This window comes from Macaca thibetana, chromosome 7 (genome assembly GCF_024542745.1).
Source record: "Macaca thibetana thibetana isolate TM-01 chromosome 7, ASM2454274v1, whole genome shotgun sequence".
Taxonomy (NCBI): domain Eukaryota; kingdom Metazoa; phylum Chordata; class Mammalia; order Primates; family Cercopithecidae; genus Macaca; species Macaca thibetana.
In genome coordinates, this window is record NC_065584.1 from 87,572,716 (window position 1) to 87,702,924 (window position 130,209).

The following is a 130,209-nucleotide window of genomic DNA, read 5'->3' on the forward strand; positions in this document are numbered from 1 at the left end:
AAAGTCTGAGTCCAAAGTCTCATCTGAGACAAGGCAAGTCCCTTTTGCCTATGAGCCTGTAAAATCAAACGCAAGTTAGTTACTTTCTAGATACAATGTGGGTACAGGTATTGAGTAAATATACCCACTCCAAGTGGGAGAAATTGGCCAAAAGAAAGGGGTTACAGGCCCCATGTAAGTCTGAAATCCAACAGGGCAGTTGTTAAAACTTAAAGTTCCAAAATAATCTCCTTTAACTTCATGTCTCACATTCAGGTCATGGTGATGCAAGAAGTGGGCTCTCACAACCCGAGGAAGGTCTGCCCCTGTGGTTTTGCAGGGTAAATACCCCCTTCTGGCTGCTTTCATGGGCTGACATTGAGTGTGCAAGCTGTTGGTGTATCTACCATTCTGGGTCTGGAGGTCTGTGGCCCTCTTCACACAGCTTCATTAGGCAGTGCCCCAGGGGGGACTCTGTGTGGGGTCTCTGGCCCCACATTTCCCTTCTGCACTGCCCTAGCAGAGGTTGTCCCTGAGGACTCCACCCCTGCAGCAAACTTCTGCCTGGATGTCCAGACATTTCCACACATCTTCTGAAATCTAGGTGGAGGTTCCAAAACTTCTATTCTTGACTTCTGTATACCCACAGGCCCAACACCACATGTATGCCACCAAGGTGTGGGGCTTGCACCCTCTGAAGCACTCACTTGAGCTCCATATTCGCCCCTTGTAGCCATGGCCAAGAAGCAGGGCACCAAGTCCCTAGACTTGCACATAGTGTCAAGGTCCTGGGCCTGGCCCACAAAACCATTTTTTTCTTCTAGTCCTCTGAGCCTGTGATGGCAGGGCCTGCAATGAAGACCTCTTACATGCCCTGGAGACATTTTCCCCATTGCCTTGGTGATTAACATTTGGCTCCTCATTACTTATGCAAATTTCTGTAGCCAGCTTGAATTTCTCCTCAGAAATTGGATTTTTCTTTTCTATGCATTATCAGGCTGCAAATTTTCTGAACTTTTATGCTCTGCTTCCCTTTTAAACATAAGTTCCAATTCCAAACCGTATCTTTGTGAATAAATAAAACTGAATGCTTTTAATAGCACCCAAGTTACCTTTTGAATGCTTTGGTTCTTGGAAATTTCTTCCATCAGATACCCTAAATCATCTCTCTTAAGTTCAAAGTTCCACAGATCTCTAGGGCAGGGGCAAAATGCTGCCAGTCTCTTTGCTAAAACATAGCAAGAGTCACTTTTGCTCCAGTTTCCAACAAGTTCCTCATCTCCATCCTCATCTCCAAGTGAGACCACTTCAGCCTGGACTTCATTGTCCATATCACTATAGCATTTTGATCAAAGCCATTCAACAAGCCTCTGGGCAGATCCAAACTTCCCACATCTTCCTGTCTTCTTCTGAACCCTCCAAACTGTCCCAACTTCTGCCTGTTACCCAGTTCCAAAGTTGCGTCCACACTTTTGGGTATCTTTACAGCAATGTTGCACTCTCTCAGGTACCAATTTACTGTATTAGTCTGTTCTCATGCTGCTAATAAAGACATATCTGAGATTAGATAATTTATAAAGGAAGGGGGTTTAATTGACTCACAGTTCTGTATGGTGAGGGAGGCCTCAGGAAACTTATAATTATGGCAGAAGGGGAAGCAAACATGTCTTTCTTCACATGGCAGCAGGAAAGAGAATGAGAATCCAGCAAAGGGGGAAGCCCCTATTAAAACCATCAGATCTTGTAACACTTACTATCATGAGAACAGAATGGGGAAAACCATCTCCGTGATTTAATTATCTCCACATGGTCCCTCCCACAATATGTAGGGATTATGGGAACTACAATTCAAGATGAGATTTGGGTGAAGACAGCCAAACCATATCAATCTCAGATGGAAATAAAGAATTTATTGGGAGCTGGAGTAAAGGTCACCCATGTTACACCCTAGCAAAGAACTTGGCTGTATTATGTTCATGTCATAGGGATCTGTGGAAGTTTGAAATTAAGAGTGATAACTTAGGGTATGCAGTGAATGGAATTTCTAAGCAACAATTGTTCGATATATGGCCTGGCTGCTTTTAACAGCCTATGATCAGATGTGGGAGCAAAATTACTTAAAGTTGGAACTTATATTTAAAGGGGAAGCAGAGTGTAAAAGTTTGAAAAATTTGCAGCCTGGCCATATGGCAGAGAAAGAATCCAAGCAGGTTGTGGAGCAAGCCCTTGCTAGAGAGATCAGCATGAATAAAAGGGAGTCAAGTGCTAATATCCAAAACAATGGGAGAAAAAAGGCCTTGAAGGCGTTTCAGAAATCTCTGAGGCAGCCTCTCCTACACAGGTCCAGAGGCCTAGGAAGAAAGAATGGTTTTGTGGGCCAGTCCCAGAGTACTGCTGCCCTGTGCAGCTTTGTGACACTGCTCCCTGCTTCCTGGCCGCTCCGGCTCCAGCCTTGGCTCAAAGGACCTTAAATATTGCTCATGCTGCTGCTCTGGAGAGAGCAAGCTGCCATAAGCCTTGGTGGCTTCCATGTGGTGTTAAGTCTGTGGGCATATGGATTGCAAGAGTGAAGGAGACTTGGCAGCTTCCCCCTAGATTTCAGAGGATATATGAGAGAGTCTGGGTGCCTAGGCAGAAGCCTGCTGCAGAGGTGGAGCCCTCATGGAGAACCTCTACTAGGGTAGTGAGGAGGGTAAATGTAGGGTTGGAACCCCTACACAGAGTCGCCACCAGGGCACTGCCCTCCAGATACCAAAATGATAGATCCATCAGCAGCTTGCACCCTGCTTCTGGAAAAGCCACAAACCCTCAACGGCAACCTGTGGGAGCAGCCGTGAGGGCTGTACCTTGCAAAGCCACAGGGGCAGAGCTACCCAAGACCTTGGGAGCCAACCTTTTGCATATATATGCCCTGGATATGGGACTTGGTATCAAAGGAGATTATTTTGGAGCTTTAAGATTTGATGACTCCTCTGCTGGGTTTCAGACTTGTGTGGGACCTATTACCCCTTTCTTTTGGCCAGTTTCTCCCTTTTGGAATGGTAATGTTTACCCAATGCCTGTACTACCATTGTATCTTGGGATTAAATAACCTGCTTTGATTTTATAGGGTCATAGGTGGAAGGAGATGAGTCTCAGGTGAGATTTAGAACTTTGGGTTTGATACTGGAGTGAGTTAAGACTTTCGGGCACTATTGGGAGCAGATGATTATATTTTGAATGTGAGAAGGATATTAGATTTAAGGGGCCAGGGGTGGAAAGATACAGCTTTGATATTTGTCCCACTCACATCTCATGTTGAAATTTCATTGCCAGTGTTGTAGGTAGGGCCTGGTGGGATGTGTTTGGGTCATGAGGGCAGATCTTTCATGAATAACTTGGTGCTTTCATTGAGATAATGAGTTCTCATGAAATCCAGTTGTTTAAAAGAGTGTGACACTTCTCTTTCTTTCTTACTCTCACTCTCACCAATGACATGTCTGCTTCTGCTTTACATTCTGCCATGATTGTAAAGTTTCTGAGGCTTTCACCAGAAGCAGATGCTGGAGCCATGCTGGGGCACTCTGCAGACCTCTGAGCCAAGTAAACCTCTTTTGTTTATAAATTACCTAGTCTCAGGTATTTATTTATAGCAATGTAAGAACAACCTAACACAGATGCCTTTTATTTCGTTCTTTTGCCTGGTTGCTCTGGCTATGATGTCTAATACTGTGTTAAATAAAAGTGGTGGAAGTTGGCATCCTTGTCTTATTTAAGTTCTTGGGTGAATTGCTTTCAGCTTTTCCCCATTCAGTATGATGTTGGCTGTGGTTTGGTAAAAATGTCCTTTATTATTTTGAGGTATGTTTCTTCTGTGTCTAGTGTGTTGAGGGTTTTTATCATGAAGGGAGGCTGAATTTTATCAAATTATTTTCCGCATTTGTTGAGATGATCATAGGGTTTTTGTTTTTAAATTCTGTCTATGTGATGAATCACATTTATTGATTTACATATGCTGAACCATCCTTGCATCTCTGCAGTAGAACTCACTTGATCATGATGTATCATCTTTTTGATGTACTGTTGGATTTGGTTTGCTAGTATTTTGCTGAGGATTTTTGCATCTATGTTCATCAGAGATATTGGTCTGTAGTTTTCTTTTTTATTTGTGTCCTTACCTGGCTTTAGTATCAAGGAGATACTGACTCCATAGAAAGAATTAGGGAAGATTTTCTCCTTGATATTTTGGAGCAGTTTCAGTAGGAGTGGTACCAGTCATTCTTTGTACATTACATAGAATTCAGCTGTGAATTCATCTAGTCCTGGGATTTTTAGTTGTGCTTGGGAGGCTTTTTATTACTGATTCAATGTTACTACTTTTTATTGATATGTTCAGGATTTCTATTTCTTTCTGGTTTAGTCTTTTGATATAATTGTATACTTTCTCCAGAAAGTTTGTTTTGGCTTTTATTAGATTTATTCCTAGCCACTTTATAGTTTTTGCTACTACTGTAAGTAGTATCATTTTTAAAAATTATTATTATACTTTAAGTTCTAGGGTACATGTGCATAACGTGCAGGTTTGTTACATATGTATACTTGTGCCATGTTGGTGTGCTGCACCCATCAACTTCTCAGCACCCATCAACTCATCATTTACATCAGGTATAACTCCCAATGCAATCCCTCCGCCCCCCCTCCCCATAATAGGCCCCGGTGTGTGATGTTCCCCTTCCCGAGTCCAAGTGATCTCATTGTTCGGTTCCCACCTATAAGTGAGAACATGCGGTGTTTGGTTTTCTGTTCTTGTGATAGTTTGCTGAGAATGATGGTTTCCAGCAGGAAACAACAGGTGCTGGAGAGGATGTGGAGAAATAGGAACACTTTTACACTGTTGGTGGGATTGTAAACTAGTTCAACCATTATGGAAAACATTATGGTGATTCCTCAAGGATCTAGAACTAGAAGTACCATATGACCCAGCCATCCCATTACTGGGTATATACCCAAAGGATTGTAAATCATGCTGCTATAAAGACACATGCACACGTATGTTCATTGTGGCACTATTCACAATAGCAAAGACTTGGAATCAACCCAAATGTCCATCAGTGACAGACTGGATTAAGAAAATGTGGCACATATACACCATGGAATACTATGCAGCCATACAAAAGGATGAGTTTGTGTCCTTTGTAGTAGTATCATTTTTAAGAATTAAATTTTCTAACTGTGCTTCAGAATAGAAACATAGTTAGTATTTTATTTTTTTTTGTAGCTACAGCCTTTTTAGAACTCTTTAATTCTAATAATTTGATGATTCATTTGGATCTTCTGTATATAAATAATGACCACTTGGGGTCTTCTGCAATCCTTTTAGCTTTTGTTTAGTTTTTTCTTCCCTCTACTAATTAGGACCTCTAGTATGCGGAATAGAAATGGTGATAGCAAGCATCTTTGTCTTGTTTCTGTACTTAAAGAAAATACTTTCAACATTTTCTTGTCAAATAAGATGTTTGTTATGTGGCTTTACATACAATTGCTCTTAGACACTAAGTTTGTTATGAGCTTTTATCAAAAATTTTAAATTTTTTCTAATTTATCTTTTTTTACTAATGCTTTTTCGTATTTATTGAAATGGCAAATAATTGTTTTCTGTTCTTTAACCTGTCGATGCAGTGAATTAGAGTACTCAACTTTCAATCAATAAATCAAATTTGTGTTCTTGTTATCAACCTTACTTGGTCAAGATATATTTATTCTTTTTTTTTTTTTTTTTCTGAGACAGGATCTCTCTCTGTTGCAGGCTGGAATGCAGTGGCACAATTTTGTCTCTCTGCAACCTCCACCTCCCAGGTTCAAGTGATTTATTTTCCTGCCTCAGTCTCTCAAGTAGCTGGGATTACAGGCATGCACCACCATGCCTGGCTAATTTTTTTATTTTATTAGAGATAGGGTTTCACACCATGTTGCCCAGGCTGGTCTTGAACTCTTGACCACAAGTGATTCACCCACCTCAGCTGCCCAAAGTGCTGGAATTACAGGTGTGAGCCACTGCACTCGGCCTAGGACATATATATTCTTATACATTGCTGTATTCATTTAATCAGGTTTATGTGTCTGTGGGTGACAAGTGACTTTAGTTTAGTTTTTATTGCTTAGTGTATTCTACTTTGGTTTTGGTATCAAATTTAAGCTCACCTCATACAATGAGTAAAGAGTGTTTCCTCTGTGTGATTATTTGAAGAGTTTATATAAAATTGGTTTCTTTTTTTTTGGTAGAATTTACCTGTAAAGTCATCAGTACTGCACATTTTTTAAATAGAAAGGTTAACTACTGATTTAAATTCTTTGATGTTTATTGATTTGAATTATTCAATTTTTTCTCGAGTCAATTTTAATATTTTGTATTTTTTTTTTTTTTTTTGAGACGGAATCTCACTCTGTCACCCAGGCTGGAGTGCACTGGCCGGATCTCAGCTCACTGCAAGCTCCACCTCCCGGGTTTATGCCATTCTCCTGCCTCAGCCTCCCGAGTAGCTGGGATTACAGGCACCCGCCACCTCGCCCGGCTAGCTTTTTGTATTTTTTTTTTAGTAGAGACGGGGTTTCACCGTGTTAGCCAGGATGGTCTCAATCTCCTGAGCTCGTGATCCACCCGTCTCGACCTCCCAAAGTGCTGGGATTACAGGCTTGAGCCACCGCGCCTGGCCAATATTTTGTATTTTTATAGTAATTTATCCATTTCATTTACATTTTCAAATTTGCTCCTCTGAACTGTTTGTAATATATTCCCATGACATCCTCTGATTTTTCTTTTTGTGGGAGCCTGTCTCTCCATCAAGCCAATAATCTCCTTTAATGATATCTAGGACAGGTCATCTGTCAGCGACCTGTCAGCCTGTTGAGTACTGGGGAACCACAGTGCCTTGTACTGGCAGGTTTGTTGACTTCATTCTTTCTAATCTTGATCTTTTATGCTGAAGTGTTAGTTTATTTATCTATTCTCAGAAGATATTTGGACGAAGATGCTATTTTTAATTTCAAAATGAAAATTGTGTTGTTAGATTAGTCTCTGTAGAAGTCAGAGTCACCTTCTAAATTTTCCTAGGACTTGGTTGATTTTCTCAGCACACTCTCAGCTCCTGGCAGGTTTGCATAGAGCAGGCAACAATGGGAAAGTTCTCATAGAAAATTTTACACGTCTGTGTGGATAGGGAGGTGATGGAATGGGGCATATGTGGGAAGATACGGGAAAAAGCAAACCGTTCTTACTCCTTACCCCCCATAGGAGATGGTGCTGTACAATGGGAAAGAGAACTGGATTACAGTTTTCTGCTCCCTAATTGTAACTTTCTTTTTCGGTTATTTCAGGAAGTTATATGTACAATGGTGTAAAATCGAAAAGTTATTAAAAACTATACAGAGAAAAAGCTTCCTTTTCAAACCTGACCTCTACTTCCCTTACTGGAGTAACTACTCCATTTTATTGTTTTCTTCCAGAGATATTCTATCTATATAAGCATAGTGGTATATTGCTTAAAAATATACAAATAGGCCAGGCGCGGTGGCTCAAGCCTGTAATCCCAGCACTTTGGGAGGCCGAGACGGGCGGATCACAAGGTCAGGAGATCGAGACAATCCTGGCTAACACAGTGAAACCCCGTCTCTACTAAAAAATGCAAAAAAAAACTAGCCGGGCGAGTTGGCGGGCGCCTGTAATCCCAGCTACTCGGGAGGCTGAGGTAGGAGAATGGCGTAAACCCGGGAGGCAGAGCTTGCAGTGAGCTGAGATCTGGCCACTGCACTCCAGCCTGGGTGACAGAGCCAGACTCCGTCTCAAAAAAAAAAAAAAAAAAAAAAAAAAAAAAAAAAAATGCAAATAACACTGCCTGTGTGATTTTAGGAAAATCTCTTGAACTTCATTATTAACTTCTTTAAATTGCTAGATAAAAATACTTATACAAACCTGGAAAAACTCAGTGATTTTGTAGAAATCGATGAAGTAGTGTTTGTGAACATATTTTGAAAATCATCAGTTATTTTATAAGTGTGAGATGGAGGGGAGGGTAGTCATGGAAGTTTTATTGTTCTACACAAAAGACAATGAGTCACGTGGGATCTGACTTGACAAGAGTGATTCTGAATTGGTAGTCTGGCTGTGTGCCAGCAGCCCCCTGGCTAATTCCTCTCATAGTGTGTTGGGGTTTTCTTCACGGCTAATGAAGAGATCTATTCACTTGAGATAGGAAGTGGAAGCTTGCCAGAGTGTGAGACACCTCACCTTCCTCCTTCACTCCTTCCCTTTGCCCTTCGTCGCGTTCAGGGAGTTAGTATTGGAACTTTGGCTGATGAAACAGTTTGAGTCACTGTCCCTCTGCGCTGTGGGATCCACTCACTTTTAATTGGGAGTTGACAGAATCACTTCTCCCTCCCTCACCCTGTCTTCCTCCTCTAATTGGCTCTCAGGGGACTCCAACTCCTGCTAATCAACCAAGGCAGAGCTGCTGCAGAGAGCCCTAAACTGGCTCTCAGGGACCCTAGGTTCTATTGTGACTCTGCTTCTTCAACTTTCTTTTCTAATCTGTTAAAAAAACTTTGCCTTTGGATTAGGCCTGGGAGAATGGGGTTCCTTTGGGCATTGCCTTTGCAGAGACAGCTTTAATAATGCCAACATCTTCTAGACTTTGCCAACTATTGTGTTCAGCTTGAAACTTTTTGTTCCTGCTGGCAGAGAGGGGAGAAGATTAGGTATCTGGTTCATGTGTCCACAGCGGGGGAGGCGAATGATAGGAGAAAAGAGTAGATGAAAAAGCTTATCATTTGAGGAAGGTGAGCCTCAACGTATTGGTCTACATACTGCTTCTCTATTAGCAAAAGGCCTTGTGGAAAACTTACCTTGTCTGCTTCTGTTTGTCACTGCCCAAAGGAAAGTAAATCTAGTTGTGCAGCTTTGGCCAATATTATTATTGGGTTACGTTTTTAAAAATTATTTTAAAAATAGACTTTGTATTTTAAAGCAGTTTCAGGTTCACAGCAATAATGAATGGAAAGTACAGAGGGTTTCTATATACCTCTTCACCCACCTTAGGCCCAACCTTCCCCATTATCAATGTCCCATCCCAGAGTGGCACACTTCCTATAATAATGCATGAGCCTACATTGACACATCATTATCACTCCAAGTCCATGGTTTATATTAGAGTTCACTCTTGGTGGTGTACATTTTATACGTTTTGACAAATGTATCCTGACATGTGTTTATTAAACTATCATATAGAATAGTTTCATTGCTGTAAAATCCTGTGTGTTCTACCTGTCTGTCCTTATCTCCTCTCCTCCGTCACCCCTGGAAACCACTATCTTTTTTCATTTTTTAAGTAAAATTTTTTTTTTTTCTTATGCCTCCCAGGGCTTCCTTGCCAGAAACCTCTATCTTTTTACTGTTTCTCTACTTTTGCCTTTTTCAGAATGTCATAAAGTTGGAATCAGAGTATGTAGCCTTTTCAGGTTGACTCCTTACTCCATGGACTACCTTTCAAAATGGATATTTAAAAATGATTTTAGAATGAAATAGAGGGTAAATATATCTATGGCATACCAAAGCATATTCGTGTAACCTCTTTTTGGGGGGTTGGGGGAACAGGGTCTTGCTCTGTTACTCAGGTTAGAGTTCAGTGGAATGATCATAGTTCGCTGCACCCATAAGCTCCTGGTCTCAAGCAATCCTCCTACCTCAGCCTCCCACATAGCTGGGACTACAGTCATGTGCCACCATGCCTGGCTAATTTTTAAAAAATTCTTAGTAGAGATGAGGTCTCACTATGTTAACCAGGCTGGCCTCAAACTCTTGGGCTCAAGTGATCCTCCTGCCTCGATCTCCCAAAGTGCTGTGATTATAAGTGTGAGCCACTGTCCTTGGCCTGTAACCTTTGTTTTGACAAATGGATAGTATTAAAGGAATATTCTTGGTACCCAGTTTAGTCTGTTCTTGGACAAGCAATGCAGTAGGTTTGACTTTGAGTGCTTTATTACCAGCACTTTCTGGCCATGCCACAGTTAAGGTCTGGTTGGAAAACACTTGTTGAGAGTTGAATGGTAATCTTTTTACTGGATGATAGGGTAGTTTTTAGCCCATAGATAAACTTGCTTAAAAAAACCAAGAAAGACACGGAAATCTCAGTCTATACATAGTTTCATCAGTATTTATTGGGAACTGTGTTCTGGATAAAGCAATCATATGTATACATTTTTATTATGTAATGTATAAGTAATTTGTAAACTATAAAGATCTCCTCTGATACTGCGGTGTCTTCTAGATAGAAAATATATCTTTCTAAAATGTGTGTCTAATTCTAGAGTAGTGTCAATTTATAGTACACAATAAATGTTTAATGAATAAACATTATTCTGTTGTTGATTGCAATTCTCTGAATGCATATTTTTCTATACCTGCTTACTTTAGATTTATGATATTAGATTCTCACATTTTTTTCATGCATTTACATATTTATATTGATAGAGAGGATAAACAAACAAACAAACAAACAGAAAAGGCTTCATGGCCCTGTTTATCTTTGCTCAGGGCAGGATGGCTGTAGAGGAGGTTACACCGGAATCTCAGCAGATAAATGTAGAAATAGATCCAGGGTGTTAAGATTTTAGAGTATGGTCCCGCTGAATGGGAGAGTACATAGTTGATGACCAGTGTGGATAAGGACAAAGCAATGCTTCCCAGGATATATGGAATCCCAGTGAGGGGGTAAACCCACTATCCTTTTCACTTTCTCTAGTTTTGCTTCTTTTTGTACTCCTTTTCTGATGTGGTCATTTTCTGTTTCTGGTCAACCATCTGCCCTGCCAGATGGTTGAACTATTGGGACGGAGAGCTATACCCTTCCTTTTCCTTATTTGCCTGTTGCTGTAGCACCACTCATAAGTTGGCGAGCAAAGAGGAGAACTTTACTTCCTAGGTAAAGTCATAAGTGTTTATGGAATACCTTCTCTAGTATTTGATATAGCCGTACAACGGTTTGAAGAGAAATAAGGTCATAGAGCTGGTAAATGGTAAGCCCAGGCTTAAGTCTGGGTCTCTTGCCACCAAGTCAGTACTCTTGCCACCAAGTCAGTACTTTTATGCCAGGCTGTTTTGTGGGGTTATTATGTCAAAGTAAGAAAGTGAAAATAATTGCTTTCTTATTTAAACCCATGAAAATATAATGCAAGAAAGATTAAATTCTATTTAGATTAGTGAATACAGTGCCTAATTCTCCTTAAGTGTTTATATTTAATTTTTAAATGCAGTTTTTCACATATTTGATGTTTATACTTCCCTGTTTTATAGAAAAATATATAATTGAGGATAAAACTGTGTTAATTCAGCCTTTTAGTAAACCACTTATTTATTTGGATTTCTAGTTATTCATACTGTTAGAACATAACCAGTGTGGTAGTTTCCTTAATAGTATCTTTCAAGACCCTAGGAAAAAGTAAGCAGCCAAAGTCAAACCTCAAAATGATGGCAAATTTTATTCTAAAAAATATGAGAAAATCTTATTAAACCAAGGGGTGCATTGAGTTGGTGGTTGTAGTAAATACTGTTATGAGAAAATAGAAGACTGGACATGGTGGCTCACACCTGTGATCCCAGCACTTTGGGAGGCTGAGGTGGGAGGATTACTTGAGCTCAGGAGTTTAAGACAAGCCTGGGCAACATAAGGAGACCCTGTCCCTATGAAAAAATAGAAAAAAAAATTAGCTGGGCATTGTGGTGTGTGCCTGAAATCCCAGTAACTTGGGAAGCTAAAGTGGAAGGATTGCATGAGCCTAAGAGTTGGAGGCTGTAGTGAGCAATGATCACACCACTGCACTCCAGCCTGGGTGACAGAAGGAAACCCTGTCTAAAAAAGAAAAAAAAGGAAAAAAAAAAAGCTTGCCCAGGGATAGTATGTTTAGAGAACTGAGGAGAGCACAGAATCAGAATAATACAGTCAAATTGTATTGGATAGGATCAACCTTCCAAGAGTGTTCATAAAGTTTTCTTTTATTTATTTATTTTTTTAAGACAGAGTCTCACTGTGTCACCCAGACTGGAGTGCAGTGGCACAATCTTGGCTCCCTGCAACCTCCACCTCCTAGGTTCAAGTTATTTTCCTACCTCAGCCTCCTGAATAGCTGGGATTACAGGCATGCACCACCATGCCTTGCTAACTTTTGCATTTTTAGTAGAGATGGGGGTCTCACCATGTTGGCCAAGCTGGTCTTGAACTCCTGACCTCAAATCATCCACCTACCTTGGCCTCCCAAAGTACTGGGATTACAGGCATGAGCCACTGTGCCCAGCCGAGTTCATAAAGTTTTAAAGCTATAAATATATTCATCTTTAAGAACAATTCTTGGAGGAGAAACTGAATTAGAGTAACTTAATTTCACCAGGATATTATAGAGACTCATTAACTGAACAGACTTGCTGTTCCTTAAGGCAGTGCTTAGAAAATAGTGCATTAAGAAAATGATGTTTGACATGGTGGAGTAAACTAGAAGGGGTTTGGAGGCATCTCTATAGAGATGTTGAAAAATGTCTTCTTTTTATATTAGAAGAAAAATATAACAATATGATTAAATTCATAACAAAAATTAAGATGTATTAAATTTTAAATTTCTATAAAATTTATAAATAAAATAATTTCCATTTTTTTTCTTTTCACTGACCACATCTACTTGGACCACATTTTCAATAAAAACTGAGCTTGTTTATATGTATGTAAGTTTATTTATTTATTTATTTATTTAGATGGAGTCTTGCTCTGTGGCCCAGGCTGGACTACAGTGATGTGATCTTGGCTCACTGCAACCTCTGCCTCCCGGGTTCAAGCGATTCTCCTGCCTCAGCCTCCCGAGTACCTGGGACTATAGGTGCACGCCACTATGCCTGGCTAATGTTTGTATTATTAGTAGAGACGGGGTTTCACTATATTGCCAGGCTGCTCTTGAACTTGCGATCTCAAGTGATTCGCCCACCTTGCCCTCCAAAACTACTGGGATTATAGGCATGAGCCACCGTGCCTGGGCATAAGTTTTAAATATGTGACTTTTAATATTAGTTTTTATGCTTGGTTTGGTTCATATAATTTCTGATAGAAACTTCAAGTAATGATCTCTTCAACTTCTAGATAATCACCAGTGATTAGAAGTTTTCTTAAAGTACACGGTAGCAAGTGGTAGAAGGTATATATTGCCTTTTCTAGATTTTTATATTTTACTATAATAATAGTTGGACATCTTTCTGTTAATGAGAACTTGGATAAATCAGTTTTTATGGATTGTGCTTAGGGTGTGATTATGCCTTAAGTCTCATAGCTCTTCTTTTCCTGTCATTGACAAATGTAATGTTAAAGACTCTTGTGAGGAAACTTTTAACATTACATTAATAGTGAATCAGACTTTCTTATATCAAGTATAAAAAAAATGGCTAAGATTTCTCTCAAGCATACATCAGTATTGCTCTACTAGTCTTAATAAATCTTCAGGATTCAAATAATAAAAGTGACTAAACATTACTAGTGAACCACTGTTTTTTTTTGTTTGTTTGTTTTTTTGAAACAGAGTCTTGGTCTATCGCCCAGGTTGGAGTGCAGTGGCATGATCTCTACTCACTGTGACCTCTGGCTCCTGGGTTCAAGCCACTTTTGTGCCTCTCGAGTAGCTGGGACTGCAGATGTGTGCCACCATGCCCAGGTAATTTTTTTTTTTTTTGTAGAGATGGGTTTTTTTTTGTAGAGATGGCCACCCATCTGGCCAGGGTGGTTTTGAACTCTTGAGCTCAAATGATCCATATACCTTGGCCTCCCAAAGTGTCGGGATTACAGGTGTGAGCTACCACACCCGGCCTAGTAAACCACTTTAAGCTTACTTTTTAAAAGTTGTCTTTTGTTTTGAATTTATATACATTTTCAGTACATTAATATAATTAATGTTGGCCTTGGTATTTTTGAATGAGATCATTCACGTGATCAGAAATATCAGGTAAGTCATTTTTTTTAAAAAATAAACTTTTTATTTTGGAATAATTTTGTATTTACAGAAAAATTTCAAAGATAATATAGAGAATCCCCACATATTCCTTACCAGTTTCCCCCACTGTTAATAACTTCCATTTCCATCTCTATGGTGCATTAAGAAGTTAACTACTTAACTGGCATGTTGATAGTAACTAAATTCCAGAATTTTATTTGGACTTCACCAATTTTCCATTAATGCCCTTTCTTTCTTTCAGGCTCTGATCCAGTGTACAACATTTCATTTAGATGTCATGTCTCTCCACCTGAGTCTGTGAAAGTTTCTGTCTTTTCTTGTTTTTTTATGACCTTGACAGTCCAGAGAAGTATTGTGTAGAATGATCCCCATTCAGGGTTTGATGGTTTTCTCCATGATTAGACTGTAGTTATGGATTCTGGGGAAAGAGACCCTGCAGAAGAAGTGCCTTTCTCAATACATCTGTATTAGTTTTCACACTGCTATAAAGAAATACCTGAGACTGCATAATTTATGAATAAAAGAGGTTTAATTGGCTCATGGTCTTGCAGGCTTCACAGGAAGCACAGTGGCTTCTGGGGAGGCTTCAGGAAACTTTCAATCATGGCGGAAAGCGAAGGAGAAGCAGACATGTTTTAGATGGTTGGAACAGAAGGAAGAAAGAGAGAGAGGGCGGAGGTGCTACACGCTTCAACAACCAGATCTCATTAAAAACTCTGTCATGAGAACAGCAACAAAGGGGTAATTCTGCCTGCATGATCTTATCAACTCCCACCAGGCTCCACCTCCAACATTGGGGATTACAATATGACATGAGATTTGGGTGGGGACACAAATCCAAACCATATCAGCACCATGTCAGAGGTAAACACTATCACATGACATCACTGGTGATGTTAGTGTTCATCACTTGGTCAATGTAGTGTTTGCCATGTGTCTCCACTGTAAAGTTACTATTTCCCCTTTTCCCTAATATTCTTAGGAAGTAAGTCGCTAAGTCTAGGCCACCTTTGAGGAAAGGGGATTAAGCTCCATCTCCTGGGGGAGAATATACATACATTATTTGGAAGTCATCTGTAAGGAAAACTTGTCTCCCTTTTTCTGTTTATTTATTCAGTCATTTATTAACACCAGTGTATACTTACATATATTTATTTCATACTTTGGGTTATAATCCAATACTACATTATTATTTTCTTGCTCAAATTGTTCCAGCTTTGATCTTGAGAGCTCTTTTAGATTGGCTCTTGTATCACCTTCATGTGTTTCTATCCTTTTGAGTTTTGAGTGCTTTTTGGTACTACAAAATTCTCTGGGTTCATTCTGTATTTCCCTTGTCCCAGCCCTAGAAACAGTCATTTCTTGAAGGAGCCCTACTACCTTTTATTGAAGAATGGTATTTAAAAACCAAGATCAGGGTGCTGAGTGTGCTTATTGCTTCTAGGCACTTTCGGCAGACAGAACTACATGATATATGTCTTTATACATATATTATGCATGTATATACACATGTCTATAGTTATTTCTATATTTATCTGTATATATATTACACTAAATATGAATTTATAAGGGTGTCTCTGACTCTAACTGGTAGCACAGAGTTTATTCTTGCTTTGTTTTCTTGCTTTACTGTAATGTCTCTCTTTGGTGGGCTGGTAGGCTGCTGAAAGATGGCCATCCCAAGATGTCTGCATTATAATTTCTGTAACTTTTAGATGTGTTACTTCATATGGCAAAAGAGACTTCATGTATATTATTAGGCTAAAGATATTGTAATGTGGGAGTTTATCCTGAATTATCTGGGTGGGTCAGTGTATTTACAGGAGTCCTTATTAGAGGGAGGCAGGGGGGTTGAAGACGAAGAAGGCAATGTGATAACTAAAGGGGGGAGAGGGGAGGGATGGAAGGAGGGAGAGAGAGAAAGAGAGAGAGAGAGAGAGAGAGAGAAGAGAGATACTAAGATTAGAAGATCCTATGTTGCTAGATTTGAAGATGGAGGAACAGGCCATTAGCTAAAGAATGTAGGTAGGCTCTAGAAGCTGGCAAAGTCAAAGAAAACAGATTCTCCAGAGCCTCAAGTGGCAACCTGGACATCCTTACTTTAGTGAGGCTGATTCTGGACTTCTGACTTCCAGAACAACAGGATAATAAATAAGTGTTTGTTGTTTTAAGCCACTAAATTGGCGGTAATTTGTTGCAGCATGTATTAGTTCATTCTCACACTGCTATAAAGAACTACCTGGACAGGTACAGTGGCTCATGCCTGTAATCCCAGGACTTTGGGGGGCCGAGGTGGGCAGATCATGAGGTCAGGAGATCGAGTCCATTCTGGTTAACATGGTGAAACCCCGTCTTTACTAAAAATACAAAAAATTATCTGGGCATGGTGGCACGCGCCTGTAGTCCCAGCTATTTGGGAGGTTGAGGCAGGAGAATGGTGTGAACTCAGGAGGTGGAGCTTGCAGTGCGCCGAGATCGCGCCACTGCACTCCAGCCTGGGCAACAGAGCAAGACTCCAAAAAAAAAAAAAAAAAAAAAAAAAAAAAAGAACTACCTGAGACTGGGTAACTTATAAAGAAAAGAGATTTAACTGACTCACAGTTCCACAGGCTGTATAGGAGGCATGGCTGGGAAGGCCTTAGGAAACTTACAATCATGATGAAAGGGTGAAGGGTAAGCAAGCACATCTTCACGTGGCAGAAGAGAGAGACAGCAAAGGGGGAAGTGCTGCACACTTTCAAACAATCAGATCTAGTGAGAACTCACTATTACAAGAACAGTAAGGGGGAATATACCGCCCCCACCCCCCATGATCCAATCACCTCCTACCAGGTCCCTCCCCCAACACTAGGAATTACAATTCGACATGTAAGATTTGGGTGGGGACACAGAGCCAAATGGTATCACAGCAGCAATCAGAAACTGAGGAACCTGGATTCTACCATCTACCAATCATTTACTTACTTGTTTAACCATAGTATACTTTTGAAGCTGTTTCAGATGCAGTTTCAGATGCAGTTTCAGAATTGCTAACCACACCACTGTAAAGAAATCAACCAAAGCACAGTATTTATGTACAATTGCTTTTATCTTTAACCTTACAATTTCCAATCAAAGCACCCTTTTTTGATGTTACTTAGATTAGTGCCTCTTTTCCCTACCCCGTCAGTGTAGATATGTCACTTATTTGTGATATGATTAGATTCATTTGTCACAGTCTTTATCCCATCTTTGGATTCCCCTACATCCTGCTTTATTCTTTTCTAGAAGCATACATTAAAGTTCACTTTTTGTGATATACAGTTCCACGGGTTTTGACACATGCATGGAGTTATGTATCTAGTACCCACCCCAGTACCATAAAAAATAATTCCTTCACTCTAAAAGTTTTCCTGTGCATTTTCTTTGTCATCAGCCACTCCCTTCTTTTTTTTCCTTTTTTTTTTCTTTTTTGTGGAGATAGAGTCTCAGTCTGTCATCAAGCTGGCGCAGTGGCATGATCTTGGCTTACTGCAACTTCCGCCTCCTAGGTTCAAGTGATTCTTCTGCCTCAGCCTCCTGAGTAGCTGGGACTACAGGCATGTGCCACCACGCCCAGCTAATTTTTGTATTTTTAGTAGAGACGAGGTTTCACCACGTTGGCCAGTATGGTCTCGATCTCTTGACCTCATGATCCACCCACCTCAGCTTCCCAAAGTGCTGGGATTACAAGCGTGAGCCACTGCACCTGGCCTCCTTTCTTATCCCTTGGCAACTACTATTATGTTTTCCATCCCTGTATCTTTGCTATTTCCAGAATATTATTGTATGAATGGACTCATACAATATGTAGTCTTTTGCATTATTCTTTCACTTTCTAAAATGCATTTAAGATCATCTATGGCTGTATTGTTACATGATTCAGTGACTCATTCCTTTTTGTTGCTGAGTAATATTCCATTGTATGGATATACTACAGCTTATCCATTTCCTTGTTGAAGACATTTTAGTTCCTTCCAGTTTTCAGTAACTATGAATAAAAATGGTATAGATGTTTGTATATAGATTTTTCTGTGGACATGTTTTAAAATCACTTGGGTAAATACTTAGAAATATGATTGCTGGCCATATGGTTAGGTGTATACTTAGTTTTGTAAGAAACTGCCACACCGTCTTCCAGAGTGGCTGTATCATTTTGCATTCCCACCAACAATGATTGAGAATTTGCTAATTTACATCCTTGTCAGCATTTATTATTGTCAGGCTTTTGGATTTTAGCCATTGTAATGGGTGTGTAGTGGCAATTCATTGTAGTTTTAATTTGCATTTCTTTAATGACATGATGTTGAGCATCTTTTCATATTTTTGCCATTTGTATATTACAGTATATACACCAAACTCCCATGACATGCAATTTACCTATATAACAAACCTGTACATGTACCCCTGAACCTAAAATAAAATTAAAAAATAAAATAAAGCAGGTTGCATATATACAAAAATAATTGCTATTTTAGCAGTAGTTGTGTATTCGTCAAGTTGATGGAATATAATTTGCTAATTTTATTCTGTGGTCTAGTTTTTTTTCATTTGTTAAGTTGTAAAATACATATAGCAGAAAATTTACCAACTTAACCACCTTTAAGTGTACAATTCAGTGGTGTTAAGCAAATTCATACTGTTGTACAAGCATCATATGGTCTAGTTATTTAACACATTGAGCTATGGAGTCATTAAAAAGTAGTAGTTGAGCTATCTTCGTTGCCACTGATTCATCCAAGATTTGCTGGGAGTCATCTTTGATAGAGTCTTTAATGACTCAGAATTGTATATGCATTCTTAGGTTTAGCAACTCGAATGCCTTTATATAAGACCTCAAAGCATTAAGAGATAATGCTCTTATGGAGCATATTTGAGCATTATTAAGAGATATTGCTCAAATATGTTCCATAAGAACATATTCCATATGAACAATGAGCCTTTACTTTAAAATTTTTTTTTAATTCAGTAATGTTTGCTTAAAAAATTCTTTGGTTTTGAACTTAGTTCTATGTTTTATATGCAAAAGATGCTTAATTTTTGATGGTTTCTTGCATCATTAGCCAATATATCTCTGCCAAGTAACACACTGTGGTTTTAGTACTTCACACTCAACTATAGCTATGTAATTAAAAATACATGATGGTTCACACTTTTGAGTAAAACTAGTATGGACTAGTCTTCATTTCTTGGGAACCATTTCATTGTTATCATTTGGTTTTTTACAATGACTACATTCAGAAAGGATGTATCTTTTCTAGAAAAAGAGTCCAGTAAAGTTTATTTTGTCATAAATAAATTAGGATTAAGAATAAATAACATAAATTTTATTTCCAAAATTTATACTACTAATTAAAACTTTAAAAGGATTATGAAAATAAACTATAAAAATAAAATATATGTTTTCTCAATTTTTATTTATGTTTGGATTATAATTTACAAGCCAACTTTAAAATATTATGTTTTAATGCAGTTCAACTGTGCATGACTAGTATAAATGGATAGTACTACAATACCCAAACTTATTTATGTCTTGTTCAAGGAGAAGAGACCACTGATCGTATGCTTAGATGTTACCATAATGTTGAATTGCTATAAAAGTTTCTAAAGCTTTCTCTCAATTTCTGTTCTTTTCTCATTGCAGACCATACTTTGAGAAACACTGTCTGAGATTAGGTCACCGTCCTATCCTCTTTTGTCTGCTGCAATACTCTTATAACTTGTCCCCTCCATTTACTCTTGACCTTTCTTCTCCAGTGTGTTCTTTGGCCAGTCATGGTGGCTCATGCCTATAATCCCAGCACTTTGGTAGGCCGAGGCAGGAGGATTGCTCGAGCCCAAAAGTTCAAGACCAGCCTCGGCAACAAAGTGAGACTTCATCTCTACAAAAAATACAAAAGATTAGCTGGATGTGGTGGTGTGTGCCTGTAGCACTGTCTACTCGGGAGGCTGAGGTGGGAGGATCACTTGAGCGAGCCCTGGAGGTCAAGGCTGCAGTGAGCTATGATGATTCCACTGTCCTCCAGCCTGGGCTACAAAATGAGACCCTGTCTGAAAAAACAACAACAAAAGAAACCTTGACCTTTATTCTCCAGTGTGTTCTTTATCCTGTAGTCATATTAATCTTTCAAAAATGTAAATGATTGTATAATTCCTGAGTCAAACCTTTCAAACATTTCTCGTCGGTCTGAGGATAAAGTCCAAAGTTCTCATTTTGATGTATATTACCTTCAGTGAGCTGGCCCATGCTTACCCCTGTTTTCTTATGTTTTGACATTTCTTCCTTACACTGCATATTCCAGCCAAAACGAACTAATTTTAGTTTCCTGAATGCTTACTCACTTTCATTTCTGATCTTTTGTAAATATTGTTCCTTCTCTTTCATCTCAGTTCATCAGATAATTCCTCTTCACCCAGTAGGTGTCAGCAGCTTAGAAGTTACTTCTCCTTAACAATTTCCCCATCACCTCCCCATACACCCTTAGATCTTGACTGCGTTATGTGCTCCTCTCATGTGCTCTGACAGCATTCTATATTTACTCTGTTATAGCATTTCCCACACTAAATTAATATTGGTTTTTCACTTATCTGTTTTCCCTCCCTTACACTGTATGTACCATAAGACATACTGCATTTTTGAGGAAACATGAGTGTAGGCAACCATGGAAAATTCACTTTGTTCAACTTTCTTATCTTACAGATAAGGGAGCTGAGACCAGAGAGGTCAGGCGTCCTGTGTAAGGACACATAGCTAGTTGGTGTTGAGCTGGGATTGGACACCCCCATCATTTGATTGCCTGTTCACTGCTTGTCCGGATATGTTGCACTTCCTGAGTTCTTGTGGGGTAAAAGATTAAATTATTTTCAACATAATAAGGTATAAAGGTGGGAAAATAGACTTTAGATTTTTTTTTTTTTGAGACAAGGTCTCCTTGGCTAGAGTACGGTGGTATAAACACAACTCACTGAAGCCTCAATCTCCCAGGGTTAAGCGATCCTCCCACCTCAGCCTCCCAAGTTGCTGGAACGATAGTACACGCCACCATGCCTGGCTAATTTTTTTTTTAAAGATGGGGGACTCGCTATGTTGCCCAGGCTGGTCTCCAATTCCTAGTCTCAAGTGATTTTCCCTTTTCAGATTACAGGGAAAAGCCACTGCACCTAGCCTGGAATGCTTTAACACTTAGTATCAAAGTTGTTTTGTTGTTGCTTTTTTTTTTTCTGGCCAGCAATTAACTAGAAAATTCTATTAACCAATATACCCCTTTCCTTTCTTTCTTTTCTTTCTCTCTTTTTTTTTCTTGAGACAGGGTCTTGCTCTGTTGCCCAGATTGAAGTGCAGTGGTGCGACCACAGCTTACTGCAAGCCTCAAACTTGTGGGCTGAAGAGATCCTCCCACTTCAGCCTCTTAAATAGCTGGGACTACAGGTGTGTGTATCATGCCCAGTTAATTTTAATTTTTATTTTTTTTCAGAGATAGGGTCTCACTATATTGCTTAGGCTGGTCTCAACTCCTGGGCTCAAGTAATCTTCCTGCCTCAGCTTCCCAAAGTGCTGGAATTACAGGCATGAGCTGCCGTACCTGGCTTATCCTCCTTTTCATATTACTTTTGGGTGGGTTGAGGTTTTTTCCTGTGCATTCTTAGGCATATCATGGAAGCATAATGGCCATTAGAGGTTAGTAGAGCACAGGTAGACAGTTAAGACCAGGTTCTGTCATACAGTAGAAAATTTGCGGACCTGAGTTTTTTTTTTAGATTTATTTGGAGAACAAACTTAGGTGAACAAAAAATACTTTATTGAGATGTGATTGACATCCAAACATTTGTAGGTATATAATATACACAACTTGATGAGTTTGGAGAGAAGTATACATCTGTGAAATCATTGCTACATTCTAGCCCGTAAACATATCCATCAACTTCAAAAGTTTCTTCCCATCCACTTATTGATCATTATTATTATTTTGTGATAAGAACATTTAACATAAGATCTACCCTCTTAGCAAAATTTTAAATATACAAAGCAGTATCGTTAACTATAAGCACTGTGCCATATAGTAGATTTCTAGGACTTATCTTGCATAACAGAAACTTTGTACCCTTTGACTAATACCTCCCTATTTTACTCTCCCATTAATCCAGACAAGCACCATGTCACTCTCTGCTTCTGTGAATTTAACTATTTTGCATTCATCATTTATGTGGTATTTGTCCTGTATCTGGCTTATTTCACTTAGCATAATGTCCTTCGGATTCATTCCTGTTGTTGCAAATGGCGGAATTTCTTTCCTTTATAATGCTGAATACTATTCCATTGTGTGTTTATACCACATTAAAAAAATCCGTTCATTCATCGATGAACATTTGGGTTGCTTCCATGTTTTGGCCATTGTGAATAATGCTGAAATGAACATGGAAGTGCAGATATCTTTTCGAGATCCTGAATTCAATTCCTTTGGATACATACAAAGAAGTGGAATTGCTGGATTATATGGTAGTTTTATTTTCAATTTATTGAGGTACTTCCATGTTTTCTATAGTGGCTGTGCTAATTTACATTGCCACTGACAGTATAGAGTATTCCCTTTACTCCCATCCTTGTCAACATTGGTTATCTTTGGTCTTTTTGGTAGTAGCCATGCTAACATATGTGAGGTTGATATCTTAATATGAATTTGATCTGCAGTTTCCTGATGAAAAATTTACTCATGTATTTCAGTAATTTTTAGTATATTCACAAGGTTGTACAACTATCAACACTATCTGTTTCCAGAAAATTTTTATCACCCCCAAAGAAACTGAGTACCCATTAGCAGTTGTTATTTCTCATCCTCTCCTTCTAGCCCTTGGCCACTACTAGTGTACTTTTGGTCTCTAAATGTTAGGGGCTAAAAATTTTGTCTTAGTTTGTTCAGTTTGCTATAAGAAAATACCATAAACTAGGTAATTTATAAAAAACATAAATTTGTTTTTGACAGTTCTGGAGATGGGGAAGTCAAAGATCAATGCACCAACAGATTTGGTGTCTGATGAAGGTCCATTTCTTAGTTCATAAATTGTGCCTTCTTGCTGTGTCTGTACGTGGTTGAAGGGGTGAATGAGCTCCTTTGGCCTATTTTATAAGGGCACTAATTCCATTCAGAAGGGGTCCACTCTCATGACTTAATCAAATTCAAGGGCCCCACCTCCCAGCACTATTGTTCTGGGGGTTAGGATTTCAACATATGAATTTGGGAGGGGACACAGACCTTCAAGCCATAGCAGTTGTCATTTCACTTTCTTTTGAGACGGAGTCTCGCTCTGTTGCCCAGGCTGGAGTGCAGTGGCGCAATCTCGGCTCACTGCAAGCTCCACCTCCCAGGTTCAGGCCATTCTCCTGCCTCAGCCTCCTGAGTAGCTAGGACTACAGGCGCCTGCCACCACGCCCGGCTAATTTTTTGTATTTTTAGTAGAGACGGGGTTTCATCATGTTAGCCAGGATGGTCTCGATCTTCTGACCTCGTGATCCGCCTGCCTCGGCCTCCCAAAGTCTTGGGATTACAGGCGTAAGCCACAGCGCCCGGCCCGTTTCACTTTCTTGATAGTATCCTTTGAAGCACAAAAATTGTTATTTTGATAAGGTCTAACTTACTGATTTTTTTCCTTAGTTTTTTGTGCCTTATGTGTCATATCTAAGAAACCACTGCCTAATCCTAGGTTGTGAAGGGTTTTGTAATTTTAGTTTTTGCATTTAGGTCTTTGATCCATTTTGAATTAATTTTTGTAAATGGTGTAAGATAGGTCTCCAACTTCTTTATTTTGCCTATGGATATCTACTTGCCCCAGCACCATTTGTCCCACACTATTTAGGGCATCTAATTTACCAGTATTTAGCATAATTAAAAATGCACATTTCCAGTGTTCCATAAACTCTTCCTCTAACTTATGGAATATCAATGTGGCTCTAAGAGGCCATATTCAAGAATATTAATTACAGCATTGTTTTAATTATAAAATATAAGATATATTATTATTGAGTAATGAATAAATGATGAAACATTCATATAATGGAACATAATGTATCTGTTAAATGGAAAAATTATATGAGCTGATTTTGAAAGCTACCATGATCTTTTACAGTTGAATAATTTTTTTAAAGCTGATATTTATTGAACTTTACTGTTTGCCAGGCATAGTTCTAAGTGCTTTATAAGTATTAAGTCATAACAAACCAACAATTCTAAGGTGTTATTATTACCCTATCTTACAGATGAAGTTCATAGCATTTAAGCAACTTGCTTGTGAAGGTCACACAACTAGTAAGCAGATAAGCCAGGACACAACAAGTCTGACTCAAAGTTGGCTGTCTAATCAATCCCTTTATGGTTGCCAAATCTATATCTAATCTTTATCGATATCTATCTCTCTATATATACATATATCTATATACATACATATTATATATACATATATACATATATGAGATTTTACATATTTATATAAACTTCATATATAAAATATACAACTATGTATAAGATATATAATTACATATAAATTTATATAAAATATATATCTATCCCAACTGGCTTTTAAATAAGCCATCTTTAAGTATATAGGTTTCCATGAGGATTACAAAACATCTAAAAGATAGTCAGAAAGGTATCCATAGTCAGGTTTGAAAGACAAGAAGGAGAAGAGAACAATGTGTACTCAGAACCTCCTATATGTCTCTTTCTGTGCTATGGCTCTTACAGAAATGATCAGATTTAATTCTTATGACATTGTTACAAGGCATGAATTATACACATTTTATAAAATAAGAACTTAAGAATTTAAGTGTTAAATATCTTTCTCAAGTTGCATGGCAGAAGATGTGGTGAGGCTCTCTAGGTTGAAAGAACAGCCTAGGCTGGGCCTGGTGGCTCACGCCTTTAATCCCAGCATTTTGGGAGGCCAAAGCAGGTGGATCACCTGAGGTCAGGAATTCAAGACCACCCTGGCCAGCTTGGTGAAACAGTCTCTACTAAAAATACAAAAATTATCAAGGCGTGGTGGGTCACACCTGTAATCCCAGCACTTTGGGAGGCTAAGGTGGGTGGATCATGAGGTCAAGAGATGGAAACTATCCTGGCCAACATGGTGAAACCCCATCTCTACTAAAAATAGAAAAATTACCTGGGAGTGGTGGCATGCCCCTGTAGTCCCAGCTACTTGGGAGGCTGAGGCAGGAGAATCACCTGAACCCTGGAGGCGGAGGTTGCAGTGAGCTGAGATCACACCACTGCACTCCAGCCTGGCAATAGAGTGAGACTTTGTCTCAAAAAAAAAAAAAAGAAAGAAAGAAAGAAAGAAAAAGAAAGAAAGAACAGCCTAAGAAAAGGTGAAAAGATGATAGAGTGGAATAAATAAAGTAACTGGCCTGACTAGAACTGAGGGCTCATGTTGGGAAGAAATGGAAAACAAATGAAATAGGTTTAGTGGGGATGTATTATGAAGGGTGTTGAGGACCAGAGAGAGGGATTTAGATGTATTGACTCTGAGGAGCAGAGAGGAAAATTGGTGAATATGGGAGTGAAGATGGAAATTCTTCTGAATTGCTTGAGTTTGTTACAACAATCACATATTATTGTTGTAAGTAAAAAAATTGAGATAGTGATATTTAGAAAACATGTTTGAGGCCTTACTGTTTGCTTGGTATTGTTCTACTATTGATTCCCATCAGACAAAGACTCCTAGGAACATACCTGCAGTTGAACAAAGTTGGGTTTATTGTCTTGTTGCTATGAGTAAGAAATTATACAATGGTGAACCATGGGGCATGACAGCAGGAGGGCATCTCACATAGCAATTCCATTTTATCATTCTAATAAAGACAGGCTTTGAAAACATTTTAGTGGATGTCGATGACCAGTTAATTAAGGTTTAAAGAGTCAGTGTTGAAAACGTATTTCAGCTGGGCACACTTCCAGGTAAAATATACAACCTCTAACTACTCAGACTGAGGACTAAAAGACTGCTAAAGAACTGACAACATCTCGACCTTGTTCTTCGTTAGAACTTATAAATATGGCATATCTTTGGCTCACGAATTTTGATGAACTCTCATTCCAAACAGGACATTTCTCAGAGCGAGTTTCATGTCCTTATTACGAAGACTATAGATCAGAGGATTAAAAAGAGGAGTCATTACTGAATATACCAGTGTGAGGATCTTCTGCCATAAAGTTGGGATGCCATATGTAGGACTTACGTACATTACCATGACTGTCCCATAGAAAAGATATACCACAACTAAATGAGAACCACAGGTAGAGAAGGCTTTTATCTGACCAGCTGCAGAAGGGACCTGAAAAACAGCTCTTAGCAACAGGATATAGGATCGAAGAATGTATATACTAGTGAAAAAGAGGACAAGAGAGCTCTGAGTATAGAAAATACATTCAGTTATGGGAGCTGGAGCACAGGATAGAGCCATCAATGGGTCCATGTCACACAGGAAGTGATCAATGATATTAGGACCACAGAAGGGGAGTTGGGAGATGAAGAAAATGGGAATTGGGTATCCAAGGAATCCAGCGAGCCAACAGAAAGACACCAGCTTACCACAGAACCTTCCGGTCATGATGGCGGGGTACTGCAGTGGGTGGCAGATGGCCAGGTATCGATCATAAGCCATTACTGCCAGAAAGAGACATTCAGTTGTTCCCAGTGAAAAGAAGAAATAGAACTGGAGGAAGCACCCAGAAAATGAGATGGCCTTGGTCTTGGAGAGAATGTTGGCTAGCATGTTAGGAACAGTGGAGGACACATACCAGATCTCAAGGAAGGCAAAGTTGCCCAGCAGAAAGTACATGGGGGTGTGTAGTCGTGGGTTGCATCTCACTGCATAGATGATGGCTCCATTTCCCAGCAAGGTCAAGACATAAATCACCAAAAACAATGAGAAGAGGAAAATCTGAATCTTCCAGCAACCAGGGAATCCCAGGAGAATAAACTCTGTCACGACGTGTGTTGCTGACCTGTTCATGGGTCTTAAATCTACGAAGAAGAAAGACATGAGTGTAATCCAAGTCTCTTGGAGTATAATCCAATTGCTTGCTACATATCTCAAGGACTTTATCAAGACGAGAACTTGAGCTATACAGGAAAATACCCAAGACAATCTGAGATCAGGTGGGAATACGTCCTACCATATTTTGAACTGATTGTGGTTCTAAGTTTCGGTGTTATTTTTCTAGGATCCAATACCATCCAATGCAGCTAGAATTTCGACACTAGTGGCGGAACCAGACAAATGTATTTTCTTTCTTTTCCTTGGATGCTTGAGAAGACCTTTTCAGCTTTTGATTTGTTTTTCCAATGTTGATTATGGATTTTCTAGCATGAGCTCATCAATTTTCTCTTATTTAGCCCAACTTGTTAGAAAAGACATTTTGAGGATAACTGATGTAAAATTGGGTTAGATCTTTGACAACAAAACAAAATAGATTGACTGCTGCGTGGAGATACGACTTCATGATAATATTTTAAAAACATCTGCAGTGTTTATTTTTATGTTTTTTACAGATATTATACAAAAAGGAACTATCTTACTTTTTGTAGTCAGATACCGTATAGATGAAATAAAGCAAATGATGTTTTCAATACAAAAATTTAGTTTATTTAGTGAGCTTTTTCGGTCGTGAAAACAAAGGGATTCTCTAAAAGAATCTGAGGTCAAATGGGGTTTTATCTGCAATCTTATTTATTAGAATATTGGTTACTGAAAGGAAGGTAAGGACCCTTTCAAATATTTGACTACATATGTACTTTTCAGTAGCAACAAGTTTATGTATTTAAGAATTAAATAAAATATACAAATGTGTTTAAACAACAGTAATCTTATACTGGATTAATACTTAAAATTTGCTGATTAAGCCAAAATGGTAGTTATGGCTGGGCATAATGTCTTATGCCTGTAATTCCAGCAATTTGAGAGGCCAAGGTGAGCAGATTGCCAAGGTCAGGAGTTCGAGACCAGCTTGGCCAACATGGCAAAACCCCATCTCTACTAAAAATACAAAAATTAGCTGGATGTGGTGGCGTGTGCCTGTAATCCCAGCTACTTGGGAGGCCAAGCGGAAAAACTGCTTGAACTCACGAGGTGGAGGTTGCAGTGAGCCGAGATGGCATCACTGCACTCCAGCCTGAGTGACAGAGCAAGACAGCACCTCAAAAAAAATAAAAAAATAAAAAAAAATATATATAGTTTCAATATTGAGTTTCTTGTTAAGTTCAGATCTCTTGTCTTGTGTATTGCGGGTCACCAGCCATAACTTTGTCAGAAATGTAAAAAGACAAATGTGAAAGGCAACAAAGAACACAGAATTTGAAGGAAGGATCAGGTAGTCTTGGGAAGAAAGATTTGAACTTCAACATCACTAGTTCTTTGCTAGTCTTTAAGGATGCATAAAAAGGGAAATTTGGAGCATCTGAGTTCTAAAGTTTTTCAGCTTTGCAATCAACAGTGAATGTAAAATACATGTGTTTATAGTCTTCCTTGAATAAGGTGCTCAATAGGTGATTTCCAGATTATTTATGAAGCATAAATAAATCCCTTTCTCTGCTATACACTGGTCAGAGAACAAGTCCAGGCTCAGATTTAAATTGGGAACCAGAATTGTGAGATTTGAGTCTTCTGCCCTTTGTTCTGAATGCCTGCTTGATGAGAGTAACAGTTTAGGACATTCTCCATTATACACTGACAGCTTCACACTACATTTCATCTTTTCTACTACCCTTCTCTGTAAGTGCTTTATTAGCAGCAACATTGTTTTTCCTGAAGCCTTGGAGAAATATAGATAAGTAATGGAGTGATCAGATGGTGGAGAGCTTAATAGAAATACCCAAGTAATCAATTTCAGAATTTTTGCATTGATGGAACAAACTGATTCCACAAAGTTCTGTATACCACCACCCTCCAAAGTCTCCAAAATGCTATCTGGGAATAGTTAGGTAATTAGAATGGAATATTCATTATTTTATGCCACAAACATACTGTTTCTCCTGTTTTTTGAGATATATCATTGTTTCAGCTACAATCCTGGGAGACTAGCCCCTCCCTCCCTCCCTCCCTCCCTCCCCTCCTTCCCTCCTTCCCTCCTTCCTTCCTTCCTCCCTCCCTCCCTCCCTCCCTCCCTCCCTCCCTCCCTCCCTCCCTCCCTCCCTCCCTCCTTCCTTCCTTCCTTCCTTCCTTCCTTCCTTCCTTCCTTCCTTCCTTCCTTCCTTCCTTCCTTCCTTCCTTCCTTCCTTCCTTCCTTCCTTCCTTCCTTCCTTCCTTTTCTTGACGGAGTCTCACTCTGTCGCCCAGGCTGGAGTGCAGTGGCGTGGTCTCGGCTCCCTGCAAGCTCTGCATCCCGGGTTCACGCCATTCTCCTACCTCAGCCTCCCGAGTAGCTGGGACTACAGGCACTCGCCACCACACCTGGATAATTTTTTGTATTTTTAGTAGAGACGGGGTTTCACCATGTTAGCCAGGATGGTCTCGATCTCCTGACCTGGTGATCCACCCGCCTCAGCCTCCCAAAGTCTTGGGATTACAGGCGTGAGCCACTGCGCCCAGCTGAGACCAGCTCTTTCATGTACTGTATTCCTTTCCAGTACAAGAAGCTACCGACCAACTAATCAACCCACCAATCCACCCACCCAAAGTGTGATAGCTTGATTTGATAGCCTTCTTTCGAATGCCCCTCACTTAGTGTATTGTCTTCCTAGGTATCCTGAGAGAAGGAACATACCACCTGATAACTGCTGGAAAGTAAGAATGTTTTCAGAAAGATGGTTGTTAATAACCATAAAATCATAGAATTAGAAGAAATGGTATAATAATCTAACTTCATTTTATAAATGAGGCTCAGAGAGGGGCATGACTTTTTACGCAATGAATGTCCTGGATTCACATATGGAACTTTTATACTATACTATTATACTGCCTCCTTTGAGTCTTTGCAGAGAAACAGTGCCTGATCAGGTTTATAAAGTCAAAGAGACTCTGTAGTAGATCATAGCAGTGGTTTCTTACCCACAATGATGGCTTTTCTGGCTCAACTTGGAGTGAGTGGTGGGCATAGCGGAGCTTAGCGTAACCTCAGCATCAAGCATCTCCTCTTCACTGGCTCTGATGAGGAAAACTCCAGCTGAGGGCATTATATGTGGTTTATCGCCCTTCCTTCATTCCCGGAGACCCTAGAGGCCATTGTCAGAATTTGCTGAGAGGTTTAACATGCGAATCAGTGTTAAATCTATGTTTTCTCTCAGGGATTACTGTAAAGCCCTCTGTTTCTCCCCATGTGGTCTCAGTGGCTTACCCAAGTTTCCCTGGAGTGCATTCTCTTTCCAGCACTGGGGGCTCACCTAGAATTCAGTATATTAGCTTGTATATATATATATATATATATTATTAATTCTAGTATATTGGCTAGAATTAGGGAAGCAGAGGAGCCGGTGGAATTACAGGAATTACAGACACATTGCAGGACGCTTTCTATTGCAAAGAGATTGCATTCCATTGAGGAATCATCCTCCATGGGAATCAGTGAAATAAATGGTAGTTTTGCCTATGACTCTAATTCTGAAACTGAGACATATTGATGAACACATCTTTTCTCTGTAGCTTAAATGAAGTGCTTTAACATAGAGGAACAGAACACTATATTCTATTGGTCACTTAAAAATTAAATTCACTAAATTTTCTTGAAGTCTTTCACTATAAAGACCACATGGTTGGTATTGGGAAAGAGCTGCCTTGAGTGACCTTGATGATGTGTAATTAATGTGCAAGGAATTCCAAAATTGTTTATGTAGAGAAGTCATTTAATCGACAAATTTAGTCAAATTGTCAGTTTCCACTCATTTCACTTTCTAACAGTGGAGAATTTGAAACTAGTGCAAATTAGAAATAGATTTAGCTTCGGTTTAAAAAAAAATAATTGGCCTTTTGTTTTTCTCCTGAAAAATTGGGATTTCTTCCTTGGATCCTCTTAATCTACTTCTTCAAAGATGCCTCCTAGGGAAAGTTGACAATGATGGGCAAGGAGAATATCTTCATTGACGGCTACTGGGGCAGCTTGTAAGTGAAATTGAGGTTCAGTGAAAGTCTGTTCTAGGAGTTCTCAAATTTTAATGTGCATATGAATCACCTGGACATCTTGTTAAATTGCAGCGTCTGATTCAGCAGGTTGGGACCCGAGAGAGTGATTTTCTAACAAGCACTTAGGTAATGCTGACCTTGCTGGTTCACAGGACACGTGAATAGCAATGGTGTAGGCCAGTCATTAGAAACACCTGGGGGGCTGTTTAACACTTTCTTTGGCTAGAGTCACACAGTAAAAAAGAAAAAAACCTCCTGATATCCAGATATTATGGCAGACAAATTAAATAAAAATCTTTGGATCGAGCTCCTGCATCAGTATTTTCTATATTTAGTGCTATGGTTTGGAGTTTTGTCCCTTCCAAATGGTGGGGCGTAGTGGGAGTTGTTTGGTTCATCGGGGTGGATCCCTCATGAATGACTTGGTGTCCTCCCTGCAGTAATGAGTGAGTTCTCACTCTATTAGTTCATGGAAGAGCTGGTGATTTAAAGGAGCCTGGCACCTCCTTTCTTGTTCTCTCTGTCACCACCATGTGACATACCTGCTGTACTTTCACTTTTGCTGTAAAAGCTTCCTCAGAAGAAGCTGAATACATGCTGGTGCCATGCTTGTATAGCCTGCTTAATCATGAGTCAAACAAAACTTTTCTTTATAAATTACCCAGCCTCAGGTACTTTTTTGGTTTGTGAGAGGGTCTTGCTCTGTTGCCCAGGCTGAAATGGTACAATACTTGGCTCACTGCAGTCTTGACTTCCTAGGCTTAATTGATCTTCCCACTTCAGCCTCTCAAGTAACTGAGACTGCAGGTGTGTGACACCATGACTGGCTAATATTTTTCATTTTTTGTAGAGACAGACTCTCAGTATGTTACCAAGGCTGATCTCAGACTCTTGGGCTCAAGTGATCCTCCTCCCTCAGCCTACCAAAGTGTTGGGATTACAGAAATGAGCCATCACACCTGGCCTCAGGGTAATTCTTTTATCAGTTCTGGGAGCCTTATGGAGGAGTCTTTAGTGTTTTCTAGGTAAACAATCATATTATCAGCAAACAGTGACAGTTTGACTTCCTCTTTACTGATTTGGATGCCGTTTATTTTTTTCTCTTGTCTGATTGCTCTGGCTAAGACTTCCAGTACTATGTTGAAGAGGAGTGGTGAGAGTGGCCATCCTTATCTTGGTCCAGTTCTCAGAGGGAATGCTTTCAACTTTTCCCCACTCAGTATTATATTGGCTGTAGGTTTGTCATAGATGGATTTTATTATAATGAAGTATGTCCCCTGTATGCCAATTTTGCTGAGAGTTTTAATTATGAAGCGATGCTGAATTTTGTCGAATGCTTTTTCTGCATCTATTGAGATGATCATGTGATTTTTGTTTTTAATTTTGTTTATGTGATGTATCACTTTTATTGACTTGCATATGTTAAACCATCCCTGCATCCCTGGTATGAAACCCACTTGTCATGGTGGATTATCTTTTTGATATGTTGTTGGATTTGGTTAGCTAGTATTTTGTTAAGGATTTTTGCATCTATGTTTATCAGGGATGTTGGTCTGTAATTTGCTTTTTTTTTTTTTTTTTGTTATTTTCTTTCCTGGTTTTGGTATTAGGGTGATACTGTCTTCATAGAATGACATAGGGAGGATTCCCTCTTTATCTTGTGGAATGGTATCAATAGGATTGGTACCTGTTCTTTGAATGTCTGGTAGAACTCAGCTGTGAGTCCCTCTTATCCTGGACTTTCTTTTGTTTGTAATTTTTTGTTACTGTTTAAACCTTGCCGATTGTTATTGGTCTGTTCAAGGTATCTAATTCTTCCTGATTCTAGGTATTCTAGAATTCAAGGTATTCTAATTCTTTCTAAGCTGGGAGGGTTGTATCTTTCCAGAAATTTACCATCTCCCCTAGCTTTTCTAGTTTATGCACATAAAAGTGTTTGTAGTAGCCTTAAATGGTCTTTTGTATTTCTGTGACATCAGTTGTAATATCTCCCGTTTCATTTCTAATCAAGCTTATTTGGATTTTCTCTCTTCTTTCCTTGATTAATCTTGCTAATGGTGTATCAAATTTTATTTACCTTTTCAAAGAACCGGCTTTTTGTTTCATTTATCTTTTCTATTTTTTTTTTCTGTTTCAAATTCATTTAGTTCTGCTCTGATATTGGTTATTTCCGGTGTGACCTTAGATTGTCTGTGTTCTTTCAGACTTTTTGATGTAGGCATTTAGGGCTATGAGTTTTCCTCTTAGCACCACCTTTGCTCTATCCAAGATGTTTTGATAGATTGTATCACTATTGTTGTTCAGTTCTAAGAATTTTAAAATTTCCATCTTGATTTCATTTTGACCCAGTGATCATTCAGGAGCAGCTTATTTAATTTCCATTATTTGTATGGTTTTGAAGGTTCCTTTTGGTGTTGGTTGCCAGTTTTATTTCACTGTGGTCTTAGAGAGTGCTTGATATAATTTCAATTTTCTTAAATTTACTGAGGCTTGTTCTGTGACCTATCATATGGTCTATCTTGGAGAAAGTTTGATGCACTGATGAATAGAATGTATATTCTACAGTTGTTGGGTAGAATGTTCTGTTAATAACTGTTAGGTCCATTTGTTCCAGAGAATAGTTTAAATCTCTTGTTTCTTTGTTGACTTTCTGTCTTGGTGACCTGTCTAGTGCTGTCAGTGGAGTATTGATGTCCCCTACTATTATTGTGTTGCTGTCTATCTCATTTCTTAGGTCTGTTAGTAAATGTCTCATAAATTTGTGAACCCCAGTGTTAGGTGCATATATATTTAGGATTGTGATATTTTCCTGTTAGACAAGGCCTTTTATCATTATATAATGTCTCTCTTTGTCTTGTTTAACTGCTTTAAAGTTTGTTTTGTCTGATACAAGAATAGCTACCCCTGCTTGCGTTTTGTGTCCATTTGCATGGAATGTCTTTTTCTACCTCTTTAGCTTCAGTTTAGGTTAGTCACTTGGAGGCAGCAAACAGTTGGTTGATGAATTCTTATCCATTCTGCAGTTGTGTGTCTTTTAAGTGGAGCATTTACATCATTGACATTAACGTTAATATTGAGACGTGAGACGCTATTCCATTCATCATGCTATGTGTTGCCAATACCTTGTTTTTTGTCGTTGTTGTTTTCTAATTGTGTTTTCTTTCCATATACTTTGTGTTCTAAGATACATGTGCAGAATGTGCAGGTTTGTTACATAGGTATACACGTGCCATGGTGGTTTGCTGTACCCATCAACCCATCATCTACATTATGTATTTCTCCTAATGCTATCTCTCCCTTAGCCCCCACCCTCAACAGTCCCCAGTTTGTGATGTTAACTCCCTGTGTCTATGTGTTCTTATTGTTCAGCTCCCACTTATGAATGGGAACATATGGTGTTTGGTTTTCTGTTCCTGTGTTAGTTTGCTGAGAATGATGGTTTCTCAGCTTCATCCATGTCCCTGGGAATGACATAAAGTAATACTTTTTTGGCTGCATAGTATTCCGTGAGGTATATGTGCCACATTTTCTTTATCCAGTCTATCATTCATGGGCATTTGGGTTGGTTCCAATTCTTTGCTATTGTGAACAGTGCTACAATAAACATATGTGTGCATGTGTCTTTATAGTAGAATGATTTATAATCCTTTGGGTGTATACCCAGTAATGGGATCGCTGGGTCAAATGGTATTTCTGGTTCTAGATCCTTGAGGAATTGCCACACTGTCTTCCACAATGGTTGAACTAATTTACATTTCCATCAACAGCATAAAAGCATTCCTATTTCTCCACATCCTCTCCAGCATCTGTTGTTTCCTGACTTTATAATGATCACCATTCTAACTGGCATGAGATGGTATCTCATTGTGGTTTTGATTTGCATTTCTCTTATGACCAGTAATGATGAGCTTTTTTTCATATGTTTTTTGGCTGCATAAATGTCTTCTTTTGACAAGTGTCTGTTCATATCCTTCACCCACTTTTTGATGGGGTTGTTTGTTTTTCTTCTTGTAAATTAATTAAGTTTCTTGTAGATTCTGGATTTTAGCTCTTTGTCAGATGGATATACTGCAAAAATTTTCTCCCATTCCATAGGTTGCCTGTTCACTCTGATGATAGTTTCTTTTGCATCCCAGGTCAACTTTAGACTGCTGTGCTGGCAGTGAGAATTTCAAGCCAGTGGATCTTAGCTTGCTGGGCTTTGTGGGGTTGGGATCTGCTAAGCTAGACCACTTGGCTCCCTGGTTTCAGCCCCCTTTCCAGGTGAGTGAAGAGTTCTTCTGACTCGCTGGTGTTACAGGTGTCACTGGGGTATGAAAAACAAAACAAAACAAAACTCCTGCAGCTAGTTCGGTGTCTTCTCAAATGGGCACCTAGTTTTGTGCTTGAAACCCAGGGCTGTGGTGGTATAGGGAATCTCCTGGTCTGCGGGTTGTGAAAACCATGGGCAAAATGTAGTATCTGGGTCAGAATACTCCGTTCCTCACTGCACAGCCCTCACGGCTTCCCTTGGCTAGGGGAGGGAGTTCCCTGACCCCTTGCACTTCCCAAGTGAGGCAACACCACACCCTGCTTCAGCTCGCCCTCTGTGGGCTGTACCCACTGTCTAACCAGTCCCAATGAGATGAGCTGGGCACCTCAGTTGGAAATGCAGAAATTGCCCACCTTCTGTGTTGATCTTGCTGGGAGCTGTAGACTGGAGCTGTTCCTATTTGGCCATCTTGCTAGCCCTCTTTTTTTTGTTTTGTTTTGTTTTGTTTTATAGCTTCTGTTTTGAGGTGTTTCCAGGATTTGTTTCAAGATTTAGAACTCCTTTTCACAGTTCTTGTAGCCTTGGCGTGGTAGTGGCAAATTCTCTCAGCATTTGTTTGTCTGAAAAAGACTGCAGCTTTCCTTCATTTTAGAAGTTGATTTTTGCTGGATACAAAGTTCTTGGCTGATAATTGTTTTAAGGAGGCTGAAGACAGCACAAAACTGGGTGCCCATCCCTTCTAGCTTATAGGATTTCTGCTGATAAATCTGCTGTTAATCTGATAGCTTTTCCTTTATAGGTTACCTGGTGCTGTTGTTTCACAGCTCTTAAGATTCTTTCCTTCATCTTAACTTTAGATAACATGATGACAATGTGTGTAGGCGATGATCTCTTTGTGATGAATTTCCCAGGCATTCTTTGAGCTTCTTATATTTGGATGTCTAGGTCTCTGGCATGGCCAGGGAAATTTTCCTCCATTATTCCCCAAATATATTTTCCAAACGTTTAGATTTCTCTTCTTCAGGAATGCCGATTATTCTTAGGTTTGGTCATTTAGCATAATTCCAGACTTCTTGGAGGCTTTGTTCATATTCTTTTTTCTTTCTTTCTTTTTTTTTTTTTTACTTTTTGAGACAAAGTTTAACTCTTGTTGCCCAGGCTGGAGTGCAATGGCATGATCTTGGCTCACCACCACCTCTGCCTCCTGGGTTGAAGCAATTCTCCTGCCTCAGTCTCCCAAGTAGCTGGAATTACAGGCATGTGACACCACACCCGGCTAATTTTGTGTTTTTAGTAGAGATGGGGTTTCTCCATGTTGGTCAGGCTGGTCTTGAATTTCTGATCTCAGGTAATTCACCCACCTTGGCCTCCCAAAGTGCTGGGATTACAGGCATAAGCCACCATGCCCAGCCCATATTTTCTTATTCTTTGTCTTTGTTACATTAGGTTAATTCAGAAACCTTGTCTTTGAGCTCTGAAGTCCTTTCTTCTGCTTGTTCAATTCTATTGGTGAGATTTTCCAGTGCATTTTGCATTTATATAAGTGTGTCCATTGTTTCCTGAAGTTTTGATTGTTTTTTATTTATGCTATCTATTTCATTGAAAATTTCTCCCCTCATTTCTTGCATCCTTTTTTTTTGACTTTCTTAAATTGGGCTTCACCTTTCTTTGGTGCCTCCTTGATTAGCTTAATAACTACTTCTGAATTCTTTTTCAGGTAAATCAGGGTTTCTTCTTGTTTGGATCCATTGATGGTGAGCTGGTATATGTTGGGGGTGTTAAAAAACCTTGTTGAGTCATATTAACAGAGTTGGCTTTCTGGGTTCCCTCTCATTTGGGTAGGCTCTGTCAAGAAAAGGTCTAGGGCTCCAGGCTGTTGTTCAGATTCTTTTGTCCCATGGATGTTTCCTTGACGTAGTACTCTCCTTCTTTTCCTAGGGATGTGACTTCCTGAGATGTGAGCTGTAGTGATCGTTATCTCTCTTCTGGATCTAGCCACCTAGCATGTCTAGCATGCTCTGGGCTGGTACTGGGGGTTGTCTGCACAGAGTCCTGTGATGTGAACCATCTGTGGGTCTCTCAGCCATAGATACCAGCACCTGCTCTGGTGGAAGTGGCAGGGGTGGGGGTAAAATGGATGCTGAGGGTCCTTAGCTTTGGCTGTTTAATGCACTATTTTTGTGCTGATTGGCCTCTTGCCGGGAGGTGGTGCTTTCAAAGAGCATCAGCTGTGGTAGTACGGGGAGGGAACAGGTGGTGGGTGGGGCCCCAGAACTCCCAAGAGTATATGCCCTTTGTCTTCAGCTACCAGGGTGGGTAGGGAAAGACCATTAGGTGGGGACAGGGCTAGGCGTATCTGAGATCAGACTCTCCTCAGGCGGGTCTTGATGCAGCTGCTGTGGGGGTTGGTGGTGTGGTTCCCAGGTCAATGGAGTTATGTTCCTGGGACGATTATGGCTGCCTCTACTGTGTCATGCAGGTGTCAGTGAAGTGGGGGAAAGCCGGTAGTCACAGGCCTCACCCAGCTCCCATGCAATTGAAAAGGCTGGCCTTACTCCCACCATGCTCCTTCCCCCAATAACACCGAGTCTGTTTCCAGGCAGTGGGCAAGCAGGGCTGAGAGCTTACCTCAGCCTACCTGCCTTCCAGCTGAGAAAGCAAGTAGAGCTGTGGAGTCTGCACACCGGATTCACACCCTCCCTTGAGTTCTGGGCAGGAGACTTCTTAATTAGTTTAAATTGTTACAAAGTTCAGCTGGAGGTTTCCTTATGTGGCCCTTCCCTAGTGCATGCGCAGCCCTCTCTGAGGACCCCTGTGAAACAAGGCAGAAATGGCTTGCTAGGGGACCCAGGAAGCACACAGGGCTTTTCCTGCATCTTCCTCTACTGCTGTATTTCACTCGGCTCTCTAAATTGACTCAGCTGCAGGTAAGGTCAGTATCTTCTCCCATGATCTAGACCTTCAGGTTCCACAGTGAGCGTTTGTTTTCGGGAGTGGACAATTCCCCTTTCCCACTTCCACAGCTTGGGCACTCACAATGTTTGGGGTGTCTCCTGGACCCTGCAGGAGCAATCCACTTCTTTCAGAGTGTCTGGGGATTCTCTTAGCTTTCCTGATTTATTCCTGCAGTTGTTCTGAAGCAAAAGTTCATGATTAGAGCCTCCATAGGCTGCTCTGTCTGTCCGAGTGGGAGCTGCAATCTAGTCCTGCTTCCTGTCCGCCATGATCTCTCCAGCATAATGCTTTTGAAGTTTATCTGTGTTGTATTGTGTATCAATACTTAATTCCTTTTCTGTGACTGAATAATATTACATCATTTGGATATATCACATTTTACAGTACGTCCATCAGTTGATGGATGTTTGTGTTCTTTTGGCTATTGTGAATAGTACTGCTATGAACATTCATGTATGGGTTTTTATTCGAACATCTGTTTTTAATTATGTGGGGTATATATTTAGGAGTGGAATTGCTGAGTCTTAGGGTAATTCTATTTTTAACTTATTTAGAAACTGACAAACTATTTTTTAAAGTGGCTGCATCATTTTACATTCCCTCCAATAATACATGAGAGTTCTAATTTTTCATATTCTCATTGACACTTGTTATTTTCAGCTTTTTAGAAAAATTATAACTATTCTAGTGGATATGAAGTGGTACCTCATTGTGGTTTTGATTTGCATTTCCCTAATAACTAATGTTATTGAGCGTCTATGTACTTTTTGACCATCTGTATGGCTTCTGTGGACAAATGTCTACATAAGTCCTTTGCCTATTTTAAAATTGGGTTATCTTTTTGTTGTTGAGTTGTAAGAATGCTTTATATATTCTGGACACCAGACACTTATCAGATATATGACTTGCAAGTATGTTTTCCCATTCCATAGGTTGCCTTTTCACTCTGTTGATAGTGTCTTTTGATGCACAAAATTTTTAAAATGTTGATGAAGTCTATTGATTGATTGACTGATTGAGACAGGGTCTTGCTCTGTCACCCAGGCTGGAGTTGGCACCATCATAGCTCACTGAAGCCTGGAACTCCTGAGCTCAAGGGATCCTCCTACCTTAGTCTCCTGAGAAGCTGGGACTACAGGCACATGTGCTTTGCTAATTTTTAAATTTTCTTGTAGAGACAGGGTCCTGCTTTGCTTCTCAGGCTGGTCTTGAGCACCTGTCTTCAAGTGATCCTCGTGCCTCAGCATCCCAAAGTGCTGGGTTTAGAGGCGTGAGCCTGGCTCACTTATCTATTTTTGAATTTGATTTCTTGCACTTTTCATCTTATACCTAAAGAACCATTGACTAATTCAAGTATACAAAGGTTTAAATGTATGTTTTCTTCTAAGAGTTTTATAACTTTAGCACTTATATTTAGGTATTTGATTAATGTTGAGTTATTTTTTATATGGGATGAAATAAGAGTCCAATTTCATTATTTTGCACATGATATCCAGTTGTCCCAGCACCATTTGTTAAAGAGACTATTCTTTCTTCATTGAATGATCTTGGCACCCTTGTTAAAAGTTAATTGACCACAGATATACAGGTTTATTTCTAAACTTCCAATTATATTCTGTTGATCTATATGTCTATTTTATGCCAATACCACACTGCCTTGATTCCTATAGCTTTGTAGTAAGTCTTGAAATCAGAAAGTATGAGTCCTTTCACTCTGTTCTTTTTCCAGATTGTTTTGGCTATTTTGGGTCTTTTGAGATTCCCTGTAAGTTTTAGTATTGACTTTTGCGTTTCTGTGAAAAAGCCCATTGGAATTTTGATATAGATTGTATGGAATTTGTAAATAACTTTGAGAAGTATTGCCATCTTAATGATGTTATGCATTCCAATCCATGAGATGTTTATGCATTTACTTGTCTTAAATCTATTTCACAATGTTTTGTAGTTTTTTAATGTATAAGTCTGATACCACTTTAATTAAATTAATTCCTAAGCATTTAGCTATTTTTGATGCTATTAGAAATGCATTTGGCTTTTATTTTTTTTAGATGGAATCTCACTCTTTTACCCAGGCTGGATTGTAGTGGCATGATCATGGCTCACTGCAACATCCGCCTCCTGGGTTCAAGTAATTCTCCTGCCTCAGCCTCCTGAGTAGCTGGGACTATGGGTTCTTGCCACCACACCCAGCTAAGTTTTTTTTTTTTTTTTTTTTTTTTTTTTTTTTTTTAAGTAGAGACAGAGTTTCACTATGTTGGCCAGGCTGGTCTTGAACTCCTGACCTCAAGTGACCCACCTGCTTAAGTTTACCAAAGTGCTGGGATTACAGGTGTGAGCCACTGTGTGCAGCCATGAATTTGGCTTCTTAATTTCCTCTTCTGATTATTGACTTAGTGTAATTAATGTGGTATATTGATGAATTATTTTCTTATATTGAGCTACCCTTTCATTTTTAGGATAAATCTTAATTAGTCATGGTATTTCATTCTTTAAATATACTGCTGGGTTTGACTTCGTAGTATTTTGTTGAGGAATTTTGCACCTATATTTACTGGAGATATGGATTTGCAGTTTCCTTTTCTTGTTATGGCTTTGGTTTATAATGCTCTTTTATAAAATGAGTTAGAATGTGTTCCTTTTTTTGTTTTTGTTTTTGGAAGAGTTTGAGAAAAACTGATGTTAGTTCTTTTTAAATATTTGGTAGAATATGCCAGTGAAGTAATATGGTCCTGTTTTTTTTGTTTTTTTTTTTGTTTTTTGTTTTTTGTTTTTTTTTGTTGGGTGGTTTTTGATTATTGATTACAATTTTTCACTTGTTACAGATCTATTCAGATTTCCTGTGTATTTTTTGAGTCAGTTTTGGTGGTGCCCTTATGCATCTTATTTTAGGTTATCTAATTTGTTGACATATAATTGCTCATAGTATTCTCTTATAATCCCATTTATATGTAAGAACAGTATTAATGTCCCTAGTGTCATTTCTGGCTTGCTAGAATTCTTGGTTGACATTTTTGTTTTCTTTTAGCACTCTAATATGTCATTCCACTGCCTTCTGGTCTCCATGGTTTCTGACGAGAAATTGGCTGTTAATCTTATCTAGAATCCCTTGTTGATAGTCACTTCTCTTTTGCTACTTTCTAAATCTCTTAAGCTTATTTATGTGATGCTTATTGAGCTTCTTGGATATATAGTTTCATGTCTTTCATCAACCTCAGGAAGTTTTTTTTTTGTTTTTTGTTTTGTTCTATTTTGTTTTGTTTTGTTTTGCCAGGGTCTTGCTCTGTTGCCAGACTGGAGTGCAGTGGCACAATCATGGCTCACTGCAACCTCCACCTCCAGGGTTCAAGTGATTCTTTTGTCTCAGCCTCCCAAGTTGCTGGGACTACAGGCATGCGCCACCACACCTGACTAATTTTTGTATTTTTAGTAGAGACTGGGTTTCACTAAGTTGGCCAGAATGGTGTTGATCTCTTGACCTCATGATCCACCCACCTCGGCCTCTCAAAGTGCTGGGATTACAGGCCTGAGCCACTGCACCCAGCCAACCTTGGGAAGTTTTAAGGTTTTGTTGTTGTTGTAGTTGTTTTTGAGACAGTGTCTCCCTCCATCACCCAGGCTGGAGTACAGTGTTGCAATCTCAGTTTACTGCAACCTCCACCTCCCAGGTTCAAATGATTCTCATGCCTCAGCCTCCCAAGTAGCTGGGACTACAGGCATGTGTGCCACCATGTCTGGCTAATATTTTTTGTACTTTTAGTAGAGACAAAGTTTCACAGTTTTGACCAGGCTGGTCTTAAACTCCTGGCCTAAAGTGATCTGCCCACCTCAGCTTCCCAAAGTGTTGGGATTACAGGCATGAGCCACTGCACCTGGCCAACTTAGGGACATTTTTGACCATTATTTCTTCAAATATTCTTTCTGTCTCTTTTCTCTCTCCCCTTCTTCTAGGATTCCTATTATGTGTACAGGGTACAACTGATAGTGTTCCACAGGTTTCCTTAGTTTTACTAAATATGTTTTTCTTTCTGTTCATCAGACTAGATAATCTCAAATAACTTATATTCAAGTTCACTGATTGTTATTTCTCCCTGCTCAAATCTACTGTAGAACCCCTCTAATAAATTTTTCACTTCAGTTATTGTATTGTTTTGCTCCATAATTTCTATTTGATGTCTTCTTATAATTTTTTTTTTGAGTAGAGGTCTTGCTCTGTTGCCCAGGCTGGAGTGCAGTGGCACAGTCACAGCTCACTGAAACCTCAATCTTCCAGGCTCAAGTGAATCTCCCACCTCAGCCTCCCAGTGAGTAGCTAGGACCACAGTCATATGCCACCATACTTGGCCAATTTTTTAATTTGCAGAGACAAGGTCTCACCATGTTTCCCAGGTTGATCTCAAATTCCTGAGCTCAAGCAGTCCTCCTACCTTGGCCTCCCAAAGTGTTAGGATTATAGGCATGAACCACTACCTGTACTATAATTTTTATTTTCTTCCTGATATTTTCTATTTGGCGAGATTCCCAGAGATAATGTGAAAGCTCTTCACAGTCCTTATTTCTCAAAATAACTCACTCCCCAGGTTTTCTTTTAGGCTTTTAAGTGAATCTATTGTTTATATCAATTGATATCTTTGCTTCCAGGAAGCAGTGGGTAGTTTATTTGCCTTTTAATGTTTTTGAGGAATGCTCTCCTTCTAGCTCTTTCTTTGCCATGAGAGAGTTCCAACTTAGGTGAAATAAAGGCAAGCCCTCTGTAGTAATTTTTCAGGGAGCTCCTAGACAAGTCAAAAGAGACAAACAACTTCTGAGAACAAGGAACCCATACTGGGAACATGGACTGCCATCTTCAAGATGACTGCTGAGCTGAGGAGGAGGTAAATTAAAATGCCACAGAGTTCTACCATGTTTTAGTCACCTTTTACTTGATGAAGGATTCACTTGATTTCTGTACATCTTTGACTATTTTCTAGAGTTCTGATAAAGCGGATTTGGACAGTTTTTGACATTTTTCTCCATGTTTCTGTAGAGGAATGGGTCTTTGGAATTTCCTACTGTACTATTTTCAGTTATATACATACATAAGTGGCAAAGATAAAGAAAAGCACGAGATAATTGAGACAAATACTTTGGTACATAGCAAGATGGATATAGTTGGGGAGCTATTCAAAGGGGGTGTCCAAAGTGCTGGTAATATTCCTTTTTTTTTTTTAACTTGGGTAAAGAAGGGCATAGGCATTTCTAAATTTTATATTCTTTAAACTTGCACATATATATTATATGGACTTCTGTATGCATGGTATATTACATAATTTTTAAAAAGGATTTATTATAAATTTAGTGTGTCTTTAACAAGACCCTTCATAGAACTTTTTAAAAAATACCTTGAACTTACGTTTAAAAAAAACCACTCTAAAATGTGTGTCTAGTAATAGGGGAATAATTAAATAAGTTACAGTTTATTCATACATCAGGGCGATATTCAACTATGCATATCTATTTGACCTTATAAAAGGTTGCAACATTTTAAGAGAAGAAAAATGCAGCCATGGAATACTTTCTATATTATAATCTGTTAAAGAAAAAGAAAACAATTACATATGCGTGCATTTGCATGCTTGTCTATGCATAGAAATTTAGATTAGTAGTAAACTGTTATCTGCAGGAAGTGGGATTATGAAAAGAGAGAGGGTGGACACTTTTACCTTTAACTTTATACGTTGTGTCTTTGTTCTCATTGGTTTCAAAGAACATCTTTATTTCTGCCTTCATTTTGTTATTTCCCAGTAGTCATTCAGGAGCAGATTGTTCATTTTCCATGTAGTTGTGCAATTTTGAGTGAGTTTCTTAATCCTGAGTTCTAATTTGATTGCACTGTGGTCTGAGAGACAGTTTGTTGTAATTTCTGTTCTTTTACATTTGCCGAGGAGTGCTTTACTTCCAACTATATGGTCAATTTTGGAATAAGTGCAATGTGGTGCTGAGAAGAATGTATATTCTGTTGATTTGGTGTGGAGAGTTCTGTAGATGTCTATTAGGTCCGCCTGGTGCAGAGCTGAGTTCAAGTCCTGGATATCTTTGTTAACGTTCTGTCTTGTTGATCTGTCTAATATTGACAGTGGGGTGTTAAAGTCTTCCATTATTATTGTGTGGGAGTCTAAGTCTCTTTGTATGTCTCTAAGGACTTGCTTTATGAACCTGGGTGCTCCTGTATTGGGTGTATATATATTTAGGATAGTTAGCTCTTCTTGTTGAACTGATCCCTTTACAATTATGTAATGGCCTTCTTTGTCTCTTTTGATCTTTGTTGGTTTAAAGTCTGTTTTATCAGAGACTAGGATTGCAATGCCTGCTTTTTTTTGTTTTCCATTTGCTTGGCAGATCTTCCTCCATCCCTTTATTTTGAGCCTATGTGTGTCTCTGCACGTGAGATGGGGGTCTCCTGAATACAGCACACTGATGGGTCTTGACTCTTTATCCAATTTTCCAGTCTGTGTCTTTTAATTGGGGCATTTAGCCCATTTACATTTAAGGTTAATATTGTTATGTGTGAATTTGATCCTGTCATTATGATGTTAGTTGGTTATTTTGCCTGTCACTTGATGTAGTTTATTCCTAGCATTGATGATCTTCACAATTTAGCATGTTTCTACGGTGGCTGGTACCAGTTGTTCCTTACCATGTTTAGTGTTTCCTTCAGGAGCTCTTGAACAAAGACACAATGTACCAGAACCTCTGGGACACATTTAAGGCAGTGTATAGAGGGAAATTTGTAGCACTAAATGCCCACAAGAGAAAGCAGGAAAGATCTAAAATCAACACCCTGACATCACAATTAAAAGAACTAGAGAAGCAAGAGCAAGCAAATTCAAAAGCTAGTAGAAGGGAAGAAATAACTAAGATCAGAGCAGAACTGAAGGAGAGAGAGACACAAAAAACCCTTCAAAAAATCAATGAATCCAGGAGCTGGTTTTTGAAAAGATCAACAGAATTGATAGATCGCTAGCAAGACTAATAAAGAAGAAAAGAGAGAAGAATCAAATAGATGCAATAAAAAGGGTAAAAGGGATAACACTACTTATTCCACAGAATTACAAACTACCATCAGAGAATACTATAAATACCTCTATGCAAATAAACTAGAAAATCCAGAAGAAATGGATAAATTCCTGGACACATACACCCTCCAAAGATGAAACCAGGAAGAAGTCGAATCTCTGAATAGACCAACATCAGGCTCTGAAATTGAGGCAATAATTAATAGCCTACCAACCAAAGAAAGTCCAGGACCAGACGGATTCACAGCTGAATTCTACCAGAGGTACAAAGAGGAGCTGGTACCATTCCTTCTGAAACTATTCCAATCAATAGAAAAAGAGGGAATCCTCCCTAACTCATTTTACGAGGCCAGCATCATCCTGATACCAAAACCTGGCAGAGACACATCAAAAAAAGAATTTTAGAGCAATATCCCTGATGAACATCAATGTGAAAATCCTCAATAAAATACTGGTAAATCAAATCCAGAAGCACATCAAAAAACTTATCCACCATGATCAAGTCGGCTTCATCCTTGGGATGCAAGGCTGGTTCACCATACACAAGTCAATAAACATAATCCATCATATAAACAGAACAAATGACAAAAACCACACGATTATCTCAATAGATGCAGAAACAGCCTTCAACAAAATTCAACTCCCCTTCATGCTAAAAACTCTCAATAAACTAGGTATTGATGTAACATATCCAAAAATAATAAGACCTATTTATGACAAGCCCACAGCCAATATCATACTGAATGGGCAAAAATTGGAAGCATTCCCTTTGAAAATTGGCACAAGACAGGGATGCCCTCTCTCATCAATCCTATTCAACATAGTATTGGAAGTTCTGGCCAGGGCAATCAGGCAAGAGAAAGAAATAAAGGGTATTCAGTTAGGAAAAGAGGAAGTCAAATTGTCCCTGTTTGCAGATGACATGATTGTATATTTAGAAAACCCCGTCATCTCAGCTCAAAATCTCCTTAAGCTGATAAACAACTTCGGCAAAGTCTCAGGAAACAAAATCAATGTGCAAAAATGACAAGCATTCCTATACACCAATAACAGACAAACAGAGAGCCAAATCATGAGTGAACTCCCATTCACAATTGCTACAAAGAGAATAAAATACCTAGGAATCCAACTTACAAGGGATGTGAAGGACCACTTCAAGGAGAGCTAAAAACCACTGCTCAATGAAGTAAAAGAGAACACAAACAAATGGAAGAACATACCATGCTCATGGATAGGAAGAATCAATATAGTGAAGATGGCCATACTGCCCAAGGTAATTTATAGATGCAATGCCATCACTATCAAGCTACCAATGACTTTCTTCACAGAATTGGAAAAAAACTACTTTAAAGTTTATATGGAACCAAAAAAGAGCCCACATTGCCAAGACAATCCCAAGCAAAAAGAACAAAGCTGGAGACATCACCCTATCTGACTTCAAACTATACTACAAGGCTACAGTAACCAAAACAGCATGGTACTGGTACCAAAACAGAGATATAGACTAATGGAACAGAACAGAGGCCTCAGAAATAACACCACACATCTACAACCATCTGATCTTTGACAAACCTGACAAAAACAAGAAATGGGGAAAGGATTCCCTATTTAATAAATGGTGCTGGGGAAACTGGCTAGCCATAAGTAGAAAGCTGAAACTGGATCCTTTCCTCACTCCTTATTCGAAAATTAATTCAAGATGGATTAGAGACTTAAATGTTAGACCTAAAACCATAAAAACCCTAGAAGAAAACCTAGTTAATACCATTCAGGACATAGGCATGGGCAAGGACTTCATGTCTAAAACACCAAAAGCAATGGCAACAAAAGCCAAAATAGACAAATGAGATCTAAGTAAACTAAAGAGCTTCTGCACAGCAAAAGAAACTACCATCAGAGTGAATAGGCAACCTACAGAATGGGAGAGAATTTTTGCAATATACCCATCTGATAAAGGACTAATATCCAGAATCTACAAAGAACTTAAACAAATTTACAAGAAAAAAACAAACAACCCCATCAGAAAGTGGGTAAAGGATATGAACAGACACTTCTTTTTTTTTTTTTTTTTTTTTGAGGCGGAGTCTCGCTCTGTCGCCCAGGCTGGAGTGCAGTGGCGCGATCTCGGCTCACTGCAAGCTCCGCCTCCCGGGTTCCCGCCATTCTCCTGCCTCAGCCTCCCGAGTAGCTGGGACTACAGGCGCCGCCACCACGCCCCGGCTAATTTTTTTGTATTTTTAGTGGAGACGGGGTTTCATTGTGTTAGCCAGGATGGTCTCGATCTCCTGACCTCGTGATCCGCCCGTCTCGGCCTCCCAAAGTGCTGGGATTACAGGCTTGAGCCACCGCGCCCGGCCGACACTTCTTGAAAGAAGAAATTTATGCAGCCAACAGACACACGAAAAAATGCTCACCATCACTGGTCATCAGAAAAATGCAAATCAAAACCACAACAAGATACCATATCACACCAGTTAGAATGCTGATCATCAACAAGTCGGGAAACAACAGATGCTGGAGAGGATGTGGAGAAATAGGAACGCTTTTACACTGTTGGTGGGAGTGCAAACTAGTTCAACCATTGTGGAAGACAGTGTGACGATTCCTCAAGGATCTAGAACTAGAAATATCATTTGACCCAGCCATCCCATTACTGAGGATATACCCAAAGGATTATAAATCATGCTACTATAAAGACACATGCACATGTATGTTTATTGCAGCACTATTCACAATAGCAAAGACTTGGAACCAACCCAAACGACCATCAATGATAGACTGGATTAAGAAAATGTGGCACATATACACCATGGAGTACTATGCAGCCATAAAGAAGGATGAGTTCATGTCCTTTGCAGGGACATAGATGAAGCTGGAAACCATGAATTTCAACAAAGTATCACAAGGACAGAAAACCAAACACCACATGTTCTCACTCATAGGGGGGAATTGAACAATGAGCTTGGATAAAGGGGAACATCACATACTGGGGTCTGTCATGGGGTCAGGGTCAGGGGGAGGGATAGCATTAGAAGAAATACCTAATAAATGACGAGTTGATGGGTGCAGCAAACCAACATGGCACATGTATACCTATGTGACAAACCTGCACGTTGTGCACATGTACCCTAGAACTTAAAGTAAAAAAAACCCCACAACTTTATACTCATCTTTATTGTTTGAAAATTGTATGAGAAGCTTGTATTATTTTATAATAGAAATAAATATCAAAATATAGGTTTGAAAACAGACAAGTTCTATAAATATTAAAAAATCCAATCAATTAATGGTTTTGTGACTAAAATATGTTTAATTCTAAAGAGAATTGATTAAAGAACTAGCTCATTATCCAATTCCACAAGCTGTTTCTTTCCCTGCATGCTTACTCTTACTATGAATCGGGTTTATGCTAGTTGCTGGGGATAAAAAGATAAGACATTGTTCTTATCTTCAAAAGCCTAATTGCTTAGGGGAAGAGACCCTGACACAAAACAGAGCTCATAGTCTTTAGGTACAATAATTGGAATATGAGCTTGTATATTCTAGATATATCAAGAAGAGAAATGCAGTCTAGCTTTGGGATGTGATAATAGTCTTCAGATAGAAGTCATGTCCGAGCTGAATATTAACAAAAGAATAGGTGTTTGACAGGTGACGCTACATATTTGACATCTAATAAGTTGCAGTAGGAGGATACTTTGAGTTATTGAGAGTAATACAGAGTATTTTCTGCCCCTTTTCAACTAATGAGTTCAGCTGAGCCACTGAAATATTAGGGCTGACTTAAGGCAAAACTGTGATTGGTAGTTCAAGCTTATCTTTAATACCATCCTAAGCAGATTTTCTAATTCGTTTTCCCATTCTTTTTGGGCCTTTCTACCAACCTTGAAGCATAGTGTTTTCCAGTTGCCCAAGGAGGCTTTCCAGGAGAGTTCCTTGGTCTTTCAGGTAGAAACTTTCTTCCTCTCTTAGGCTACCACAACATTTAAGCCTTTGTAGCTACAACTATTTTATTGAATGATTTGTACTTGGTAGGACATAAACATAAAGGAACTTAATTTTCCCCCACCACGTCTATCGTAAACACTTTCTGATGTCTGATTTATTTCCACCTATGGATACTGTCTTGGGTGGTATGATAGCTTTCATAACTACTTTTAGTTTTAACATATGACCTCTTATCCAGGCATTAGAGAGTCTAGCACATTTGTTTCTCAGTATACATGAGGGATTGGTTCCAGGACCTCCTGTGGATACCATAATCCACACTCAAGTTCCTTATATAGAATGGTAGAGTATTTGCAAGAACACTTTATTGCACATCCTCCCTTATACTTTTTTTATTTTTTATTTTTTTTTAGAGACAGGGTCTGTTGCCAGGGCAGGAGTACAGTGGCACAATCATAGCTCACTGTAACCTCCTCCCATATACTTTAAATCATCTCTAAGTTACTTAAAATTCCAATGCAATGTAAATCGCTGTTATACTGTATATTTAGGGAACAAAGACAAGAAAAGTCTGTACATCCTCAGTAAAGATGCATTTTTACCCAAATATTTTCAATCTGAGGTTGGTTGAATCCATGGATGTGGAATCCATAGATGACTGAAGGCAGATTGTATAGTCTAAAACTAAACTTTTATTTTAAAATCCAAATTAAAGCTCATTCCTCTAAACTGGATCTGATTTAGGCTTGATCTGCTTGTTTCCCTCTGACTTTCATTTCTCTTTTTCTACATTACTCTGCTGATTCCAGTTACTCTAGGTTTGGGGTGGGAAAGAAGTAAAGGCAGAAAGTTTTTTTCCTGACTTATTGTTGCCTCATAGGTTTAACAATTGTCTAAATGTTGTTTTTCTTTTTCATGAAACATTTTCTTTTTCTGAGGTGGTCTGTCTAAACTGCAGGTTCTCTGATGTGGGCAATGCTTCACTGGCTGGCTCCATATGACTTCTTTTAACCCTGGATTTGGGTGACCTACTCTGTATAGACTTTTGAAATGGCCTTACTTTTCCAAGTAGCACTTTTGGGTAGGGTTCCTTTTAAGACAGCAAGAAGGTTACTTTCCATAGGGTCTAACTAGGTCAAATATGGGTATTCTATATTTGTTCTGTTATGAGTGGGAGTTTAGTTTGTTCTTGCTACAGCCCATCTCCTTTTACTCTCTCTGAGTCATCGCTTTCACAGTCTTTACATTTTTTCCAGGTTCAAATCAAGGACAGTCAAGATGCCCCTCAAATTTCAGGGGACAAGGTCAAGCCTTCTAAGTGGCTCTTTTGATGTGACCCTCACTTCACTTAGCTGGATTTCACACTAACGACTCTTTCTAAATCTAACTTCCAGCCTCGCCTTGTACACTGTTGATGAGGATGATGAACCAAGAATTGTGAAACTGAATTTACAATCTCTAAGTGTATCTTAGTTTATATAATGATGTGTTACCAAAAATCCAGGTCAACAGGAATATTGTGTTTTTTAAAAGAAGTGATAGACAACTATGTAAGCAAACCATCAATTGGATTCATATGTCTTAATAAAATTGTGTGGATGGAGACTGCACACCAAAGTAAAAACCTTTCTGGAAATAGATATTAAGATTTTTAAGTGTTATTTTTACCATATGTTGGGGCCAACCTCCCATGGAACACATTTCTGAAATCAGAAGCTCATCAAAATATGATCAGATACATAAAGAGTTTTGCTTGTACAAAAGGATTGTGATGACCATGAATAAAATCAAGTCAGTTTGTGTTAAAAGAAGAGGATTATTCTTCCAATCGCATAAAGAGTCGTTGGGTTATAAAAAACCCTATTCATGAGCTCTGGATAATTCTCTTCCACAGAAGACATGATGGAGGGCGTATTTCATGTCCTTGTTGCGTAGGCTGTAGATGAGGGGGTTTAAGACAGGTGTTACCACTGAATATATCAGTGTGATGATCTTATGCATAGCAACTGAGTTGCCAGGTGTGGGACTCACATACATCACCATTATGGTTCCATAGAACAGAGACACCACAACCAAGTGTGATCCACAGGTAGAGAAGGCCTTTTGCCATCCAGCTGAAGAAGGAACCTGAAGCACAGTTCTGAGCACCAACGTATAGGACCCAAGGATATACACCATGGTGAGGATGATGAAAAGAGAACTCAGAGAATGGAACACATGCCCTATGGTGTGAGTAGGGGCACAGGACAATGCCATCAGTGGGTCCACATCACACAGAAAATGATCAATGATGTTGGGACCACAGAAAGGTAGTTGAGAAATGAAGAAAATGGAAATTGAATGTCCAAGGAAACCAATGAGCCAACAAAGAGACACCAAGATGCCGCAGAGCTGGTCAGTCATAATGGAGGGATAGTGCAGTGGGTGGCAGATGGCCAGGTACCGATCATAAGCCATGACACAGAGGAAGAAGCATTCAGTTGTGCCCAGGGAAAAGAAGAAGTAGAACTGAGTGAAGCATCCAGAGAAGGATATGGTCTTAGTTTTGGAAAAAAAATTTACCAGCATGTTGGGGACTGTGCAGGTCACATACCAGATCTCTAGGAAGGAGAAGTTGGCTAGGAGCATGTACATAGGGGTATGGAGTCGATGGTCCCACCTCACTGCACAGATGATGGCCATATTCCCAGTCAGAGTCAAGATGTAGACCAACAAAATCATTGAGAAAAAGATGATCTGAATTTTCCAGGGACCAGGAAAGCCCAGCAAGACAAACTGTGTCACAGTAGATATCTGTGAGTTATTCATGCTTCCCAGACTGTGGAGAGAACACAGATAGGCAATGACAATTTACTTTGCTGATGAAGCATCTTGAAGCTTTTTTTGGGATAAGGAGTTTGACTCTTGCAGGTGAATATATTGGATATTCTAAAAGAATTCTTAAGCAAACCCTGATTTATCTTTCTTGAATGAGTCCTTTGGGTCTGATTCTTTGAATCAGGTTGTTTGAATTTTCTGTGGCATTGGACAAAAATCAACATTTCATCTTCTTTTGATATATAAAGAAATTCTTGAAATGAGGAAAAATGGTTTGTTTTATATCTAATTTGTTTCTCAGTGAAAGATGTTCATATATAGCAATACTTTAGTGTTCTTCACTTCAAAATATGAAGACATATGCCATCATTTTTAATCTATTCAAATCTGAGACTTTTTACAGCTTTGAGTGGTTTGTGCTTTGACATTATTTCAGATTCTTTCTTTCTGGAGCTATTTCTATTAGGAGAATTTATTTTCTTCCAATTTTTTTTTTGTGATACCAGGAGAAAGTCAACAAGGATATTTAGATGATAAAATTCTTTATATATTTTGCTTTTTCCTATTTACAGACATTTATATTGTACTACAGTTTATTTACAATTTGGTATTTAACCATTTCCTTTCAGCACAAAATGTCATAATTATTCATTTCCTGGTGATTAATTTCACATTAGAATTTATCATGCTCCATATACATTTAAAAATAAATATTTCATTAAAGATGACATATAAGATATATTAGAGAAGAAAACTACAGTTACTGGGGTATTTTCTTCTAAAGCTCCTTTTATTACTTTTGCCAGAATTTTCTCTAAAATTCGCTGTAAGATCTTTCTTTAGTCCATGTAAAAGAATAGCCCCCAAAGATTCAAAAAACAAGATACAAGAGAATCAAAGGTGTTATTTCAAACATAATTATTTACCCATTTTCCAAAATTTGGTTTGTTTTCTTTAGAACACCATCACCAAAGAAGATATATTTTCAAGAATCAGATACAACTCCAAGAAAAGAATAAATGATAGCTTTAACAAATGGGACTCTTCAGAAAAATTTTAACAAGTTACCTTTAACTTTTTTGACTGATAAGAGGATAATTTGCCTTATATTTTTTTCAATTAAAAGTAGCACATATATAGTATTTGATTGAACTGGTGTGTGTGTGTGTATATATATATATATATATACACACACACATATATAGTGTGTGTGTGTGTCCGTGTGTGTGTGTATGCATATATATAATATTTATATACTCAATGAACATAATCAAATAGAAAAAAACCCTCCTATTCAGTGAGGCGCATATATATGGTATTTACAGTACTCACTGAACATAATCAAATAGAAAAAACCCTCCTATTCAGTGAGGTTATATTAAATAAGAAATATATTTATGATCATGAACCTGTTGCAGTTAGTAATGCACAAGGTGAACTATGAATCTACCCATCTAGAAGGAAATGTAAACCTTTTCATAGAGCTGGTTTTGCAAAAGATTGTAGTCTGGTGGACAAGAAGCCAAAAAGAGAAAGAAACTGCAAGATGGGGATCAGTAATTTTTAATTTTTTAAACTAGGATGATTATGAAGAGCTAAGTTAAACCTGCATCAATGGTCATTTTCGTAAGACATCATAAAAGAATGGTTCCCCACTATGGGTATTCTATACATTCTCCTTCTTTCCGAGCAAGAAACCTCTCTCCTCAACAAGATGAGAAAGCAGCGATGCAGGGAGCAGCCACTTGTGCTTGGAACAGAGAAGGAGCAACAATGATTTTGAACTCAGATTCACAGACTTTGACCCAAAATCAAAATGCACAAGACTGAGCTGCTTCTTTGAGCTCAGACTACATTCATTGACATTAAAAACAACAAACAAAAACCTTGCAGAAAAACAATTTGCCAGAGGGAAAGCATGGTAAATAAATATCACAGATAATTTCCAACATAATTTTAAGAAATGGTTCCTAATATATTCACCACTAAATCTATGTGAGATCTTAGTCCTCAAAAACCTTGATTTTATCTTTTCTTTTTTTTTTTAAATGTCACTTCTCCTGAAGGTGCAGAATGAGTAATGAAAGGGACAGGGAGAGGAAAACTGAGAGAGAAGATTAAAAAAAATTTCCAATTTTCTGTTGGTTTTAGTCCTAGTGGATAAAGCTAATTCCATACTATTAAGCTCAAAATCTCTACAAATGTCATAGCATTCCTGGTGCCTCGGCTCTTCCTGAGAAGGAGAAGACCTGTGGATGACTAGTGCGCTTATTTTGGAAAGTGTGAATTGCATGGTGATCTAAACACTCTGAGGGATTTTTTTTTCTTTTGGTTTTTGAGCTGAAAGATAAACCAATATTCTTTGATACTCAACCTCTGAAGCATGTTGAATGAAGAAATGTATAGGTGAGTAGTTCCTCTGTGGTGTATAACAGCAGCAACACCCAACAAAGAATACGTGTCCTACATACTGGGAAGCTTTCCTAGGTCATCCCGGAGAGAGCCTGCAGGGAGGCCTCATGGATTCTCTCCTTCACTGGCTCTAATATGGAAGTCCTGTGTGAGAGCTTCACCAGTGGCTCATTTCACTTCTCTTGTACCCTAAGATTCTAGTGGCTTGTTTCTCACTGAGAATGTTGAACCATGTGTTGGTCTTAATTTATGCCTCATTTGAGCCTCTGTTGAGAATTCTCTGGTCTCCTTTCATGTTCATGTGATTCTGTAACTTTCTGTGCTGTCCCTAAGGACCTTCATACATCTTACCTGGGGGTTTAATTGATATTTTTGTTAACATTTCCTATAGGGATTATTTAAAATAACATGTTACATTAACTCTGAGGAAACCCCACGGTCTCCTTGAGTTGTGCTCAAACAGCATGTGCTATGGGATATGTAAGGCCCCAGATTAAATGTCTTCCTGAGGGGCCAATTTTACCTAGAAAGGTAATTTTATATCACACTAAATATGTATGTACTATGAATTAGGAAGTATAATTTATGATAATTTTTGAGATAAAACTTTGAATTTAAAGAAATATTATCCCCCAATGCCCCGTGTTCTCTGACCACTGTTGCTAAACATGCTTTGGTGGAAAGATTTGAGAAACACGGTATGAGAGCATTACATCACTTAGCACCGGCAGGCCCATCTTCCTTGCACGCCTGATTTCATTGTGGGGTGGCCATAACTAAAAGGTGTGTTTTCATTTTAAGTAGATTCGACTCTCAGTTGATGGCCTTTTTGTTTCAGCATAGAGAAACATTTTATTTCAACAAATGAAATTTGTTCTTGGCATAATTTTCTCTGAATATTTTTCTAACTTAGACTTTGCCCTACAGCCTCTGAGAGGCACCTGATGCTTTGTGGTTAACATGAAAACTGCTAGGTACAAATAATGTTTAGGGCATTGTTCCGTAGTATAAGTAATATTGGGGTTGTCACAACTCATTTAGAGAGGAAGTACTATGAGTAAAGATATCCAGTTGGGAATAAATATGTTTGAGGACTGATCATGAAGTACAAGACTTGTACAGTGGATCACTAGGAGAGAAAACTGAATGGAGCAGTCTATTGAGTGAAGGCTTTGAATGGCAAAGAGTTTGGTTTTCATCTCTAAGGGATAGAGGTATGAAGCATAGAGGTTTAAAGCGTACTCTGTTCTTGGTGTGAAAGACAACCTCAAACAATGGAAGATGTCTATTACTACTTTTTTTTTCTGGTGGCCTCTTGACACACAAATATTCTTTAAGAATATGTATTTTCTGGCTGTGTGGTGGCTCACGCCTGTAATCCCAGCACTTTGGGAGGCCAAGGGAGGGTGGATCACCTGAGGTCAGGAGTTCGAGACCAGCTTGGCCAACATGGTGAAACCGCATCTCCACTAAAAATACAAAAATGACCCCGTCTCTAGTAAAAATACAATTAGTCAGGTGTGGTGGTGGGTGCCTGTAATCCCAGCTACTTGGGAAGCTGAGGCATGAGGATCACTTGAACCTGGGAGGTGGAGGTTGCAGTGAGCCAAGACTGTGCCATTGCACTCCAGCTTGGGCAACAAGAGCAAAACTTTGTCTCAGAAACAAACAAACAAACAAACAAACATATATATATTTTTTCTGAATTGAAAAGATCTCATTTTTTTTTTTTTTTTTTTTTTTTTTTTAGATGCAGTCTTGCTCTATCATGCAGGCTGCAGGGCAGTGGCGTGATATCAGCTCACTGCAACCTTTGCCTCCCAGGTTCAAGCAATTCTCATTCCTCAGCCTCCTGAGTAGCTGGGATTACAGGTGTGTGCCATCATGCCCAGCTAATTTTTGTATTTTTAGTAGAGACAGGGTTTCATCATGTTGCCCAGGCTGGGGTTGAACTCCTGATCTCAGGTGATCCTCCCTCTTTGGCCACCCAAAGTGCTGGGATTACAGTCATGAGTCACCGTGCCCAGCCAGATCTCACTCTTTTGAAAGGCTTCAGTACACATGCAATTGATTTCTTCCGTCAGCTAAGATTAAAACTAGCAAAGATACATCACAGAAAAATAATATACATATATATACACCCGCCCACCACGTAACTACTCAGTGAGGCCACATATGTTTAAAATGTTTTATTTAGCATTGGCATTTATCATTAATGAGCTGAACTTAACTGCTAAGGAACTGTGAAAGATAAGTCTCTCTACCTGAGTGTGAGCCAGAACATATTACTGAAGCTACTTTCTATAGTTATAAAAAATTAGCGTCAGAAGTGGCCAATTTGGCTTCTTTTTCAAAGATATCTCAGTTTCGACTAACTGTTAACCCCAGGACTCTCTTTAGAGCATCTTTCATGTCTTTGTTTCGAAGACTGTAGATAAGGGGATTTAAGAGTGGAGTCACTGCTGAGTATACCAGAGTGATGATCTTCTGCATTGCTGCTGGGTTCCCCGATCTTGGGCTCACATACATCACCATAAGGGTTCCATAGAATAGAGACACCACCATTAGGTGGGACCCACATGTGGAGAAAACTTTAGTTCGACCAGCACCAGAGGGAATACGAAGCACAGCTCTGATGACCAGAGTGTAAGATCCCAGGATGAAGAGGAAGGGCCCAAAGATAATCATCGAGTTGAAGGTGTAACAGATAAGCTCAGTGGAAGGAGCAGAGATGCAGGCCAGTGCAAACAATGGGCCTGGGTCACACACAAAGTGGTCAATGATGTTGGGCCCACAGAAGGGAAGCTGGGAAATAAGAACAATAGGGACTGGATAGCAGAGAAATCCACCTACCCAACATACACAGACCAGAATTACACAGAACTTCCCAGTCATGATGGAGGGGTAGTGTAATGGACGACAGATGGCCAGATACCGATCATAAGCCATAACTGATAAGAAGAAACACTCTGTTGTACCCAGTGAAAAAAAGAAATAGAATTGCAGGAAGCAGCCAGAGAAGGAGATGGTTTTAGTCTCTGAGAGGATATTGACTAGCATGTTTGGGACAGTGGAGGAAATGTACCAGATCTCTAGAAAGGCAAAGTTTCCCAAAAGGATGTACATGGGTGTGTGGAGCCGCCTGTCCCATTTCACTGCACAGACAATAGCTCCATTCCCTAGCAGTGTCATGAGATAGAGAACAAGGATGAATGAGAAGAAGCAGCTCTGCATCTCTCTTTGACCATGGAAACCCAGGAGGACAAACTCAGTCACAAAATGCGTTGTTCTGTTCTGGGGTCCCAAAGCTGTTAGAAAAACAGAAGTAATCAAAGAATGAATAATAAAGAACATTTGGAGATTTTGCTAACTCATGCTGGATGATGTACTATTTTTACACACGTTATCTCATTTGGTCTTCCTAATGACTCTTTGAGCTGCGAGGAGGTATTCTTTACCCTTCTCTTTCACAGACAGGGTAATTGAAGTTCAAAGAGATTTGAAGGGTTCACTTAAACATATGTACAAAGCCAGTAATGCCCAGATACACTGGCCTATTTGGAGATTGGTTTGGAACAAATCCCAATTCACTTCAAATGTTTCTATAACCCCGAGTCTCAGTAATGTTTCGTCTTTAATGGTAAAATCATTGCCCCTTAGATACTCTACATATAAATATGAACTTTGGACACATCCTTTTACCTTAAAGCAAAATTGAGTATAAATCTGAAGCAAAAATAGCTGCTATATTAAATTGCCTTCTTACAGCCTCATATGTAGAAGTCCAGTAACAAGCAGATAGGAATAAAACTTTTGGGAGTCTTCAGCTCCCTTCCTTTTGCTGCTCTCAGGGAGGTGCTGCAGAACCCTCAGGAATCTGTAAAATGGTTTGAAAGCTACAAATCTAGTTCCCCCTAGATCACATTCTCCCTGGTGGCATGTGGATTTGCTGAAAAATCAAGCCCCTTTTTCTCCTGAGGAGCTCGAGTTCTCCCAAAGCCCTTCTTTACGAAATGGTGAGCAGACTTTGTCTCCTTTATTACTTTTACCCATTGATCTTGGTACTCCCCAAGTCAGCAGGTAAACTTCGATTTTGTTGAAACTATACAAAAGAAGTCTAATTCCTCTCCCATGATGGTGGTAGTGAGGTCTTAAATAACTGAAAGCAACTGTTATGTCCCTGACCTATGACTTCTTTGGCAGGCCACCATTTTCCCTGCTTGTCAACCTCCTTCTCCACCAAATTGCACTATTCTACATCATGCCTCAGCTCTTGAGGGACCTTGCTGTTGGGTAAATCAATTTCTCTAGTAATAAAACCACGTGCCTTTATTTTTGCTAGAAATTAAGCCCTAAGCTTTACAATTTGTCCCTTCATTATCTTGCTTTTCACTAAATTAAATAATGAACAAAAGGGACCACAAAGATCTTTCTGATATTTGCTAAATCAGGAGTTGAGACAAGACAAATAACTTAGATATTTTGCTAACAATTTTCTAGAAACTATTGGTCCAGCAGGCTTATTTCTATGTCCTCAAATATCCTTGTTAAAGTTCAGAATATTTGGCTGGGTAAGCCACTATCAATATTTTAAATTTAGCAATATAATGACTTTAGGAGTAGGATAATTTACTGTATTGTTAGTGTCACTGTTAAGATACTCACAAAATTCCATCTTTGCATCATTTATATGATCCACAGAGAGCAAGGGGCCTGCCTTTCAGTACTTGATCAAACCTGGAGCAAACCAAAAGCATAAATGTTTTATTGCCGAGGTAACTTTGGATATTCATGTTAACAATATTTTAAGAATAATACAACAATTTCTCTAATAAACATGATTTTGATAAAAATGTAAATTTTGTCCAAGCAGTTCAGTTTAATGAATGATAATTATGATCACATGTTTCAAAATTTTTAGGACAGTTGTAATTTCAAATATACTTTCCATAACTGCTTGTATTTGCCAGGCTACATGCTGCGTCATTCTTGGAAAATATAATTACTGGGCTTGCAATTTTAAAAAAAGGTTGGATGCTAAATTTAAATCATAGCATTTTGTATATTTGTTTGTTTATTCAAAAATTTAACACATGTTTATTCACCATTTATTATATTGCTAGCAGTGTGTTGAGTTCTGGGGGTATAATGGTGAATATAAAAAATAAAATTCCTCCCCTTTTGGAACTTAGGTTTTATGAAAGCAATCAGGATTACAGCCTACATCTGCCCAGCCATGTGCATAGACTTGGGATTCCTTGAGTCGTGTATTTTTGCAGCATGTCCAACTGCATGCTGTGGGTCTGAAAAAATATATTTATTCCAGTTAGAAATAACTTGAATACATCTTTATAGTACAGGGGACATGATAACAAATTTTATTTGGCATAAATTAGATAGTTTGGGCCTTTCGAGGCAGTAGGCAGAGAATGAAACAGTAATTAGTTTATCCTACTCACAGGCCAGCAAATTTTTGGTACTGAGAAAAGAAATGTAATTCCAACTGATGATTGATCTGGAACCAGACCTCATAGGTCTTGACTCCCACCTGCGTATTATTAATTATTTTTGAGACAGAGTCTTGCTATGTGGCCCAGGCTGGAGTACAGTGGCATGATCTCCCTGCACTGCATGGTCACTGCAACCTCTGCCTCCTGGGTTCAAGGGATTCTCATGCCTTAGCCCCTTGAGTAGCTGGGATTACAGGCTTGGGCCACCACACCTGGCTAATTTTTTTTTTTTTTTTTTTGAGAAAGAGTCTCACTCTATCCCCCAGGCTGGAGTGCAGTGGCATGATCTTAGCTCACTGCAACCTCCACCTCCCGGGTTCAAGTGATTCTCATGCCTCAGCCTGCCTCAGCCTGCCAAGTAGCTGGGATTACATGTGACTGCCACCACGCTCAACTGATTTTTGTATTTTTAGTAGAGACGGGGTTTTGCCATGTTGGTCAGGCTGGTCTTGAACTCCCGACCTCATATGATCTGCCTGCTTTGGCCTCCCATAGTGCTGAGATTTCAGGCGTGAGCCACTGCACCCGGTCCCCACCAGCTCATTATTTGGCTTCATAATGTTCAAGACCTTGGTGACATTATTTCAAAAGCAGTGAAATTTTAGTTATCTATGGAATACAGGGTCAGAGAAAGATGGATAAATAAATTTCACAGATAATTAAAAAATCTCACTGAATTCATTTCTACTGCCTCCATCACCAAAGTACATTCATTTGTAGCTCAAATTCACCTCTTTTGTCTTTCTATTCACCTCAAGTGAGAGTACACATGGACAATTGGAGAGGAGGAACAAAGCGCTTGGGCAATGCATTCTATGTGAACTGACAAGGGAGTCACATCCTCCTCCAGTCCCATCCACTTGCTGGGAATTTAAGACACTTGCCCACGGAAGAGCACTTTTAGAATTATAAGTGCTGGGGCTCTTCTCTTAAGTATTTACGTTTTAAAAGTTAATCTGTAGGTAAATCCAAAGGAAAGGAGAGTCTGCTGTTCTACTTCTTTCTCGAGAGGTTTTCACTTGCCACTTGTCACTTGCCAACAACTCTGAAAAAAATAACAGCTTGCTTTAATTACTGCAGCTGAAGAACAGTCTGTCAATAAAAACGTCACTATCTAATTTACAAAGAGGTGTAAGACTCAGGATACATTCTAAGGGAATTTAATGGTCGCCCCAAATAAGCAAGACTTTTGACCATTATTGACCCTAACTGAGTTGTATAGTGGGAACTCTGAGATACTTGAGTGAGCCCTTAATGTGAATATATCACCCGGGCATTCATAGGAGTATGTTGGAAGAAGAGAAGTGAGGGGCCAATGTTCCTGCAAAGAACAAAGGAACAAAGAATTCACAAATTTGCAGAAGAACCATATATTCTTAGCATCTGGCAGCGCTGAAAGCACGGGAATGGTGGGGTACTGCTGCAGAGAGGCTTTCCTTACATACCTAATGGCATATTTGGCTCCAAGAGGAAGATGTGAGACAAACTCCAGTCACAGGAATCTCGTCCTTTACGCAACCAACAAGCTGAGTCATGGTTGGAGAGTGTTATGTGTGGTTCCAGAAACTTGCTTCCTTTAGTATTCCGAACCAAATGAAATGTGTTTTTCACATCAGCAATTATTAAGAGTTTACAAGTCTCTTCTGAATAGGATCATAGTTCCCCAGTGTTCACTGGCAGGCACCTACTTCCTTTGTCTGTGAGCATGTATAGAATTCCATCTATATCTGTGTATAATTTATGTTTTGCCCAGTGGTTTGACTAGTGAGACACAGAAGTCAGGATAACTATCCAAGAGATACCATAAATACCTTCCCCTTTGTGGAGATATCCTCCTTCTAAGGAACTGATCTACCTGGGGATGGGGGGTGGGAGGTTAATGGAGGAGGAGAAGAGAGAAAGAATGTGGGTGTACATGTGTGTATCTGAGTGTATGTATTTGTGTGTATTCGTGTGTGATTTTCTCTCCAAAATAAACTTCATTCTTTTAAAAAAATTCCATATAATTAGCAAACATTTGTCAGTTATACATCAACTATGCACCTACTATGTGTCAGACTCTGGGTTAAACATTGAGTGTACACAGATAGGAGCCAACAAGGTCAAGACTTTACAGAGATTACATATTTGTTTTGGGCTCAAATAAAAAGATATGAAGCAAATCTTTGTTATATAATTTGAACTAGACTTGCTTCATACTTGGTGCCTAACCTGCAAACACTTAAAATTTTAAAAATCTATATATTGTTTGCTTAATTTTGTTATAATGAACATAAGATAAGGAATCTCCTGGCCGGGCGTGGTGGCACATGCCTGTAATCCCAGCACTTTGGGAGGCTGAAGTAGGTGAATCACTAGGTGAGGAGATCGAGACCGTCCTGGCCAACATGGTAAAACCCCGTCTCTACTAAAATACAAAAAATTAGCCTGGTGTGGTAGTGCATGCCTGTAGTCCCAGCTATTCGGGAGGCTGAGACAGGAGAATTGCTTGAGCCCGGGAGGAGGAGTTAACAGTGAGCTGAGATTGCGCCCCTGCACTCCAGCCAGGTGACAAAGACTCCATCGCCCCCCACCCAAAAAAAAAATCTCCCTTATTAATTTTAAGTATAGCTTGAATATAGGTGTTTGAAAAATTCAGTTATCTGTAAAGGCAGATTTGTAATTCTAATTCTGTTGACTGACATGATACAATATTAGTGAAAATGAAAGTTTGGCACTGTAAATGGTTATGAATTCTTTCAATGATATAAGGTGAAAGAGAACAAACTGAGATGAGAACCTGAGATTAATATAAACATAGCAAGAGCTCAAATGGAGAACATGACTGAGCTTAAGAGTAAGGCTGTTTAAGTGTAGAGTGGATCCTTGAAAATATAATCCCTGTATCAGCAGTATTAGTATCACTTGAGACCTGTTAGAAATACATGTTCTCCGTACTTACCTAGATCTAGTGAGCCAAAAACTTGGAATGTGGAGCCCAGTTGTCTGTTTTAACAAACTTTCTAGGTGTTTCTTTTATTTTGCTTTCTTCCTTTTTTTTTTTTTTTTTTTAATGGAGTTTGTTGCCTTGGCTGGTATGTAATGGTGTGGTCTCGGCTAACTGCAACTTCCACCCTCTCAGGTTCAAGTGATTCTCCTCCCTCAGCCTCCTGAGTAGCTGGGATTACAGGCATGAGCCCCCATGTCAGACTAATTTTTTTGTGTTTTTAGTAGAGATGGGGTTTCACCATATTGGCCAGGCTGGTCTTCAACTCCTGACCTCGGGTGATTTACCTGCCTCAGCCTCCCAAAGTGCTGGGATTACAGGTATGAGCCACTGTGCCTGCCCTCTAGGTGTTTCTAATGCACGTGGAAGCTTGAAAGCCACTATGGATGATCATAAAATGTTAGAGTCTGGGTTAGGGATGTTTGAAAACACTTCTAAGTTTGGGAGGGATTTCAGTAGAACTGGGAATTAATTAAACATGTTTGGGATACAAGGTTAAGAATGATATTTGAAGGGATAATTGGCCCATGGAACTAAGTTACAAGTGATTTGTATGTCAGGCTAAGAGTTAGGTATCTAGAAAAGCATTACTAGATTAAACATCTAGAGGAGCTTTTGAGAGAGGTCTGGGATAGGCAGAAAATGGTGGAGAAGATTATCCAGGCATTGTAGGAAATGAGGTGACCTGGGTTAAAAAAAAGGGAGCACTTGGGTAGGAACAGAGTTGAACTTAAACAGAAGGTGGTGAGAAAATATAAAGAAAATCATGACATAGAAAGTATGAGTCTTAGTTTGAATATTTTCACTTATTAGCTGTAAGAGCTTGGTGTGCTCTAATTTCCTCAATTATTAAAGCCATGTTTATCCTCCGTGTGTAACTCATAGGGCTAATATGAAGATTAAATGAGATAATAGACTTGAAAATGTTTTATAAATGTCTATATAATTATAATTATGATTAAGTGTCATTAAAGAGCCTCAGAAGCATTGTCTCTTAATTAATGTCATGGAACTACTCCAGAATTAGAATTTCTTAGGGTCCAGAGGACTTCCTATTCCTCTGGGGCAACTAGAGGATTCTTTTCCCCTCCCCATATATATATCCTCAAATAGATTACAGATACAAATTCCTTTAAAAAGAAATGAGTGGGGAGCAGTGGTGCGCATCTGTAATCCCAGGCTTTGGGAAGCTGAGGCAGGAGGATCACTTGAGTCCAGGAGTTCTAGAATAGCCTAGCCAACATGGTGAAGCTCTGTCCCAAAAAAAAAAAAAAAAAAAAAGAAATACAAAAATTTATTGGGCATGGAGGAACATGCCTGTAGTCCCAGTTACTCGGACAGCTGAGTTGGATCATGTGAGCCTGGGGAGGTTGAGGCTGTAGTTAGCTGTGACTGCATCACTGCGTTCCAGCCTGGGTGTCAGAATGAGACCCTGTCTCGAAAAAAATAAAAAAATAAAAAACAAAAAATTTCTAAATTTGACAATTAGAAAGAAGAGTTTTAAAATGCCCATTTCTCTTTCTAGTGTATTGCCAACAAAACAGTCAGGGGGATAATTCTTTTATAATGTAAATAAGAGTAAGTTACTTCCCTGCTCAAAACCTCCCAAATGCTTCTCATCTCATGCAAAATTACATATAAAACATGAATAAAATAAATTGAAGAAGACACAAATAAATAGAAATATATCTTGTGTTCATGAATTAAAAGCATTAATATTGTTAAAATGTCCAGACTACCCAATGTGATTTCCAGAGTCAATGTAATCCCTATTAATTCCTGTCATACCAATGACAGCCTTCAGAGAAATAGAAAACACAGCCCTAAAATCCATGTGGAATCACAAAATCCCTCAAATAGCCAAGGCAGTTATGAACAGAAAGAACAAAGCTGAGGCATCACACTGATTTCAAACTATACTACAAACTAATAGTAATTAAAACAGCATGTCAATTAAAATTAGTGTAAAAAAATGACTCATCAACCAATGGAAAAGAATAGAGCTCAGAAGTGAACCTATGCATAGTCAATTGATTTCTGACAAAGGTGTCAAAAATACACATTGGGAAGAGGACAGTCTCTTTAATAATGGTATTGGGAAAACTGTACATTCATATGTATAAGAATGAAATTGGATCCTTATTTCACTCTATATACAAAAATCAACTCAAAATGGATTAAAGACTTAGACATAAGACCAGAAACTCTAAGCAATGAGAAGGAAACATAGGGGAAACACTACCCAATATTGGTTTGGGCAATGATTGTATAGATTTGATCTCAAAACACAGACAACAAAAGCAAAAATAGACAAATAGGATCATGTCAGTATAGCTCTAATCTGCAAAGGAAACAATTGATAGAATGAAGAGATAACTACAGACTGGGAGAAAGTATTTGAGGCCATACATCTGATAGGGGTTAATATCCAAATCCATAAGGAACTCAAGCAACTCTATAGAAAGAAAACAAATAATCAGATTAAAAAATTGGCAGTGGCCCTGAATAGATATTTCTCAAAAAAAAAAAAAAAAAAAGACATACAAATGGCCAACAGGTATATGAAAATTGCTCAACATCACTAATAACTAGGAAAATGCAAAGTGAAACCACAATGAGATTTCACCTCACAGCTATCAGAATGACTGTTATAATAAAAGACAAAAGATAACAGGTGTTGACGAGAATGTGAAGAAAAGAGAGCCCTTGCACACAGTTGGTGAGAATGTCAATTAGTACTGTCATTATGAAAAACTGTCTGGAGCTTCCTCAGAAAACTAAAATAGAATTACTATATGATCCAGCAATCCCAGTTTGGGTATTTACCTAAAAGATTTGAAAGCAATATGTCAAAGAGATGTCTGCTGTCCTATGTCCCTTGCAGCCTTATTCACAATAGCTGAGTTACGGAATCAACCTAAATGTCCATCAATAGATAAATGGATAAAGAAGATGTGGTGTATGTACCCAATGGAATACAATTCAGCCTTAAAAAGAGGGGAATTTTGTCATTTGTGACAACATGGATGGAACTGGAGGACATTACGCTAAGTGAAATAGGGCAAGCCTAGAAAGACAAATATACCACATGTTCTCACTTATTTGTGGAATCCCCAAATTTAAAACTCAAGGAAGCAGGACAGTAGAATGGTGGTTACCAAAAGCTGTGGGAAGTGGGGTGTGGGTAATGGTGAGGCAATGATGGGCAAAGGGTGCAAAACCTCTGGTAGGAGGAATTGTGGTTTTTTTTTTTGGCAATATATTGCCCAGGGTGGTAAACATTGTAAATGATAATGTGTTATACATTTTTAAATTGCTAAGATAATAAATTTGAAATATTCTTTTTTTTTTTTTTTTGAGACACAGTTTTACTCTGTCACCCAGGCTGGAGTACAGTGGCACAATCTTGGCTCACTGCAACCTCTGCCTCCCAAGTTCAACTGATCCTTGTGCCTCAGCTTCCTGTGTAGCTGGGATTACAGGTGCGTACCACCATGCCCAACTAATATTTGTATTTTTAGTAGGGAGGGGGTTGCACCATGTTGGCCAGGCTAGTCTTGAACTTCTGGCCTCAGGTAATCTGCCTGCCTTGACCTCCTAAAGTGCTGGGATTACAGGCATGAACCACTGTGCCCAGCCGTAGATTTCAAATATTCTTACTACAGAAAATATTTGAGGTTATGGATATGATAGCTGATTCAATTTTTCTGCATTATATTCATAAATCATAATATCGCTTTGTTCCCCATACATATACACAACTCTAATTTGTCAATTTATAATTTTTAAAAAAGTTATTACTATAGTTTACAAGGTCCCACAGAATTTGGAACGCTGTTCACTCCCTGACTTCATCTCTAATACTCTTCCCCTTAAATTTTTTCTTTTTTTTTTTGAGATGGAGTCCCGCTCTGTCGTCCAGGCTGGAGTGTGGTGGTGCTATCTCGGCTCACTGCAAACTCTACCTCCTGGGTTCACACCATTCTGCCTCAGCCGCCTGAGTAGCTGGGATTACAGGCTCATGCCACCACACCCAGCTAATTTTTGTATCTTTAGTAGGGACGAGGTTGCACCATATTGGCCAGGCTGGTCTCAAATTCCTGACCTCATGATCTAGCCTCCTCGGCCTCCCAAAGTGCTGGGATTGCAGGCGTGAGCCGCTGTTCCCCACCTTAAATTCTTTACTCCAGTCAAACCAACCTCCTTGCTGCTACTTGGATACAATCCTGCCTCCAGATCTTAAAGATAATTTGCTTCCCTCTCTTTGGAATGCTCTTCTCTCACTGTCTACATGGCTCATTCCCTCATCTACTTCAAGCATTTGCTTAAATGTTGCCTTCTCAGTGTAGCCTCCCTGATCATCCTGTTTAACAATGGCAGCTCTTTTCTTTCTTCCACATTTCCTGCCCTCTTTGCCCTTTTTGCATAGCACTTATTACTCTCTGATATGCTATATATTTTACTTATTTTTTTATCGTCTGTCTCTCCCTTACGAGAGTGTAAATGCCAGTTGGATAGTGGTTTTGATTCTTTTGGTCATAGTATATATCTAGTGCCTGGAACATAAGAGGTATTCAATTAATATTTGTTGAATGAAAGAATGACCACTATTTTACTATTTTTTTTTTTTTTGAGACGGAGTCTCGCTCTGTCCCCCAGGCTGGAGTGCAGTGGCCAGATCTCAGCTCACTGCAAGCTCCGCCTCCCCAGTTTACGCCATTCTCCTGCCTCAGCCTCCCAAGTAGCTGGGACTACAGGCGCCCGCCACCTCGCCCGGCTAGTTTTTTGTATTTTTTAGTAGAGATGGGGTTTCACCGTGTTAGCCAGGATGGTCTCGATCTCCTGACCTCGTGATCCACCCGTCTCGGCCTCCCAATATTTTACTATTTTATGTGATGCTAAAACATATGCTGCTTACATAAGCATTAAACTTTCAGTCTGTCCCTTGCCTGTAAGACTCTCAACCATCAAGAGCCAAGGGGGCAAGAAAATTGTTCTGTTACTAAATCCTTTAGTTCTGTATTCATTAGGCATTTAAATTTGATTCTTTATTCACTTTAAAAATATTGCACAGTCTTAGGAAATATCTTAAGTATAACTGCTCTTCTATCTTCCACCCCATCTCCAATAATCAAAACTATACAGTATGAAATAAGACATATAAAATACCCTCAAATATCATCTATTGGAGTCACCCATGTTGAAAATATGATTGTTTCATTTGGAATGTAATATGAATCAAGTATGATTTAGCTCTGCCAGGTTAGTTAAGAAACAAAACAATGAGAGACCTCACTGAGAAAATATCTTCTTTTAAGTGTGTATTGGAGTAGAATCAGAAAATCAGGTCTTTCTTAGTTAATGTTTTATGTCTGAACAATGGTTTGCTTGGTCTCAGGTAGATGACCTTGTTCTCATTCTATCCTCAGGACTTTCTTCAATGCAGCCTTCATCTCCTTGTTTCGTAAGCTGTAAATCAGGGGGTTTAAGAAGGGGGTCACCACAGAATAGAACAAAGTTATAATCTTCTGAATTGCAGCTGGATTATCAGTTGTGGGGCTCACATACATTGCCAATAGAGCCCCAAAGAATAAACACACTACTGTCAGATGAGATCCGCAGGTGGAAAAGGCCTGCCGGCCAGCTGCTAAAGGGACTTTTAATACAGCTATCAGTAAAAGCATATAGGAGCCACAGATGTACAGAAGAGTGAGAATGATAATGAGGGAGCTCAGGATATAGAAGACGATCTCAGTGATAGGAGCTGGGGCACAGGACAGAGCCATCAATGGGTCCATGTCACACAAAAAGTGATTGATGATGTTGGGCCCACAGAAAGGCAATTGAGACAGTTGCACAGTGGAGACAGAGTAACTGAGGAATCCAAACACCCAGCAAAAAGACATCAATATGTAACAGAGTTGTGGGGTCATGATGGTTGGGTAGTGCAATGGGCGGCAGATAGCAAGGTACCGATCATATGCCATGATGCAGAGGAAGTATGCTTCTGTTGTACCAAGGGAAGTAAAAAAGTAGAATTGGAGGAAACAGCCAACAAAAGAGATGGTTTTTCTCTCTGAGAGGAAGTTGACTAGCATGTTGGGTACAGTGGAGGTAACGTACAAGATTTCAAGGAAAGCAAACTTCCCTAGGAGAATATACATTGGGGTATGAAGCCGTTTGTCCAATCTCACAGCAAAGACAATGGTCCCGTTTCCTATTATGGTAAATACATAGATCACAAAGAACAGTGAGAAGAGGAAACTTTGCATCTCCTGACAACCAGGAAAGCCAAGGAGAACAAATTCTGTCACAGTGCTTGTCTCTGAATTGTTTATGAATTCCAGGGCTGTAGAGACGACAGAAAACACCATTTATACAAATAGTTTTGTTTTCTGAAAAACTCGTAGGGAATCTATGCTAGCTATATATGTTGGCTATTTGGCAATTAGTTTGCAACAACCCATCCACTGACTCCTAACTTTTATTCAGAAGCTACAAATCAACAATGCTAATGATCCCAAATTTCTTTCTTTTTTTTTTTTGAGATGGAGTTTCGCTCTTGCTGCCCATGCTGGAGTGCAATGGCATGATCTCAGCTCACCACAACCTCCGCCTCCTGGGTTCAAGCGATTCTCCTGCCTCAGCCTCCCGAGTAGGTGGGATTACAAGCATGCACCACCATGCCCGACTACTTTTGTATTTTTAGTAGAGATGCGGTTTCTCCATGTTGGTCAAGCTTGTCTCGAACTCCTGACCTCAGGTGATCCACCCACCTCGGCCTCCCAAAGTGCTGGGACTACAGGAGTAAGCCATTGTGCCTGGCCCCAAGTTTCTTTAAAATTAGGCTTATAACAATAGAATATACATTATTTGGATATTTTTCATCAGTGGGTGATTTTTGAGAAATCTCCCTTCCCTTTGAAATTGTGAAAGCTCAGAACCATTATCCTCTATGAAAGCCAGCAAAGTGGCCATTTGTATTTCTTTTTCCCACCCATAGTTAATTATTTCTAATAGAACAGCTGTTAGTTTGACTTAATTTTTAAACCAAGAATTAGGAGTAAAATAACTGCTTTTTCTGACATCTTTCCCAAGGTGGAAAATACTTGACATACTTCTCAGATACTTGAGAGCTATAAGTGACCATTATTCACTCTGTATTAGTGAATTTTAAGTCTAAGCATAGAATCCAAGAGAAAATATCATGGCAATATTTTTCTGGAGAGTAGAGAATTAATAGTTACCTGAGATTGTTCCTTGAGTTTACTTCACACTTTTAAACTTCCCTGTAAATAGAATTTCTACTACTGTAAACAAATGCAGTGTTTTGAATCATTTAAACATAAATCTCTCATTAAAATAAACAATTTGTTACAATATATTGTTCTGCTACAAGAATTCATTCTTGTTATAGATTGTAGGTTTCAACATCTCAACTGTAATCTCTACTGTCCACCTACAAGAAACTCAGAATCTAGATAAGTTTGGAAGGTCAGTGATCAAAAGTCAAACAGAATGAATAGGTAAAGAAAGTGTGGCATATACACACAATGGAATACTCTTCAGATTTTAAAAAAGAAGGATATCCTGTCATTTGTGGCAACATGGATGAACCCAGGGACATGGTACTAAGTGAAAAAAGCCAGCCTCAGGAAGACAAATACTGCATGATTTCACTTATATGTATATGTGGACTCCAGAAAAGTTGAATTTATAGCAGCAGAGAGTAAAATGGCGGTTACAGGGACTGGGAGGTTGGGGAGATGTTGGTCAAAGGATACAAAACTTCAGTTAGATAGAAGAAATAAGTTCAAGAGCTCTATTGTATAACATGGATAACTATAGTTAATGATTATTTTTTTCTTGAAAATTGCTAAGAGAGTAGATTTTAAATGTTCTCACCACAAAAAAGTGGTAAATATATGAGAAAATGCATATGTTCATTAGCTGGAGGTAGCCATTATACAATGTATATATATTTCAAAACAACATGTTACACATAATAAATATATACAATTTTTATTTGTTAATTTAAAAAGTCAAACATAAATAAACATAGCTCTAAATGTTGCTAATGGCAAATTCTTGCTGAAGACAAATGATATTTTCTTTCATTTGGTGATGAAAGAAAATATATATGTAAAAAATATTCAATAAGCCTTCTCCAAATGTGAGGATATTTATTAACGTTAAGTTTTTCAATGCATTTCAAATGATCTAAAATGCTTATGTCTTGTTGTTTAAATTTATCAATGCTACACTGTTCAAAATTTACCAAAATACTGTAATTGTTTTTTATAATTATAAACATAAAAGATATAGAAAATGATAAAAAAAATTCTACCTCCCAGAGAAAACAAATTTTAACTCTTTGGAGGAGTGTGCTCTTCTCTTCTTTATAATTAAAATGGAATTTTTCAAAATTAACTGTTTTATAATTTGTTTTTAAACTTAATATATTTGTCTTTTTTCCGTGTCAAAAATAGAGCTCTGAATCATCAACTCAATGGCTTCATTGTTCTTCTTGTCTATAGATTCAATCAACCCTCTAATGATAGATTTAGATTGTTATCAATGTTTTCTATTATAATCACCACTGTGATGAATACTCTTGGACATATATCTCAGTATCGTTTGACCCATAAAGCCTGAGCTTATCAAGATTTAAAAAATTAATAATTACACTTGTCAATATCGGATGTCTTAGATTTTGATGATGATTTTAGATATCCTTTTGATACCTATCGTATGTTAAAGTCAGCAAGACAAAACTCTGTAACATATAAGATAGATTTCCTGTTTAATATTTACATAGCATGTTATATATTTTTCTACTACAGCGTGCACCATAACGACCAAATCATATGGTTTCATGTTACCCTACAGACTGAAAATGTCTATAATTCACAAATGATGTTTAATTTATCTTTCATTTCTCAGATAACTCAGCTTCTGGTACACAGTAGGCACTTGTTGAATAAATTAATGGTTGGGTGACTTTCAGACTTGCCAAGCCTGTCACCGAAAAAGCTAATCTGAGTTTATGAACGTCACCATCACTGAGTCCTCAGTCCGTACATCACTGGGCAGTCTTGTGTAACATGTCAGTTTGGTCACATTTAGCAAAATCACATTTAAACCTTGTGATCCACTAATTCTACCTTGCCTCATGACCCTGTCATTTGTGAGCATCCACTCTAAATATTGGTCTCTCTAGTCATTTATATTTTCAAACATGTCATCACCATTTTGCTCAGTATTATCTTTATTCCATTTTTTTTTTCTTTGTAAGGGCTCCCACTTTGTACTTGCTTCTTGGCGAATGGCTCCACTCTTCATTCACCAATCCAGTTAGCATTTGCTAAAGCCAGAAACTTGAGAAACACTGAAGGAACCTTTTAATTCCATCACCTCCCATATGCGGTCAATCTCCAAATCCTGTTGATTTTCCTTCTCAAAGTATATATATATATATATATATCTCCACACACCCACACACATATTTTTTTTGAGACAGAGTCTCACTCCCTCACCCAGGCTGTAGTGCGGTGGCGCAGTCTTGGTTTACTGCAAACTCTGTCTCCTGGGTTCAAGCAATTCTTCTGCCTCAGCCTTCTGAGTAGCTGGAATTACAGGAATGTACCACTACGCCTGGCTAGTTCTGTATTTTTAGTAGAGATGAGGTTTTGCCATGTTGGCCAGGCTGGTCTCAAAACCCCTGACCTCAAGTGATCCACCCACCTCAGCCTCCCAAAGTCCTGAGATTACAGGCATGAACCACCACCCCGGCCAATTTTCCTTCTCAAAGTTTTTCAACACTGTCTCGTGCACATGGTAGATCACTGTAAATGCTGGATGTTACCACATAAAGTTGGATAGTCCAGTGGTGGGATGCGGCAGCTACACATATGAACTAGAAAGAAAAATGGGCTGCTCCTTAAGAAGAATTGGGAGCATAGTTTTAGGAGGCAAGCACATAGTTTGGTGAGGAAGGAAGAGAATACTCACTGTAGCAGTCTATGTGGTGACATACCACAGTTGGATTAGGTTCACAACTGACTGACTCACTCCAGTAATACTTAACAAAGTAATCCTGTTATATAAGTGACTTAAAAGAAAATAAATGATAAAGTCAGATTGACTTGGGTTCAAATACTGTACAGCATACTATGTGCCTGTAGGCAAGTTACCTTCTGTTTTGCTGAGCTTTTGGGAAAACATAGTTGAAGTACAGTTTCCTAGTACATGTTGTAGTGCCTAGTGCAGTTCCTGGAATATATTAGGACCTGCAACACTCATAGCTGTTAGTGTTCATAATAATACTACCAATAAATATAATTACAAAGTAACTAGGATAATTTTTTAGCAGAATCATTTAAAAACCTAAATGAAAAACAATAAATTCATTTTAAATTTTTATTTATTTATTTTTGAGACAGGGCCTTACTCTCTCACCCATGCTGGAGTGCAGTGGTGGGATCATAGTTCATTGCAGCCTTGACCTCCCAAGCTCAAGCGATCCTACTGCCTTAACCTTCTGAGTAGCTGGGACGATAGACATACACCACCATGCCAGGTTAATTGTTAAATGTTTTGTAGAGACATGTTCTCATCATGTATCTAGCCTACGGAACATGATAAGAACCTTTCTCTACAAACCCTTGGCCTCTTGAAGTACTGGGATTATAGGCGTGAGCCACTGTGCCCATCCAATGAATTTAAGTGAACCTAAATGACTAGATTAAAAAGTCACTCAATTCCCATATATCTCATAGTGAAGCTATGGACAGTTCCTTTTAGTTGCTCAGATTTATTTTTTCGACCTTCTTGTATATTCTGGCACAATATTCTGGTATATTCTGGTTGGTCTGACATAAAGAAAAAAGATATAAAAGCACAGTAGTGTTAATAATTCAAAATGCAGAAGATAAAGTATTAAAGGAAGGACATTACATTTCCTGGGATGTGCATAAAAGTAATGGGAATAAGTTATATTTAATCAGGGGCATTGTAGAAAGTGAATTATTGAGCATGACTTCTAATACCAAATTATGTAATTTATCAAATTTCCAAATAATGAGGCATTCCTTTGCAAAGAATTAGGCAAGAACATTGAAGGAAGTGTTCAGCTGAGGAAGAGCTGGGTAGCTGGGCACAGGTGTCAACAGTTCATTATAACACTATACTGGAGATGCTGTGCATGAAATCACATGTCTAGAAACTCACAAAATTTTGCAAAAATATGCTCATATTATAAAGGCATTTCACTGGAGCTAGCATCTATGTGTAGATGTCTTAGAAAAAGTCAAGTGAATCCTAGACAGGGAAAGAAGTTACTTACCCTTCATGATAGAGCTATGTGCGGACAGTCCTAGGAATACAAACCGAGCCTGTGCCTTCTCATTGATACCTCTGTTTGCCTTATGTGGACTCAAAACCTGGAGCCTGATCCAAAGAATCCTAGGATATATAAAGATAACTGTTGAAACTCCCTTTTCTCCTTTCCTGAAGCGCTCAAAAGAAATGTTTATAGGCAATTCTGTTGGGCAATAGTTATAGCCAGAGGAAAGAAGCACACTCCTCCTATGGTCAGCCCTTGAGCTGTGGGCCTTGATTGACAGGGTGGTTATTTTCATCAAGGACCTCAGTCACCTCCAGGCACCCAGACCTTCCAATTATCTCATCCAGCAGAGAAAGGTCAACAGGTGAGTTTTGTATATGAATTACTTTTGTGGCAGAGTAGTGCCACAAAAGCAGCGGTATATGAACCTCATGAAGAGATTTCAGAAAGAGGGTGCAGGTGAATGAAGAAGTAAGTGTCACTGTGATTCAGGGGTGTGATTAAAGTTTTATCTTGGAGATTATGTGATGATTTCAGTCTTCCCTTGGGCTGGTTTATGACTCCCTCAGGAGTCCTTGGCATAGCATCCTTTCTTCCATCATAGTTTTCATGTAGTTTAGGGCAAATTGGACCCCAGAGCAAAGGCAAGAAGAATGTTTTGAAAGGCGATGATGAGATGTCTGTGTGGGATTCAAAATAACTTCTTTTTGTTCTTAGGAAAAGTTATAAAAACCTCATTTCTAGAAAATCAGTTGTAATGTCCTCACTTTATTTCTAATTTGTGTTGAGTCTTCTTTTTTTTCTTATTCTAGCTAAAGTCTTGCCCACTTAGTTTATCTTTTTGAATAGCAAACTTTTGGTTTTGTTCATTTTCTCTACTGCTTTATATTTTCTACTTCATTTATCCCTGCTGTAATCTTCATTATTTCCTACCATTTGCTAGCTTTGAATTTAGTTTGCTCTTCTTTTTCTAGTTTCTTATGGTATAAAGTTAGGTTTTTGAGTGGAGATTTTTCTTCTTTTATAATGTAAGCCTTTATAGCTATAAATTTCTCTCAGCACTGTTTTCTTTTCATCTTGTAAATTTCGGTATGTTGTGTTTTCATTTTTATTTGTCTCAAGATACTTTATAATTTCCCTTGTGACTTCTTCTCTGACTCATCGCTTGGTTTACAGTGTGTTGCTGAACATCCACATATTTGTGAAGATTTTAGTTTTCTTTTGCTGTTGATTTACAGTTTTATTCCATTGTGATTTGAGAAAGATAGGTACGATTTTAATCTTTCAAAATGATTAAGGCTGTTTTGTAACAACATATGGTCTAGGCTGGAGGATTAAAATATTTTACTTAAAAATTTTGAGTTGTTTCTATTCATAAAATGAAATAAGGAAAGAGGATGGCAGAGTCTTTAGAAAGCCTACAGCCTGGGCAACATAGAGAGACCCAATTTCTTAAAAAAAAAAAAAATTAACTGGGCATGGTGACATGTGCCCGTGGTCCCAGCTACTTGAGAGGCTAAGATGGTAGATCAAAGCAACTCAACATTCCATTACTAGAATCTATATTTACTTAACATTTTAAATAATATCTCTCTTTGGTATTCAATTTATTTTATCACTATTATTATTGTTATTTTTTGAGATGAAGTTTCACTCTTGTCGCCCAGGCTGGAGCACAATGGCACGCTTTCGGCTCACTGGAACCTCCACCTCCTGGGTTCAAGCGATTCTCCTGCCTCAGCCTCCCAAGTAGCTGGGATTACAGGCATATACCGCCATGCCCGGCTACTTTTTTTTTGTATTTTTAGTAGAGACGGGGTTTCACCATGTTGGCCAGGGTAGGCACAAACTCCTGATCTTGGGTGATCCACCACCTCGGCCTCCCAAAGTGCTGGGATTATAGGCATGAGCCACCACGCCCAGCCTATGTTATATTTTATAGTCATACTTGCTTTGTCTCTGGGACCTTAGCAGTAACCACTAGCGTGGTTGATTACATGATAGTGTAAGATAATTTCTAGAAGCACTTCTATTCTGTAACCTGAGGTGCACTTGCAAAGAGACAATGCCTATGCTGTGCTTACAGCCTCTTTCACACAAGTTCCATACTTACACACATGCAGCTTCCCGTGAGCTTCCATGGTAATTAGGCCATCCCCTCTCAGTGAACTTTTGCTACTTAACAAAAAGAAAACCTTCCAATTTTCTCTATCACAAGACTGTGAATCCTATGAGGGAAGAAAATGTGTCTTATATACCTTTGTCTCAAATTTATTTTCTGGCTCAATGTTTGGTACATTGTAGGTGCTGAACAAGGGCAATAAAAATCAATAATTGAAAAATAAGGGAGATGATATCTAAATATAACTGTGATAAACTCGTTAAAGTTTTATAACAGTATATTTGTACAAGCCCTAAGATGAGGAAGATGTATCTCAGGTTTTTTCTAAGGTACAAAACTGTCCGAGTGAAATGATGTTAAGGGGCTCTGAAGACCCCGCTTCAACATTTCTGTCAATAAACAGGCTCCTAAGGAACCTTAGCATTGTGGGAAAAAATGATTTTCCAAATCTAATGATCAGAAAGTTCCCCTAGAAAATTGTTCTTTGTTGGCAGGGCGCAGTGGCTCAGGCCTGTAATCCCAGCACTTTGGGAAGCCGAGGTGGGTGGATCACCTGAGGTCAGAAGTTCGAGACCAACCTGGCCAACGTGGTGAAACCCCGTCTCTACTAAAAATACCAAAAATTAGCTGGGCATAGTGGCGGGTGTCTGTAATCCCAGCTACTCAGGAGGCTGAGACAGGAGACTCGTTTGAACACGGGAGGCGGAGGTTGCAGTGAGCCGAGATGGTGCCATTGCACTCCAGCCTGGGCAACAAGAGCGAAACTCTGTCTCAAAAACAAAAAAAGAATTGTTCTTTGTTTAACTAAAGAACTTACTCATATAACCAAACACCACCTGTTCCCCAATAACCTATGGAAATAAAAAAATTTGACAAAATATGTTTTATTATTTATTTTTGCAATAAATAATACAGGCACATGATAAAGAATTTGAAAGCACAAAAGGAGTTATGAAAAAAAAGTCTCCTTTACTCTCTTGCTCCTTAGACACCAAATTCTTCCCGCCTGAAACAACCGTTGTTATCAGTTTCTTGGAGCTCTTTCAGGAAATATACACATTTCCCTGGAAGGCAACTACAATATGCTCTGCTACTCACTTTGCTTTTTTCATTTAACAGTATGTCTTGGACATGTATATCATTGCATATGGAACTGCTTCATAGTTTATAAATTGAAGACATAATATTCCATGGTATAACTCACCATAGCTCATTTTACTAGTCTTCTATTAATGGGAACTGATGTTTTTCTCAATATTTTGCTATTACAACAATGCTGCAGTAAACATTTCCCACGTGTGTAAAAATATCTGTAGGCTAAACATCTTAAAAGTTGGGTTGCTGTTTTAATGGGTATGTGCCTTCTAAATTTTGATAGAGGTTGCCTTGTCACGCTATATAGTGTTTGTAAAACTTATATGCCCACCAGCTAAGTGTGAGAGAACCCATTTCACAATCCTCAGACTTAAAATGTGTTATCAAACTTCTTGATCTTTGTCAATTTAATAGATAAAGTGTGAGATATATTTATAGGCTTATTCTACTTTTACCTTTTTATGAATTAGTTAGTGCCCTTTCCATGTTTAAGAATCTTTTTCTGGATGTTATTCATTTATATCGTTTTGCTCATTTTCTTACTGGGATACTGTTCTGTTCTCTTACTATTTTACAGAGTTTCATTTATATTAAGGAAATAAACTTATTGTGATATGACTGGCAAATAAGGGAGAAGTCCTAAAGGGAAATTCAGGGTTACTTTTCAAAGAAAAGGGAACTTGGGCTAGTTAAAAGGGTGGTGAATAGGAACTTTTCTTTTTTTTTTTGAATTGTTAAAGTCATTATCCTCAGCAAATTGCTCCCTGATTCCCAATTCCTATTTGTTTAACCTGAAAAACAGGTATTTGGGTTAGTGAAGACACTTCAATCACAGCATGAACTTTCACTCCAGGCCTAGGGGAAAGTTCAAGGAGAACTAGCCCAAGCTTCTAATACAAATTCTGGGTAACTATTTTCATGACCTACAATTGCTGGATGCCTTCCATTAAAAGAAGGCCTAAATCTGTGGTCCCGGTTTTATCATTTATTTTACCATAGGTAACCTTTCCCCTGCTTCTTGCAGGTGAAGAGTCCTCAGGGATTCTTTGCTGGTTGCAATGAAAAGAAAAGCAGGTGTGCATCCCAGATTTGTGTTTATGCCAGCCTCTATATCCACCTGTCCCTCTGATTTGCGGGCTTTTGAACACACATGCTACATGATCATCTTCTGAAAGTGAAGGAAGAAGTGAGAATGTATGGAATCTAGATAGAGTAGAAAAAGCTTTCTGATCATGACTGAAAAACTTGTACTAAACCCAAAGTAATTTCTATCAAAAGTAAAATCTGAACAAAATACATAAAACAACCATTTGAAGGCATTTGGAGCAATTGGCATAGGCAAGCCTTCATGGGCTACAGTCCAAGATGAAGGGAAGAAAAGGGAGGTGAGTTTCACATTCGCCACGTGTTTTTCCCTGAGGATATTTGACCATTTACTGGGCTGGGAGAGTATGAAGAAAGGAGGAATAAAGCCTGAGGAGAAAGCAGTAGTTTCACTGAACTGAGAAGGTAGAGAATTTGGTGTTTTCAGTTGCCAAAGCTGCTAGTGTTTGCGAAACAATTCCTGGAGAGGGGAGGACCACAGAAGCTAGGCTAAAAATATGATGCAATTCCCCTTCAAGGCATTTTTGGATTTCTAAGCTGTGTGTACATGGCGAGACCTCAAAATAGCTAGCAGAAACTAAAGCTGAGCGTCTAGAGAGCAAAGCAGAAGTTTCAGGAGTCATGGGGTTCAAGAAGCACTGAAATAGGAGGCTAGGATCAGCTAAAGTGGAGGGGCCTTCTAAACAGTCCAGATTTGCCCTGAGGTCTCAGAAAGGCTATGTTCCTGCACTAAAAGCCATACCATAGGAGTAAAACTAAAACAAGCACAAACCATTTTAAGAACACATATAAGTAGCGCTTGAATAGAATCAATGTGATCTGCCTCTCCTCCATCTACTTGCTAGAACAAAACTTAACCGTCATTACTGCACATACTGTCTTTATAGTTTTTTTAAAAAATGCCCACCAGTCAATTAAAAAACACTGAGGCATGCTACACAACTGGGCAAATAATCATGGTCTGAAAGGAGAAATAACAGAAACATGCTCACAGGTGTTTTAGCTTTGGCCAATAGTAAGATGAAAAATTAACTGTATAAGACCAGTTTTTTTTAGTCCCCCCAAATTAAAGACAAGATTAATTACGCAAGGATCTTTTTGATTAACATTTTATGTTCCCCATAATTTCTTCAGAGATTTTTTCATATCTTTGTTCCTAAGACTATATATCACAGGGTTAACGAGTGGGGTAACAACAGAATAAAACAGAGTCACAATCTTCTGCTTTCCAGCTTCATTCTTAGATGGTGGGCTCCCATACATGACTATCACTGAGCCGTAGAACATTGAAACCACAGTCAGGTGAGACCCACAGGTGGAGAAAGCCTTTCTTCTCCCAGCTGCTGAAGGGACTGTCAACACAGCTCTCAGGACCAGAGCATAGGACCCCACGATGAACAGAAAGAGCACAAAGACAGGCAGAGGACATAAGGCAGAAAAGATAAGTTCTATCACAGGGTCTTTTTTGCAAGTGAGTGTTAGAAGAGGAGCTGGGTCACATAGGAAGTGGTCAATAATCCTAGGTCCACAGAAGGACATTTGGGAGATGATGACAATAGGAATCAAGAACCAGATGAAACCAAGTACCCAGCAATTGATCACAAGATTGGTGCAGAGATGTCTGGTCATAATGGTTGGATAGCGTAGAGGCCAGCAGATGGCAAGGTATCGATCAAATGCCATAACTGCCAGGAAAAAGCATTCTGTAGAACCCAAGGAGAAGAACAAGTAGTACTGGAGGAAGCACCCAGAGAAGGAGATGACCTTGGTGTCAGAGAGGAAGTTGGCCAGCATGTTGGGGACTGTGGAGGTGACATACCAGATCTCCAGGAAGGAGAAGTTGGCGAGCAGGGTGTACATGGGGATGTGGAGTCTCTGATCCCAGTGCACAGCACAGATGATGGAACCATTGCCCGTGAGGGTCAGGAGGTATACAACAGTGAAGAGCACAAAGAGGAGGATCTGTCCCTCCCTGGGGCAAGGGAAGCCCAGGAGGATGAAGCCAGTGAAGGTGCTGGAATTGCTGGGGATGTTGAAGATTTTCATGTGTCTGTGAATTGTAAAAGCACCAGCAATTACTGGATGACAGTGCAAACATAGATGGGGAATCAGGTTTATATTTAAATCATTTTGGGAAAGAAATGCATATTATGAGCTATTGAAATAAAAAAAAAGAATGCAGATATGTCAATAGTCACTTTTTTTCTTTTAAACCGACATATTGATCTGGATTGATTCTTTGCTCGCATTCACATTTTTACCATAGGCTCAAGAAAACTTTTGACCAATATTGATAAGCTGTCATATACATTTTATCAGGTGTAAAGCCTTTGCAGTTTTCACATTTACAACAATCCCCTTCAAGAGCCTTTGTATAAATATATAACAGAATACGTATTTATGTATATTCTTACAGAAATGGAATTTCATTTTCAGAAGGTGAAATCATTGCAGCTTTTTGTGGCAGAGACTGAGTGAAACTGTAGCCAGGCAATATGGGCCTATAAAACTGAATTACTTCTTTTATATAACTTTTGACACTGGTCTTAGTCTAAACTAAATGGCTAACTTATTAACGTTATAATATTATTCACTTGTTTCATGAGTAACACAGTCAAATCAGTCAGAGGAAATTAGCTGTTGTTAGTTTCTTTTTTGTTAGGACAGCAGTCCTAGCCATCCTCAATAGACCAGGCTGAAAGAATTATTAACTGGCCATGCTGAAACATGTCTGTGCTTGCCTTGAAGAATATACAAATTTGCCTAGACTATAAAGATATAATTAATTCTATTCCAATAATACAAATTATGGATATAATTGATAACATGGAATTCTAAATAACAGTTCATTTGTAGCTGATATTAGACTAAAGCTTTGGTCCATCTCCCAGTAACCACTTAGGAACATCTCAAGGGAGAGTGGCTTTTGAAGGCTGAATATCTGCATGATGCCTTTAATTTGTTTTAAATGAATTAGAATATCTTTGTTAAACATTAATGTACTCAGGCCTTGGAAATAGTTAGAGCCCTTTCTAAATAAGTGCATAAATGAGCATACTAAAGAAAGTCTGTGTCCCTCTTTCTATGTTAGATCCACATTTTACTTTTTGAAGTTGGCACAGGGACCCAGGAAGTTTTAAGGTAGCAGAATCTGCTGCCCCCAAATATGCCACTTTGGCATGAGATTATTTTCAGCTGAGGGTAATTGAGAATTCAAGAAAACTTCTCTGTCTATTATTTGCATAGAGGCAGGACATAACTTTGCAAGGGTGGCCTTCCTCCCCTCGCTACCAGGAAGGACAAGGTAAAGTTACCAGAGACAACTCTAAACGCTTTCAGTCTGGAGATGGCACCAGACGAATCTATATAACAATTTTACCAACTTTAGCCTGTATCTTTCATTAGTTTGACCATAATATTTATTTTCCCCAGTTTCCCACCCTAGAAATGCAGAGTTCTATTTCTTTGTCTTGTCACTTCCCTAAAATATTATTATTCTTTAGTTGAGATGCTATGTAAGCCTAACGTCTAATCACACCTTTGAGTTACTCATCTCCCAGCGCTCCAGTGTGTATTTAAGATGCATATGCTCATAAACTTATGTTTGTTTTTCTCTTGTTGATTTGTGTTTTGTCAGTCTTACTTAAAAGGCCCCAGCTGAAGAACCTAGAAGGACAGGAGAAAAAATTTTTTTCCTCCCCTGCAGAGTCTACTAATTTCTTACTAGAATATCTAAGTTCTGTAAAACTTACAAGACCAAAACCAAAAGATGTCGGCAGCAAGTTGATATCCTTCTCAATCATAGATGTGGGTACTTAGAGGTTTATGTTGGAAGAATACAATTTCATTGTTGGTGGTATGAACTGAGGGAGTAATTTTAACACAATCCATAATGATTGCTTGATTTGTTTATCTATTTTTTGAGAGGAAGTCTTGCGCTGTTACCCAGTCTAGATTGCAGTGGCATGATCTTGGCTCAACCTTTCACTCCAGGGTTCAAGTGCCTCAGCCTCCTTAGTAGCTGGGATTACAGGGGCACACCACCATGTCTGGCTAATTTTTGTGTTTTTAGTAGAGACAGGCTTCATGCCATGTTGGCCAGGCTGGTCTCGAACTCCCGACCTCAAGTGATCTGCCCCACCTTGGCTTCCCAAAGGGTTGGGATTACACACGTGAGCCGCCACGCTTGGCCCCATAAGGTTTTAAAACACCCTGTAGGTCATTTGTAACTCAGGATTCCCTAATTCCCATGACATGGAGGACGCTTGGAGACAAAAGAGTCTCCACAGGTTCTGCCAGACTCTGTTGTAATATATATAATCGAAATAAGAATTTAATGTATTTGGCTCTTGGTGGGAGTAGGGTGGAATAGGTTCTGGTAACTGCACCATAAACATTCATTTTCTGTAAGTTCTTTTCTTCTCTGCTTCTCTGCTTTTAAAGTCATTTGTTTAGGGGCCCAATAAACTTCTAAGACTGCATATTTATCTTTTATAAAGAGAATTGAAAGCAGATAGTGGACAGGTTGAATGATTTTCTAAAATAAAGTCACTCTGCACCACTTTCACCCATGATCAAGGACATTAAGCATTTAGTCATTTCTATGCCACACCTTTGCCTTTGTAGGGTGTTTTAAAAGTTATTAGCTTCACTTGAGCCATCCATGGCTAATGAATAAAACTAATGAATTACTAATGAATCAAAACACAAAAAAGAATTCTGCTGTGATGTGTGAAGGTCCTTTATGTTTTCTAAAAAAGATTAAATGTATATGACTAGTACTAATTCAGAGGAATATAATTTTATTATGATCAATTAAGAATAACACTTACTAATAATGCTTAGGTATTTTTGACCAGGATATTTTGCTAGTGTTCCTGAAATTTTATTTTAGGACCAAGCATCTGCTCAACAGTCTAATAATTTGACTTCTTGGATTAAATGTTTAATCACTTTTGTTTTTCTGATGGAATTTATTTCAGTGTAGTATCTCCTTTTCCTCACATCTTGTTCACAAATAATTCCTCACATCTCATTCAGAAATAATTCCTTTTAGTTTTGTCTCAAAAATAAGTGTCATGTCTGCTCACTTCTCCCCATCTCCACTGCCAACATCCTAGTTCAAGCCATCATCTTTTCCCCTGGACCACGTGATGCTGTTCTAACTGGCTTCCTGTTTCCACTCTTGCTCGTCTGCCACTTGTTTTCCAGGCCACAGCCAGAGTGACTCCTTAAAAGCAGAAAATCAGATCAGTTTCTTTCCTTGCACATAGATTCAATTAGTTTCCCAATGCTCTTGGAATAAAATCAAACTTTCAAACTGTGATCTTTGATTTGACCCTTCTTAACATTTCCAACATCATCTCATGATTCTCTTACTCAAACTTTCTCATACACACCAACGCACACTCTGTTGTTCAAAGGGGGCGCAAATATGCTCCACTAACACAAGCACTGCAAATATAAAATAAGGATTCACTGGAGTAAACACTAGCAAGCAGAGGGTAACAGAGTGTACATCATTCCCTGGGCTTTCCTGGTCCCACTGAGGGGTGTACATATTTGGACTACACACACACTAGCCAACATTTCCGTACCAAGGGATTCTATCTCTGTGATACTTATACCAGGGTTGGCAAACATTTTCTTAAATAGTTTAGTCTTGTGGGCTGTATAGCTTCTGTCAAAACTGCTCAGCTCTGCTGTTGTACTGCAAATGCAACCATAGATAGTACGTAAGTGAATGTATGTGCCTATGTTGCAATAAAACTATTATGTCCACTGAAATGTGAATTTCATATAATTTTCATGTGTCACAAAATCTTACCTTCCATCAATTTTAAAACTTATATTAAAAATGTAAAATCAATTGTTAACTTCAGATTACCCTGGGCTACTAGAGTGTTGTCCTAGACTTGAGAGGAATTCCAGTCAAAGGAAGCCATGGGAAATTGAATGTTCTGGGCGACAGAACATGTCCCATCCCAGAGAGTTTCCTCCTGACTGCTAAAGATAATTATGGTCCCACAGCTTTGGATGTAGAATTAGGACAGAGCTAGAGGGAAATTCTAACTTCAATATTGCAACAAAGTTGCAGAAGAGTTCTAGTGGTCTTTTAACTTCTATAAACTTCACTTTCTTTATATGAAATGGGAGTTGGATTATATGATTTTGATTCCTTTTCATTATGAAATACTTCTATTCCAAGTATCCCACAAATATACATGATATCAAGACTTATGGATCTAGAGGTGATTTATTTCTCAGATGAAAATGCCAGTTGGGGGCTGGGCGTGGTAGCTGACACCTGTAATCCCCGCTATTTGGGAGGCCAAGGCGGGCAGATCACATAAGGCTGGGAGTTTGAGACCAACCTGGTCAACATGTTGAAACCTCATCTCTACTAACTACAAAAATTAGCCGGGTGGGGTCGTGTATGCCAGTAATCCCAGCTACTTGGGAGGCTGAAGCAGGAGAATCACTTGAACCTGGGAGGCAGAGGTTGTGGTGAGCTGAGATCATGCCACTGAACTCCAGCTTGGGATCTCAAAAAATAAATAAATAAATAAATAAAATAAAATGCCAGTTGGGTAGTTTGACATTTATACATGAAGCCAAAAGTTCCAGGCAAGCTCCCCCTCAGGGCAATGTTTCAACTTTGAGAGTCTAACAAAGCTGTCCTAGAAAACAAGAAGGGTGTGAAAATGATTCTCTCTGTGCCATCACCATTTGATGCTTGACCTAACTAGATTAGCAGTGTGTGACAGCAAAAAGATATTTCTAACAAGAGTGTAATGTTACTCACCTTTTATTACCTAGCTCCTCTGCACAGAGAGCAGCAGTGGTGTTCACCTGGCACAAGGCTAAGCTGGAGCTGTCCAAAGTGGCAGGCGGATTCCGCTGAGTTGGTTACAGAAGCAAGTGTGAATACAGGTACAGTGGTGTTAAAGCTGTGCTTATGTATATGGGACGCTTGGATTGAGTCAGTTAACTTTCCAAACAAGAAAACAACAGCTTCACCCTCATTATGTGTCAGAAATGTTGGGTTAGACACACTTTAAGTTAGCCAGCTCCTGTACTATAATACATAATATGAGAGAAAGGCATTTCTCTGATGTTTTCCTTTTTTCCCAAGGCTAGCTCAAAAAGGCATTGTGGATCGGAAGCATTATTGTTCTGATCTCAACAGCACATCCATCTGCTTCACTTGGTTTGGACTGGAGATTGTCACACCTATTTAATTTCTGCAAAGCGCTTGAAAATTAGAACAACTTTCCCTTTTAGGAGAAGTGGTAGGCAGCTAAGGCATAATAGAAAACCAGTAGATTTGGAGTAAGGAGCCTAGGGCTTGAATTACAACTCATGCTTTGCCAATCCTGGAAACTTTGTCCATTGCATCATCTCCTTTCATGGACAAGAGGGGATCGCAAACCTGAAGTTTCTCTGAGAGTGTCTGATTGTCCTGGAGAGGAGAGATGGTCCTTCTATGATAACCGTTAAGGAATGAAGGAGCAGAAATAGGGAGACAATCTCTTGGTGTTTGCTGGAGGATGGAGGCATTATGAACAAGCCCTCAGGGAGTGAGCCCTGTTCCTGTGCTCAATGAGGATCAATTTATTAGCTAGAGGAACAGTGTCAGGAGACTGTTCTGTGTTGGTTCTTTCCTTCCTCTGGGGCCTCTCTTCTCTGGAGATCCTTGGTGCCTTCTGCTTTGTTTTCCAGTAGAGAAGAAAATATTTTTTCCAGCCTCTGAATTGTCAGGGATGGTATGAGATGTCATCAGTCTTCGAGCTCACTCAGAGCAACTACCAGGTATCCAAGGGAAAGTCTACCAGAGTAACATAGAGCGTCGTGACTGTGATGCAGAAAACTGTTCGCTGGGCCTCCAGTGAGTGGTGTCAGTTATGGGTTTTGGGGACAGAGTTACCTCTGATTTTTTGAGGAAAAAGAGATTTGTGATGAGATCTTAGGTATAGAGGGCAGTGTAGCGACAGCAGGAATCAATCTCCTCTCAGGACCACCATGATTTTCTTATAGACCTTTTCCTTTCTTGCTTGGGGTTGGGGCCTGTGACTCTCAAGCAGTTGCTTCTCAGGGCACACTTGCCAGGCCCAAGAGAGGCCAGAGCAGGACACTAGCTCTTCTCCAGCAGTTGCATCTGAAGTTGGGCTCTAAGCCTTTCTCATCCCTGATACAGGGGCAGGTCTTTCAATACAACTCATTTTCTTTTTCTTTCTTTCTTTCTTTTTTTTTTGAGATGGAGTCTTGCTCTCTTGCCCAGGCTGGAGTGCAGTGGCGCCATCTCGGCTCACTGCAACCTCCACCTCCTGGGTTCACGCCATTCTCCTGCCTGTACAACTCATTTCCTGTCCCTCTATCTCCAACTGTGGAAAAAGTTGTATCTCAAAGACTGAGTTAATTTTACTTCGTTCTTTAAGCAGCTTTTTTTTTTTCTATGTTGACAGCAGTAGATCTAAAATTGGCAAATAAAACCCCCTATGATTCAGCTCTAACATATTATTATTTTTAATAATTTTAACTTTTATTTTAGATTCAGGAAGTATATGTGCAGGTTTGTTACATGCTTATATTGTGTGATGCTGAGGTTTGGGATGTAATTGATCCTGTAACTCAGGTAGTAGGTACCTAGTAGTACCTACTAAGCATAGTACTTAGTAGGTAGTTTTTTAGCCCTTCCTCCCTTCCCTCCTCCTCTGGTAGTTTCCAGTGTCTATTGTTGCCATCTTTATGTCCATGTGTACCCTGTGTTTAGATCCCACTTGTAGGTGAGAATATGTGATATTTGGTTTTCTGTTCCTGTGTTAATCTGCTTAGGATAATGATCTTCAGCTGCATCCATGTTGCTGAACAGGACATGATTTCATTGTTTCTCATGGTTGCATATTATTCCATGGTGTATATGTACCACATTTTCTTTGTACAACCCGGTGCTAATGGACGCCTAGGATGATTCCATGTCTTTGCTATTGTGAATAGTTCTGTGATGAACATATGAGTGCATGTGTCTTTTAGTAGAATGATTTATTTTCCTTTGGATATATATCCAATAATGGGACTGTTGGGTAGAATGGTAGTTCTAAGTTTTTTGAGAAATCTCCAAGCTCCTGTCCATAGGGTCTGAACTAATTTACATTTCCACAAACAGTGTATAAGCATTCCCTTTTTCTCTGCAGTCTCACCAGTACCTACTGTTTTTTGACTTCTTTCCAATAGCCATTCTGACTGGCTTGAGAGGATATCTCATTGTGGTTTCGATTTGCGTTTCTCTGATCATTAGTGATGTTGAGAGCATTTTTAAAACTATGTTTGCTCACGCCTGTAATCCCAGCACTTTGGGAGGCTGAGGTGGGTGGATCACAAGGTCAGGAGATCGAGACCATCCTGGCTAACATGGTGAAACCCCGTCTCTACCAAAAAAACCCAAAAACTTAGCTGGGCGTGGTGGCGGACACCTGTAGTCCCAACTACTAGGGAAGCTGAGGCAGGAGAATGGCGTGAAGCTGGGAGGCGGAGCTTGCAGTGAGCCGAGATCGCGCCACTGCACTCCAGCCTGGGCGACAGAGCGAGACTCTGTCTCAAAAACAAAAACAAATCTATGTTTGTTGGCCACTTGTATATCTTCTTCTTCTTCTTTTTTTTTTTTCTTTTGAGATGGAGTATCACTCTGTTGCCCAGGCGGGAGTGCAGTGGCATGATTTTAGCTCACTGCAACCTCTGCCTCCCAGGTTCACGTGATTCTCGCGCCCTAGCCTCCCGAGTAGTTGGGATTACAGGCATGCACTGCCACGCCTGGATAATTTTTGTAATTTTACTAGAGGCGGGGTTCCACCATGTTGGCCAGGCTGGTCTTGAACTCCTGACCTCAGATGATGCACCTACCTTGGCCTCCCAAAGTGCTGGGATTACAGGTATGAGCCACCATGCCCAGCCTATCTTCTTTTGAGAAGAGTTTGTTCATGTCTTCTGACCCCTTTCTTATAGTGTTATTTGTTTTTCTCTTGTTGAATTAAGTTCCTTATAGATTCTGGATAGGACACCTTTGTCGGATGCATAATTTGTGAATATTTTCTCTCATTCTGTATGTTGTCTGTGTACTCTGTTGATAGTTACTTTTGTGATGCAGAAGCTCCTTAGTTTAATTAGGTCCCACTTGTCAACTTTTGTTTTTGCTGCAATTCTTTTGAGGACTTAGTCATAAATTCTTTCCTAAGGTCCATGACCAGAATGGTATTTCGGAGGGTTTCTTCTAGGATTCTTATAGTTTGAGGTCTTACATTTAAATCTTTGATCTACTTTGAGTTAACTTTTGTATATGGTGAAAGATAGGGTCCAGTTTCAATCTTTTGCACATGGTTAGCTTGCTATTGCAGTATTGAATTGAATAGAGAGTCATTTCCGCGTTGAATAGGAAATCCTTTCCCCATTGCGTATTTTTGTTGACTTTATTGAAGATCAGATGGCTATAGGTGTGTGGCTTTATTTCTGGGTTATCTATTCTGTTCAGTTGGCCTATGTGTCTGTTTTCATATCAGTATCATGATGTTTCGATTAGTGTAGCTTTACAGTATAGTTTGAAGTCCATCAAAATGATGTCACCAGTTTTATTCTGTTTGCTTAGGATTGCCCTGGTTATTTGAGCTCTTTGGGGTCTATATAAACTTGGAATAGTTGTTTTAATTCTATGGAAAATGACATTGGTAATGTATTAGGAATAGCATTGAATCTGTATGTTGCTTTGGGCAGTATGGCCATTTTAGTGGAAGGATATTGATTCTTCCACTCCATGATCATGGAATGTTTTTTCCATTTGTTTATGTAAAACTGTAGCAGAGTTAACAGAAGACTTTTTTTTTTCCAGAGGTGTAGATTCTCCAGCTGTATTTTAATATGTCTTCTCATCTAAGCACTACATTACCTTCTTTTCTGAAAGCAGGAAAGGGAATTTCCATGGGGGCTTCTAAGTCAGCTTTTTGTGGGCTTTCCTGAGAACAGAGGCAGTTGTCTTTGTAATACTGGCTGGGAGAGTAGGTGTGAAAATATGTTGGGATGGAGATGAGCAAATGTATTTGCTGTAGAATTCAAGTACTGTAAGCTGAGCCTGTCCTTTGCTCCTTGAAGATTCATTTACTGCCTGTAGAAGAACAGTGTTAGGAGACAGCTCTCTACTGGGTATTCCCTTGCTCACCCCCACTCTTGTCTGGAGACCTAGGGTAAGAAATCTGTATTGCTGGAGTTTAATTTTTCCTTCTGATAAGTTGATGTGAGTTGTGGGTTCTAAGGACAGATTACCTGTTCCCACGAGAAAGGGTAGACTGGCTGGGGGAGTAATGGATCTTAGGCAAGGGGGCTGTGGAATTTCAGCAGGCATCACTCTCTACTCAGGACGACCATGGCCTCCTTAGTGATTTCTCTCTCTTCTTTCAATTAGAGCTTCTGGATCACAAGAGTTTCACTGAAGAACCCTGTCTCTCACAGGACACTTACCAGGCCTGAAGCTGCTCTTGGTCAGGGACCGGTAGCAGGACCATTCTGTAGCAGTGTGCAGAGAAGCTGCAATTGGGGTTTGGGCTTCAAGGTTTCTTCATCCCCAACAAAAGATCATGTCTTTTAGTACGACTCATCATATGTCCTTTCCTACACCTTGAAGGATTTCTTTTTCTTTTCTTTTCTTTTCTTTCTTTTTTTTTTTTTTTTTGAGACAGAGTCTCACCCTATCTCCCAGGCTGGAGTGCAGTGGTGCGATCTTGGCTTACTGCAACCTCCGACTCCTAGGTTCAAGTGATTCTTCTGCCTCAGGCTCCTGAGTAGCTGAGAGTACAGGCGTGCGCCACCACGCCTGGCTGATTTTTGTATTTTGAGTGGAGACAGCGTTTCACCATGTTGCCTTAAATTCCTGGCCTCGAGTGATCTACCAGCCTCAGTCTCCCAAAGTGCTGGGATTACAGGTGTAAGCCACCACACCCAGCCGATAAAATTTTTTTTTTTTTTTGGCATTCCTGAGTTTATTTGGGGCACACCCAGGCGAAGGCCCTGCACCTAAAAGAAGGTGTTGGGCCTCTTGGTGGTGAAGCGTGGCTTGTGCTGACGGCGCAGGACCCGTTGGGGCAGCGGGAACTTGATCTTGGAGTTGTGGAACTGCTTGACAACCGGCCGACGGCACTTGCTAGCTGCAATCTCCTCCACCTTCATGATCTGAATGGAGTGGGCCCGGGCGCGGTGCCGGGCGCCCATGTCTCGGTAGCACTGGGTGACAGCGCCCGCAGTGGTCAGGTCCCGGTATTCCCGGTACATGTTGTGGGTGCCGCTCCGGGGGTCATAGCGCAGCCAGATTCTGAAGTTCTTCACTCGCAGTGGGGACTTCTCAAACACCTGCCCGCAGTAAACAATCTCCCCTGAAGACTTCTTCATCTTCTTTAACTGAGATACGAAGTACCAGAAGCGGGACTTGGCGACGACATGATTAGGCGCAAAGATTCGCATGCGGTAGAGGGGTGGTGTGTGGCATTTGGGGGTGGGCAGGCAGCGACCCACCGCCTTGTACTCTCGTAGCCACTCCATGGGAGTCCGGGTTCTCCTATCTCTGTGCCATAGCGCCGTTTGGTTCTATCCAGTGTGTGTCACGGCGTTAAGCCTCACGCTCCCCGTTTCGGCTCATTGTCAGCAATTTTCATCTGCTTCTCACAGCCGTTTGTGCCAGAAGCCTTCATGGCGTCCTCTCCGCTCTCGCAGCCACCAGCAAAAGGAAGTGCCCTCTCCAGCTGATAAATTTTTATCTTAAACATCTCACTTCCAGTTTAAGCACCTTCAGTGTTTCCCAAGGCCAGTGAAAAAAACTCAAAATCCATATCCTGCTTAGTAAGGCCCTGCAATGTAGCACTGCCCTATCTTTCAAGTCTTGCATCTAGAAAAGACACACCAGAAGCCCTTTAGGGTAAAGGGCAAGATATCTGTAATGTGCTCTCAAAAGGTATATATGTAGAGAAAGAGCCATGGAAGGGCAGAAAGGAAAAAATAAAACAATTGTGGTAACATTTTAACAGTTTGGGATGTGGATAAAGGGAATATGGAAGTTCTTGCAACTTTTCTGCAAAAAATTATTTCAAAATAAAAAATTACAAAAAATTATTAGATTACCCGTACTTATCAAGAATGCTTGTTTTTTGGTTCTCCAGGTCATGTTTGAAAGAACATTCTCTCTTTAAACATTTGCAAAGAAAATTCAGTTTTCCTTATGATTTAACTGGGTCCTAGTGAAGATGTCAAGAAGGAACAATGCAAAATGTGTGCAAAAGCTGTATGGAATGATTTTAGTTGTAGTGACCTGTAAGTAGGTAGAGAGAATTCTGCTTTCTGCCGAAGATATTTTATGCCTGGCTAAGCATACAGTTTCCAGAAATCGGTCATCAGTTAGTTAACATTTACTATGTGTATACCAGTTTTCTGGGTTGAGAATGAATATGAGGATTGGACAAGTAAAGACATTCAAATATCTGTAAAAGATTGTCCTCATATACAAGGCATTTATTTATCATGGGAAAATTAACACTAATATTCCAGAAAAAAATAAAAAAGATGCCATGAGAAAAACAATGCTTATACACTGCTGGTAGGAGAGAAAATTGGTTCAACCATTGTGCAAGATAGTGTGGTGATTCCACAAAGACCTAAAGACACAAATACCACTCAACACAGTCATTTTATTACTGCATATATGCCCAAAGGAATATAAATCATTCTATTATAAAGACATATCCACGGGTATGTTGATTGCGGCACTATTCACAATAGCAAAGACATAGAATCAATCTAAATGCCCATTAATGATAGACTTGATAAAGAAAATGTCACACATATACACCATGGAATACTATGCAGCCATAAAAAGAGCGAGATCATGTCCTTTGCAGGGACTTTCATAAATCTGGAGGCCATTATCTTAGTAAACTAACACAGGAACAGAAAACCAGATACTGCATGGTCTCACTTGTAAGTGGGAGCTAAATAATGAGGACACATGGACACATGCATGGGAGAGGGAACAACGCACACTGGGGCCTGTTGAAGGGTGGAGGGTGGGAGGAGGGAGAGGATCAGGAAAAACAGCGAATGGGTACTAGGCTTAATACCTGCGTGATGTACAAGAAACCCCCATGACACAAGTTTACATATGTAATAAATCTGCATGTAACCCTGAACTTAAAATAAAAATTTAAAACATGCCACAGGTAATTTATAAAATTAGTTAACAAACAAGAATTTTGGATCTCTAAAGGGCATTTACCTTGAGATAGAAATAGATGCATATTGTAAATATAAAGGTCTTTTCATAGCCCAAAACATATTTCATGAGGCTCTATCACTGAAGTAAAATGAGAGCTTCTCCCATGATATATTTATAGTTTGTGACATCTCTCGAGAAATATTTTTCATATTTTCTCAAGTATATATACTTGTATATATCAAATCTCTATCTCAACTATCTATCTAATCATCTATCTATATTTAAATTAGTAGACTGGATTATCAATTGTTATTTGTGTTATATTTTACAGCCTACTCACTTCATTCTAGCAGTTCATTTCTACTTGTAAGAAAATCAATTTAAATAGTAATGAAATAGGAACAATCTGACAACATTTTAGGGATACATCTACTCAGGAGTATGTGGCAGGAGAAACTGTACAGTATGATTGATAACGATCTTCAGTTTGAAATATTGCTAGCGTGGCTTCATCACAATTCACTCTGTCATGGACAGTGGTCAGCACTTGGCCATCTGCTACCCACTGCACTGTTTTATCCTTGTGACTGATGAAAATAGAGATTGAATGTTTAAGGAAATTGACCAGCCGAGAGAGACACACCATGATGTGCTTTTTTTTTTTCTTTTTAAATTTTCTTTCTAAGTGGCATGGTGTTGTAGGTTGGGTTCCCTGGAAACAGATCGTATCATTTGTTTGCAGAAGATTTCTTGTGGAGTTCTCTTGGGAAGAATGTGATGAAAGTAGGATTGGGCAGAAGCTAAATTGTGATGGAGTTGCAACAAACGTCTCAGCTGATGCCATGTGGAGCTCTGGAACAGGGATGGCCATTTATAGTTGTCACCAAGTGTCAGGCCTTTGTATGCCAGCATTGACCAACTGTTGGATTTGAGCTGTCCCTGGGAGGAGGGAAAATAAAATGACAAGTTCCTTTGGCTTTGGGCAACTTCTGGCAAGGGATTTAGCTATGATCTAGTCATCAGCATACTACACTTCTGACAGCTGGGGGAATGCATGCCTCAGGCCTGAAGGAAAGATCTGGGCAGCACATTATAACATCCACTACACAACACATGGGCCCACTGACAGCCTTGCCCTATGCTGTTGCCACATCTTAGAACATGCACTATGTAAATTTTCTTATTATTCTCAGTATTTTGTGCATCCCTGGACCATATACATTGATCCTAAGAGCTATGCTTCAGCTGCTTTCAGCAGCTAGCCAACAAAATGTCTTTTCTATCTGTGGGTCTCACTTAATGGTGGTGTCTCTGTCCTGTGAAACCATATGATGATGTGTGTGAATCTCATATCTGACCATTTAGTATAAATGAAGATGATAAATCACAGTATCATAATGATATCCTCCATAAAGACTCTAGTTTTAAACTTCCTCAATTACACCTTACTCAATATGAACCTGAAACCTACCTTCAGTTATTTTGTTTATGGAATGAGTATAAGCCAAAGCTCAGGAACAGGTCTTCCTGCCCTGTCAAAGGACCCTGCTTTTCTTAATTATCTATTTCTGGCCTACTATATGAAGTAAAAATATTTGATATACCTAATCTTACTTTGGAGGGATTCGCATATTGTAAGGTTAAATGCAAAAGCAAGGTACAGAGAAGACTATGATTTATAATTTGATTTTTTAAAGATAATGAAAAAACCTGATATATGATAATAAATATTTATATAGAATTAGAAGCATGGAGAATAGTATGAAAGAAGATACTGGGTTGTTAATGTTGCTTGTCTAGCATAGATGGAAGGTGGTAGAATGAAAAGTAGATTGGGAAAGAAGTGGTGGTGGGGGCGGGGAGTAGTAAGGAAAAAACAGAGGAGTCTATAAAAAAATCAGCATATACAACACTTCCAGTTGCACTTGTGAGTATGTGTGTGTGCATGTGTGTATGATAGCATACATGGAAGATGTTCACTAAAATTAATGGTGACTACTCTGAGTGGTGGGATTTTAGATGATTTCTAAATATTTTTTATATTATACTGTTTGATAATTATTACAGTGAGTATTATTTATATATTGATAAAAGAGCAAGCTATTTTTTCTTATTGTGAACAAAAAGATCCATTGCATTAAATAAGTCTTTCTTGAATAGAAATAAATGTCACTGTGTCCCTTGGAGTTAAAAAGAAAGCTAAATACTGAATTCATAAAAGAAGGTCAGATACACAGGTACATTCCAGATAATGTGATTCTGTCTCAAAGGAAAACAAGTTCTGAGCATAATATTTTAAATATCAGTATAATATTTGAACTTTAATGCACTTTGAATATTGATTTTCGTATTTCAGTACCCAAATGACATATTTATTGCCTTTTTCTTTTCGTCTATCTATATGTCTCTATTTAATTGTTAGTTGAATTGTAAATTATATTACATCTTTGAGCCATACTCATTTGATTAAGGATGCCCATTAATAAGTCAATTGGTGTAGCTAATTATAAATTATGATAGATAGTAAACGCTGTATGGATACTTATTCCATGTATCCGTAGAACACTTTGATTCTGTATATTGTGATATGCTTCTAAATAGACGGTGACCTGAGGATGGCTATATGCAGTTTTCAGAACTTGCCCGGCTCCTTCATCCCTTAATACTCCTGGCTTTTATCTGTGCTGTTCTTCTACTTGCTCCCATGGCAATTTATAATGGCCCTGGTTTATAGCACATCTTGCTGCATCTGCCACTGGCCTACCACTGGCTTATGGGCCCCACAAGGGAAGGAACTGTGTTTTGTTCACTTACGTGTATGATTCACCCTCTAGCTCAGGGCCTAGAATACTGAATGAGTCTGATTTTTAAAATAAATTAGTGGCCATGAAGAAGATGATACACAATAATAATAAAATGATCAACTTCAGTTTTTCATGGTTTATTTAGTCTCACAGGTCCTCAGGGAAGGAGGACATTTCCTGCTTCTTCCGAACAAAGCCAAAGCATTTGAGTGAGATGACACGAAGAGTGTGTCAATTGCCTTCTTTTTTCATTTTTCATCAATAATCAGTTCTCTTCCTAGTTTCCTAAAGGATCAAATAGTTATGAAGAAATGTTTCCCTGCTTCTAATTTAGTAGTGAGATAGTTTTAAAATTTATTTTTTAATGTTAACATTAGATGTTGTTTAAACACAATACAGGCACATGGAGAACATTTTAAAAATACAAAGACATGTCAAGGGGAATATCTCCTCTCTCTGTCCCCAGAAACCCAATTCTCCTTACTAACAGCAATCACTGTTACTAGCTGCTTCTTCAAGAAACATATTATGTATTTATGGACATAAATATATACATATCTGTACAGTCTTTCTTCTTCATATGAAAGAGAGGCAGATAGAGCGCTCCTCCACCTTGCTTTTTAACAATATAGCATAAGGATACATTCTTATTAAAAGATACTTACAGATCCTCATTTTAAAAAGTTACATAGTATTCCACCCTATGATTATACACTAATTTACCTGATCAGTTCTTAGTGGGAATTTAGATTGATCCAATCTTTTGCTATTAGAAACAGTAGTCAATATTCTTGTACATGTGCCATTTTTCTTGTGTGAGTATACCAGTAAGATAGGCATCTAGGATTTTGGAGTTGTTGAGTCAGAGGAAATGACTTTTAAATTTTGATAATTATTGGCATGATATCTTCCATAGATGTTGTATGAATTTATGCTGTACTAGCAAAAACTGCCATTTTTTTCCAACTTCATCTTTGATCTTTGTTAATTTTGGGGAAAACCGCATATATTTATTATGGTTTTATTTGCTTTCTCACCTTATGATAAAACAGAGTGCCTTTTTACTTGCTTAAAAGTTCTTTACTGTTGGCTTTTTTCAGATATTTGACACTGTTCCTATTGTGCTAATGGTCATGAAGTCTTTGCCTAAGCCAATGTCTAGAAGGGGTTTCGATGCTATCTTCTAGAATTTTTATGGTTGTGCTAATGGCATTTTTCTTATTGATCTGAAGATATATTGATATATCAAAGATATTAGTATTTTGTCTCTAATATTACCATGAAGAATATTCTGGAAGACAGAAATATAAGCTCAATTCAAGAAATAGAGTCAACTTATTGTTGCTGAAAGGGAAATAGAAAACTTTAGATTTTGCCCTAAGGTTATGACCTTGTATAACTTGTAAAGGCAAATACAAATAAAAAAAAAAAAAATAAAAGGCTTAATTATCCCTGTTGAAAATGAGGGAAGAGACTTTCTTCTCTCCCTTTGCATAGAGCATTTACTTTAGAAAACCTGTAATTTTTTGGTGAAGATGTATGTAAAATTTTTTTCCTTATCTTAGGGATGGGGTCTCACTCTTGCTCAGGCTGGAGTGCAATGGTGCAGTCATAGCTCGTTGCAGCCTTGAACTTTTGGTCTCAAGCGATTTTCCCACCTTAGCCTTCTGAGTAGCTAAGGCTACAAATATGGGCTACACCCAGCTAATTTTAAAATTATTTGTTTTGTAGAGGTGGATCTCACTATGTTGCCCAGGCTGGTTTGAGCCCAAGCTGGTCTTGAACTCCTAGTCTCAAGCGATCCTCTTGCCTCGGGCTCCCAAAGTGCTGGCATCAGAGGTATGAACAATTGCACCTGGCTTGTAAATTTTTGCAAAAGCTAAACAAGCCTCTGGTTAGCTTTATGACCCAGGAACGTCTTTCTCAAGAACCTCAAAAAAGGAAGTTAGTGCTCCCATCTCCCTGTTTCTGTGAAAGGGTAGAAGCCTAATTTTGGCAGTCTAATTTTTAAATTGCAAAACGATTTCCTGTCATAAAGATACGAATTTATTTTTCCTTTGTATAAAGTCAATGAGCAAATACCAATGGTCACTCCAATTACCAGGTGAACCCAGGGTGAACTATGTGTGACAAATTGCGCTGTCAAGTCCTCTTGAGGACTAGTTATTGTTTATTTTGAGAACATACACGTATTGGGTTGTATTTACTTTGCTATATAAAAGGGAGAGATGTCTTTCTGTCCTTGCAGTCTCTCAGTGGATTGTTTGTGATATGTATCACATTCTGGTTTAACACTTACTCAATAACAAAACTACTTTCTTTCTCTGACAGCTTTGTGGAGAAGTTTTCTGGGTTGGTAAGAGATTTGTTTTTAGTTATATTTCCCCAACAAACTCAACCCAATTTTTTCAACTTACAGGCCTATCATTTGTAAAATTAAAGAGATAGAATACATATTTGACATTTCTCGTAGCCCTATGAGTTCTAGAAAATAAAACACTACAGTATATAAAGTTCAAAAACAATATAAACAATTTTCTGAGTGCTATGTTTTTTTAAATAAAGAAGATTCTGTCTCTCAAAATCTTGTAAACTAAGACTCTTAATTTTGTGTTCTCAGTATTTTCCTCATTGCATGTTTCATTTCCTTGTTCCTCAGGCTGTATATGACAGGATTAATAAGGGGAGTAACCACAGAATAGAACAGAGTCACAATCTTCTGCATTCCAGCTTCATGCCCAGATGTTGGGCTCACATACATGACCATCACTGAGCCACAGAACAGTGAAACCACAGCCAGGTGGGAGCCACAGGTAGAGAAAGCCTTTCTTCTTCCAGATGCTGAAGGAACCCTCAAACACAGCTCTCAGAACCAGAGCATAGGACCCCATGATGAAGACAAAGGGAATAAATAGAAGTAGAGAACTTAAGGTGGAGCTAGTCAACTCTAGTAGAGGGGCTCTGGTACAGGTGAGGGCTAACAGAGGACCTGGGTCACATAGGAAGTGGTCAATAATCCTAGATCCACAGAAGGTCATTTGAGAAATGACACTGATAGGAATCAGGAACCACAAGAAACCAAGTACCCAGCAGCTGCCCACAAGAATGTTGCAGAGATGTTTGGTCATAATAGTCAAATAGCGTAGAGGCCAGCAGATGGCAAGGTATCAGTCAAATGCCATAGCTCCCAGGAAAAAGCATTCTGTAGAGCCCAAGGAGAAAAAAAAGTAGAACTGGAGGAAGCACCCAGAGAAGGAGATGATCTTGGTGTCAGAGAGAAAGTTGGCCAGCATGCTGGGGACTGTGGAGGTGACATACCAGATCTCTAGGAAAGAGAAGTTGGCGAGCAAGATGTACATAGGGGTGTGGAGTCTCTGATCCCAGTGCACAGCACAGATGATGGAACCATTGCCCGTGAGGGTCAGGAGGTATACAACAGTGAAGAGCACAAAGAGGAGGATCTGCCCCTGCCTGGGGCAAGGGAAGCCCAAGAGGAGGAAGCCAGTGAAGGTGCTGGAGTTGCTGGGGGTGTTGAAGATTTTCATGTGCCTGTGACCTGTAAAATCACTAGCAGTTACTGGATGACAGTGAAAGGATAGATGGGAACTCAGATTTATATTTAAGCTATCTCTGGGAATGCAATAAGCACATCTATCAATAGTGACTCTCTCTCTCTCTCTACACACACACACACACACACACACACACACACACACACACACACATTTGATTCAGGGTCTTGCTCTGTTGCCCAGGCTAGAATGCAGTGACGCAATCATGACTCACTGCAGCATTGACCTCCCTAGCTCAAGCAATCCTGCCTCAGCCTCCTGGGTAGCTGGGACCACCATGTGTTATGTGCCACCATACCAAGAAAATTTCAAAAGTATTTGTAGAGAAGGAGTCTTCCCATATTGCTCAGGCTGGTCTTGTCAATTAATCCTCGTGCCTTGGCCTCCCAAAATGCTGAGATTACCATCCTGAGCCACCTGTGCCTGGCCAGTAGTGACTATTTTTGTCTAATCCTGAGATATTGTCCACTTGGACAATAGTTGTTGGTCTATAAAATATACTACAAGTCAGTATCATGAATAAACACAGAAGTTTCCTTATTGTGAAATGTATGGAAACATGCATAATACATAAATATTCATCTTAATAAAAGATCATAATGGAAACATCATTGTAACTACCACTGAGGTCAAGAAATAAAATATTGTGTCCTAGAATCTCCTCACATGCCCCATCCCCATCACTCTCTGCCCTTCCCTCCTTCTAATCATAACACTCTTTCTTCTTTATGATCATCACTTCCTTGTTTTTCTTTACAATTGAGTAACTAAGCATGCACCTCTAAATAATAGTACAGTATTATGTTTTGCTTGCTTTTGTTCTTTGCATAAATGAGATCATACTATTATACGTTTGGATGGTTTCTTTGTTCAACAGTAAGTTTTTGAAAGTCATGTTGTTGCATATATCTGTATTCTGACAATTTTTTACTGCTCTATACTGTTACATTGCAAGAATGAACCATTACTTTTTAAAAAGATTGAGATAGGGTCGCTCTCTGTCACTCAGGCTGGAGTGCAGTGCACCATCTTGGCTCACTGCAGCCTCTGCCATCCGGGCTCAAGAAATCTTCCCGCCTCAGCCTCCTGAGTAGCTAGGACCACAGGATCGTGCCACCATGCCCCGCTAATTTTATTGATTTTTGTTTTTTGTATTTGTTTTTTGGTGGAGACAGGGTTTTGCCATGTTGCCCAGGCTGGTCTGGAACTCCTGAGCTCAAGTGATACTGCCTGCCTCGGGCTCCCACAGTGTTGGGATTACAGTCCTGAGCCACTGCGCCTGACCGGAACCATCACTTACTTAAACATTCTACAACAGATAAATATTTTGGTTTACTTCCAGTTTGGGGCTGTTAGGGGGTAATGTTACTATTAAAGTGGAAATATTAAGAGAAATTAAATTTACAGTGTAAGGTTAAGCTAGAATGGGCATGAAGTAGCCCCCCTCCCCTGAAGTAAGAGTTAAGAAAGAATATTACCTGCTCCTCTGTAAGGTCTGTGAAGCATTAACCATATCTCTCCTCCACGTATTTTCTAAGTTCTGTAAGCTCCTGTTTTTCTTGCTGTGCAGCTGCAAGGTCACAAGATAGATAAGCATGAGTTGCAAGACATGTTTTCCCAAGATATAAGCTGAGTCCTAAGAATGTCACCTGATAATTAATTGTTTTGTTCTCGCTTTTGTAAGCCAGCTTCCTGTATCATGTAATTCCCGCCTCAAGGTGCATAAAAGTCGTTTGTTTTCTTTTTCTTTCTTTCTTTTTCTTTCTTTTTTTTTTGAGACGGAGTCTTGCTCTGTCGCCCAGGCTGGAGTGCAGTGGCGCGATCTCGGCTCACTGCAAACTCCGCCTCCCGGATTCACACTATTCTCTTGCCTGAGCCTCCCGAGTAGCTGGGACTACAGGCGCCCACCACCACGCCTGGCTAATTTTTTGTATTTTCAGTAGAGACAGGGTTTCACCGTGTTAGCCAGGATGGTCTCGATCTCCGGACCTCGTGATCTGCCCGCCTCTGCCTCCCAAAGTGCTGAGATTACAGGCTTGAGCCACCGCACCCGGCCCAAGGCGTTCCTTTTCTTTCTTTGCTGCTCACACTTTCAGAATGCATGTCTGCTGAGCCGATGTACACCTAAAATATACCCCCTTGAACTGCAGTTGGTCTCTCCAGTCCTGATTTCCCACTACACTATGACCATATAATTTATCTCTCCTGGTTCACATGTACATGCATTTCTATTAGCTGGATCATAGGAGGTGTATATCTTCAACTGTAGAAAATTAAGCTAAAGTTTTCTATAATTATTGGACTATTTTTCACTACCATTGGCAGTATATTAGAGTTCTCATTATCAATATCCTTCTCTAACATTAAAGTCTGTATTTACTAGAGTCTTCAGAATGATATATAGATTACATTTTAACAATTTCTTTTTTTTTTCTTTTGGTAATATTACCGTGGATAGTTATCTTCTTGGTAGTACTTTTATTTAAAGTAGGTGGTTATATCAAAATCATTTTGCTTTCAAGATAAAATATTGCAGAAGTGATAAAGAAAACTGTCCTCAAGCGTGGCTGAGGAGAACATTTCAAGGCATGATGTAATTTATAGCCTCTCTGGGAAGTTCATTGACTGTTGAGATGAGTTCTGTTATCAATCTTACTATTTAAACCAGGCATTCTTTACTGTATCTTTTACTTTTCCTATATGCCCCTACCCAGGGAGAATTCTTTGAACTGACTCACTCAACAGCATCTTCCTGAGCATCAAGTTTCAAATAGAATTTTGTCATGGGCTTGAAATCAATTTGAGAAGTTACTTTACCAGAGATGATTAGGCATTAGCACAGTGCTTTGTACTTAGAAAGCTTTCAATAAATATCCATAAAATGAATGAATACATAAATACACTTTCTTATTTCCCAGAAAGGGATCACATCCACACAATACTTTTGGGCAAGGATGACTCAGATTGTGTGTCTGTGGAACAAAAGACCCTTGGAACTATTTGAAATCACTTTTCCCTTTTGAGATAGTGAACTAAGTCATTGATTCATGCTATTTGGTAACACAGTTTACCAATTTTAGGAGTAAAATGTTCAAATTAATAGTAGGTAGCTGCTTCTCACTTCTGTTAAAATAGTTCCCCATCCATCAAGGTAGATAGAGCTGAGGAATAGAATCAGGTTTAATTTTGTCTTGTTGAAACAGGTCTTTGATTGTCTGGTTGGGAATATGAGTCTGCAAAGTCCATTGGTTCCTATTCTAGTTATATAAACAGTAGAACCTGATATCAGTGATCCAATGTTAAGATAGGTTTAACAGGAAACTTGAAAATAAGAAAAAAACTTTACGTATTTTTGCTTCCTTTTCCAATCACTGTTTGGGAACACCTCAAGGCAGAATGACTTTGGGTGGTTATACTTTTGCATAATGACTTTATGTTCTTTTGAGTTAACAGTCTTAACCAGACTGTATTGTTACTCACCTTTTATTACTTATCTCTTCTGTGCAGAAGAAACTATGATGTTTACCTGCCACAAATCCCAGCTGGATTGAAAAAAAAAGAAAAGAAAGTAAAAAAACAAAACAAAAGAGAAAGAAAAAATCTAGTGGATTCACCCTGCATTGACTGTAGAGGGCACTGTGAACACGGGCACAACATTGTGTTTTTGTACCCAGGCTGCTTGGACCAAGTTAATTAACAACAAAAACTACTTAAAAAATCTGTTTACTCATTAAATTAGTTAACCCCAGAAAGCAGGGTGAAGAAAGACTATGATTGAATGAGCCAAGCTGTGTCACATGCAGCATGATACGAAGGCATTTCCCTGATACTTTAGTGTTCCCCCAAAGTTCAATATGGTAGAAGTCTGGACATCTAACTTGGCTGACCCCTCCTCCTCAGCCAGCCCAGAGACGTCTCATGACAGCACACTTGCCTCCTCTTGTTTGTTTGCGCAGGTTCAGTGAGGGGGCTGCCATGTCTGTAATGTTGGGCAATCTGTTTCTAGAAAGTTCTTTAAAAAGTAAGGATAAGATAATTTTCCAGATTGGGACAAGTGGTAGGCAGCTGTACAAGATAGAAAAAGTCCTGGATTTAGAGTCAAGAGTTTTCTTTACTAGTTGTAGGAAGTTAATACTTTCTTAGTTTCCTTAACTATAAAATGGTCATAATTATGCCTTCTTTAAGGGCTGTTGCAAAGATTACTGTATGAAATGGAGTACCTTGACCAGTGCCTGATTAGTAAGAGCTTAAGAAATATTGGTTGTATGTGTGTGGTTGTGGTGAATTCAAAGAGAGGTGTGGGTAGAGCCTATTAGATTCTGCAACTATACTATATGACTTTTCTATTCTTGTAACAATAGAAATTGATTTCTCAGTTCTCAAGGCTGGAAAGTCTACCATCTTTTTACCTGTATCAGCAATGAAAGTCCCAAACGAAGATTCTCAGATATTTCTTTTATATTTTCTTAGAGTAAAGTGGTAGTCTTTTTGGTAATAATTAGAGAGGAGAAAAAGGGTGGAAATTCTGATAAGGATTCTTGACTTTGTTTGCTGAAGGATGGAGGGGTGTAAATAGATCCTCCCAGAAGTAAGTTAGCCTGTATATTCTGATCTTTGAGGACACATTTTCTGCTTTTAAAAGGAGAACAGTGTCAAGAGACAGTTCTGTGCTTGTTATTTACATCCCTTGGGGGCATTCCTTAATTTCTGTTTATTTTTTCTAAGAAAATTGAAATAGTGCCTTTGCCTTTCTTCAAACCTCTCACAGGTGGAACACAATATTAATAAATCAATTGACTGATTAACCAATCAACCAATAACATATCTCTAACTCCCTAACTGTGACTACCATGTGGCCAATGAAAAAATCTTACAAGCTCGAAGTTAGAAAAACAGCCCCAGACATCTATAACTTATTTGATATTACAGCAAATCTCCAAGATATTCAAGCTGGTTTGACACTCATAGCTATTTTTTCGTTGGACGTAATCTCACAGAATACACCCTCAGTCAAGTTCTCTCTGAGACAGTAATAAAATGAGACAAAACAAGACCACTTCATTATCTTGTCTAATAGACAAAAACAAGATTACTGCTATCCGTAAAATATCAAACATTCTAAAATAAGTGACTGCTATCTTTCAGAAAAAAGCCAATTACAGCTTTATTCTCTTTCTTCTCTGCTTTCTGTGTAGATTAGATTTGTTAAAATACCTAGTTATACAAATACCTAATGCATGTGGGGCTTAAAACAGATGACGGGTTGATAGGTGCAGCAAACCACCATGGCACATGTATACCTATGTAACAAACCTGCACGTTCTGCACATGTATCCCAGAACTTAAAGTAAAAAACAAACAACAACAAACAAACAAACAAACAAACAAAAACCTTACTCATAGAACTGCCCTTGCTTTCTGACAGTATCCAACTGGAGCAAACTACCACTTCCTTAGACCCTCCCCGAAATCACCTAACCATAGCACAAATCCTGTAAAAGGTTCTTTCTAACATCTTCATACTGAGACATTCCAGGATTCCCCTTTGCAATATGTTATCCCTTGCTATGCTGAGTGATAAGCACAACTTGTTCATCAGGTATTCCTGAGATCTTTGACTAAATGGCACTGACAAACCTAACATAGAATAAGGTGGCCGTGAAGCAGAAAGTTTCTCCATGAGACTTCATTTACATCTCTCTAAGAAGACAGCTACATCTAGGGACACTTTCCAAGTCAAAGGATGTTCCTAGCTGTAGTCAGTTAAACCAGAGCCCTCTTTGACCAGATATAACTGGAGCAGGGTGCTGAGGTTTCCTATCCTTATCAGAGCGGCAGATCATTAAACACAACTGATGTCTTATCTCTTCATTCTCCCGACTGTGTCATAAGTTTTCATTTAAAACACTGATGAATTCAGCTCACTTCCTTGTTTCTATTTGTGTTTCAAAATATTTCAAAGTCCTCAGCCTGGTAAATATGGCAGTTTGCAGTGAAGCCTCCTTAATTTTTCTATCCCACTTCCCAGATTTCTTGCAGGTGTCTCTACATCTTGATAAAACCAAACCACCCAAGCACACAGTGGCAGCTCCAACAACATGTGTAGGAGTAATTTTACCCTCCAGAAAATGTCAAAGCATATTTAGTCCATTTGGGCTTCTATAAGAAACTGGTCAGCTTGTAACAATAGAAATTGATTTCTCAGTTTTCGAGGCTGGAAAGTCTAAGATCAAGGTGCCAGCAAATTCACTCTGGGGAGGGCCTACTTCCTGGTTCATAAATGGTGCCATCTTGCTGTGTCCTTCCACATGTGGTGGAAGGGCAACGGGTTCCTTGGGTTTCTTTTATGAGGACATTAATGCCACATCTGAAGGGGCTGCCTTCATGACTTAATCACCTCCCAAATACTCCACCTCCTAACACCATCATCTTAGGGGTTACAATTTCAGGGTATAATTTTTTTTTTTTTGAGACGGAGTCTCGCTCTGTCGCCCAGACTGGAGTGCAGTGGCGCTATCTCGGCTCACGGCAAGCTCCGCCTCCCGGGTTCACGCCATTCTCCTGCCTCAGCCTCCCGAGTAGCTGGGACTACAGGCACCCGCCACCACGCCCGGCTAATTTTTTGTATTTTTAGTAGAGACGGGGTTGTGTTAGTCAGGATGGTCTCGATCTCCTGACCTCCTGATCCACCCGCCTCGGCCTCCTGAAGTGCTGGGATTACAGGCGTGAGCCACCACGCCCGGCGTATGAATTTTAGAGGAACATAAACATTCAGTACATTGCAAACACCACTATGAATGACTTGCAGTGGGAGGGTCAAGCCCTGTGGAGAAAGTGAACTGGAAAAGTAGATGAGGAGGCTCATCAGTTTAATAGTGTTCAGGAGTATCTGTATTACTCTTTGTCTCTTTTATGTTCTTTCTATATCCCTTTTCCATTTCTGGGATTGATCTGAGAATATATGTGTCTTTATTTTTATTTTAAAAAATGTTCTAATTCCATAGGTTTTGGGGGGAACAGGTGGTATTTGGTTACATGAGTAAATTCTTTAGTGGTGATTTGTGAGATTTTGGTGCACGCATCTCTCAAGAAGTATACACAGAATCCAATTTATAGTATTTTATCCCTCACCCCCTTCCCACTCTTTCCCTCTGAGTCCTCAAAGTCCATTGATCATTCTTATGCCTTTGCTTCCTCATAGCTTAGCTCCCACTTACGAGTGAGAACATACGATGTTTGGTTTTCCATTCCTGAATTACTTCACTTAGGATGATAGTTGCTAATCCCATCCAGGTTGCTGCGAATGCCATTAATTCATTCCTTTTTATGGCTGAGTAGTACTCCATGATATACATACACCACAGTTTCTTTATCCACTCGTTGATTGATGGGCATTTGGGCTGGTTCCACATTTTTGAAATTGCGAATTGTGCGGCTATAAATATGCATGTGCAAGTATCTTTTCTGTATAATGACTTCTTTTCCTCTGGGTAGATACCCAGTAGTGGGATTGGTGGATCAAATGGTAGTTCTATTTTTGGTTCTTTAAGTAATCTCCACACTGTTTTCTTTGTGGTTGTACTAGTTTACATTCCCACCAGCAGTGCAGACATGTTCCCTTTTTACTGCATGTATGCCAACATCTGTTATTTTTTGATTTTTTGATTATGACCATTCTTGTGGGAGTCAGGTGGTATTGCATTGTGGTTTTGATTTGCATTTCCTGACCATTGATGATGTTGAGCATTTTCTCATATGTTTGTTTGCCATTTGGATATCTTCTTTTGAGAATTGTCTATTCGTGGTCTTAGCCTACTTTTTGATGGGATTATTTTTTTTCTTGCTGATTTGTTTGAGTTTGTTTTAGATTCTGGATATTAGTCCTTTGTTGGATGTATAGATTGTGAAGATTTTCTTCCACTCTGTGGATTGTCTGTTTACTCTGCTGACTTTTCCTTTTGCTGTACAAAAGCTCTTTAGTTTAATTAAGTGCTGTCTGTTTATCTTTGTTTGTATTACATTTGCTTTTGGGTTCCTGGTCATGAAATCCTTGCCTAAGCCAATGTCTAGAAGGGCTTTTCTGATGTTATTTCCTAGAATTTTTATTTTTTTAGGTCTTAGATTTAAGTCCTTGATCCATCTTGAGTTGATTTTTGTAGAAGGTGAGAGATAAGGATCCAGTTTTATTCTCCTAAGTGTGGTTAGCCAATTATACCAGCACCATTTGTTGAATAGGGAATCCTTTCCGCACTTTATGTTTTTGTTTGCTTTGTAGTAGATCAGTTGGCTGTAAATGTTTGGGTTTACAGCCATGCTGTAAACCATGCTGTTTTGGTGACTATGGTCTTATAGTGTAGTTTGAAATCAGGTAATGTGATGCCTCCAGATTTATTCTTTTTTCTTAGTCTTGCTTTGGTTATGCAGGCTCTTTTTTGGTTTCATATGAATTTTAGGATTGTTTTTTCTAGTTCTGTGAAGAATGAAGGTGGTATTTTGGTGGGAATTGCATTGACTTTGTAGAATACTTTCGGCAGTATGATCATTTTCACAATATTGATTCTACCCACTTATTAGCATGGAATGTGTTTCCATTTGTTTATGTTGTCTATGATTTCTTTCAGCAGTGTTTTGTAGTTTTTCTTGTAGAGCAATACTCCTTTGTTTTCTACCTCTTTGGTTAGGTATATTCCTAAGTTGTGTGTGTGTGTGTGTGTGTGTGTGTGTGTGTGTGTTTGTGCGTGCACACAGCTATTGTAAAAGGGGTTGAGTTCTTGATTTGATTCTCGGCTTGGTCACGGTTGGTGTATAGCAGGGCTATTGATCTGTGTAGATTGATTTTGTATCCTGAAACTTTGCTGAATTCATTGATCAGTTCTAGGAGCTTTTTGGAGGAGTGTTTAGGGTTTTCCACGTATACAATCATATCATCAGCAAAGAGTGCTTAACTTCCTCTTTACTGATTTGGATGCCCTTTATTTCTTTCTCTTGTCTGGTTGCTCTGGCTAGGACTTCCAGTACTATGTTCAATAAAGTGGTGACAATGGGCATCCTTGTCTTGTTCTAGTTCTCAGAGGGAATGCTTTCAACTTTTCCCCATTCAGTATTATGTTGGCTGTGGGTTTGTCATAAACGGGTTTTATTACACTGAATTATGTCCCTTATATGCCAATTTTGCTAAGAGTTTTGATCATAAAGGGATGCTGGATTTTCGTCGAATGCTTTTTCTGAGTCTATTGAGATGATCATGTGATGTTTGTTTTTAATTCTGTTTATGTGGTGTATCACATTTATTAACTTGCATATGCGAAATCATCCCTGCATCCCTGGTATGAAATCCACTTGATCGTGGTGGAATATCTTTTCGATATGCTGTTGGATTCAGTCAGCTAGTTTTTTGTTAAGGATTTTTGCATCTATCTTCATCAGGGATGTTGGTCTGCAGTTCTATTTTTTGTTAGGTCCTTTCCTGGTTTTGGTATTAGGACCATACCCAGAATAGGTGAATCCATAGAGACAGAAAATAAATTAGTGGTTTCCAGGGAGTGACTGCTAATGGGTTTGGAATTGTTTTTTGGGGGGCAGGGAAGTGGGTGGTGACCTTATCCTAAAGTTTATTGTGCTAGTAGTTGCACAACTATGTAAATGAACTAAAAAACACTGAATTGTGCACTTTAAAAGGGTGAAGTGTATGGTATATGAATTATATTTGAATCAAACTGTTACTGAACAAGAAAGGTTAAAAAAGTTTATTTCCATTATAGAGTTGTGACCTCCCTGAGGGAAGGAAGGAAATTTTGATAATCTGGGATAATCCAAAAGCTAGTACAATGCTGAGATAGTTTTTCTCAGAAATATTTTAAATGAATGATTGCATAAGTTGCCACACAAACTTTTCTTCATATTCTCAATCCTTTTTACTATGTGTAATCTTCCAAATACAAGCATATAAAGAACATTCAAAAGAGACACCTATTTTGGACACAACATTTTTTAAAATTATACTTTAAGTTCTGGGGTACATGTGCACAACGTGCAGGTTTGATACATAGGTATACATGTGCCATGTTGGTTTGCTGCACCCATCAACTCATCATTTACATTAGGTATTTCTCCTAATCCTATCCCTCCCCCAACCCCCCCACTCCCCGAGAGGCCCCCGTGTGTGATGTTCCCTGCCCTGTATCCAAGTGATCTCATTTTTCAATTCCCACCTATGAGTGAGAACATGCAGTGTTTGGTTTTCTGTCCTTGTGATAGTTTGTTGAGAATGATGGTTTCAAGCTTTATCCATGTCCTGGCAAAGGAAATGAACTCATCCTTTTTTATGGCTGCATAGTACTCCATGGTGTATATGTGACACATTTTCTTAATCCAGTCTATCATTGATGGACATTTGGGTTGGTTCCAAGTCTATGGTATTGTGAATAGTGTCACAATAAACATATGGGTGCATGTTTCTTTATAGTAGCATGATTTATAATCCTTTGGGTATATACGCAGTAATGGGATTGCTGGGTCAAATGGTATTTCTAGTTCTAGATCCTTGAGGGATCACCACATGTCTTCCACAATGGTTGAATTAATTTACACTCCCACCAACAGTGTAAAAGTGTTCCTATTCCTCCACGTTGGATACAACATTTTTTAGCAAAGTGACGGACACTATAGTTGGGTTATAACACATCTTATTGTGGCAGGCCAGGTTTCACTGACACAGGCCTCCATCACAACTGTTTCCATACTGACTGAGTGGTAAAGTTAAATATTTGAAGCTAAAAAAGCCAATGCCCTTAAACAAAGGCTGGAATGTAACAAAAACCCATCAAGAGTTTTGCCTAGGCCTTTCCTGGGCCTTAAAGCATGACAAAATAATGAAGGAATTCTTAACGGGACATACTCAGCATTAAACAAGTTTCATTGGGGGTCTGAAGAAACTCCCCAGTCCTCCACAAACAAGTTTATTGGAGGTCTGAAGAAACTCCCCAAACCTCTGTGATTTAGCAAGAGACAAGATAAGGGTAACCACCCCAGCACCTAAACCCATTTAGATTAAGTAAACTTACTGAGGCTCTAGCAGAAGGTCTTCAGGACGCAGACCTTAGTTACAGATTAAAAGAAGTTAATCACTATGTCTTTAGATGAATGCCCACTTACATGTAGACATATAGCTTAGAAGGTATATAAGCTCTGAAAAACTTTGTAATTTTGAGTTGGTCTGGCGATAATTTCCAGGCCTTCTCCCTGTACCTAGTTACAGAAATAAAAACTCTCTTCCTTCCCAGTTTATCTGCATCTCATTATTGGGCCATGAGAAATAGCAGCCCAACCCTTAGCGGGGTCCAGAAACATTGTTTAAATCTAATTTGGTTGATTGGTACCAGGGTGGGTTCTGAAAAGAAAAGAAATGTAGATATGGTCTTATCTTGTGTTATTGTAGAGTGTGGAAATTCCTAAATTCCAATGCAGTGGTTCTTAACCCTCTCTGTTTATTACAATCTTCTGAGGGAACTTTTCAAAATGGTTGTACTTTGGCTCCAACTCCCAATTCTGAGTCAGTAGGTTGAGAACTATTGTTCAAATAAAGGTAGGTGTCAATAGGAAGTCCTACATGTGGTTGTGATTACTGTGACTCTTTCAGAGAATTTCTTGTAGATAAATGCTTCTTAAACTTTAATGTGCAAATAAATCCACTAAGGATGTCCTTAAAACACAGATTCTGATTCAATAGGCCTAGGACAGAGTCCTTAGATTCTGCCTTCTAAAAAGCTCTCCAGTGATGCCCAGCTGATGATCAAAGACCACACTTTCATTAGCAAGGATTGTGGGACATATTTTAAAATATACAGGAGTGGAAGCATGGTTAGTAAGAAGAAAATGAAATAATGCAACTGACATCAGACAAAGGGATTGACAAGGGGAAGGAAGGAGATGATTTCTTAGACATTCACTTTCATCTGGTAAAACTTTTCCATTGATTTGATTATCAGGTAATGGCTCGTCCTACCAGTCAAGGTTGACCTCATGTTCTTATATGAAAGTTCTTTTCATTTCATGTATAAAACATATAAAATTTAGATTGTTACAGAGTTTGTATGGTTTTTTTAGATATTGTCCTGACCATGAAAAATGATAGAAACTAATAAGGAAATATGAAGAAATATATTTGTTTTATTTAAATTGATATTATTGACATATACGCTAGGTACTGTGTTAGGTTCTGGACTTACAGAAATTAATAAAGCATAGTTCCTGCTCTCAAGGAACTTAAAATCTAATAAGGATGGGAGGCATGTGAAGACACATTTGTAAATTGTAAAAAAAAAGACAATTGTAAATACACATGTGAAGACACAAGTGTAATACAAGAAAGAATGAAAGACATTTTAAATAGAAGTGCAGGTAATGTGCTGTAGAAGAGGCAATTAATTCTGCCTGGAGAAAGGCTTCATTGATAACATGGCATTGAGGATTTTTACATGGGTCCTTTGAAAAGTTCACATCTACTTGCCAGTTTCTCAGCTCTTCACCGCTAGGGGGCTCACAGTCTGAACTTACTTGGGAATAACTCACTAACATCACAGACCAATTTTAGGAGCCTCCTAGAACTTTCTTCAAGGCATCCTTCATTTCTTTATTCCGGAGGCTGTAGATCATGGGATTGAACAAAGGGGTCAAAACTGAGTAGAACAAAGTTGTGAACTTCTGCATGCTTTCTGCTTGTCCTGACCCTGGGCTCACATATGTCATCATGACTGAGCCATAAAATAAAAACACGACAGCCAGGTGTGAGGAGCAGGTGGAGAAGGCTTTCTTCTGGCCAGCAGCAGAGGGTACCTGCATCACAGACCTCAGCACCAGGGTATAGGAGCCAATAATGTAGAAAAAGGTGGCAAAGATGAGGAGGGAACTCATGGTACCGCATATGAGAACAGTCCCTGGGATTGGGACACAGGCTGATGCCAGGGCCAGCAGGGGACTGAGGTCACATAGAAAGTCATCAATCACGTTTGGGCCACAAAATGGCAGCTGGGTAATGCGTATAACTGGGACTAGAAACCAGAGGAAACCGCAGACCCAGCAAAAGATGATCAGGCTGCTACAAAACTTTATAGTCATGACAGTAGGATAGTGTAGGGGGCGACAGATTGCCAGGAACCGGTCATAGGCCATGATGGAGAGAAATAAGCATTCAGTTGTGCCCAGTGAGAAGAAGAAGTACAACTGGAGGAGGCATCGAGCAAAGGAAATGGTTTTGTTTTTGGAAAGGAAGTTGGCTAGCATGTTGGGCACATCAGAGTTGACATAGCATATCTCCAGGAAGGAGAAGTTGGCCAGCAGAATGTACATGGGGGTGTGGAGCCGGTGGTCCCAGCTCACTGCACACATGATAGCCAGGTTTCCAAGGAGAGTCAGTATGTAAGTCACAAAGAATGTGAAAAAGAGGAAGATCCGTATTTCCCAGCGGCAAGAGAAGCCCAGGAGGATGAAGTCACTCACAGTGTCGGAGATATTTCTGGCCTCTGAGGTCATTTTCTGCCATCCTGTGAGGATTAGCACAAATTACATATCCAGAGGGAATTATTCTTCCCAATTCCTCCGCAGGAGAGCAAGCACACTTTCCTGGTCATAGGGAAGCGGGTATAGACTAGGCCAGTGGTTTCTACTTCTGTTTTAATCAGACACCACAATACAGTTATTGAGTATAGCCTTCTGTATAAGACTATTCACTTACAAATTATCTATAAACTACCGTCCATCAACATAATAAAAATTGGTAAAGTTTTGAAAAAGTTTTATTGGAATTAAAATAAAAATAAAAATTCAAAATTTCCTTTCTGCATTCTCACTCGGCTGCCCGGTGAGCTTTGGAGAACATGATAGACGATACATATAGGTGGCTGGCTAAAGCTAAACTGAGATGTCAGTGTTGATTTATTGTTTTGGTCTCACTTCTGCCTCAGAAAGGGGAAACTAACACTTATAACATGCCCATCCTATGCACATACTCTGTTAGGATTTTAAACATGCATTACCCTTCTTACTCTTCCAATAATTATAGAAGTAATAATTGAGCCACAGGAGGGTTGAGTAACCAGCCCAGATGCACAGTAAGTGGCAACACTGGGCATAATTTGTTCTTTTTGCTATATTGTGCTCAGAATAAGTCTATACAGCAGCATTGAAAAATATTTGAGGAAGGCAACCATGTCCTCTTTGAGTCTTTTCTATTTAGACTGAGCACTCTTGGTTTCTTCAATTGAATATGGTGTGATTTCAAGATGCTCATCATCCTGGTAGCCTTCCTTTGATTGATCATGTTTTTCTGAAAATATGATGTACTAAAACTGAACATAATACCGCTTATACTGTGTGATTGACACAGAGCAGAGGTGCTATAACCTTTTTTGCTTTAGAAACTCATGCAGACTTAAGTGAACATTAGTTTTTGTGGTCAATTACTTTATGCTTTTGACTTTTATTGAGGTTTTGCATTTTACTAAAGCACTGAGAGTTGCCCACAAGACAAATAGATTGATTTAAAATCAGATTGGCCCTATCTGATACTCGTGTTGTTGAGTTTTTGAAGAGAGGGAGGTTAATGATTGATTTGTACCAATGGTTTCAGTCTATTGAGATCTTTTTTGCTTTGCATTGTCTTTCAAAGCATTAGCTTTCCTTTCTATTTTATTTTATTTGAGAAACATTTCTTGTATGTTTCATATAAGTCTGATTAAAATATGTAGGACATGAAAAAATGCCTTTTCATGTTAACATTTCTTGTTAGCAACACTTGTATACAGATAGCTAAGCTAAAAATAGATAAATGGTACAAAGGTGTTGAAAATGACATTGCAGCCTTTCGGCCGGAACCACCATCTTCCAGTACTTCACCAAAATGATGAACACAAAGAGAAAGAGGAGTGGCACCAGATATATGTTCTCTAGGCCTTTTAGAAAACATGGGGTTGTTCCTTTGGCCACGCATATGTGAATCTATAAGAAAGGTGATATTGTAGACATCAAGGGAAGGGGTGCTATTCAAAAAGGAATGCCCCACAAGTGTCACCATGGCGAAACTGGAAGAGTCTACAGTGTGACCCAGTATGCTGTTGGCATTGTTGTAAACAAAAGAAGGGCAAGATTCTTGCCAAGAGAATTAACATGCGTTTTGAACACATTCAGCACTCTAAGAGCCAAGATAGCTTCCTGAAACGCGAAAATGATCAGAAAAAGAAAGAAGCCAAAGAAAAAGGTACCTGGGTTCAACTTGCCACCATGTGCCACCCGGACAAGCACACTTTGTGAGAACCAGTAGAAAGGAGCCTGAGCTGCTGGAACCTATTCCCTATGAATTCATAGCATAATAGGTGTTAAAAAAAAAAAAAAAAAAGACCTCTGGACTGTAAGAAAAAAAATGAGATTGTATCTCTGGAAAACATTCTGTCATACATTATTAAATAGAAGCAACTTTTGTACTTTATGGCATTAAAATACTTTGGCTCAGTTTAAGTTTTTAAAAATTTTCTTCCATTCTCCAGGTTTCTTTAAGAAAATCAATAATGGTTTTGAAATCACATCTGTAAATTCTCTCAGCACCCTTCGATTCAATTTGCCTGTGTTTGGGGGAACTTACACTATTTAAAGCAATTGAGATTTGCTGGATTTTCATGTCAATTGTCTTTTACACTTTTGTTCTTTTTTCTCTGGTATGGAGATAATCCTTTGGAACTGCTCGTATTCTAGTTTATGATGGGTCCATTGCCTCTCTCTTCTGAGGGCAGGAGATGGCCCAGTCTTTTTTGTTCTCTTTTGTATATCTCATAAACCTTGCAAGCAGGAAGACCCTCTCACCACAATGCAATCAGCTGAAGTTTGAAAGACCTTTTTGTTTAGGTCTTGGTCCAGGGACAAGATCACCAAATTTCGTAGAGAAAGCTATTCTTTCTTTCTTTCTTTCTTTCTTTCTTTTTTTCATTAGATGGAGTCTCGCTCTGTCACCCAGGCTGGAGTGCAGTGGCGCGATCTCGGCTCACTGCAAGCTCCGCCTCCCAGGTTCACGCCATTCTTCTGCCTCAGCCTCCCGAGTAGCTGGGACTACAGGCGCCCGCCATCACGCCCGGCTAATTTTTTTTTTTTTTAAGTAGACACGGGGTTTCATCGTGTTAGCCAGGATGGTCTCAATCTCCTGACCTCGTGATCCGCCCGCCTCAGCCTCCCAAAGTGCTGGGATTACAGGCGTGAGCCGCGCCCGGCCCATTCTTTCTTTATAACCACTTTATTTCACCATTCTCTCTGTGTCTGTCTCTGTTTCTATCTCTGTCTCTCTCCAGTTTTTTTTCCCCTTAGGGCTACTTCTAAGATGACATGATGACTTGAGATTTTTGATATTGGGTAATTTAAGAACTGGCTACAGTATCATTCATCTGATACAATTTCAGCACTTGTATAATTAAAGAGCAATATTTCTTAACATATTTTCAGCAAAATTGCTTTAAATAACAGCATTAACTTTTTGATTACTATTTCATCATGAATGTTAGCTCATTTTATATAAAATGTCACCTTGTTACCATTTATTGAGCAGACATGTGATAGATACAATCTTTTCAGGCTTTTTAAAATTTTATTCTACTTTATAGCTGATTACTGGCCTAAACCACTTCAAAAATCCAACAAAAATTTACTAAATGAGTACTATGTTTGTATATGCTTTTCAATGCAATGTATATTTTGGAACATATATTTATATACCTGCATGCTAAAATGCTTTTAAAATTGGAAATATTATTCTTTTCAATAAAATTAAGGGGCATTTAAAAAAGTGAATATAAAAAATTTCAGTGTATATTTTGAGAGTTAAGTCAATAACTTTCACATTTCTAGATGAAGGTTGTTAATTTAGATATGAGATATGTAATTTCTCTTTTGCAAAGATGAATAATTATGACACCACTGTTGGTGGAGGTGCAATAAAACGATGCTCAGAAAAACTACTGGAGGGAATATAAACTTGTCAAAAATTTTCTTTTGGGACACTTAAAAATACTCAGAGCTTTTAAACATTTATACCCATTAAATAGAAATTGGAGATGTGGAAAAAATTAATAATAAAGAAGTTAATTATAGAAGTGCAGAAACATTTCCTGAGGAGCTTGTTAAAATGTAGATTCTGACTCAAAAGAAATGAATGGGGTTTGGGATTCTACATTTCTAATAAGCCATAAGGTAACGCTGACTTTGCGTAGCTAAGGTTTATATAGTTTCTTATGTAATCTTTGTACAGAGTTCTTTGCATAGTGAGTTTATATAGTCTTTATATACATTGTTGTAGAAAAAGTAGATAACACAAAGGAACAGAAAAATTCCTGTAAAGAAATAAAACTTAAAATTAACAGGGGCAAGTATTACAAGGTCAGATGACAGGTTCTGTAATTTTCTTCTTTATGCATACAGGTCTATGTTTCTCAAAATTCCTATAAGCAACATATATTACTTTTATAAGCTGAGAAAAACAATCACTATAAAATATTGTTTTTGAAGATACTCACTTTTCTGGATCTTCTACCTTCCCTAGGCACTTTTTGTGACCTTTGCTATTCCTAGAATGTTCCCAGGTGCTAGTAAGCGCCCTGTTGTGCCATTTGAGTTACCATGTAGGTTGTCGGATATCATCTTTCCTTCGTTTGCTACTTGGATTTAAAGCCAATGAAGTCAGCCTCTGTGTCAGCCAGGGTTGAGGAGAAAGAAAATTCCCAACAGGGCATCCTAAAAGCTGTATTTTGCTTTTAGATGAATGATACCATTTCATAAACTTAGGCAGGGATTAGAAGTTGTTTAAAAAATGAATGCAGTGTTATGAAGAATAACTGTCAGCTTCTGAAAAAAACCTATACTGTTATTCTTCTCTCATTGGAAGAAGTCATATCCTCAGTCTTAGTTTTCTTTCTTAAAAGAAACAATAAAAAATGGCATTAGTTTGTATTTTGGGTTTTACTTTAGTAAGTTTTATTTAAAGGAGAATGCTGCAGTTTTGAATAAAGATAAAAAATTATGACAATAGTAGAAAGGATTAAATGATGGCAATATAATTATCTTTCAATTTTTCTTTTGCTTTTTCAGTTGATACCATCTGAAAGTAATGTTTGTGTGCTTTTTTTTTTAAAGCTAAAAATGGTAAGGTAGAAAGGTACTTTCTTAAACTTACATTTCCATACTCAAAATTCATGTTTCTGTGTCCATATTAATGAAATATGAGCACCTGCCTTTGTTAAAAGTGAATTCAGGCACTGATTTGGAATAGGGAACAATGCAGATAAGCCTTTTCCCTGCTCTTCACTTCCCCTGGAGCTCAGAGTTCTGTCCCTTGTGCTTGCACTTTGAGTGCATTTGGGGATTTTTGTTTTTTAAGTTAGAGAAAACATGACGTATTGCTTCTCAGCCTTTTGGCTAAGATCAAATGTGGAGAAAACAAAACTTCCTCCCCACTCCACCCCTTTGCACCCCCAGGAGTAATAAGAATGAAAGTTGAATTCTCTACTTGCTCCTGGTGAAACTATTTTGATGCTAAAGACAGCTCCCCTAAAGGGGAATCTTTTTGCTGAGATTCCTCAGCTAGCTTAACATTACCCGAAAGACCCATCCTTTGATGAGTTTATTTCAAACATCAGATACTCTTTTTCTGTTTGACACTTCGCCCATTTGGCATGTAATTCGGAGACCCCTTCTCTGTTTAAAGGGAAATCTATTTTGTTTACTCGTTTTTGAATTCATTACATGGACCCATCTGGCTATCAGGGACTCCGACTCCTAGTGTGAGCGGCAGTGCACTACATCAAGGGAGCACCCTGTGGGACAAAATAATTCAGATGGCAAGCCTTGAGTCCAAGAACCTTCCACCTGTGGGCAGTTTCTTTCAGCAGAGGCACAGGTGCAGTGCTGGGCTCAGTGGGGGAAAGTCTGTGTGGGCTCTACCACAATAGTCAGGCAGCCCTGGTGCTAGTGATGGTTCTTAAAGAATGGGGCTTCTCCCCATCACCCACCACTGCAGACAGAGTTGAGGCTTCTCCCACAGGAGCTCAGTGCGAGTGCACCTGTAGACAGCCTTTCTGGAACTCTTCAGGGTGACTGCATCTCCACTGGAGGAGTGCCCTTCAGGTTCAGGCTTGCATGAAGGGTAGAGTCACAATCCTTCTCTACATGGAACATCAACATTCCTGCAGATGAAAAGAGGTGCCTGCCTGATCTGAGTGGCTGGAACACTAGGTCAAGAGTGTGGCTGGGAGGCAGATTGCTTTCTGCTGGCATGGTAGGGGAACCAAGGTGGATCCCTCCTTTTTCCCTGAAGGGGTATCAACATGTTTCACTGAGAGCTCCCCCAGCTGCCTCTGTCAAGGTGGGGATCTCTACTCACCATTGGGTATTGCGTTTACCAACCTGCTTTAGCTACAGCCAGTTTTCAGCCATAGACACCTCCTATACTGGCCTGAAGCCTGAAATGTTCAACCCAGTAAATAAAATACTGGAAAAGAATATAAATAAGTGAATAAATGCATACCACTGGGGAATGAGATAAGCTTCAAGAGACCTCTGCCATTCCAACCCCACAGGAGACAGTAAACTTGCTCACACACTGAGTGTACTGTTACTACAACCACCATCTGAGAAAGCCATTATACAAAGACTCTCTATAACCAAGGAACTCATACAGAGTCTTCACCCCTGAAAACACCTAGAGTCAACTTAGGTTACAATAAATTATAATCATTAAAGTCACCCTCAAGGAGAAACAATGAAAAAATAAACACAGTTGAATAAAAAATAAATTAAAAGATAATTAGAAGAAACAATCTACCCAAATAAGAAGGAACCAGAAAAGTAAGTCTGGCAATATGACAAAGCATGGTTCTATAACACCCCCAATGATCACACTGGCTCTCCAGCAATGTATCCAAACCAGATAAAAATCTTTGAAATGTCAGATAAAGAATTCAAAAGGCACATGGAATATTATGCAGCCATAAAAAGGAATGAGATGATGTCCTTTGCAGCAACATGGATGTAGCTGGAAGCCATTATCCTCAGTGAATTAATGCAGGTACAAAAAAACCTGAACACATATTCCCACATATAAGTGGGAGCTAAATATTTAGAACACATGAGCACGAAGAAAGGACACAGATAAGGGAACAAAGATGAGACATTGGAGTCTAGTTCAGTGGGGGGTGTGTTAGGAGTGTGAGAATTGAAAAACTACCTCTCAGATATTATGTTGATTACCTGGGTGACAAAATTATCTGTACACAAAACTCCTGTGACACACAATTTACCCATGTAATGAAGCTGCATATGTACCCTTTGAACATAAAAGTTGGAAAGAAAAAGAATTCAAAAGGTTGATTATTAAGTTACTCAAGGAGGTGAAAGAGAAAGATGAAAATCAACATAAAGAAATGTAAAAAACAATTCAAGATACGAATGAAAAATTTTCTAAAATGATAGATATTTGAAAGCAAAACCAATCAGAACTTTGGGAAGTACAAAACACATTTAGGGAATTTCAAAATGCCGTGGAAAGTTTTAACAATAGGCTAGACCAAGTAGAAGAAAGAATTTCAGGGATTGAAGATAAAGCTTTCAAATTAACCCAACCACACACACAAAAAGAAAAGAAGAGAGGTCCGTTCCAAGGTGGCTGAATAGGAACAGCTCCAGTCTGCAGCTCCCAGCGTGATCTATGCACAAGACAGGTGATTTTTGCATTTCCAACTGAGGTATCTGGTTCATCTCACTGGAACTGGTTGGACAGTGGGTACACCCACCTTTGGAGGGTGAGCCGAAGCAGGATGGGACATTGCCTCACCCAGGAAGTGCAAGGGGTTGGGGGATTTCCCTTTCCTAGCCAAGGGAAGCCTGTGACAGACTGTAACTGGAAAAACGGGGCATTGCAGCCCAAATACTGCAGTTTTCCTAAAGTCTTAGCAACTGGTAGACAAGAAGATTCTCTCCTGTGCCTGGCTTGGAGGGTCCCACACCCACGGAGATTTGCACACTGCTAGCACAGCAGTCTGAGATCAAACTGCAAGGTGGCAGCCTGGCTGGGGGAGGGGCATCTGCCATTGCTGAAGCTTGAGTAGGTAAACAAAGTGGCCAGGAAGCGTGAACTGGGTAGAGCCCACTACAGCTCAGCAAGGCCTACTGCCTCTATAGACTCCACCTCTGTGGGCAGGGCATAGCTGAACAAAAAACAGCAGACAACTTCTGCAGACTTAAATGTCCCTGTCTGACAGCTCTGAAGAGAGCAGCTCCCAGCATGGTGTTTGAGCTCTGAGAATGGACAGACTGCCTCCTCAAGTGGGTCCCTGACCCCTGTGTAGCCTAACCGGGAGACACCTCCCAGTAGGGGCTGACAGATACCTCATATAGGCAGGTGCCCCTCTGGGATGAAGCTTCCAGAGGAAGGATCAGGCAGCAATATATGCTGTTCTGCAATATTTGCTGTTCTGCAGCCTCTGCTGGTGATACCCAGGCAAAAAGGGTCTGGAGTGGACCTCCTGCAAACTCCAACAGACCTGCAGCTGAAGGACCTCACTGTTAGAAGGAAAACTAACAAACAGAAAGGAATAGCATTAACATCAACAAAAAGAACATCTACACCAAAACCTCATCTGCAGGTCACCAACATCAAAGACCAAAAGTAGAGAAAACCACAAAGATGGGGAGAAACCAGAGCAGGAAAGCTGAAAATTCTAAAAACCAGGGTGCCTCTTCTCCTTCAAAGGATCACAGCTCCTCACCAGGAACAGATCAAAGCTGGACAGAGAATGACTTTGACGAGTTGACAGAAGTAGGCTTCAGAAGGTCAGTAATAACAAACTTCTCTGAGCTAAAGGACCATGTTCAAACCCATCGCAAGGAAGCTAAAAACCTTGAAAAAAGGTTAGACGAATGGCTAACTAGAATAAACAGTGTAGAGAAGAACTTAAATGACCTGTTAGAGCTGAAAACCATGGCACGAGAACTTCGTGACGCATGCACAAGCTTCAATAGCTGATTCGATCAAGTGGAAGAAAAGGTATCAGTAATTGAAGATCAAATTAATGAAATAAAGTGAAAAGACAAGGTTAGAGAAAAAAGAGTAAAAGGAAACAAAGCCTCCAAGAAATATGGGACTCTGTAAAAAGACCAAATCTATGTTCTATTGGTGTACCTGAAAGTGATGGAGAGAATGGAACCAAGTTGGAAAACACTCTTCAGGATATTATCCAGGAGAAATTCCCTGACCTAGGCCAACATTGAAACTCAGGAAATACAGAGAACACCACAAAGATACTCCTCAAGAAAAGCAACCCCAAGGCACATAATTGTCAGATTCACCAAGGTTGAAATGAAGGAAAAAATGCTAAGAGCAGCCAGAGAGAAAGGTCAGGTTGCCCACAAAGGGAAGCCCATCAGACTAACAGTGGATCTCTTGGCAGAAACCCTACAAGCCAGAAGAGAATGGGGGCCAATATTCAACATTCTTAAAGAAAAGACTTTTCAACCCAGAATTTCATATCCAGCCAAACAAAGCTTCATAAGTGAAGGAGAAATAAAATCTTTTACAAACGAGCAAATGCTGAGAGATTTTGTCACCACCAGGCCTGCCTTAAAAGAGCTCCTGAAGGAAGTACTGAACATGGAAAGGAACAACTGGCACCAGCCACCACAAAAACATTCCAAATTGTAAAGACCACTGATGCTATGAAGAAACTGCATCAATTAATGGGCAAAATAATTAACTAACATCATGATGACAGGATCAAATTCACATATAACAATATTAACCTTAAATGTAAATGGGCTAAATGTCCCAATTAAAAGACAGACTTGCAAACTGGATAAAGAGTCAGGACCCATTGATGTGCTGTATTCAGGAGACCCATCTCACATGCAGAGACACACATAGGCTCAAAATAAAGGGATGGAGGAAGATCTACCAAGCAAATGGAAAGAAAAAAAAAAAAGAAGCAGGGGTTGCAATTCTATTCTCTGATAAAACAGAATTTAAACCAACAAAGATCAAAGGAGACAAAGAAGGCCATTACATAATGGTAAAGGGATCAGTTCAACAAGAAGAGCTAACTATCCTAAATTTATATGCACTCAATACAGAAGCACCCAGATTCATAAAGCAAGTCCTTAGAGATATACAAAGAGACTTAGACTCCCACACAATAATAATGGGAGACTTTAACACCCCACTATCAATATTAAACAGATCAATGAGACAGAAAGTTAACAAGGATATCCAGGACTTGAACTCATCTCTGCACCAAGCCGACCTAATAGACATCTACAGAACTCTCCACCCCAAATCAACAGAATATACATTCTTCTCAGCACCACATCACACTTATTCTAAAATTGATCACATAATTAGAAGTTAAGCACTCCTCAGCAAATGTAATTGAACAGAAATCACAACAAACTGTCTCTCAGACCACAGTGCAATCAAATTAGAATTCAGGATTAAGAAACTCATTCAAAACCGCACATCTACATGGAAACTGAATAACCTGCTCCTGAATGACTACTGGGTAAATAACTAAATGAAGGCAGAAATAAAGATGTTCTTTGACTAAAATAATGGCAACAGCCCCAGTGCCATCATGTTTATTTTGCACTGACAATCAACAACTACATGACTGCCACCAAAAAAACTGGGAAAAAGAAGAAAGAAGGAGGGGCACCAGTTATAGAATATGTGAACCTTTTCTTTGTTTTTATCTTTATTACTTATCTGCAGTGGTAATTTAAAAGGCAGTTACTTTGAAGTTTGTGATACAAAGAGGGAAACTGATCCGGCCAAATTACATCTGTTCTCATCTGAAAAAGTAGTTCTCAAAGAAGCATTCACAATGGACCCAGAAACTGTGCATCCAAGCTGCCTCTTTCTCACAACTCATTAAAAAAAAAGTCTGTGTGCCCTAGAGGGCAACCAGAATATCTCCCAGTGTTCCTTTTACTGGAACCTTGGGAGAAAGCAAACACATTAAAGGAAAGGGAGTAACTGTGACAAAGAAGATGTATTTTTCCTAAATAATAAATACATCAAAGCCAGAAGTGAGTGAATGCTAGAAATTTATGACTCTTTCCTGCAGACAGGATCCTTGGGTTCCACTGGAGGTTGGCTATATCTCAGCAGGGTTAGTGTGATTGATAGATTATATGGTAGTTTTATTTTTAATTAAACACATTTTTTGAGGAACTTCTTTTCTGTTTTTCATAGTGGCTTCACAGTTTTACGTTCCTACCAACAGTGTATAAACATTTCAGTTTCTCTATATTCTTGCCAGCACTTGTTAACTTTTTTTTTGATTCTAGCCATCCTAACAGCTGTTAGATAATGTCTCACTGTGGTTCTAATTTGCATTTTTCCAGAAGATTAGTGAGATTGAGCACCTTTTCATACACTTTTGACAATTTGTATATATTTTTTGGTGAAATGCCTCAGTCCTCTGCCTGTCTTTAAACTGGGCCTTTTGCCTTTCTTTTTTTTTTTTTTTTGCTATTGAGTTGTCATGACTCTTCATTCTTAAAAACTCACTTTGACTTTCCACTCAGAAATCATTAAGATGTCAAGACCTCTGTTTTTTCACTAAGCTCTATATGTTTAATTAATAAAAATTGAGGGGTATTTAAAATAATGTAAAATATTTAGGAAAAAATAGATGAGTGAAGAACCTGTTCTAACTAACAAATAAAGTAGGTGATATCATTCTAAAAATAGTAAACTGGCAAATTTTGCAGATAGGGCTAGAAGGCTGTAGTGAATGTGAACAAAGAAATTTCTAAACATATTTCTAATGCACATGCTACATTTCTCAAATTAGGCTGTGAATTGATGAATTGATGTCTAGTTGTTTATTAGCTGTCTTTTATTTTATAGACTTATGCTTCTAATTCAATAATATAGCCTGCATATTTCAATAATGAATAAACATTATTGTTGATTTAAAGCTTCTGAAACAATCTTCTCCGTGTTCAAACTTCTCTGTCATCCATACAGCATAACAGTAATTCTCTAATGCCAGGAGTTGTCTTTCTTACCAGAATCATCTGGGGGTGTGAGTTTTAAATGGAGATTGACTAATTTATGGATTAACTGATATAATTAGAAATGTGCATTATTATTGTGACTGACCTAGTAATTGTCTATACTGATGTAGCTAAATAGGGAGAAGTTATAGACCTTGTGATTCAGACTGAAATGATAATGTAGGTAATGAAACATTTCAAGCCCACCTCAAGGTCAGAAATACCTTTCTCAAGCTTATTAGCTGTATTTAAGTTAAATAAAGATGGTCAGTTAAGGTGTGATAATGATTTAGCTCTCTTTTATTTTTCAGGCTAAAACAGGAAAACAAATTACTCAGGAGGAAACGTTTAAAATAAAATGCCCAACACTAATGATGTTTTCCTGTTTGCCTTTGAATTGTGCTATTTTGATAAACATTTTCTATGTTGGCTAAGTATTAACATTCAATTTTATTTTCTACTTACAATACCACCTACTTCCAATTAAAATAGGAGACTTAATATGTAGTTCTGATTATGTCTATACATATCACAGGTTAGAGAGAAATGCATATTTCACGTATTAGTAATGTCACTGCTACTATTCATGAATTCATCCTCCTGGGCTTCCTGTATAGCCAAGAAGTAGAAATTCTCCTTTGTGTTTTGTTCTCCATCATCTACAACTTGGCTGTTTTTGGGCAATGATGCTATTATCTGTGCTGTGTGGTGGGACCAGAATCTCCAGATCCCCATGTATACCTTATGAGCTAACTTCTCTTTCCTGGAGATCTGCTCCACCAATTCCAATGTGCCAAACATGTTCAATTTCCTCTGCAAGATCAAGACCATCTCCTATAAGGGTTGCATCTTACAGTTCTACATCTTCCTCTCCATTTGTGCCACAGATTTCTTTTTCCTAGTCCTCGTGGCATTTGATAGATATATTGCCATCTGTCATCCACTACACTATCCCACTATAATGACTAGGAAAGTCTGCAGAACTCTTGTGTCTGCCTGCTGGGTGGGGGGTTTCTTCTGGCTACCCTTGTCTCCCAAGTTCCATTTTGTGGTTGAAATGTCATTGATCATTACCTGTGTGAACTAGGGGCAATGCTGGCCATATCATGTGTCTGTGTCCCCAAGACAACTCTTGACTTGTAGCACTTTCAGTGCTGTGATACTCCTCATCACTTTGTTCTAAATCCTTGCATCCTACACTCTGGTTCTTCGAGCTGTGGTTCATGCTCCCAAAGGTTCAGGTAGGAAAAAAGTCTTCTCCACATTTGCCTCCTACCTGGTGGTGGTGGTGTCCCTATTCTATGGCTCAGTTATGAATGTAAGCCCAGGGGCAGCCAATCAGCCTGGGCTACAGAAATTTGTGACCATGTTCCACTCAATTGTGACACCACTTTTAAACCCTCTGATTTATAGCCTCAGAAATAAGGAGATGAAAGTTGACCTGAGGAAAGTTATGTATACAGTTTAACATTTATACATGAATGGGAGACACCTTGGTGGGATAAAATTTCTTTTAAGTCCTATTGTAAAGAATAAATAAAAAAATATGCTAAAGGAAAAGATACACCTGAAATGGGTCTCTTGCAGATAGCAGAAGGATGAGTCTTGTTTATTTATTTTTAAGTGCAAAGTAATCACAGAAAGGAGAATTTAATTTTCCCGGGAATCAGAGCAAAGTAATTGTAACTAACATTTGTACTGGGCTCTCAAATTTATGAAAACTGGTGTTACACAAGGAGGAGCATATAGAACCATCCTAATGTATGATGGAGTATAGAGTGAATGTGAGAGACCTGAAAGGAGATGAAGTTAGAAATGCAGGAATTTAAATAAGCTAAATAGGATGAGCTTGACCTCATAGGTGAGAAGTAGTATTTAAAGACTGAATCCATGGAAGTGACATGATAAGATTTTCATTTTTGAAAATTTGCCATTTTTCACACGTATGTTCATCGCAGCACTATTCATAATAGCAAAGACGTGGAATCAACCTAAATGTCCATCAGTGATAGATTGGATAAAGAAAATGTGGAACACATATACCATGGAACACTATGTAGCCATACAAAAAGAATGAGATCTTGTCCTTTGCAGGGACATGGATGAAGCTGGAGGCCCTCATCCTTAGCAAACTAACAAAGGAATAGAAACCCAAATACCGCATGTTCTCACCTATACGTGGGAGCTAAATGATGAGACATGGACACAGAGATGGGAACAACACACACTGGGATCTTTCAGAGGGTGAAGAATGGGAGGAGGGAGAGGATCAGGAAAATTAACTAATGGGTACTAGGCTTAATACCGGGGTGATGAAATAATATGCACAACAGACCCTCATGACACAATTTTACCTATGTAACAAATCTCACTTGTACCCTTGAACTTCAAATAAAAGTTAAAAAACAGAAAATTTGGCATTTTAAAGTTGAGATTCTGTGTTGTTTCATTGTTGATATCATAATTTAGCTCCTTCTCAACTGTGTTGTAAGCTATCCAATTAACTTTAAGGAGAAGCTGAATTCAAATTAATCCCCTTGTTGAAATCTTTTGAGAATTTCACAACTCCCCTTGAAAACATTGCCAACATCTCAAAGTATGAAAAAATCATGGTGAGAAATCTGTTTACATTAATGTGGTCAGAATTTAAATTGATTAATAGCTTGGTATTTCAGTTGGGTAGGCATTCAATTAAAATCATATCTATTTCTAATTGTGCATGCTCAAACTAACATTTTAGAACCTTAATTCACCTTAGAACCAAAGAGAAGAATAATCCCTGAGGTCTCTGTCACATATTTGGATTCTGAACATTAGGGGTACTATAGTTAACAATAATGTACTAAATATTTCAAAATAGCTAGGAGAGAGGATTTTGAATGTTCTCACAGCAAAAATTATAAATGTTTGAGGTGATGGATATGCTAATTACCCTGATTTGATCATTGCACAATGTATACATGTACTGAAGCATCACATTTTATCCCATAAATATGTATAATTAGTATGTCAATTAAAATTAAAAAGTAATAATAATAATGATCGCAATAACTATAACTCCCTTATATTACACTACTGCAAGACCTTTGTTTATAGCATATATCCTTGGGAGCCTTTTTTCTATGTCATATAGTATGTATGATACAGTCTGTGCTAAATGTCATAGAGCTTCTACAAGCCAGATAAAACTTGAGTGTATAGTTAAGAGGTCAAAAAGCCATCTGCCACAACATAGAGCCCATCTCAAGAAATTGGGATATAAAAGTTCTGCAGCAAATGATTTGTATGAAGTCATGAGTTATATGGGGAATAACTGGTTGACCTGGTAACAGATCTAGTGAGTTCTGAAGAATCATGTATCCATCTATGCCCATATTGAAATAGTGGCAGTGCTAGGTTTGTTCTGTAATGGATTGTGGGTAGTTGGTGCAGCCTTCTCCTACTCCATATCTTTATTTCATGTGGTCATTAACCTTTTATTATTAAGTGTGTACAATATAGATTTAAAGGGTAGACAATGGGTCACCTTTGATGAAAGAGTCTTACTTCGGATATGTACCATATTATCTCAACTGACAGTAATTAATGTCACTGATATGGACAGTATTCATATCACCATAATGAAGCCATAAAACATTGTGGCTAAAATAATTTGTGAAGTTCATTTTGAAGAACTAGTGAAAAGTTAGGCCTTGTTGCCAAGAATAGAGAGAAAAGCAACAGTAATGAGGAAAGCACTGATACCTCTTTGGAGGGAAATGTGGCCATATAGACCAAAATTTAAAGTGTGCATACTTAGGCCAGGTGCGGTGGCTCATGCCTATAATCCCAGCACTTTGGGAGGCTGAGGTGGGCGGATCACTTGAGGTCAGGAGTTTGAGACCAGCCTGGCCAACATGGTGAAATCCCATTTCTACTAAAAACACAAAAATGAGCCGGGCGTGATGGCAGGTACCTGTTGTCCCAGCTATTCAGAAGGCTGAGGCAGGAGAATCACTTGAACCTGGGAGGCAGAGGTTGCAGTGAGCCGAGATCGCACCACTATACTCCAGCCCCGGTGACAGAGCGAGACTCCGTCTCAAAAAAAAAAAAAAAAAAAGTGCACACTTTATGACTCAGCATTTTCACTTTCCAGAATATTTCTTTCAGATATTGTATATTTTGCAAATTTCTATGTATATTAATAAGCTTTCAGCATTGTTTTTCATAGCTGAATCCTGGAAACAAATACGTGTCTATTAATAGGTGACTGAATCAATAAATCATGTTACATTCAGAGAATAAAAAACTTCACAGCCATTAAGCATTAAGATAGATGTATACATTTTGATAAGAAGCAATATGTCCAAGAAGTGGTTCTAAGTGAAATAATTAAAGTACAGAAAAGTGTGATTAGTATGCTATAATTTATTTAAAAACATGTGCTTACAAAGTAATGATAAATGTTTGAGGTGAAAGATATCCCAATTACCCAGATTTGGGCATTACATACTATATACCTGTGTCAAAATAACACATGTACCTTATAAATATGTAAAACTATTATGTGTTAATATTATGCATTATGTAAATTAAAAATTAAGTGCCAAAATCCTGTGTTTATACATATATTTTTAAATGCACTGATTATCTGTATGTGACTTAGGAACAGCAGTTTTCTTTCAGAAGAACTGAGGGTCTTGGGTGGGAGAGCTATCTTATTGTGTAAAAATACTATTCAATATTTATTTATTTATTTTTTCTATGTGGGTGGATTACTTAAGTGAAAGAAAGCTTTGGAGGCAGAGCTAGTGTACTGTGTGTTTCACTTAGGACATCACTTAAGACAAACCAATAGTTTGACACAGGAAGATTGTTATTGATGATTGGGACACACTAAAGTAAAATAATCTGTCCTCGTATTCTTTTCATTTCTTCCTATAAAAATAAAAGAGATTCTTACCCTTTTGTTCAAATTTAAATCTCCCCTTCACGTTCTGTATTTCATCCTCTACAAAGTTACAGGGAGCAAGTACCTTTGCTTCCACCTTTTTCTCTTTTCCCTGCTCAACCTTACCTTACAAAAACAAAAATATAATTCTTCCTTGATCTAACATCCCCCTTCAGTTTTAACATCTCTCTCCTCTCCTTTAGCCAAGACCCATGTCTATACCGGTTCTCTCTATCTCTCAGTGTCACTTCACTCCTCAGCCTACAGCAATCTGGCTTCTTTCTCCACAACATCGCTGAAATTTTGCCAAAGTCATCAGTGATTTCTATGTACCTAAATCAAATGGTCACTTGTAAGTTTGTGAATTATTTGACTTTTTAGCAGCATTTGACTAGACGGACTACTCTCTCATAGAGAGTAGTCAATGAGACTACTCTCAAAATTGAATTGAAAAATTCAATTTTCTTTGCTTATTTTCTTCTGTTTTTTTCCCCCTCTCTACTTAATTTTCCTATTTCTATTTTGGTATTTTGCTACTCCACCTATCCACTATATATTTATTTGTGCTTATTATGGCATTACTGGTGGCTTGACATTAGACTCTCTTCTCTTTTCTCATACGTATTTCTTAGGCAGTATTACCCACTTCAGGTCCAAATGCCCTTTCTGTGCTAACAGCTTCTAATATCTAATATACCTATTACCCACTCCTGAGCTTGAGACTTTTATGTCCAATTGCTGACCGGTTGTCTTTACTTGGATATCTCAGTGACACATAGTTCACCATGTGTACAAGTGAACTCATCATGTTACCTCAAATTTTCCCTTCTGCGGTTTGCTATGTCACAAATTAATTACTTTTTGGAG

At 38.9% G+C, this 130,209-nt stretch overlaps 7 protein-coding genes and 2 pseudogenes across 7 annotated transcripts; 1 reads left to right on the forward strand and 8 right to left on the reverse strand.

Annotated features, from left to right (window-relative positions):
• Positions 1–25,494: 25,494 nt before the first annotated feature.
• On the reverse strand, positions 25,495–29,722 carry LOC126958752 (olfactory receptor 11H4-like). The gene is made up of 2 exons (XM_050797296.1): positions 29,677–29,722; positions 25,495–27,030 (listed from the first exon to the last, which is right to left on the reverse strand). Exon 2 carries the CDS (start codon positions 27,017–27,019, stop codon positions 26,075–26,077), a length of 945 nt encoding a protein of 314 aa, XP_050653253.1. The 5' UTR covers positions 27,020–27,030; positions 29,677–29,722; the 3' UTR covers positions 25,495–26,074.
• A 21,465-nt stretch (positions 29,723–51,187) lies between these two features.
• LOC126959208 (olfactory receptor 11H7) lies at positions 51,188–52,208 on the reverse strand. The gene has a single exon (XM_050798140.1). It carries the CDS (start codon positions 52,133–52,135, stop codon positions 51,188–51,190), a length of 948 nt encoding a protein of 315 aa, XP_050654097.1. The 5' UTR covers positions 52,136–52,208.
• Positions 52,209–56,917: 4,709 nt separating this feature from the next.
• On the reverse strand, positions 56,918–57,910 carry LOC126958756 (olfactory receptor 11H6). Its single transcript, XM_050797300.1, has one exon. It carries the CDS (start codon positions 57,908–57,910, stop codon positions 56,918–56,920), a length of 993 nt encoding a protein of 330 aa, XP_050653257.1.
• A 10,556-nt stretch (positions 57,911–68,466) lies between these two features.
• Positions 68,467–69,426, reverse strand: LOC126959209 (olfactory receptor 11H4-like). The gene has a single exon (XM_050798142.1). The coding sequence runs from the start codon at positions 69,424–69,426 to the stop codon at positions 68,467–68,469; it is 960 nt and encodes a 319-aa protein (XP_050654099.1).
• A 10,401-nt stretch (positions 69,427–79,827) lies between these two features.
• On the reverse strand, positions 79,828–80,853 carry LOC126959028 (olfactory receptor 11G2). Its single transcript, XM_050797900.1, has one exon. It carries the CDS (start codon positions 80,761–80,763, stop codon positions 79,828–79,830), a length of 936 nt encoding a protein of 311 aa, XP_050653857.1. The 5' UTR covers positions 80,764–80,853.
• A 9,865-nt stretch (positions 80,854–90,718) lies between these two features.
• On the reverse strand, positions 90,719–91,282 carry LOC126957928 (60S ribosomal protein L18a-like). The gene has a single exon (XM_050795871.1). The coding sequence runs from the start codon at positions 91,216–91,218 to the stop codon at positions 90,775–90,777; it is 444 nt and encodes a 147-aa protein (XP_050651828.1). The 5' UTR covers positions 91,219–91,282; the 3' UTR covers positions 90,719–90,774.
• Positions 91,283–98,058: 6,776 nt separating this feature from the next.
• LOC126959210 (olfactory receptor 11G2-like) lies at positions 98,059–99,308 on the reverse strand (annotated as a pseudogene).
• Positions 99,309–111,923: 12,615 nt separating this feature from the next.
• LOC126959211 (olfactory receptor 11H12-like) lies at positions 111,924–112,865 on the reverse strand. Its single transcript, XM_050798143.1, has one exon. The coding sequence runs from the start codon at positions 112,863–112,865 to the stop codon at positions 111,924–111,926; it is 942 nt and encodes a 313-aa protein (XP_050654100.1).
• A 1,366-nt stretch (positions 112,866–114,231) lies between these two features.
• Positions 114,232–114,751, forward strand: LOC126960145 (60S ribosomal protein L21-like; annotated as a pseudogene).
• The last annotated feature ends 15,458 nt before the right edge of the window (positions 114,752–130,209 follow it).

What these genes read in the sequence shown, in the direction of transcription:
- LOC126957928 (XM_050795871.1), bottom strand. Translation starts at nt 91,218, where the DNA reads ATGCGAATCTTTGCGCCTAATCATGTCGTCGCCAAGTCCCGCTTCTGG.
- LOC126959208 (XM_050798140.1), bottom strand. Translation starts at nt 52,135, where the DNA reads ATGAATAACTCACAGATATCTACTGTGACACAGTTTGTCTTGCTGGGC.
- LOC126959211 (XM_050798143.1), bottom strand. Translation starts at nt 112,865, where the DNA reads ATGACCTCAGAGGCCAGAAATATCTCCGACACTGTGAGTGACTTCATC.
- LOC126958752 (XM_050797296.1), bottom strand. Translation starts at nt 27,019, where the DNA reads ATGAACAGGTCAGCAACACACGTCGTGACAGAGTTTATTCTCCTGGGA.
- LOC126958756 (XM_050797300.1), bottom strand. Translation starts at nt 57,910, where the DNA reads ATGTTCTTTATTATTCATTCTTTGATTACTTCTGTTTTTCTAACAGCT.
- LOC126959028 (XM_050797900.1), bottom strand. Translation starts at nt 80,763, where the DNA reads ATGAAAATCTTCAACATCCCCAGCAATTCCAGCACCTTCACTGGCTTC.
- LOC126959209 (XM_050798142.1), bottom strand. Translation starts at nt 69,426, where the DNA reads ATGGTGTTTTCTGTCGTCTCTACAGCCCTGGAATTCATAAACAATTCA.